We start from the raw sequence: 124,211 nt of genomic DNA, 5'->3' as shown, positions 1-124,211 counted from the left end.
GCAAGAAGTTAGGTAGGGTGTAGAGGCTAGAGGACTCAAGTGGAGAAATGAATGTAGACAGAACAGACATGAGACAGCAGAAGCGGCAATTAGGGGGCCAGGGGGCGGGGGGGCAAACCCCACTTTGTGGAGAAAACATTACATTTTTAGATGGCTGAAACTAGGAATTATATGAATTATTAAATAAAAGCAATTTTTGCAAGCCTTATTGTCTTATCAGCTAATTCTTTCCATTATTTTCTTTAATTATTAACTAAATTATTAGCAGAAATACGCGTAAAATGTTGTTCGTATCAGCTAGTCGATTTGTATAGCGCCGAAGCAAGCACTGGAGACTTTGCATATGCTTTGAGGAAGGGTAGTAGGGGTATATTTTTTTCCCCAAGGTCATGAACACTGAGGTATAATTCACCTGCTTGTCGCACGCATTCATCAGTCTGGCAGTTTGTTTTTGTTTTGTTTTTTGCTTTACGTCGCACCGACACAGAGCTTGGACTTATTTCACAGATAAACTAGAGCAAAACAGCAAAGCTAATTCTAAACTACTTTACCGAACAATACGAAATATAAGAAGAGACAATGAATACATAACAGCAATAGAGGAACCAGATGGTAACATAGTCAGGGAAGAGACAGAAATAAGGAAGATCATGAAATCCTATTTTGATAATTTATACAACAGTACTGGGAAAGACTCCAATGATGTAACCATGCACGTCAGTTTAAGCAGCAATAATGAGCCTGACCAAGAGAGCCCGCCAACATGGAAGGAAGTAGAGACTGCCCTTAATAGTATGCCCAAAGAAAGGATTTGATGAAGTCAGTGCAGATATGATCAAAGCAACTGGTGCAATAGGAATACAGTGGCTTCATAGAGTAATTAATGAAATATGGAAGGATAGGAAAGTCCCAGATGATTGGAAAAAGGGAATAATAATATCTCGCTTCAAAAAAAGGAAGCCAGAAGAAATGTAGCAATTATAGAGGGATCACTTTATTGTCTCATGGTTTGAAAATATTTGAGAAAATACTTGAAAAAAGGCTAAGAAAAATAATAGAATCATAACTACAGGAAGAACAATATGGATTCAGAGAACACCGATCAACTACCGATCTCATATTTGCACTTAGAATACTGTTAGAAAAGCATTGGGAGAAGGGCAAAGACTTAACACTAGTGTTTTTGGATCTCGAAAAAGCATTTGACAGCGTTCCAAGGAAGACTATATGGGAATGCTTACGAAAGAAAAATGTACCCAAAGGTCTTATCCAGAAAGTTAAAATGCTTTACGAAGACTGCTGCAGTTGCGTACAGATAGGAAGCGGTAATTCTGATTGGTTCCAAACCACCAAAGGAGTGCAACAAGGCAGTACCCTTTCACCGTTACTTTTTATTACTGTCATGGATGAAGTCCTGAAAGAAATTAAGCAGAAGAACAATATGGACATCAATGCATTTGCATTTGCAGATGATGTAGTCATTTGGGAAAATACAGAGAAGGAAGTCCAAGAGAGGCTGAACACCTGGAATGAACATTTGAAAGCACACGGATTAACAATAAATAAATCGAAAACTGTTACTATGTCTGTCAACAGGCAGAAGAAGAAAGGAAAAATAATGCTGGAAGGTACACAGCTGGAAACAGTAGACCAATATAAATATCTTGGGTGCATCATTTCAAGTGATAACAGAATACAGCATGAGATTAACAACCGCATTCAAAAATCAGCTCAGTTGTACCATCAAGTTCGGAACCCTTAAGATCAAAGCAGATTCTATTCCAATCATACTTCACCCCCATACTAACATATGGCCTAGAAACCTGCACAACAACCCAACAAGTGGATAGCAAACTACAAGCCGCAGAAATGAAGTTCCTACGTACTATGGTACAGAAGACAAAAAGCGACAGGTTAAGGAATGAAAGAATAAGGGAGGAAGCTGGTGTGTACCCATCCCTGAATGAAAAAGTGACAAGGGCCCGTTTGAAATGGTTTGGCCATGTCAAGCGATTGGACGATGGAAGGATAGCAAAACAATGGCTACACACAGTCGTGGCCGGAAAACGGCCGGTAGGAAGACCTAGGAAGAGATGGCTGGACCAAGTGAAGGAGGACATAGGAACAAGAGGAGTCAGCTGGGATGTCGTCTTGAGAGAAGAGTGGTACATGGACAGACAGAAGTGGAGAGTGCTCGTAAACCACACCCGGGCAACTGGAGTGGAAAACTGATGATGATGATGATGATGATGATGAAGTTCGTAAACTGTCAACTTTTACCTCTCTGCTGTCGAAATTTGCTCAGAGAACATCAAATCACTTACCACTTTGTAGCTTTCTTTTGCAGTTTTAATGTATATACACCAACTCAGCTCCCCCCCCAACCTGTCAACTATATTACTCAAACCCGGGTACTTTTTGCTGTCTGTACATTTTTTTCCCCCCTCCCCACAACTTCTAATTCCCAATTGCCGTTACTGTGAGACAGTGCACAGCCTTATGTGCCCAACAGACCTGAAACAGTTCAAAAGATGATGACAACTCAGTCCTGTTCATATAAATGTCAACTAACTTGCACTAACTCCCTCGTTAGTGGAGGACAGATATCCACTCTCACTGCAGATCATTTCTTTTCACAAACATTTTTTTCTGTGTACCGTTAATAAATACTAATGCTACATATAGCACTCTGTAGATAATGTTTTCACTTTGTTCTCTTCAGGATAAGTGAACCAGTGCTGAGGAGATTCTTTCTCCTCTTGTTTCGTATAGACCTCACGGTGAATATGAACATGTTTCTTTGGTCGGGGAGGAGTCACTTCATTACTGGTATTAGAACCAAATATCTTTTTTGAAAACTCCATCTGACGTATTGCCCGACGAAAGTTCTCGTTTGTCAGTCCGTAAATGATGGGGTTGATGGCAGCATTAATAAAGATGAGATAACGTGAAGCAAACCACAAGATGCGGAAACTGTCGTCCACCTGGAAAGAAAAGAAATAAAGACTGGAGTTGTCATGGACTTACAACATGTGTCAACAACACTTATTTAACAATATGTGTGAGTAAGAAAAAGCTACAAGTCATATGAAGTAATTTGGTGTAGGATAAAAGAGATTCTTTGTAAAAATGTAGAAAATTTATATAGTTAATTTTATTGAGTGTTTTGATATAACTAAATATCAATAAACGGTGAGTGAATTATTAAGCATATGGAACAAAACATCACATCATTATACAAGGATTGGTTTGAACACCACTGTCGGCAGCCCTGAAGATAGTTTTCTGTGGTTTCCCATTTTCACACCAAGCAAATGCTTGGGCTGTACCTTAATTAAGGCTACGGCCACTTCCTTCCCATTCCTAGTCCTATCCCATTGTCACCATAGGACCTCTCTGTGTCAGTGCAAGGTAAAGCAAATAGTAAAAACAAAAAATTAAAGAAGGATTATTGACATTCAAAATTTAATGTACAAATTCTGTATGTAGACCACTGCATCAGGTTTTTCATGAACATCCTCAATTCTTTCACAGTAGGCTCTCAGTGGACATATGGACATAGTGTGCTTTAAAGTATGTTCCTCAGCACCCCAATCACAGCGAGGATTCTACTTGTGCAATTTTTCTTCTTCAGGCACCCTCTCCATTAGTGAAAGTTGGCTACAATCTTGGAAAAGCTGTTTCAATCATCTGCTGTTCTCATTAAGGTATTTGAATCCAGTCCTCACTAGTCCTGCAGGTTTCTCAGCCACTAATGTCTTCTTCGACCTCGACTTTGTTGCTCACCTTTTAACCACACCTTTTAACTCCCTCTGGTTTAAGAGCATGAGTTTTGTGAAACATACTGGTTAGTGTTTTATGTATATTGATTTTTATCCTGAATTAGTTTTTTTAAGTTTTTTAACCTCACACTTATAGAATTCAACTAGTCCTGGTGTCGAAACCGACTTTCAACCTATTAGGTTGTGTTACGTACATTTAGTACGTGTTGAAGAGATGTTAAGTACAGAACAAAAATGGCCAACCAGACACCAGTGGGATCTGAACCCACAACCTCCCGATTTCATGTTGGTTGCTCTACCAATTGACCTATGGTGGCCTAGGCCATCTGTATTCTGTTGGAAAGGATCTAAGCTACAGGTCTGGTACTACTACCATCACACTGTAGAGTGCGTTTAAAGCTGCCCGTTGAGGGCCAAGTCAATGAATATTGAATTTTCACGACCCCATTGTAATCAAAACCGACTTTCAACCTATTAGGTCGTGTTACGTACATTTTTAAGTGGTTATGGGTTCGGATCCCACTGGTGTCTGGTTGGCCATTTTTGTTCTGTACTTAACATCTCTTCAACACATACTAACGGTACGTAACACGACCTAATAGGTTGAAAGTCGGTTTCGATTACAATGGGGTCGTGAAAATTCAATATTCATAGTCCTGGTGTATTTGCTCTTCCCTTGGAAGAGTGACCTTAAGAGATGTTTTTTTTTGTTTCTGTGTCTTGAGTCAGCAAATACACCAGGACTAGTTGAATTCTATAACTGTGAGGTTCCATAGTCTTTAAAAAACTAATTCATGATAAAAATCAATATACATAAAACACTAACGGGTATGTTTCACAAAACTCAAGCTCTTAAACCAGAGGGAGTTAAAAGGTGCGGTTTGTGCCAAAATCTTCCAAATTGTCTCAATATTACAGGAAAATCTTTGATTTCTTGAAAAGTCAATGGAAATGTGTTTATTTTATGTAATTCATTTAATTACAAAGCCGCACAAAGATTTGGAACAATCTTGATGGATAGATTATCACTAGACGACAGCGACTTACTCTGTTTTAAATGACATTAAATGACACGATAAAAATGCTGTATATAGAAGGATGGGAACACTCCCCCATGTTTTATGAAGTACATTTCTTGCTTGGAGGTTCATGTAGCTAGGCAACTAATTGCCTCTTATTTGGAAATAGCAATCCAACATTCCGTATTTGAGATGTACTTTCATGTAACTATGCAAATAATTCATAGAATATAAACTTCATGGTTTTGATCCATATTGAATTGTGATCACAATAATAATTAAACTAATGTTGTAAAGGTCCACTTTTTCAGTATTATAATATGCAATCTTTGAGTTATATTTCTAAACTAGGGACTAGTTTCAGCCTTGGCTGGCCATCATCAGCCTTAATATAATACATCTAATAACTAAAACAAATGTACAAACACACAATCGACAATAAAAATATCTGGGATGAACTATATGTAAAATATGACAAAATTAAATTAGGCTCTAAAATTCTTAGATGTGTTGCATCATATTGCGAAGGCCATCCGGAAAGTGGTACCCATTTGCGCAATAAAGACACAGAAGTAAATATTAACAAATATACACATTTTTATTGGAAAGAGCATACTTTACACTACTTCTCCACGTAATCTCCAAGCAAATTTAGGCATTTGTCATAACGTGGGACAAGTTTCTGTATTCCAGCGTCATAGTCCTCCGCCGCCAGCATATCGAGATACGTAGTCACGGCTCGTTTAAGTTCTTCATCGCTGTCAAATCTTTTTCCTGCCAGCAAGTCTTTAAGCTTCGTAAAGAGATGAAAATCCGAAGGGGCCAAGTCCGGGCTATACGGGGGATGGTCGAAGGTTACCCACTTGAATTGCTGCAAAAGTTGTTGTGTTATCGCAGCTGCATGAGGCCTGGCATTGTCATGAAGGAGAATGACGCCTGTAGACAATAGACCTTGCCGTCGATTTTGTATTGCCCGCCGTAATTTCTTTAATGTTTCACAATAAGCATTAGCATTAGCACAGGCCATAAAATCAATGAACAGAACACCTCGGCAGTTTCAGAAAATGGTTGCCATGAGTTTCTTGGTGGACAGAACTGTCTTGAATTTTTTTGGTTTGGTTGGTGAATGAGCATGATGCCACTCCATTGACTGTCATTTACTCTCAGCTGATGCATAACAAACCCATGTTTCATCCCCAGTAATGCTAGAGGCTTTACGTCGCACCGACACAGATAGGTCTTATGGCGACGATGGGATAGGAAAGGACAAGGAGTTGGAAGGAAGCGGCCGTGGCCTTAATTAAGGTACAGACCCAGCATTTGCCTGGTGTGAAAATGGGAAACCACGGAAAACCATTTTCAGGGCTGCCGATAGTGGGATTCGAACCTACTATCTCCCGGATGCAAGCTCACAGCCGCGCGCCTCTACACGCACGGCCAACTCGCCCGGTCATCCCCAGTAATGATGCGAGTCAGGAAAGAGTCTCCTTCATCGGAATAACGTCCCAGAAACGTCAGTGCTGCAGCCATACGCTTGGTTTTGTGCTCCTCTGTAAGCAATAATTAATGAAGAAAAGGTTCCACCTAATCGATACTTTCTCTTTTATTTAGCCTTAGGCTATTTAAAAAGACATTCAAAAATAATCACAGAACATGTTTCGAATGCATTGCATTCATCATCAGCTGTTTACAATTGGCTTAGGACTTAGGATGCAATTTCACAATAAGGTACCTAGAACATGTCAATGCAGAGAAACATAGAAGGTTCTCCGCAATGGGAGTACATATGAGTGAAACAGGCCATAGATTTACAAATATTAAACAGGACCTACTAATTCTCAATAGACTGAACAAGGGAAGATTAATGAACAGTTTGGAAAGCATTCACATGTTTTTAAACAAATCAATTAATGGGGACAAGAACTTAAATGAAATAAATGAGCAGAGAAACCCCTTATTCGAATACATATTGAGATATATGGAGTTACTACGAAGGATTCAAACACGCCCAGTGAACGCACTAAGCAATCACGAGGCCGATACGTCACAGACAGTGGCCACCTCCCCGCCCGAAACAGTAAATGACGACACGTCCTCGCTACCCCCCTCCCTCCTAACCAAGTTAGCTCACAGACCACAGTACACCGCTACAACACAAGGTCGAAGACAGCTGAAACAAACCTACTCTCGCAGCACGGGAAGTAAAGTAAACAAACAGGACAAGGGTAAGTTCACACTTCCACACCTTCTAACACTAATAGCCTCCCTAGCCATTACGTTCCAGATGACCAAAACTAATTGATGTAATCTTTTTTTGCCGGTTACAGGTCGTAATACAGACGATCCAATTTTTAACAAGTCTTTTAAACACCATACAGTAGACTTCATGTATCAACAAGCCACACCTTTCCACCTAATAAGAGATAAGTGACGGGAGTAAACCAGATGCTGCTCTAAGAAGACAAACATTTTACAAACAATTCAACAGGAGCATTTTACCAAAGAATCTACAAGTTTCCAGTAGCAAGTGATTTTACTGAAAAATCACAAGATAATAGTGAACCTAAGACTTTTTAGCCCAAGAAGTGTTTTCAATTTTAAGTTTAGTGTCCAACTAACAACCGCCTTCAATGCACCCTCCCCTTCCCAACCCCGCCCCCTCCCACCTATATGAATTTTACTAACATCTGCTTTTTAATGTTTTTTTAATGTTTAATATAAATCACGATATCATTTTTAAGCTATTTTTACCTAAGCCAATTGTAAACAGCTGATGATGAATGCAATGCATTCGAAACATGTTCTGTGTTTATTTTTGAATGTCTTTTTAAATAGCCTAAAGCTAAATAAAAGAGAAAGTATCGATTAGGTGGAACCTTTTCTTCATTAATTATTGGATTACATTATCGATACGGACATGAAGTGGACAGTCTGTAATCCTCTGTAAGCATGTGAGGGACCCACCTTGCACAGATTTTTTAATAACGCAGATGGTCTTTGACAATTTCATGAACAATTATTCGAGACACATTAGGAAAATGTTCACAGAGTTCATCAATTGTGACGCGCCGATCGTTCATCACGCATTCGTCTACTGCGCTCAGCAGTTGGTCTGTAATGACAGATGGTCTCCCAGAACGCTCCTCGTTGTGTGTATTCCCCCTCCCCAGGTTGAAGCTGTGACACCAGCGCCGAACAGACGACCCGTCCATCACATTGTCTCCATACACCTCCGTTAATTGGCGATGAATATCACAAGGTCGAACGTTTCATGCATTAAGAAATTTAATCACGGCCCTCACTTCATAACTGGTGGGGTTCTCAATTTGTTTAAACATTTTAAACGATCATAGACACAACACAGGCAATGCTAGCATCACGCAACCTAGCACAGAGCAGGCAGACAAGCCACTGACACAGTCTGACCTTGCCCAGCAGCTAGCTGAGTCACCAGCGCTTCATGCGGTGCTAACAGTACTACTTTCCAGATGGCCCTTGTAAAATGTTTCCGTAGTGCTTGTTGTTAAAATCATGCTGAAATGCTGTTGGACATTGTCAGGACATCACACAAAGATATGGTTAAAACTGCCACATTCTTAATATGTGGCTGGTATACATTCGCAATTCAATGCAGTGTCCATGAAGTTAAGAGATTTAAAATCTCACAATCGTTAATGTGAGGTGCATAACAATAGGCCACGCACCACATGCCGCAACAAGAGGTTAACTTCATGGACATGCATTGAATTACAAATGTATACCAGCCACATATTATGAATGTGCCAGTTTTAACCATACCTTCGTGTGCCGTCCTGACAATGTCCAACAGTATTTCAGCATGATTTTAAGAACAAGCACTTCGGGAACATTTTAACATGATGTAACACATCTAAGAATTTTAGAACCTGATTTAATTTTGTCATATTTTACACATTTTACTATTTTACACATAGTTCATCCCAGATCTTTTTAATGTCAAGTGTGTGTTTGTACATTTGTTTTAGTTATTAAACATATTACATTAAGACTGATGATGGCCAGCCAAGGCCAAAACTAGTCCCTAGTTTAGAAATGTAATTCAAAGATTGCATATTATAGTACTGAAAAGGTGGACCTTTATGACATTAGTTTAATTATTGTTATGCAAATCATTGCCGGGGAATCTGTTAACTTTTGCACTAGATGGAAAAACAAAGAATGTCACGTATTCACTCGTGTTGCAATGAACATCATGCTTGTATCATTCAAATAAATCTATTTATGTTAGCAAATAGAAATAGTTTGATCAAATTAATAGACATAGGAATCTAAAAAATACTACATATTTACAGTAATTATGTCTTTGTTTTGTAAACTGTAATAAGAAAAATCAAAACAACCAAAAATAACAAAGAAAAATGTTAATAAAAAATTGCATAAAGTAGAATAAATTATAAAACACCTTTTATTTATTGAGGTGAAGCAGCACACGCCGGGCATCAAAGAGTAAATTTAGAAAATACCTGAAAAATATATCATAATGAAATACAGAATGACATATTTAGTTCTTGAAAGAACATTGTCATGAAAATCCACAGCCTGTTTCCAATCATTTGACCGGGTCAAGATTGGAATGAATGAATCCCGCATCCAGCGGTGAGGATAGGAATTATGCCGGCTGCCAAAGCCAGTTGCACTCTTCTGGGGCAATGATTAATGACTTAACAGATGAAATGAAATGATATTGGAGAGTGTTGCTGGAATAAAAGATGATAGAGAAAATTGGAAAACCTGTCCTGCCTCCGATTTGTCCAGCACAAAACTCACATGAAGTGACCAGAATTTGAACCACGGGACCCAGAGGTGAGAGGCCAGTGCACTGCCACCTGAACCACGGAGGCTCCACTTGAAAGAATATCATCATAATCTATCAAATAACAATCTTTAACATTTTTTAATATTTTATGGTCTTCATTGGACCAATTCAGTCAATTTTATAAAAAGGGTTTTTCAGTTTCCTGTCAGACAAGTACAAAAGAGATCATTTTACCTCTCACTCAGTCACAGCCTTCCCGATTCTTAACATTCAACAACTTATGACAAATTTTAGCAATATGTCTTGGAAACATGCTATTCATTAGGGAACCGTTTTACATTGTATCTACATGCAGGCCAATCAGGCCAATTATCCCATATATATTCCAATAACAAAATTAATCATTAATAGTCTTTCCTTTGACTTTGTACTCATGTAGATACCAGTGGCGGCTGGTGGTTTAAAAGTTCAGTGGTGCACAATTTTTACCATTGATATAATATGGTTACAGGCTAATTTTCAAATCCAGGTACATCAACAGTACTTTTTATTATTAAAAATAAAACAAACATTTTACATTTCTATTTTCAGGAATATTACTACAACCCAGTAACATTTTTTTTCATTTAAGAACTCTTTTACCACATTGAAATGAAACACTTTGAGGTAGCCTAATTCCGGTATTGAATCTGGTTTCGAAATTAAACGTCGCATGGGCCTACCCAGTCCTTTCACCTCAGATTTTTCTTCGGTAGTCCGTTGCAGAAATGGCCCAGACATTAAAGACTGCACCGAATTCATGATCTGACAAAATATCACTAACTGATAAAAATGTACAATAATAAAAACACACGCTGACACGAATGTTTACACAGTGAAATCAATAAGCTACTTAGCTTGTACGCACATAACAAAGTTCACAACTATACTGAAAGAAATGGCGGCTTTTATTTTCAAATTTAAAGCCATTAATTATATATCCAGCAGATGAACTTCCATCCAATATTGCTAGGTGACATCACTGTTCTATAACAGGCTCTCACATTGAACGCCAACGGTCTCTAGCAACTTTGCTAGTAATTGGTTACATAGGAGCACGGCCGACTGAATCCCTCACTGCGCTGCAAGGAAATAGCTAGAGCGACGCATTAAGTCAGGAGCCAGGTTGATAAACCTCCATTTAAGCAATGTATAAGAAGCCACGCCTATATTTTCCTCTCCCCGCCCACCCCTCTAGCAGCCTAAAAGCACCCTTCAATCAGCCCCGCGCACCCCTCTAGCAGCCCAAGTTTCATCCTACCTCAGGTTGACTCTCTGCTGCAAACTTTTAGACTCCTGCAGTGAACATCTAAGTGTACTGGCTTGTAGTCTCCTGTAGTCAGTATTTGCTATTTCAAGTTCTTGAAAGGTTTGTCTTGTTGAATGAAAATACAGTAGTTGAGTAATCCAAATTATAAAACTATACCTAAAATAAACATAAAACATTAATGGGGGTAGCGCAAACCTGCAAACTTATGGAGAAATCGCCCCTGGTAGATACATATTTAAAAAAGCTTTAGTGCATTAATATTGCTGTCATGTTTGTTTTCTGTTCACAGGCAGATCCTTTAAGACTTTTGGGAAACCACAGAGACAGTATTTCTGAATATTTCTGAATATATGTATAAGAGGGCAGGTGGAGAATGATTGTCTATCATTATTTTTTAAAATAAAAATAATTTTTAAAAATGCCCAAACTCGATTGTGACTGGCAGTAGGCAAGGGGGCCAGCCATTACAATGAAAAATCCCCCACTGGGCGAGTTAGTCGTGCACGTAGAGGCGCGCGGCTGTGAGCTTGCATCCGGGAGATAGTAGGTTCGAATCCCACTATCGGCAGCCCTGAAGATGGTTTTCCGTGGTTTCCCATTTTCACACCAGGCAAATGCTGGGGCTGTACCTTAATTAAGGCCATGGCCACTTCCTTCCAACTCCTAGGCCATTCCTATCCCATCGTCGCCATAAGACCCATCTGTGTCGGTGCGACGTAAAACCCCTAGCAAAAAAAAACAAAAACAAAAGAAAAAAAAAACGCTCTTCACATGAGAAGCAACATATGCCTGTAGTGTTTCTTGGGTAATGCTAAGAGCAGTAGACTGGAGTTACTTTGCTGATAACTTTGGCCAGCTGATCGTAAAAATTTGTATATTTTTCTTGCACATGCAATTAAGCACCAAGAATGGAGTAAACATATTGATAGGCCAGTACAACAGATAGGAGGCTAAGATTTCTACAAGAAAAAAAAATGTGTTGGCGGTACTGGAGGAGTTGATCGGTCAAATTGGTGGCAAATTATATAAACTCAAACTTATTACTGTGTGATTTACCTAAGCTACCTAAAAATTAAGGTAAGTGCAGTTTTGTGATGTTTTAGTAATAGGTAACATAGTGAAAGATTGCTGTTATTGTGACACCTACTTAAAATACTATAATTTTAACTTTTGTAAAATGATGCTCTTCCTCGTGATATTTGGGGTTACTTTGGCCCGGCCATCGACACTAAAAAACCCAACGGTACTATTAAAAGAAAAAGAGGAAGACCATGCTATACTGTTTCAGACTAGTTTGACTCTATTGAAAATGATGATGAACCTGTACTGCTCTCTGAAGGTGATTCTAAAACCTTCACTGATCTGCAAGATAATGTTCAGTATGATCCTATGTTGAAAGGCAAATTAGAAGTTGGACAGTTTGTTACTGTGTCATATGAAAAACAAAAATATCCTGGAGTGGTAACAGAAGTGAATGAAGTAGGTGCCAAAGTGAACTGCAGGAAAAGACAAAATCCTACTTCAAATGGCCAAAAAAAAAAAAAAAAAAAGGGATGAAATCTTTTCTCCTTTGAAAGATCTGGTAAGAATCATCAATCCACCAACAGAAACAAAAAGTGGCTATTTCCTAGTACCAGAACTTCAGTTTTTTTTGTAGTTACTGGTATGTTGTTTTGTTTTGGTATTTGGAATCTCCTTTCAAAATAAGGAAACACGTATCCTTTTGTTTTCGGAAAAACCCTCAACGGAGGGAGGGGTTGAAAAAACTAAAAAATTAGTTGAATTATTTGTATGAATATATATACCAAAAAAATCTAAAGGTTACAAACGTGAAAACTGGTATTTGGAATCTCCTTTAAAAATAAAGAAACAGGCATTTTTGGAGTGGGGGTCAACTTAATGGACTGGGGTGAAAAAGGATTTGAATTCTTTTTATGAGGATACTTATATATCAAAAACTGGAGATGTTACAGACATGAAAATTTGTACTTGGAATTTTCTCGATGATAAGGAATGTTGGACCCGAAGTTGAAGAGGAAATTGCGTACTGCTATCCAGGCATACGAGTGGGTCAACTTACAGAACATGTAAACAGTGACGGTATTAAAGAAAATCCTGAAGCCCTGATAGTTCACATTGGCACAAATGACCTTCATAATTTCTCAACACCTAGTGACATAATGGCCGAAACTGATAGGCTTATTAAACTGACATAAAACAATATAGACCAGTTATAATTTCTTCCCATATTTCCAAAATATTTGACTCAATAATTCTTGGAAGATAGGAAACTTAAAAGGGTCCACCTTTTCAATACAATAAATGTTATAGTTTATTTACAACATATATTTACACTTGTTGTAAATAAACTATAACATTTATTGTATTGAAAAGGTGGACCCTTTTAAGTTTCCTATCTTCCATTCTCAGTTCAATACGGACAAAAATGAAATTCTTAGATTTAAATCAATAATTCTTGACAAAATCACACCTCTCTTTAGAAACATCATCATTGATGAGCAGCATGGATTCTTTTCAGGACGGTCAACCTGTAGCAATCTTCTTTTATTCTATCAGTTCCTCTTGGATGCAATAGAGAACCACTCATAAGTGGAGTGCATTTATACAGACTTCTCAAAAGCTTTTGACACTGTCGATCACGATATCTTGCTGCAAAAACTAACGGGCTACGGAATTAATGGGCCTCTCCTCTCATGGTTTGAATCATATCTTAAAAATCGCCTGCAGGTTGTTAAAATAAGGAATCATTTTTCTGCGCCTATTATTGTTACCAGTGGAGTTCCTCAAGGGTCTCACCTTGTGCCCTTACTTTTTACTCTCTACATAAATGACATTAAAAATATACTTAAGAATTCTAAATTGCTTTTGTTTGCCGACGATGCAAAAAATGTTATGCAAATTAATTGTCCACTTGATTGTTTAAAACTTCGAGATGATTTACATCATCTGGAAAAGTACTGTATTCAAAATGGGTTGAAACTTAATCATGAGAAATGTAAAATAATATCATTTTTTTTTTTAAAACAAGAAGAAAATATCATTTCCGTACAAATTTAGTAATATAGTAATAGTAATCCATAGATTAGATTCAGTACAACATAAATTTCTTGGTCTATATTCTTTTAGAGCAGGATTCTCATATGATAATGTTGATTATACTTACCTACAACAGTCCTTAAATCTGCATAGCCTGTCACAACGCCGTGAATTATTGGAAACACTCTTCATTTTTAAATTGCTTCATTCCTTGGTGAATTGTCCATAACTCCTTGCAAAAATTAACGTACATGTACCAGACAGATGCATAAGGTTCAAGAATATATTGTCTACAAATTGGCATAGAACTAACTATGCATTCAATGGGCCAATTGAACGAATGTCAAGATCTCTAAACAAAGTGGATATTGATATATTTAACTGCTCATTGTCAAAATTTAGAACTCACTTACATAATCTCCAGAATTGACTATTACTTTCCTGTGCTTACTTGTAATATAACCTGTGTATATATCTGTACATATTTTTCTACTAATACTCCATTGAACTTTCTTTTTACTGTGTTTTGTCTATACTTCTCTACTGTTATGTAAAATGGTATTTCTGTTAATAAAGTATTATTATTATTATTATTATTATTATTATTATTATTATTATTATTATTATTATTATTATTATTATTATTATTATTTCTTTCAAAGTAAAGAAACACATAATCTTTTGTCTTTGGGAAATCCACTTAATGGGGGTGAGTTAATTGAAAAATTAGTTGAATTATTTGTACGAGGATACTTATATCTCAGAAACTACAGATGTTACACACGTGAAAATTTATATTTGGAATCTCCTTTAAAAATAAACACGCACATTTTGGAGGGGTGAGTCAACTTAACAGGCTGGGGTGAAAAAGGATTTGAATTATTTTCATGAGGATACTTATATCTCAAAAACTGAAGATGTTACAGGCATGAACATTTGTATTTAGAATCTTCTTTCAATGTAAAGAAACACGTATTCTTTTGTTTTCAGAAAATCCACTTAGGGGGGGGGGGGGAGGGGGTGAATGAATTCAAAAATTAGTTGAATACTTTGTATGAGGATACTTATATCTCAGAAACTAATTATGTTAAAGATGTGAAAATTGGTATTTGGAATCTCCTTTAAAAATAAAGAAACACGTATTTATTTTTGACTTGAGAGAAGACTGTTTCTCACATGTAGAGCCTACAGTTCTATGTCGCATGGTCATTTAGCCCCAAAAGGTAATACGACAAACGTGGTTTACAAGAATTTTTGGGGTAAATGAAACTCAATTTTTGGGTGAATTTTTATACTTTAGAAATTTTCAAATAATGTCTAAATACAATGCCGAGGAACGATTACTATGATCAAATTACAAAATCCAGGCGGACGAAGCCACGGGAAATTGCTAGTAGACAATAGAAATCAAGTCTTGTAGGGTAATAGTAACTCTTAGCTTGAATTCTTGTTCCACCATCCCATTCGTCTGTGTTATCTTTCATTTCTCTGAAGAGTTCAAGGAGATCTGTATAGAGAGAGGACACAACTTCAACGAGCCTACCAGCATATACATAGTCAAGTCTTAAGTCATGGCAACTATTTTTTTTCTTGCGAACAGGAGACAACATGGAAAATCTAAGATATGCATTTGGAAATGTATGGTATGTACTTGCGTATGATGCTACTAGATGGTGTATGTAAACAACAGTTTGGGTCTAAGCATGCCCCTAAGTTCAGTGTGTGAGTGAGAGCGTCACAAAATGGAATTCAACAAGCAGGAGCAACGACCATATATTACAATAGCAGTTCTCCGTGGCAGAAATACATGCCAATGCCATGCAGAGCTGCGGGAAGCATTAGGTATGCATGCCATGCCCTATAGAACAGTGGTAAGGTGGGTGGAGACGTTCAAACGAGGTAGAGTAGCAACTGCCGATTTGCCTCGCCCAGGCCGTCCAGTGTCCATGGACAAAGATGTACGGATAATGGTGATCGATCAGTGTTTACCAGTGGAGACCTGTCCTTTGTATGTAGTCTTGTGTATTTGCTGTCTATACCATAATAAAACAATGTTTACCAATGGCCTGTGTTCTGTCAGTTTCCTACGAGAATCTCCTGAACTCAGAATTTGTCTTCAGGCACTATGCATAAGAACATGCCCTGCATTTCCAAATGCATATCTTAGATTTTCCGTGTTGTCTCCTGTTCGTGAGAAAAAGAATAGTTGCCATAACTTATGACTCGACCCTCATATCCATCGGGTAGGCGCTACTGTTGGTACTCATCTCTGTATTACTTTGTTAAGAGCAGTAGCCCCTTTTAGAGGATGATGAAATAAAACCCTGCTAACCCGGACAAGGTCTGAAAAAATACTTTGCATTCCTTGATATGGTTAACAGATTCCTGTAATACCAAGTTGAGCCTATGACCATAGCAGTGAACAAATATAGTCTGGTTGTATTTATTCCTAACTTCTGCAACCTTCTGTGCTCTCCTGCCATCACTGCTGCACCATCAAATGTTTCTGCTACTAACTTTTCACCACAATGAAATTCTTGTAACACTCTAAAGAGATGCTTAGAGAGAGAAACAGCAGAACGGTCACCGCTTACATCACTGAATCTCAAAAATCTCTCTTGAATTTCGCCTTCAGGACTAACATATCTAAATACAGTCAAGAGTTGTGCTCTGTTAGAAACATCTGAACTTTCATCCAAAATAACGGAAATAAAGTTTGCTTTCTTAACCTCGTCTTTAATTTTGCTGGTCATAAAAGTAGCTATGGCTTCAATAATATCATTCTGTATATCAGATGAAAGTCCTGAGGAAACTGTAGTTGTTTCTAAGTGGTGCCAAAATACATCATCTTTCTTAGCAATTAATGCTAATAACTCCCTGTAATTACCTCTGTTATCAGATTCTTCAGTTTCTTGATGACCCCTGGAAGGTAATCCTTGCTTTGAAAGAAAACACACAGTATCTATTGAAGTGCTGACAATATATCTGTTATTTTCTACTAGCTTATTATGCTCATCAATTTTTCTTTCTGTAAGCTGTACTCAAACAGAACTCTATTTTGGACCTTCCAAACTGAATCATATCAGCAACCTCGTGGTGTTTCTTTAAAACTCTGAAACTATCTAAATTGTCCACACCATTTTTATTCCAAGCATTATTTTCTGAGGAAATAGAATACATGGCCAACAGTACAGTTTATTCATTTTTGCACAACCACATAACCAGTTCATGAGTCATAAATTTTTAAGAGAAGGCATGGGTCTACCTTTTTCTCAATGAAACAGGCGTGTTCATAAAGCTTTCTCTTATACATGAATATTCTGGGCCCGCCAACTCTCTTATTTTTGAGGTGGAAGTGACAGCACTCATTTTAATGTTTAATATGTTGTGCAGTCCTATAGGCTATCCTTACCTAACATAAATATAAATTCACACTTTAACAAGAGAAGACATATTGTATTATAATAGAAAATAATAACACAATAACATAACAATGCACTGTGGAGCGCAGCGGAAAGAACAGATGGAACAGCTCAGCACCGACGTTATAAGCTTTAGTTTCCACTTTCCACTGTGGTAACATGAGCGGAGAAGGATAGTAGGATATATCCCAGTGTCAAAGGGAAAGGAGCCTTGCTTGGCACATGCGCAGTAATACTCGCCTAGCTGTTAGAAGAGATTCAATGCGTAACCACTGCATGGAGTGGTAACAGCCTTTCACTCAGATTTGATGGTGGCAGACTGCTGCAATAGAGTTCTCGCGACACATCCAGGTGAAGAAACAAAAATATTAAATATTAATATTAAAGAATATTCGATTTTCATATTTTCAAACTGTTACCAGTGGTAACAGTGGATACTAGCACGCTTTGCCACTGCCTTTTAACATTAACTTTGTATTTCTTACCAGTGTTCCTCTTATGTTATTCTAATTTTGTAAGTTCAGGTTACTTTGGCCCATTACCATATTAGCTCATTTTATAAAGAAATGTTTACATGGGCCAATGTTACCAGAAGTGCAGGTAACATTGGCCCACTTTTTTAAATACCCCCCCACAGCAAGGGGAAGTGTGTGATTTTGCTTTTTAACGTATGCAATTGATTGTCAAAGTATTCAACAATATTAAACCTTGGTTTTGGAATTTTTCTTTCTGCTACAATCTTTTATTTTCTTTTTGAAAGAAATGAAACAACATAAAACTGAGCCAAAGTAAACCCAGACTACAAAATCTTACTGACAATATGTACACTACTTCACGTAGAATCCTGTACCATATACAACCTAGAATTCTGTTGCAAAGCACAGGTACATCAGCTAGTATGACATAAAGACACAAAGAAGACCAAGTGTCATTCTAAATGAAATAATAACAGTAAGAAATAACAAGAAGGAAATGTGGTTATCAAGACACATAAACTTCCTCTCACCTGGTTCATGCTCATATCCTTTACCAGCTGGTTCCTGCGGAAAATAAGAGCTGTGTATGGAACACGGCAGCAAATGAACACCATCAACAAAATAAACATAGTCCGAGCTACTCGGGTCTTGTACCTCACAGTTATTTGGGAGGATTTTTTGAGAAGTTCTTGTTCATACTGGTCCAGCTGAAACAGAAATTTTCTGAATTACAGAATTTTAAACAGTAATTGTTTTATCTGATATGCCAGACAGTATTAATAATTTACAGAAAATTAACAACTATTGGCACTTTCAGACATATACACTATCTGATCAAAGATATCAGTACACCCTGTTGAGCACATAAACTCGAGCCAAGATATCTCTATGACAACTGCTGCTAACATAAAAGTTCAGCTGAGGGATCATTGTTGATCGGTGCTACAAGATGCCTGCAGAATGAATGGAGCAAGGAAGTTCAGTGACTTTGAACATCATATGGTTTTTGGTTGCCACATCAGAAAGCAATCATTTCCACCCTTCTCAAGTTGCCCAGGGGTATTACTGTGAGGAGGAAATGGGAAGACAAAACCACAACAAAACAACTGGGAAGGCTATGTGCATTCAATGACAGGGACCGTTAAGCATTGAAGAAAACCAAATGACATTGTGTAATACCATCGACCATGAATAATTCCGTAGTGCCACTAATTTTGTAGCTAGCATGATAGCCATCCACCAGGAGGTACAAGGACTGAATTTTAAGGCTCAGGCAACCACTCATAAACTACTACATATCTACTCTACATGTCTGGCTGCACAGCTAAATGGATAGCATGCGCTGGCATGAATAAGGCGTCCCAGTTTCGATTCCCAGTCGGGTCGGGGATTTTAACTTTTATTAGTTAATTCCTATGGCTCGGGGGCTGAGTGTTTGTGATGTCTTCAGCATTAGATTTCATATGAGATAGGGCCCCATCCTTACAGATGTGCAGGTCATCTATATAACATCAACTCGAAAGACCTGCACCAGGTATTTCCGGAAGGCACATGCCATTAAATTGATAAACTACTCTATTTTATAGTATTATACATGCACATTTCATGTATTTTGGTTCTCTAATTAACAAAAATGGTGGCTGCAAAGATGAAATAAAGTGTCATCTGGCACTAGCCAGAACTTCAGTGGTCAAATATGGAAAGCTTCAGTACTCACACCTTCAAGCTGAAGCTAATATAGACCCTCATTTTTATGATAGCATTCTATGCTGCTGAGACATGGATGCTCAATTTAAGAAACTGGAAGAAAGCTTAGAACATCTATGAATTAAAAATTCCCCCCGAGTTAGTAGAAAATACTTTGGTTATCTTATACGCTGAACAAAACGACCTTGAAAGGCTTATAGGACTTGTCAAGTTAAGTGGAAAATGGCCAAGAGGGCAGAGACATAAGATGATCCCACAGACTGGTCTGAGCCTACATGAAGACATACTACTGAGCGAGTTGGCAATGCGGTTAGTGGCCCACAACTGTGAGCTTGCATTCGGGAGACAGTGAGTTCGAACCCAGTGTCGGCAGCCCTGAAGATGGTTTTCTGTGGTTTCCCATTTTCACACGAGGCAAATAAATGCTGGGGCTGTACCTTAATTAAGGTCATGGCCCTTCCTTCACACACCTAGCCATTTCCCATCCCATCGTCACCTTACGACCTATCTGTATTGGTGCAATGTAAAGCAAATTGAAAAAAAAAATGAAGGCTGTACCATAAACCCATTCAGAGATAGAGATGTATCCTCCCATCCATGCTGTCTCAAGCCTTGAGCAATCGACGTTCTTACACAGTGGTGGCAATGACTGTTCATTAACTCAGTGCTCCGGCAGAATCTCAGCACATGTCTAAGGGTTTCTGCCTCATTGTAGCCATTTTGGGGACAACGGGTTGTGTTGAATGACCTACCGGGAACCGACCTGACTGCGGTGAGGTTGCATTGCATCTTCACTGTGATTTATGAGTCATCCAGGAGTTTGCTTCTGGACAGTCTGAATATAACACTACTCCCTTTCCTTTATGTGGTAGCTGGCACCATGACTGAAAGTATTGATTTCTCATAATTTAACATAGTTTTCTTCCGTCAATCTTTGGGGGAAGACTTTCTTTTTGTATGTCAAGTCTGTGGAGTGCCATATCTTGTTCCTCAGGTAAGTTTCTTAGGTATGGTAGATGAACGTCCTGAATACGGGAATGCACTACACCCCAATCTTTCTGATCTTTCTGGAACTATACAGCATCGAATTTGAAGTATCATCTGGCAGCATCATTATTTCTTTTACAGAAAATCTTATAATTTTGTCCAGATCTTTAAGAAAAGCATTTGACAGTTGTGTCAGAGGGGCACATTGTACAGGATAGATCAACCCCGGCCAAACAAACTCGTTAATAACCTTGATCTTTTGCTCTGGTTTTAGAAGCTTAGTTTTTACCAGGTTACTAAAGTCACAAGTTATTGTGCTTATTAATTTATATCTGTCAAGAGAAATTTCATTGTTGAAGTCAATTCCTAAATACTTGATTCGTTCATTGTTTGTTTTGTTTTGTTTTTTCTTTTGCTCAACGTCGCACCGACACAGATATCAAAATCAAATCAAAATCTCTTTATTTGCAAATGAGGTGTCTACCTCGGTGCCAAATGGTACACTAGGTGTCTTATGGCGACGATGGGATAGGAAAGGCCTAGGAATGGGAAGAAAGCGGCCGTGGCCTTAATTAAGGTACAGCCCCAGCATTTGCCTGGTGTGAAAATGGGAAACATTGTTTGTTTTTATCGATGAGATTATTGATCCTTCGAGTGTAGTGATGTTTCCTTCAGGTAATTTTCCTTTCTTCAGGATTATAGATTTGCTTTTAAGAGGAAGGATATGCAAATCAATTTCTGCAAAGCTGCTTTCAGCAAAATTTAACAAGTAGCAACATCACTTTCGGTTTTGCTGAGTATAACTAGGTAATCTGCAAAAGCAAATGAGGATAATAGCAATAGATCATCAGATAAAATATATTCATAATGTTGGCATATGTCATGGTCAGTGAGATTTTGTATTACAGTATTGATTGCTAAATTAAACAGCAATGGTGAGATAGGGGACCCTTGAGCTACACCACACTTAATTTCGAAAGCTTCCACTTGAACTTTCTTTGTAATAAATGCTTCAATTAGTCAAAATAACTTTGGAGGAATTTCTGATTGTTGAAGAGATCATTTGATATGTTCATGTCCGATAGAATCAAATGCTTTTGTGACGTCTAAAAAAATGAGTCTCATAAATAATTTTTCTCCTTATTAATTTATTTTCTGTATGTTTATTCATTCCTATTTCTGGCTATCATTTCCAGATTTACTTCTTTGCCGAGGTCCTAACTCAACTTAAACACATCATATTATGCCAAGAAGATCACAACCATAATTTTTGTTATTATATATATTTTAATGTTATAATTATTCCTGCTACATTGTCTTTGTCTTGTATACATATGTTTTAGTTATCACATGATCTGTATAATTTTTATTTTGGCTGAAGATGGCCACTAAGTGGCTGAAACTAGTCTCAAGACTGATGTAAGATTCTTGTTGTTTTAAGGGGCCTAACATCGAAGTAGAAATGAACATGCTTGGACATAATAGGCTTAAAATTAAGTTTCAACTAAGAATAAGACAATGATGACCAAATTTTTTTTGTACAAGTAGCAACTACTATTAAAATGGTTTCGTTCCATCTCTTAAGGGTACGACAGGCCTCCTACATGGTAATTCTGTCTCTCAGGCCAGGGAGATGTGATACGGTGATGGAGATGTTAGGAGGTTGGCGGCCATGGCCTATACTAGGAACTGTCCTGGCATTCACCTTAGTGCAAGAGAATGGAAAACCACGGAAAACTATTCTTCAGACAGCCGGTTGGTTGGTCAGAGTGCAGAGCCATCGAACTAAGGACCAGCCGTGGCCATCCGTAGGCCGAAGTCCACTCAGCAACCACTGACCCAAGTAGCAACATTAACATCATCTACCATAGTAGTTACGACTGTCAACCCTGTGAAAGTTTCATTAGCATGTTCATTTCAAAATTTAAATTACTTTTCACATAGTAATTTCAGCTGTTGAAGACAGACTTACATACTAGTTATAAAACATAAGCCAGTTTCAATAAAAATAAGCCCTGATACTCAACCAAACAAACAGAAATTGATATGATAGTGTCAAAGGTCTTTACATGACACAGAGAGGTATTAAAGATGTAAAGGGGAGGGCAAGATCCCAAGTAGAGATCCCAAGTAGAGATCCCAAGTAGAGTATGGTTCCAGTGTGTGGGATCCTCACCAGGATTACTTGATTCAAGAATTAGAAAAAATCTAAAGAAAAACAGCTAATTTGTTCTGGGTGATTTAGAGTAGCATTACAAAAAAAATGTTGCAAAGTTTGGGTTGGGAAGACTTGGGAGAAGGGAGATGAACTGCTCGATGAAGTGGTATGTTCCGAGCTGTCAGTGAAGAGATGGCATCGAATGACATTAGTAGACAAATAAGTTTGAGCGGTGTCTTTAAAAGTAGGAAAGATCACAATATGAAGATAAAGTTGGAATTCAAGAGGATAAATTGGGGCAAATATTCATTTATAGGAAGGTGAGTTAGGAACTGGAATAACTTACCAAGGGAGATGTTCAATAAATTTCCAATTCCTATGCAATAATTTAAGAACAGGCTAGGAAAACAACAGATAGGGAATCTGCCACCTGGGTGACTGCCCTAAATGAAGATCAGTAGTGAATGATTGATTGAAAATGACCATTTTCATATTGTACAGACAAAATATACATTTTCTTTACAGAGAAGTTTAGATACAAACCTTCACAAAAATAGTTGTGTAGCATATTCCCATTATGGTCAGTGGGAGCCAAACTATGAGCACAATGATGACATCCCAATAAAATGGCAACACATTAACATTCTCTGTGCAGTATTTCTCAAGAAAGTTCTTCCACTGACGCTCCTAAATAGAAGAGAGCACATGAGCAGGTTATTTTGATAATCATTAATTGTTGTTTAATTACATGTATTGCTTTACCAGGAAATTTGTTATAAAAGACAGAACTTATGAGAAAGAAATATATATATACATGCATACATAGACGGTGCTTCCATACCAGGTGTGCATATTAGAAAAGAGAAAAAGCATAGAAAAATTGTTTATCTATACCTTAAGTAACAAAAAAGAGAGATCTTTCCTATATGCTTGCCAAGGACCTACTTTCATCCCAAGAAGTAAGCTTAATTAAAAAAAGAATGAAAACTAAGACTATGTAAAGCAGTGAAATATGATCATTGTCTATGGTGCTAGTAGGCAGCCAAGTTTCCTATAGAGCTCACATGATGTCTAGCCACAGAATTGCCACATTTGGTAAACATAAATCTGTCCAGACCAATGGTCTAACCAATCCAGACAAATAGTTTTGTCAAGGGATACACACCCTTTGCTTACATAGCAATGTTGGCTAGTGTGATGAGTGTGTTGTGACATTGTCCGAGCCTGCCATGTTGGATCTCTAAGGGTACGTTTATGCTGCAGCCTGGCTGCTGGCACATCGCCAAGCTTCGCTGCTCGATGTTAGGCAATGATGAAACAAACCAATGGATCTCAATCAGTGCTTTTACCCTGGAGCCCGGCTCATAGCTGCGCTGCTGGTTGCTAACCTCGCCACATCCACGGTCTCAAACACGTTTGATTTTCGAGCCTGGCCCATCACCGGCTATCCTGTAACTTGGACTATGATTGGTTCTTTCAAGGTCACCCGCTCTCCCACTCTTCCTCTCTTTGCACTCTATACATGCATTCAGTGATCACTTGCTCACTTGCTATCTGAACCTGTCTTCGAACGCAATGTGATTTTGAGCCAGCGGCATGCGGATCATCACAAGAGTTTCATATGAGATAAAAGGAGTGATGAGATGACGAGCGGCCAGTAGACCTTTTCCTACATTTTATGAGGGAGAGTGGCTTGTTTTATCAGGTTTAAAAGTAAAGTTTCTATTTGTGTTTTACTTGGTTTATTGTTAACTACTATATTACTCTACCGGGCGAGTTAGACGTGCGATTAGGGGTATGCAGCTGTGAGCTTGCATCCTGGAGACAGTGGGTTCGAACCCCACTGTCGGCGGCCCTGAAGATGGTTTTCCATGGTTTCCCATTTTCACACCAGGAAAATGCTGGGGCTGTACCTTAATTAAGACTATGACTGCTTCCTTCCTATTCAGAGGCCTCTTATATACCATCGCCGCCATAAGATCTATCTGTGTCGGCGTGACGTAAAACAAATAGCAAAAAAGAAAACTTTTTTCTATTGACTTTGTGTTTATCTTTGTGTATTTTTAATTGGAATTAAATATATTATCTTACTTCTATGTCAGTGCCTTTTTCAATTTTATTACGTTTTACTCTTTTTTAACTTTAGAAGAAAATAAGGCATTGCGAATTAGATCCACTGCTTATTTTAAATTCATAATAATTTTCCTCATTATTACCATTTTTCTAATCTACCGAGCTCGATAGCTGCAGTCGCTTAAGTGCGGCCAGTATCCAGTAATCGGGAGATAGTGGGTTCGAGCCCCACTGTCGGCAGCCCTGAAGATGGTTTTCCGTGGTTTCCCATTTTCACACCAAGACGAATGCCGGCGCTGTACCTTAATTAAGGCCATGGCCGCTTCCTTCCAATTCCTAGGCCTTTCCTCTCCCATTGTCGCCGTAAGACATATCTATGTCGGTGCGACGTAAAGCAAATAGCATTTTTCTAATCCTAGTCAGTGGGTTAATTATAACTTTTAATCCATTTCGTCTCATCTTGTACCATCAGGGCCGATGACCTACATGTTAGCCCACTTTAAACAACAATCATCATCATCATCATCATCAAACTATGGAATGACATGGCAAAAGGATGTGGAACGATTATGTCAACTTTGTTCTTTTATTCTTGCCATTTTGGGGACCTCTATCATTACAAGCAGGCGATTTATATGAAGTACCTCCTTTTTCATGGAAAGTTCGACAGTTTTTTTTTCAAACTGTAAACACATTTTGTTAAGGAGACCTAACTAAAGTCAAAATGACATACTCCATAACCCCCTATTTTACATTATTCAAAAGTACACTATTAAATTACGAAATGAAGCATTTGTAGCTTCATTCTTCAATCAACTCCCGCAGTAGAAATGCACTGAAAAATCCAGATGAAGCATTTTACACTTTTTTTTCACATTCAGTTCACCAAATTATTGTAAGATACACTCGCCCACAGAATTGTGACTCACTCATTAAAAGAATCTCTGAATTTATCCCGCACTTCAGAAGCTTCAGCTGGAGCTGTGTTGTTTCTCCTTGACGGGGTAGCTCTTGGAAGTACGTCTTCATAGTCTAAGTGGGTTGTTTTTTTTTTTTTTTTTCTTTACGTCGCACTGACACAGATATGTCTTACGGCAATGGTGGGATAGAAAAGGCCTAGGAATTGGAAGGAAGCGGCCGTGGCCTTAATTAAGCTACAGCCCCGGCATTTGCCTGGTGTGAAAATGGGAAACCACGGAAAACCATCTTCAGGGCTGCCGACAATGGGGCTTGAACCCACTATCTCCCGATTACTGGATGCTGGCCGCACTTAAGCGACTGCCGCTATTGAGCTCGGTATTCTAAGTGTTCATGCCCTCTATATCTATAATCAAATTATGCAAAATACAAACCGCCTTAACTATCAGTTCCTCTGTTTTGAATTTTCGACTACAGCTGAAAGCTGCCAGCAGCGTGCGCGCAGGGCTGCTGCAGGGTAAAAGCTCCATGGCGAGCAGCCAGGCTATAGCCAGCAGCGAGGTGCTAGGGCGAGCACCCATTAGCCAGCAGCGAAGCTGCAGCATAAACGTACCCTAACGTAACTTCACCCAGTGGTATGAAAGCTTTAGCCATACGTACATATGTATATACATACACGTACATACATAAGTACATACATACATACATACATACATACATACATATTCATTACAGACTGCTATGCCTTTAAACATTCAGTTAGCATGCCTCTATGAATTAATGAAGTGCCTTCATAATTATTTCCTACTAACTCCTTGGTCTTGTTCATTTCTACACTTCTTATCTTTCAGTCATTAAAAACAGAGTCAATATTTGTCATCTTGGTCTCCTTCTACTTCTCTTACCCTCCATGGCTAAGTCCATTATTCTCCTAGGAAACCAAACCTCCTCCATTTACATCAGATCATGTCATCAACAAAGCTGGTTTATTCGTACAGCTTCATCCTTCGAATGAATGCCTAACATAGCCTTTGTCTTCTCATTCTGAGTGCCCTCCTGCCATTTTTCCCATCTCATTGTACCAGTAATCACTTTCACAACTCTATGTTTGTTACTATTAATACAGGAGTCATGTTCTATAAAACCAAGGGGAAAAGAATGAAAAGGGAAGAAAGGAAAGCATAAGATCAGTAATGAAGATGCAGAGATATAAGAACAGGATTCCTAACATAAGTCTGCCTGCCTATGGGTGGGGGCGATTGAATAACACCCATGGTATCCCCTGCCTCCCATAAGAGGTAACTAAAAGGGGACCCAGGATATATCAACTTGGGAGCATGGGTTGACCACCATAACACCCTTAACTGAGTCCTGGCATTGATTCAACTACTTGTGCCAGGCTCCTCACTTTCATTTAGGTTTATGAGGACTGTAGGGAGTCTTCATTTTCATGCCCTTCATGGCCCATGTCTTTCTTTGGCCGATATGTTCATTTCTCAAAGTGTCGGACCCCTTCTATTTTATCTCTCAAATTAATATTAATAGATGATGGTTGCTTAATTGTACTTCCTGTTAAAACAATAATCACCACCACCACTACTAACAAAAGTTTGTTGAAAAATATAATTACAATAAATGGAAAATGCCATCCAATAACCACAGGTTGAAAGTAAGAGAATCAGGACAACTGAAATGAGGATATAGCAACCAACCAACCCTCTAACTTGTCATTTTGATCCAAAGCCAACTAGAGAAAGTAATGTAATTTTGCCTGAGATCTGCGCACTTAGAATGCCTTGAAGGAGGCCTCATAACATCTGTAAACATAGTCAAGTTGTAAAACCCTCTTTTTTTGATGTCTAGAAGTCATAAAACGTGAAGATCTGTAAAAACGGTTCGTTGAATTTTTGCACAAATACAATAATCCTTTCACTCCTGTTGTCACACAAACTTAACAATCAAAATGACACTAAAATGAGGCCAGAACCTCTTAGCTGATAAATTTCAGTTGCAAATCTACATAATGTTATTTTCCCCCAGTTGGCTTTGGATGCAAATAGTAAATTAATAAACTTCATTGTTTGTCCATATTGAACTAAGATTACAACATGTCATTAAAAGTTTTTTGGTCCACCTTATTCAATACATTACAACTTTGTTGTCTAGATGTAATTACAACATATTATGATTTCATTCAGTACGAGTTTCGATGCTATACTGCGTCATCATCAGCTGAACAGAGATTTTTAGAAAAACTGGCAATCATATAAGTTTATCATCATCATCACATTTAAAATCATATTAATAACAAAGAAACTGTGTTAGAAAGTATACTGTCTGTTTGTCCATCCTTATTTTTCAACAATTCGAAGACTTGCGGGTCTTATGCAACAAACTAATAAAACATAAGCAAACTGATTTGCTCAATTATAATATAGATGAATTCAAAATAGAAAAACAGAATATAAAATGGAAATAGATTTGAAAACTATTAATGCCTAATTGTTTGCACTTCGTAAATTATCACGTAGAATCATAGTAAAAATAAGTTCCATAAACTTTACAGTGTCCCTTTGACAGTGTTGTTGAATGAAGCAATCCTAATGAGGTGGAAACTAACACAAGTCCTTTAAGGTATTATCAAGAACAATGTTTCCCAGTTCAATGCAGACCTCAAAAGGTTACTGACTATTCAAAGTGCAATGAAGCACAGCAAGCACTATCCTCAAACAATACAGATACATACCATGGGAAAAGGATCTTGGAAAAGCTGTTGCATTCCAAGGGATTTCCCTCCCATGTTGGACTGAAGGGAAATTTAATAACATATTGAGGCGCACTGCTGTGAGCTTGCATCCGAGAGATAGTAGGTTCGAGTCCCACTATCGGCAGCCCTGAAGATGGTTTTCCGTGGTTTCCCATTTTCACACCAGGCAAATGCTGGGGCTGTACCTTAATTAAGGCCATGGCCGCTTCCTTCCAACTCCTAGGCCTTTCCTAACCCATCGTCACCAAAAGACCTATCTGTGTCAGTGCGACGTAAAGCAAATAGCAAAAAATAATAACATTACTTGGTTATGAAAGGCACCAACAAAGGAGACACCACCTCAGACATATTCATTGTTAAACCCTTTTGCTCAAAAGGCAACGGCAACAATGATATACAAGAAAGCAGTTGCTAAATAGTGAAAAGTGGGAAGAAAACAGGGGAAAACTCAGGCACAAAGCATCAGCAAATGTCAGACTCAGGGTAGGACATGACTACCTTGCTGTGCCTTTGAGAAGAATTGGCAATTATCAATCCAGGCAGTGCCCACTATGTGGAATATCCAATGCAGAACATCTACTCCATTACCCACAACTTCACCAACTCTTCTGGGCCAGATCTTTGGTGATGAGATGACTTCTCCATATCTGTCATAGGAATAACAACACACCTGAGAAACAGTAACCTCCCACATATTAAATAAAATGGGAAAAAGTCTACAGTGACACTATCCTGATGTTGAGTCATTGTAATCAAATGAACTTATTTCCATCTGTTATTCACAACAGTTTGATTTAAACCTACCTTATAGGTTCGGTAGATAACTAGTGGTATAGCGACGATCAACCCCACACACCAAGATCCTATGATGATGATGTGAGTACCATAAGGGCTTAGCCTTGCTTCTCGTGGTAATGTTATCACTGTCAAGCGGTCGTAACTCACAGCAACCACATTTAGAACAGCAGTCATCAGGAGTGAACCTGCAGAAATACATCACCAGCAATCAACAGAGAAATATACATCTTAAGTCTGTACATCGAATCGAATCTGTGAAGTATGTTCGAGGCTAAGGAGGGAGGAGCATGACATTGCATGCTCCCTTTAATTTCTACCAGCTGGTCTCAAAAAGGAAGCAGGCAAGTTAACCTTTTCACTTCAGTAGACTGCTGTAGCAGTCATGCGGGAGCAATGCGACACAGTCGTTCGACTACAATAGCAATAGTGTGTTGTTCAGTTTTTCTGTGTTTCGCTACGGTAGAAGTTTGACCTTCATGATGTCTAGCAGTTGTCTTGCAAGTCTATAGTTACTAGTAGAGTTACCAGATGTCAGGGGCAATCAGAAATTAAGGGTTTGAGTGAGCGTTGTGCTTGTCATTTGCTGCGTAATTGCTGTTCACTACCAACTTCAATGCATTGTGATACCTTATTTCATAATGCATGAGAAATTGTATATTGTGGATGAAGCTATTATCCTCATATCAGGTAACAACTTTGAAGGAAATGAAGACAGGAAAGATTTAATTCTGCCAATGCTCTGTCCAGAGCCATGGATCTCTAAGAAGGACTGGGAAGCTTTGCACAAATGAAAATTTCTAATACATGCACGAGTCTATTTGACTGAACTATACATATTTAAAACAAATAGTCAACCTGTCGGACTATTAAAGGCTAAGGGAGATAACCCTGACAGAAAAATCTTCGGGAGTGATAGGCCCAGCAAGTCAGCTTCTGAATAATTTGGAATTGCTTTCAAAACTAAACGAGGCCTCGGATGGAAATATTGTAATCACCAGAATAATGACTCTAGTTCCCTAATATTAATGATGGTTCAATACCCAATGCTCCATCACAATCAAAGAGGAGAACACAAAACTCTATATGAGACTGAAATCAAAATTGCCACGCTAAACATTCTGACACTAACTGGCAAAATAGTGGAATGTGTAGACTTAATGAAAACAAGGAATATAAACATACTGGGACTCAGTGAAACCAAGTGGAAGGGAAAAGGATCAAAGGAACTCAGAGAGGGATACCATCTATTTTGGTCAGGTGGAGATCAAGCAAAAAATGGAGTTGGTGTTATTATGGATCATCAAATGAAAGATCATGTAGTAGAAGTAAAATATGTTTCTGATTGGATTCTTCTTATAATGCTGAAATTGGATTCTTCCCAGAACATCAACATCATTCAGGGCTATGCACCACAGACTGGTTGTGAAGATGAAGAAAAAGAACATTTTGAAGAAGACATAGAGGAAAGAATAAGAGGAGATGGAACAATTATCATAGGGGATATGAATGCTCAAGTAGGAACTGTGAGAGATGGATATGAAAATATTCTAGAGCACATGGATGGGGTCCACGAAACCCAGAAGGAACTAGACTACTTGACCTCTGCCTGAGGAACAACCTTATAATAGGGAACTCATGGTATCAAAAACAAAAAAGCCATAAGGTCACAAGATATGGATGGGATGGAAAAAGTGAATCTCTTATAAATTACTTTTTGATCAAGAAACAACTACAAAATAGACTGTTAGATGTAAAAGTGATTCCTAGTGTCTCCCTGGAAAGTGATCATAGACTCCTCATTGGATACTTAAAGTTTAACAAGTTAAAAGAAGTAAGAACCACACAGGTAAAGAAACTCAAGACCTGGAAGCTGAAGGACAATGGTAGAATAATAGAGTTCCAAGAAAACATCAAAACAGTGATACCAAAGACAGATGAAAGAACAGTTGAGGAGGAATGGAAGGATCTGAAACAAAATCTAGTAATGATAACTGAGAAGGTTTGTGGATGAACCAGTGGCACAAGAACATGGAAGGAAACTCCATGGTGAAATGACAGAACAAGAACTGCTGTCCTGAACAAGAACAAAATGTTCAGAAAATATTTCAAGAACTGGACTGATCATAATAAGGAACTATACAGGGTTGCTAAAAAAGAAGCAAACAAAGTTGTTACAGAAGAACAATAGAAGTGGTTGAACAAGTGGAGTGATGAATTGAAAGAGGATGTTAATGGTAATAAGAAAATGTTATATGGGATGATGAAAAATAGAAAAAGAGATAAAGAACACTCCAAATACCTAAGAGATGATAATGAAAATCTGATCACTGAAGATGAGAAGATCAAAGAGACTTGGAGGACTTACTTTGATGAATTACTAAATGTGAATTGCATGCAGCCTACACAAAAAGACAGTACCGGTACTACCTCCTGCAAGTCTGCCTCTGACAACAGGTTAGAATTAACATGGAATGATGTAGAATATGCCTGGAAATACAGTAAATCAAAACTGGAAAATCAGCAGGGGCTGATGAAATTAATGGAGAAATGATCAAGGCAATGGGCATTTCTGGAAAACATTGGATCTACAGACTCTTTCATAAGATCTGGAAAGAAGGTGACATACCAGTCGATTGGAAAACAGGCATCATAATTCCAATCTTCAAGAAAGGAGACAGAAAGAAATGTTCCAACTATAGAGGCATCACTTGAACATCTCAAGTTGGTAAACTTTATGAAAGAATTATAGAGCATAAAATCAGACCCCTTATTGAAGAGAACCTCTTCAAAGAACAGTATGGATTCAGGAAGGGGAGATCAACAACTGATTTAATCTTTACAGTCTGTCAGTTAATGGAAAAATACTATGAAGACAACCGAGATTTGTGATTAGCCTTTCTGGATATCAAGAAAGCATTTGATGCAGTGAATAGAGAGAAGGTGTGGAAAGCACTGAAGAAAATTGGAATACAGGATGACATGATACACCGGATCAAGAATTTGTATGAAGATACCCGAAGTAAAGTGAAAACACCTGTAGGAATGACTGAAACCTTTGATATAAAATCTGGGTTAAGACAGGGTGGTGTTCTCTCTCCTCTTCTTTTCATCACTGTGATGAACGAGATTCAGAGAAAAGTTCACCAAACCATTGGAGGTAAGGAAATGAAAGTTATATTGTTTGCGGATGATATATGCTTGTGGGGAGACTCTAAAGAAGATCTTCAAAGACAAATAAACTCCTGGGCAGAATCTGCTAAAGAATATGGACACATCTTCAGCCAAGAGAAAAATGAGATTATGGTCATGAAAAGATACGGGCAACCAATGGGACACATGGAAATGGAGCGGAAACAGCTACAGATGAACCATCAATTCAAATATCTTGGAAGTGTTATCTCTGATACTGGTTCTATAGATAAGGAAATTAACCACAGAATTCAGGCAGGTAGCAACTTTTACAGAATAGTTAAAGACATAATATGGAACAAGAAAATACCAACAAAATGTAAGAGAGTCATATATGAAACTTATTACATACCACTCCTGACCTATGGTTGCGAAACATGGACCATGAGAAAGAAAGATGTTAGTAGAATCCAGGCAGCAGAAATGAAATTTGTCCATAGCATGATCGGCAAAACACGGAGGGACAGAGTCCGTAATGAGGAAATCCGCAAGAAGGCTCAAGTTGTAAGACTGCAGGACAAAATAACAGTGCAGCGACTGAGATGGTATGGACATATGCAACGCATGGGTGATAACAGATTACAGAAAAAAATGTACGATCTAAAACTTGAAGACCAAGAGGGCAACCAAGACTCAGGTACAAAGACATGGTGAAGATTGACATTCAACAGAGAGGACATACTTTGGAAAGCATTGAAGAAGGAGAGAAGTTCAGGGACTGCAACTGGTGGAGAAGCCTCGTTTGTTGACCCATCGCTTAAGATGGAACGACGTGGTATATGTATGTATGTATGTATAGTCAACCTGTCATGTCTTAAGAACATGAACAAATTGCAAGGTAGACAGCAGAGAGCTGGAAGTATCCCATATAGCAGGCACGGCGACCCGTCTAAGCACCCATCCCCAAGGCCATGCTTAAGCTCTCGCTTCGCCAGAGTGGAAAGGTTAAAAAATTGTTCTGAGGGTCCCACATACTGTTTGGTTCACACACATACCAAAACTCTGGTATAGTGAATATGACTTCTCTTAGGCTATTGTTATTTTAAAATTTTCATTTTCAGCCTTTTATTTTCATGTTCTCTGCTTCAAGACCATCAGCCAAATGTGTAGCGTCAACATGTCATGATCCCTCCCTCCTCCTCCCTCACTCTATTCCTTTCATGCTGACTACTCACAGGCCCAGCCATCTATGATACTGCCTGTGCTGAAGGATTGTTTTTCCACCGCCATTTCACAGATTCCAGTATGAACTTTAGTCAAAAACAGCAGTATATTTAAGGGAGTATCATCAAGCAGTAAATCTCAATCCCCTGGTAAAAAAAAAAAAAAAACTTGGAGAAATATACAATTAAAATCAGTATAAGATGTTAGAAATAAATACATGATTGTCCATCCTGTTGGAGATTAATGGTCAAGACTCACTGAAGTGGAGAGAGATGTTTCTCATGGTAGTCATTTTTTGACTTTTAATGCATCTGTTAAATGTATGAGGAATTTATTATTTTAACCATTATGGTCCAATTTTGGTTCGATTAACTTAAATCTAATACACCACAAAAAATCACTGGTAAAGATCCATGTCCACCCTCTCAATACTATAAAAATGTATTTAATCTAAATTAATAAAATGTTGTACATGTTTCAAGAATCTCACTTACTATCTTCATCAGCAATCAAACATTCCACCAACAACAGCTATTGTTGATACATTGTCCAGTATAGCCATACAGGCAGAAGGAATAAGTTAGTTACAAAAACTTGCTCGCATGTTTCTGAAATATATCCAATCAAGAGTCAAGGTTGGCTGCATGTATTAACATTTTGATATGTATACAAGCAGCCATCTCATGTAACAGAAAGCTAAATCACATCTGACCAGAAAGAGATCAACCATTCGGAGGAAGTTTCAAACAGAAGGAGCTGAAATAAAAATGTTAAATTGTTGGTGCACATTTTGTTTTTAGTGACATTATTAGAATTTTAAGAAGAAAGAGATGCTTATGTTTTATTGTTTTTTGTGTAATTTTAAATAGTTTATTTAGATGACAAGTTGTTGTATTTTAATTATACTGTAAATTATTTAGAGTAATTTAATTTTAAATATTTTATGCAGATGATATTTCTTGTCTTTTAATTGTAACTTATTTAGAGTATGTTGTGAGGAGATTAAACGTATCAAGTACACAAATTATTTGATGGAATGTTTGGTCACTGATGAAGAAAATAAGTGAGATTCTGGAAACATGTACAGAGCTTTATGAATATAAATTAAATAACTTTTTACAGTATTGACAAGGTATACATAGATCTTGACCAGTGATTTTCTGTGGTGTATTAAATGTATAAGGAGCAGTCAAATGAAAAAGAGGTCACCTGCCAAAAAGCATATTAGAATATTTCTTACCACAAAAGTAATAACTAGAACTGTTAAGACATTTATCTCAGTGGGTGATGAGATGGTTAATTCCATTCTTGAAAAAGTTGGCAGACTGTCGAACCAACCACATCTGTACCCAGTCGCACTTGTTGTTATCCAGTGCAAACTGATGCCCATAAATGTCTTTCTTCAGCTCGAGCATGGGGCTACAATGAGTGCACGCACTATGAAGACGTGTTACAGAAACCAAGTTGCACCATAATGTCAAATCGCCTGGGCATGTTATCAAACAGCATTAACCTTCTACCTTCTACATGATGATGCCTGCCACCACACTGCCAACTCTTTGAGGAATATGTTCAGAAATTTTGGTGGGAAACTCTTCAACAACCTCCCTGCAGCCTGGATGTTGATGACATTGTTGGGAAAGCATACAGATCGTTACATGTCATAATGAGGCTACTTAAAGGATGCAATAAAGAATTAAAAGAAAAAAGTTACTTAAGTATGGTTCATCCATTATTGGAATATGCAAACAGTGTTTGGGATCCTCACCAAGAATACCTAATAAAAGAAATAGATAGTGTGCAGAGGAAAGCAGCAAGATTTGTAACAGGGGACTTCAGGAGAAAGAGTAGTGTATCATAAATGTTAAAGGAACTTGGGTGGGAAGCTTTAAGTAAGAGAAGGGAGAAAACTAGACTTATAGGATTATATAGAGCCTATACAAGAGAAGCATGGCGAGATATCCGTGAGAGAAAATTAGAAGGAATTTTAGCAGAAACGATTGGAGTAAATTTTCATTCATTGGGAAGGGTGTGAAGGAGTGGAACAGTTTACCAGGGGTAGTGTTTGATCCTTTTCTAAAATCTGTACAGATATTCAAGAAGAGAATAAACAGCAACAGAGAAAATAAATTAAGTGTTAGAGGGCATTCGACCAGTGCAGGTTATTGTAAATAAAAAAATGTGTGTAAATAAATTAATTCTATCCCCTGGTCTAAGGAGTTTGGACAGCCAAAGTAGGGGACTGCCTGTAGGGGTGAAGTACAGTGGGGACTTCGAGGGCCCTGGGACCGCTACGGTAGCTGTGAAGGCCCTTCAGGAACTCTGAAAAGTGGTGGCAAAAGGGGCTCTGGTTAAGATGCAGCAGGTCATTATGCTACTTAGGTTCCAGAATGGGTAAAAAAGAAAAAGTAAATAAATGCAATGTAAAGTTTAATCTTATACCAGTTGTATAGTATCATCATCATCATCATCATCATCATCATCATCATTTCCCTTTATCCAGCTGTAGCCGGGTAGGGGCAAATATGGTTCCTCTCCACTTTCTTCGGTCTTTCCACCACTCCTCCTCCAACACTGTGTCCCAGTCCAGGTTTCTTTCTATAATGCTGCGTTGGATGGTATCCTTCCATCTCAATCGTGGTCGTCCACGGCCTCTCCTTCCTTGGATTTGCATTTCCATCACCTTTTTTGGCATTCTTTCGTCGCTCATTCGCTTTATGTGCCCAAACCATCTTAGTCGGCTCTTCTCTATTCTATCATTCATTTTTTCCACTCCAATTTCTTCCCGGATTTTCTCGTTCCTTATTTTGTCTCGTCTACTCTTCTGTATCATACTCCTCAAGAATTTCATTTCGGCTGCCTGTATTCGACTCTCATCCTTCTTTGTCATTGTCCAGGTTTCTGCTCCGTAAGTTGTTATGGGTACGTAATACATCTTGTACATAGTATCCTTTGCTTCCATTGGCACATCTTTGTCCCATAACATATTTCTTACACTATGATAGAAACAACTTCCAGCTTGAATCCTTTTACTAATCTCAGCATCCAGTCGAGCATTCTCCATTAATTCACTCCCCAGGTATTTAAACGTTTCCACTACTTCCAGGGGCTTGTCTCCAAGTCTAATCTGACCTTTCCCTTCTTTCTCCCCTCTCGTCATAACAAGAGTTTTACTCTTTTCTACACTTATTTTCAATCCACATTCTTCAATCTTCCCATTCACCACATTCAACTGTTCTTGAACCTTCCTGTCATCTTCTCCCCAAATCACAATATCATCTGCAAATAACATCATGTTCATTTCTCTTCCTCTATATGCTGCTTTTGCTGTTCTCATGATGTCATCCATTACTATTGTAAACAGGATTGGTGATAGAACACTTCCCTGTCTCAGCCCACTAGTTATTTTGAACCAACTTGTCCTGCCAACTTGTGTTTGCACGCAACTACAACATTCCTTATACAATGCCATGATCATTTTTATTAATCCCTGTCCAATTCCTTTTTGCACCAGACTGTCCCAAACTTTCGTCCTAGGGACACTGTCATATGCCTTTTCAATATCAATGAATGTCATCACCATATCATTCCCGTACTCCCAATGCTTTTCCATTAGTTGTCTCATAATGAAAATGGGCTCTATTGTTGATCTTCCACTTCTGAAACCAAACTGATTTTCCTGTATCTGCTTCTCAACCCTCAACCTTATTCTACTTTCCAGTATTCTTTCCATTATCTTAGCAACATGGGATATTAGAGTAATTCCCCTGTAGTTCTTCAAAACTTTCTTATCACCTTTCTTGAAAATTGGGATGATTATTCCTTTTTGCCAATCGTCAGGGACCTCCTTATTCTCCCAGACATTCCTGAGAACCCGATATGTCCACTGCAGGCCTACAGCTCCAGCTGCCTTTATCATCTCCACTGAAATTTCATCTATTCCAACAGCTTTTCCATTCTTCATCTTTCTTACTGCCATTTCAATTTCATTCATTGTAATTTCTTTATCCATTTCTTCGTCAACTAATTGTCTTTCCTGGTCGTCCATTGAATGACTGTCATCCGTTCTTATGTTCAGCAGCTTCTGAAAATACTCTCTCCATCTATTTCTTATTTCTTCCGGCTTTGTTAAAATTATGCCACCTTCATCCTTCACAAATCTGGTGTTTACTTGATCTCTCTTTTTGTTTCTTAAGATACCATACAGTAATTTCTTGCTGCCCTGCGTATCATCTCTCAATTTCTGTGTGAATAAGGCCCAGCTTTTCCTCTTTTCTTCCTCCACTACTTTCTTGGACAAATTCTTTGCCTCCACATATTTTCTTCTACTTTCTTCAGTCTTAGATGTTTTCCATGCCTTCCATGCCATTTTCTTTTCCTTCACTTTAATCTTTACCCTATCATTCCACCAGTGTGTTTCTTTGTCTTTCACATTTCCTGATGTTCTACCACACACCTTTTCTGCACATCCAACTAGTGCTTCCTTAAATCTTTTCCATTCCTCTTCAACATTCCCCACCTCTGTCCTGGGTACCAAGGGTATTATTTCCCTTTGAAATTCTTCTTGTACGCTTTTCTCCTTCAACTTCCATACTTTAATTCTTTTCTCTCTTCTTAATTGGGGTTTTTCAATCTTTCCAACTTTCAATTTTCCTATCACAACTCTATGATCTCCACCAAAGGCTTCTTCAGGCATGGCTGTTACATCTACAAGGTTCTTCCGGTGTTCTTTCTCTACGATTATATAATCAATCATGGTCTTTGTTCGTCTGTCTCCCCAGCCATACCTTGTAATCTTCTGACTGTTCTTCTTCCTAAACCAGGTGTTTCCAACAATCATTTGATTCCTCATGCAAAAATCCACCATAAACTCGCCTTCTGGATTTACATTTCCATATCCAAAGGGCCCTACAACATCTTCCTTTCCTTGTCTTTCCACTCCAACTTGTGCATTTAGATCTCCCATCAATAGTACTTCCTTATCTTATATCTGTCTCTCCACTTCCTCTAAGAAGTCCTCTAGATGTTCATCTATGCAACCCGTTTGTGGGGCATACAACTGAAATAGATCTTTCACGCCATTTTCAAACTGGAGTCTCATCATCATCATCCTATCGCTGACGTACTTTGTATATTCCAGATATTCTTGGATTTCTCTTCTAAGTATGATGGCCACTCCATTTTTTGCTTCAGGTCCTCCGCTGTAATACAGCCTGTATCCTTCTCTCAGAGGGATCTCCCCTGTACCTCTCTTCTTGGTCTCGCACAGTCCAAGTATGGCTATATCTTTTTCTTGTATAGTATCATTTGAAGTAATTCCACATACTGTATATCAGTTGACTATGTTTGTAAGTAGTACAGGAGATATTATAAGTAGAATTTTGTAAACAATATAAATTTATTAAGTATGAGCTGTGTGTTTAATAGAAAATATTGTTAGCGTAAATTGTATAATATTGTATTATAGGAAAATTTTCTTCTCTTGTTAATTTAATATTTAGTGCTTGACAATAATGTATTTTAGTGTACCATTTGCCACCAAGATAGACACCTCATTTGCAAATAAAGAGATTTTGATTTGATTGGATCTTCTACAGCTATTTTCACATCATTGGGAAGTTGAAGGAAGACATTAATGGACACCGGTTTGCATTGAACAATGACGTATATGCCTGGGTAAAGATGTGGTTCATTCAACAGCTTGCCAGCTTTCTTAAGAATGGGATTAACCATCTCCTCACCTGGGGGGGATAAATGTTCTAACATTCCAGTGATTAATTTTGAGGTAATAGATGTTCTACTATACTATGACCCATTTTCATTTGACTGCCTCGTATAAAAGAAATTGTGGTCTTAATTTCAGAAGTAAATTTGCTTGACAAATTTTTCTTTTTTGTACTTCTGTAACATTGCACTAACAGATTGAAGGTTTTTGGCAATGGAAGGATGGAGAAGGTCTTGGATAGGGAAGGTAACAGCTGTGGACTTAACTAAGGTACAGCCCCAGCATTTGCCTAGTGTGAAAATGAGAAATCATGGAAAACCATCTTCAGGGCTGTTGATGATGGGATTCAAATTTACTATCTCCTGAATGCAAGCTCACAGCTGTGTGACCCTAACCGCACGGTCAACTCACTCGGTTGCTTGTCAATTAAAAGGTGACTTGAATGTAATGTGTCTCTCTAACTGAATATGTGGACATCTACAAAATTGCAAGTTCTAATTCACATTCTGTTATGACACCTTAGAAGTTGGCCAAGATTTATTTAATAAAACTGGAATTTGTGTTACCATGAATGAATGTGGTGGTGGTAGTTGTAGTGGTGTTTGAGTCTACAGTCCCTAGATAGATTTGAAGCAGGTAGTGCAAACCATTTTTATTTCTACATAATCACTATATCTTACATCTACTTACTCTGTTTGTCATATTATAACTTTGGTCTACTCCCACCATTGTTATCTCCTACAGTTCCTTCAAAACCTTACTGTAAAAGTCATGGGGTCCTATAACCTACTTCTCACATTATGATCTTCAGTTTAAGGTGTTAGAACTATTGTTTGGTCAGTTTATTTCAGGCAGTTGATCTGAACTTCTCACAAAACTCTTTTTTTTTTTTCAATATCATCTTCTTTTATGTTCACTGACCTAACTCTTTACCATCATCAAAGATTCTCTGCCTTCAGATATAATCTTAATTCATTTACAAGACAAAGGTATTATTTACTGAGCAAGTGGCCATGTGGTTAGGGTTACACAGCTGTGAGCTTGCATTTCAGGAGATAGTGGATTCGAACCCCACTGTCGACAGCCGTGAGGATGGTTTTCCGTGGTTTGCCATTTTCACACCTGGCAAATGCTGGCGCTGCACCTTAATTAGGGCCATGGCCGCTTCCTTCCCACTCCTATTCCATCATTGCCATAAGACCTATCCGTGTCAGTGTAACGTGAAGCAAATAAAAATTTTAAAAAATTTAAAAAGGAATTATTTTTTGAAAATGTATCTCCCTACTAAAATATCACTACAGGTTATAATCTTGAAGTTTATGCATTGCTGTGATTCAAATTCAGGCATTTTCACTTCATTAAACTATGTCAGTTTACTACAGTTGAATAGAAACAATACACAAGATTTGGAAATACAGTATTTACTTGTGAGTTTGTTTGTGATAGTTTTGTATTTGTTGGCCGTATGGTCTAGGGATAGCAAACCTGCATCTTACCTGGAGATCTCAGATTTCATTTCCAGTCAGGTCAGAAATGTCATCACTCTAACCACACATCGCTTCGTAATCTGCAGATTTTCAGGCTGAGCAGCGGTTGCTTGGTAGGCCAAGGCCAATATGAGTTGTAGCTCCAAGAGGTCTTGTTTGGTTTGGAGTTATTTGGTTCAGTATTTACAATGTTACCACTCAATTTACTGTAAAATCACAGTGTTAAGGACACTGGAAATATTAGCCCACCTGGTGGCCATGACTGTTAAAGCCTCAGGTCTTTATGATCTGACCCTGTGATTAGTCAGTTTGAGTCTCATTGGAGGAAAAAATTCACCATAAAAATGCTGGCCAGCAGTGTAGGAGAGGTAGTGGTATACAATTTCTAATCACTAGATTGCATAACAAAAGACTAGATTCAATCCTAAACCTCTCCACAGTATTCATATGGAGTGATGGCATGACACTGTTGACAGTGATTCATCTTTCAGGTGGAAACATTAAGTCTTGAGCAGACTTCTTGATGTTATTTGACAGGAGTAGGCTATGTGACAGAATCAGGTTTCCCTCTCTCTTCCTACTATCATATATCACATAATTCATTTCATCTCATTAACTCCTCTGATGAAGATGAGGTCAGGGAGTGCATTCCATCGTAAAAACTCACTACAAAGATTCATCTCATTTTATATTGACCCTGTACAGAAACAGGACAAGGGCTGGACACGCATGCAAGTATGTTTTCATCAATACTAGCTTCATTCATGAACTACTTCTCTCATAAATAAAATGCTCTGAATTACAAGAGAAAGTTAACACCTACAGTATACTCCTCCTAGATGCATGATATTCAATGTCTCCTGAAACATACTGGCATAGAACTAATTATGCCTCCATAGAATGATAAGAAGTGTAAATTTTAATATTGATATTTTTTACTGTTCACATTCTCGACTTGTGAAAAATGTCAGCATACATAACGTGCAAAATACATAACCTTTAGTAAACTTGGCCCATTTGATTTACCAGTACTGCACTAATAACTAAATTAGTCATTACAACACCATCTGGCTCCCTGGTTGAATGGTCAGTGTTGATGCCTTTGGTTCAGAGGGTCCTGGTTTAAATTCCCAGTCACATCGGGAAGTTTAATCAAAACACGTATGATTAATTCCTCTGACTCATGGACTGGGTGTTGGAGTTTCTCATCTCAAACAACACAATACACTATCAACTACCACAGAAACACCAGTGGCGTATACTGAGGGCTACCAAGGCTATCAGTGAAACCCAAATCTCAATTGAGAATGATGAAAGTCTAAAGCACATTCTAATACAAGCATCTGAAACATTGTTCCATTTACAAAACTTGAAAGCAGTGAGAAAAAAAGTTGCACATATTTCTGAGAGCAGGGCATCGGAGACTGATATTGCGGCCCAGGCTCTCGCCCCTCTCCCCTCGACTCACCACACGTGGCTTGCTGCTGAATATCGGATAGGAGCGGAGACCGGCGGAGGATAGGTGTGCTAGGCTTCGGTCCGTCAGATCGCCACTGCTAACTATCAACCATGCGTTACTCATCGTATATACTTCCTCACCTCATACTTCTGACTTAATGATATAGATAAGAGAATGTGGGAATTCTTCACTCCTGTTTACTTCTACATCCTTGTAGGAAGACTGCAGGGCTGCTGTTAGAGGAGCAATGTAGTTTTATTTTTATTGGTAGATCTGCTAAAATGAAATGAAAATTTTCAGGTTTAGTGTTTTCTTTGGTTGGTTGGAATCGAACCCGTGATCATGGGTCGGACACCACCACTGATCTCCTGAGGGAGCTAATTAACCAGTGAGTGATGAGTACGACCACTGTAAAATAATAATAATAATAATAATAATAATAATAATAATAATAATAATAATAATAATAATAATAATAATAATAATAATAATAATAATAATAATAATAATAATAATAATAATAATAATGTCATGTGTTGGTGGGGTAAATAAGTAAATAAATCAGTACAGAACCTGGTAGTGTCCTATTTCTAAGATTTATTAACTAAGAACTACAATTACAGATTTACACACGCACACACACGATTACCAAGCTTACAAGTTACACATGTACACTTACACGGTTCACGCTCTCTCTCTTAGTTTCTCATGTTCCATCTACAATGACACACACAGAGTCATCAACTATTTACACTACACTCACTCAGCCACTCAGTCACACTCATTAGCGCTGTCACAGTCCACAGCCTACACGTCAGTCTCGCAGGTCGGGATAGTATCCGCTGTTCACTCAACCTGTCAAACTCCGTTTGCAGTCTGCACACGTCGGCACCCAGTGTTCCCTTCGCGCTGCTCCAGAACACTCAAGGTTCTTCTCCAGCAGCCAGCCTCAAGGGACTCACACACACGACGTCAGGGAAACAGGAATGAGTCCTCGGCTCCAACAGGCAGATACTCCATCAGGCTGACATCTCAGACTAGTCTATCACTGACTGCACTCTTCCCTAACTCACGCCAGTGAACTCAATCTCCCTCCTCACTCACTCACTCCGTCTAGCTCTCACTAACTCACTGCAGGCAAGTAACTGCTCTCCTTTTATACCTGTGCTGGGCCTTCCAGAACAGTCCGGATGCTAGATGTATCCAGGAATCTCGTGAGATGGAAAACTCCAGATTAATAGTCAAGTTATTTCCGTCATCCCATGTGGCACGACCACGGACAGAAGAGAGAAGGGCCCGCCCAGCACTTAATCGCTGCTTGTGATTGGCACGGTTGAAGTGTAAGGGGTGGGCCTATACGGTGCCGTGCCGGGCCAGGCCCATAGCCAGTTGGCATGGCGGATGCTATAACCATTACATTGCCCCCTCCTTAAGGCTGCTCGTCCTGAGCTGCTCTACGATACGCTGCAATACGGTTCGTTCGGTTGGCCACCACCTTCCCATGGGGGATCCGCTGGGTCTGGTCGACAGCATCCTCGTTCCCGTTGATAACGATCAGAAAGTCCTCGCATGGCAGCCAGAACTTCGGTGGTTTTCCTTTCGTCCACAGCCGCGTGTACTTTCAGGGCTTGAGCGCCTTCGTAGTCCTCTGGTGTGATGCCCGGGACTGGTTTGCTTATCCCAAATTTATCCCTGCTAAATTTCCTTTTCTTCCGGGGTGCAGAATTTGATATTCATACCGGCACTCAGCTTCGTGCCGGAACAAGTGTCCTGGTCAGGTGGCATCCTCGTTCGATGGTCATCGGTTCGTCTTCCAATGCTGCTCCATCTCCTAGTAGTGGTCCCTCCAGCTGTGCCATTGCAATCGCTGCCTCTGTCTCATGGGCCATCATCAGAGCCTCTTCGTAGTTGTGTTTCTTGCCGATCGTCCTCCCTGGACGGATCTCAGCGCTACGTAGTTTATCACAGGCGTCAGCCGCCTCGAGCTTGGTGTCACCCCGGGACAACTCTTCCACAATCACGTCGCCTAGTCCCTCGATCTCGGCGTCGATTAACCACGGCGTTAATTTTGTGCGCTGAGACCTCTCCTGCAGCTGGACTCGGTAGGTGGCTCTCGGTTGGTGGACACCGCAGCGTACGTCAAGCACTCCCACATCCTCCTCATAGGTCGAACTTGGCTGGGGGCTACGTTGAACTATCATCTTCTGTACACGTAGTCCGGCAATCGGGTATTCGGCACTCTTCTTGGACGTTGATCCGGTCTCGAACTGGGTCCGGCATTTCTCTTGGAAGTAATCCCGTCATCACGTAGGGTTTCCAACTTCACGATAGTGGAGCCACCGTCGCTGCTAGCAGGATTCATTCGCGTCTTCACAGTCATCGTTTCCACATGCAAGGCACTCACTCCCACCGCTGGGCCTCGAACTCCAGACTCCACAACCGCGAGCATCTCTTCGGACCCCTTCTCGTCCGGTCCGTTGTCATCCCGCACATCATCATTGTCGACCTCGGTTTCGAGATAGCGTACTTCGTCTCCTGACTTTAACTGCTCACTCTTCCGTTCACTTAAGTCTGTTTTCAGTTGGTCCATATTAGAACTCCGTTCAGACCTCAGTTCACTAACGAGTTCGCCATAGCTGGATAAGATTTTATTTTCAAGTTCACTAAACTTACTTAGAAAAATCTGGAGCTGTTCAGAATTCATTTCGCTAGTAGAAATTTCTGTCGACTACAAAATTCGCTACCAGGTACTCAATTCTGACACCAGTTTTAATGTAAGAGTTATCCACGAGTTTATCACACTTGTCCATCCCACTTCTGACACCAGTTGTCACGTGTTGGCGGGGTAAATGAATGAGTACAGAACCTGGTAGTGTCCTATTTCTAAGATTTATTAACTAAGCACTACAATTACAGGTTTACACATGCACACATACGATTACCGAGCTTACAAGTTACACAAGTACACTTACACGGTTCGTGCTCGCTCTCTTAGTTTCTCATGTTCCATCTACAATGACACACACACACACACACACAGAGTCATCGACTATTTACACTACACTCACTCAGCCACTCAGTCACACTCGTTAGCGCTGTCACGGTCCACAGCCTACACGTCAGTCTTGCAGGTCGGGATAGTATCCGCTGTTCACTCAACCTGTCGAACTCCGTTTGCAGTCTGCACACGTCGGCACCCAGCGTTCCCTTCGCGCTGCTCCAGAACACTCAAGGTTCTTCTCCAGCAGCCAGCCTCAAGGGACTCACACACACGACGTCAGGGAAACAGGAATGAGTCCTTGGCTCCAACAGGCAGATACTCCATCAGGCTGACATCTCAGACTAGTCTATCACTGACTGCACTCTTCCCTAACCCACGCCAGTGAACTCAATCTCCCTCCTCACTCACTCACTCCGTCTAGCTTTCACTAACTCACTGCAGGCAAGTAACTGCTCTCCTTATATACCTGTGCTGGGCCTTCCAGAACAGTCCGGATGCTAGATGTGTCCAGGAACCTCGTGAGATGGAAAACTCCAGGTTAATAGCCAAGTTATTTCCGTCATCCCATGCGGCGCGACCACGGACAGAAGAGAGACGGGCCCGCCCAGCACTTAATCGCTGCTTGTGATTGGCGCGGTTGAAGTGCAAGGGGTGGGCCTATACGGTGCCGGGCTGGACCCATAGCCAGTTGGCATGGTGGATGCTATAACCATTATTACAATAATAATAATAATAATAATAATAATAATAATAATAATAATAATAATAATAATAATAATAATAATAATAATAATGGGGCATGGCATCTATATAGGCTTGGTGTTGACCTAATGGGGATAAAACGAATGGCGAAGACATCATAAACACAAGTCCCCAAGCCAGGGGAATTAACAGTATGAGGGGGTTGATTGTGGAAACTGAATCGGGGCCATCGGACCAAAGGCAAACATTCTATCCATTTAGCTACAAAGCCGGACTTTCATTTGCTAAACCTTAGGCTACCATCTCCACTGATCAGGGGTTGAGCATTGGCAGTAGCAGAGGCCGGGGCAGTAGACTGTAAAGCAGCCTTGACAACATAGCAGGCTTCTCCATTGGCTACTGGCTGCAGCTCAAAACACTGAAGGATTGACATTCACTAAACCAACCATCGAAAAGAGGTAACCTAAGTCTAGTAGTAGCCCGAGTCTAAATCTTAGCATACGCCACTGAGAAATACACAATAGCATTGGCATCAGGAAGAACACCCGGCCATAAAACAGGACCAAGTCCATGTTTGCAACACAGTTCGCACCTGCAGCCCTGCCAGGATGAATGAAAAGCCATATAAGAAGAAGGATTGAGGTGCTTGGAAGACAAGGCATACAAGTGACATTTTTTAAATAATTGATTCAAATCCAGGAATGGTTAGTTAAAATGATAAATAGTTTGGAAACGGAGGGGTATAAGTGGGAACTTGACAGGTGCTGACCTCTAGTTGAGTGTGTTATAAGCACTTCGACAAACAGCTCTTCTGCTTGGAGGACAAGAGTTCCATCTGCAATTGGCTTCCAAATTCAAGATGCAAACAAGTTTATGACATTTATACTGTAAGGACTAAGTTTGGAAGTTTTATGTGAATGTAATTTTTGTTTTCAGTTTTTAATGTGGTTATAGGGATAGTGTGTGGTTTACTAATTATACTGAATTATTATTTTAATAAGTCAGAATTGGATGAAAATGACCATTACTATCACAGTTTTGAGCTTCTTTGTCTATTGCTGTTGTTACAATGAAGATTTATTCGGTAAAGGTTGTAATTTTCAATAATAATAATAATAATAATAATAATAATAATAATAATAATAATAATAATAATAATAATAGTAATAATAATAATAATAATAAAGATTTTGGTGGGTATTTATTTTTCTTCTATAAAGTATTAAACATAATGCTTGGAGAACAAGGGGTATAAATGACTTTTCTGCCAAAAAAAAAAAAAAAAAACAAGTCTAATACAATTTGCTTTATGTTACACTGACACAGATAGGTCTTATGGCGATGATGAGATAGGAAATGGCTAGGAGTGGGAAGGAACTGGTCATGGCCTTAATTAAAGTACAGCCTAGTGTGAAAACTGGAAACAACCGAAAGACATCTTCAGGGCAGATGGCAGTGTGGTTCAAACTCACTGTCTGCCAAATGCAAACTCACAACTGCATGACCCTAACTGCATGGCCAACTTGCTTTGTAAAAGTCTAATGACTGACTACTGTTTATACTTAATGATTTCATATTTTCTGGATAAGTGGACACAAGTATAAGTAACATAAATACAGTCTCAAAAGTCTTATCAAATATTCCTGAAAATGTATTTACTTATTAAACTTAAAACTTAATTTTCTTCAACCAGGTTTTATGTCACTTGCACCCCTTGACTTCTAAGCACCTCAGTTACAATACTAGTTTTTATCTTATCTAATAGTTTCTTAGTTACAAACACATCTAGCATAACGTGGTTTTATGCCATCGATAAAGAGTGTTAAAAGGTAATAAGAATACATACTGTACTTACAATTAAAGAAGCCTTCAGTTTTACAACCAAATTCTCCTAAGACATAGTTCTGAAAGGCATCAGTGAAGACAAAGATCGTTGGACAGAACAAAAGTGTGGCTAGATCTGCTGCAGCCATATTAGCCAAGATCATATTAGTTGGAGTCCGCAAATAGCGATTGCGAAGCACTACGTTGAGTATGATGCAGTTGGCAAAAATACCAACAAGCACAAATGGCAGGAAAGCCATCACTTTTGCTGCAATCTCCCAGTCGGCCCGCTGGTACCAAACTTCATTTGGAAAATCATAATAACTGAAGTTAAACTGAAAATTAATTTAAATTATTGTTAAACAACACACATATAGAGGATATTCATAGATACTGAAGCTATTAACACAATGGCTTCATAATACTATACATCAAATAAACTTAAAGGAAATTCTCCAATAGTGTAATAATAGATTTTTTTCCTGGCCGAATTATCAAGGTCATTTTTTAAAACCTGGTTTAAACAAGGTGATATAAATAAAATCTACAGTTTTAAGGTACAAAAATGAATAATTGTGATATTAAACACAACAAAAGATATTAGAGTATAAAAAATTACTGTACTGTAAAATCAAAACTCAATTAAGAATCAAATAAATACTGTACTGCAAATGTAAATCAGTTTAAGCTCAAACTAAGTTCAATATAAATAATTTTCTGTAGGCCTATTATAAAATGAAAAAGTACCTTGGCTTTGAAAAAAAAAAAAAGAACAAGTTACAGTTATTTCAATCAAATAAAAATTGTTAAATAGCAAGAATTTGGTTCAGTTTACTCTAAAGCGCTGTCTATAGGCCTAGCATAACTCTTTGATGATGTCAAGGGTGTGGAACATGTCAGACTGGTATCTACCACTGATGTGATAGCTTGAGTTTTCTTCTGAGCCCTCTGAAAAATTGTAGGAATGTTTCTTTTGGATTGAGCTCTTTCTTGACAAAAATTATTTTGTATAATGTGGAGATTCATAACTTCATCAACATCATATTGTTGGCTCCTCTCTGAGAATTACACAAAGGTGTTTAGACCTTGCTCAGCCCATGAGATGTTTGATTTAGAAAGCATATTCACTGAACGTACAAACTTTTTACTGTGCTGTAGTCTATTTGATAATTGTACACATAGCTAAACTTTGATACAGTACAATGAACTTATTAAATAACTGTAAAAGTAAACTGCCCCATAGTACTGATGCAAATTTAAGTCCTGTAACTGTAAGTCTATGTGAACAAAGAATTGTAGTGGTACTAGCACAAAGCCAAGTTGGCGACTGGCTGATCCCAGTGAGAGCATACTTGCATGATGAGCCAAATGATAGGGGCTGACAAAATGCCATTCGGTTTCTATATCTCTTGAACGCGTCCAACTGTACTACAAACTTTGCCAAATGCTAAATCCCTAAAACAAAAAATAGGGGGCAAATCTATTTGTGATGCATGCCAGACTATGCGGTCTACTGGACTATCGAGTGCCAGACTATTGTGGTCCTAGAGTACTTAATTCAATTACAACTTCAGGAATAGTTTCCATAGCTGAATAGTTTCCAGCACTTAAGCCTGGAAATTATTAAGCAAAACAATGAATTCCAATCATTTTACTGGCTTGGCTTAATTGTATTTCACTTCACAAATTGCCACACTTCTCATAATTAATCAATACTGTCTATCTCCTCGCACAGACACACAGACTCATGACCATCTGGTAAGTCATTCATGCTGACTCAAGACTGACTCGTGTTTGATGACTCCACTCTTCATGTAATCCAGCACAAGATTCTTACAGTTTTCACTTCCAGATTATTCCAAGAACCTTCTGCATTGTTAGTCAGCTTCCAGCTTCTTCTAAGGAGCTACCTTATCACAAACCTCAACGATTTACTGGGGCAATTGTTTTACTCACCAACAGCCATGCCACACTGTTGCTGCCGTGCCAGCATTGTGGCCTTCTGGTGGCCCCCTTGCACTCATGACCTACATTATCAGGATTCAGGCCATTTCAATCTCACTCAAGAAATAATTAGTGTTTTGCACTGCTCTAAGACGCTGGTAACTAGTGCACCATTGAGACACCACAACAAGCCTCCATTGAAGTGGGGGATAAGTACCTCCACTCACCTTTGACTTTCATATACTAGCAGTGACTTAATGGCAGAAATACAAATAATCTGAAATAAAATTCCCTATTTCATCTCAAAACAACTTGTTAACTAAAAAACTTTTCTTACCTCGTTCTGAAGTGTGCCATTAACAGCCAAGCTGGGATGGTAACCATTGTGTGTATCTATTTCTTGGTTGATCCATGGCAGTGAGCTATTATTGTTGGTACAGTTATTAAAACTGCCTGCTGTATTATTAACTGCTGGACAGTCAGACTTGGTATACGGGGCTCGATGAGTCATACACATCTTAGTTCTGAGAAGGGAAACAACCTAAAGTAGAAAGATATACAGAGCATCACATTATCAGTATAATGTAAGTAACAGAAAGGAAAAAACAAGTGACAAATAAGTCATATAGAAATAGGAACCTGTAATAGAATAAACTTATCAGAGGGCAGCAATTTAATAAAATAAAACTTTTTTTTTTTTTTGCTAGGGGCTTTACGTCGCACCGATGGGATAGGAAAGGCCTAGGAGTTGGAAGGAAGCGGCCGTGGCCTTAATTAAGGTACAGCCCCAGCATTTGCCTGGTGTGAAAATGGGAAACCACGGAAAACCATTTTCAGGGCTGCCGATAGTGGGATTCGAACCTACTACCTCCCAAAATAAAACTACTACTATCACTGACTACTAATATATTTTCAAACACACATGGTGGTCAGAACAACATAAACCAGGTACAGGGTCCTTTTTTTTGGCTCACTCCGCAGCACCACTCAGAGCACGCCACGGCTGGTGCAATGACACTCCGTCGCTAGCTGGTATAATGAGCGCTTCCTCCCCACTACTCACGGCAATTCACACTTATAGAAATCCATTTCTAGTGAAACTATTAATCTAAAACCTACCTGGCATTATATTTGATGTTTAAAATATTGTCCTTCAGCTGTCAAATATGCCTGATACCTCGTAAATAGGTTTGCAGACACTGGGCGAATCTCAGCCCATGTGATGTTCGAAATAACTTGTGTAATGTTCTCTTGTAGTTCTTCTCTTGTGTGAGGGTTGTTCACATACACTTTTCTCTTCAGCATCCCCCACAGGTAATAATCATAGGGATTTAAATCAGATCTAGGGGGATAATTAACCATATGATCTTCAAAAACTTTCCGTATTACCTCCATACACTGATTAGCAGTGTGTGCCGTCGCATTATCTTGCATAAAGTAACCATTACTCCTTTCTTCTTCCATCAGCTCTTGAAAGAATGGTCTGAGAATGAGGTCTATATATCGATCGTCATTTATCATTTCACAGAAAACTATAGGCCCTATAATTCTGCGAGCACTTACTGCGCACCAAACTCCTATCTTTACATCAAGAAGTGGGCGGACATGCAGCTAGTGGGACTTTTCTGCACACCAGTAGCGCTTGTTTTGACTATTTACATAGCCACTTAAGTGTAGCCATGCTTCATCACTATTAAATAAAAGTTCTGGGTCAACATACCCATCGTGAACTGACTGAAACAACCAGTTACAATACCGAACCCTAGCGAAACTGTCAGGCCCTCTTAAATATTGGGCAGGGATGGGCTTGTACGGTTTTGCTTTTAACAGTTTCGTTGCCTTGTGGGCAGAAGATAATGACACATTAGCTTGTACAGCGAGACGCGGCAGGGATGTTGTTAGAGTTCTTTCGAAGAGAGCTCCCAATTCATCAAGCTTTTCCTCTGTTAAAGCGGTTCATCTCCTGTGTGATTTCTAGTTAAGAATGGACCTGGTGGTGTGGAACTCCTTTACTATTTTACGTACCATACTCCTATGGGGAGGGAGGATGCCAGGAAATTTGCGAATGAATCGAAAGTGGCATTCTGTGTAAGAAGAATGCTTCACATAGCACAACACAATGAATACACGCTGTTCTACTGTATACATCACTCGTTAAACACATGATTAGTATTCCTACAGAAACTACGCTATTTTAAAGTGAACACATTGAACACGCAATACCACAGATCAACAGATGTTGAACTAAACTATTACTGTGAAGCAATGGTTATCGCTACCGTACTGCATTAGATCATCTTAGCCGGGCATGAAGCAATATATCCCTTGGCAAATGAGTCACCCGGCCGCGCTATGCCTTCCGTGCATGTTTCCTTGACACACGGAGCAAGTCAAACAAAAGACCCTGTATATAAGCATTAGAGGTTTGGTCAAAAAGATAAATCATTTGAAAACAGTTTGATATCTCGCACCGTTTTCATTTTATCAGCTGTTGAAGTCAGCCAATCAGATCACTTTGCATGGGAATTCAAATGGGCTTTGCGAGGTGATGTTACTAAATGAGCATGTGGCTTAAGATCAGTTCGACAGCACCAGTCAAAGAAAAAACTTTGCCAGAGGAGGGATTCGAATACGGACCTCCGAGCTGACAGGATCAGGCCATAGCACGTACGCCATGGTGATGTGTGTGTGCTTGATGCTGATTTCTTGGCATGATTCTCAAGCCAATCTTAAGCTACATGCAGATGTAGAAATTTAGCAACACCACCTTGCAAAGCCCATTTGAATTTGCCTGGGAAGCGAATTGATTGGTCAACTTCAGCAGCTGATAAAATGACAGTAAAACAAGATATCAAATTACTTCTTTCAAATTATTTATCAGCATGATCAACCGTCTAATGCTCATACATTCAGTTCACATTGCTTCCAACCATCCTGTACATAATTACGCATGTATCGTATACAGAGTAAGCCATGACTGATCCATCGAACAGTATCGATACTAAACTCTCTGCGCTGTGCTTACAACAATAACTCACAACAACATAAATCAACTTGGTAAATCACAGCAATACAGTACATCTCAACTGCAATAACAACCCACTGAACTATACTGCTCTTTTTATATGTATATATTTCTGGCCAAGTTTCCAGATAATTCTGGTGTTGTCACACATTTTACCACTGCAAGATATCCTGAAGATTCTACAATTAATACATAGACATCTTTGTTAAGTTATAAGTTATTGATCCAGAGTTCTGCTGAATAGCACATTCCCAATAATTCTGGATTTATCATAACATTCTATTAAGATGTCTTTGGTAAGATTGTTCCAAAGTTCTCTTGAATTAGCACAAGCACAACTAGAAGTTTTCTGAACATACTTAAAAGATATATGAAATAAAATTAACTAAGTTCCTTTGCTACACAGAGAAGCATAGAAGCATGGAGAAGTTAATAGTTCTAATACAGCCAACATCTTCCAAAACATGTCTTCCTGTCCACCAAAATGATGTCTTTTTCCATCCATATGATGTACACTGATTGCCTGGTGACGGTGTTTGATTTTTGTCCACACAAAACTGTCACACACACATGCCAGCCAAAAACCATATCCATGTTAACAGTTATATATGTAAGAGTTATACATGAAACCTAACCTTAATACATAACCTAACCTACATCAAACACAATGGCAGGTCAGAGGTGGAAACAAGAGTAGAAAGAGTAGACAAGGATAAACATGAAAATCCAATAGGACAAGGCTAATCCCCACATCTTCAAATAGATGGGCTCCCTCCTGATCAAGATCAGTTCTTCTACACGGAGAGGTGAACTGGGGAAATTCTTGCTTTGTTTCTGAGTGGCAGGGATAGAGTACCGGTATGTAGTCAGGCAGCACAGTGAGCATGGTTAGCAGTAAGTGCACAGAATGAATGTTTAGTTTATGAGTGGAGTTCTTATTCAGCAGAAGTTATTAGTGTTGTATTCCTACAATTGTTACTGAAGGTTATCTGAGTTAGCTATCAGCAAAGTGATATATAGTATCGGACAAGGGATATTTCTAGTTAGGACACATCTCCTAAAGAAGAAAGAACCCTTTACAAATTTCAATGTCATTTTCAAGGTGCCTCATCATTTTCAAAGGCTGTTTTGAAGGAAGGTAAGATCTAAATTAGTTTTCAGCTTCACTGCTAACTCGTAACTCCTTCCACACTCATCTTAGTTGTGCTTGCTATGAAGATATCGGAGGTTCTTTTTGTCTATATTCAGAATTTTACTGAAATATTTTAAAATTAGCCCACCTGGAGGCCATGATCATTATGGTCTGACATCATGGTTAGCCAGTTCAAGTTCCATTGGTCGAAAAACAATTTGTTTGGCAGGATAGGAGAGGTAGTGGTACACAATTTCTAATCACTAGATTGTGTGCCAAAAGCCTGGATTAAATTCCAAGTCTCTCTGAAATGCTTGTATGAAGTGAGGGCATATGACACTTTTGATGGTGATTCATCTGCCAAATGGAGATGTAAAACCTTGAGCAGACTCCTTGGTGCTAATACCAATATAGTTGGTCCATTATTGGACATTATAAGTTTTCCAGCTAACTCATTCCCGGTTGCCAGCATTTCGCCCCAGTGTGCTAAGTTGGGCTCATCAGCCAGTAAATAGCACACCTACCAAGACATATGGCTAGTGCATACCATGGAGGCCACTGCATAAGCTACTTGAAGCCACCGGCAGTGCCAATGCACTATGACAGAAGAAGGCTATGTGCCAGCACTAAGTTTCATCCTCTCCATTTCTCTCCCTTATCATGTCATTCATTTCATTTCATTAACTCCTCTGTTGAATTTGTCATCGGGAAGAGCATCCAGTTGTAAAAACTCACTATGAAGGTTCATCTCATTTCATACCCGACCCCATAGAGAAACAGGACAGGGATTGGACATACATACTGGAAGATTTTGAAATTAATCACTGCCATTTGCTTCTATTTATATTAATGAATCATCTTTTCCTCTTTCCAGTGAGGTATTTTATTTTTAAATATAATATTTGAAACTTCTCAAAATAATTTTTTTTAAAGTGTACTTTTCAAAAATAATAAAAGCTTTTATTAAAACTAACTCAAATGAGAAATAGGAAAAGAAAAACTATATTACATATTCCATTTTAAATTAAGATTTACTGCTTCTGAACCACTGTCTTCCATTTCTGATCGAGAATTTTTCAAAATCTCCGCAATGCCATCGCTAGACAACTTGTTGGCTACCATTTTGCTTGCAGAGCTCTGCCTGACTGTGACCAATTACCCCATGTGGTTACAGATGACACAAGAAGTTTGTGCTTTGAAATCTGACATTTGTAAAAGTTTCATTATGCCTATTCACTTTCACTTATAGCATCATTTCCTATTTTTAGGCTCTCATTGTCAAACTGTGGCACAACCCTTCAACCAACTTGTGCAATTTGAATCAGAGATTCCACCTACTCATTACTCCAGTCATGATGCAGCTAAGATTTGCATCAGGCCCGTGCATTCTACAGAAAGTTAAATAACGTGTGCATAACTTTTTCATCCCATTGACAGTCACACCGAAGACTACAACTTGTGCTATCTTAAAGACACTCACAGTTTTAATGGTTTTCATGACATTACATCATTTTAATTGGATGCTTTTTACTCTGAATTTCAGTTAATAAAGTTTTTAATGTCCTTGCTATCAGCAGCGGCTGCTGAGGGGAACTGGTGGAGGGGCACACTACCTTTTCACAAATTTACGTTCTTACTAAGCACACATGAGTAAAGAAATGCATAGCCGGATACACATCACACAATGTTAAATACTTGATCATTACTCACCTACTTCACTGTCATCTTCTTCATTTTAAGAGAAACTGTGGAATGAAATGTTGGTGTCCATTCGAAGAAGGCAGCGATCCAGACTCTTCATCACCCTAAGTATCTTGAACTATTTAAATGTACAGCACCTACTGTCACTAAAGTATCTTGAACTATTTAATGTACAGCACCTACTGTCACTAAAGTATCTTGAACTATTTAAATGTACAGCACCTACTGTCACTAAAGTATCTTGAACTATTTAAATGTACAGTACCTGCTGTCACTAAAGTATCATAAACTATTTAAATGTAAAGCACCTACTGTCATTAAAGTATCTTGAACTATTTAAATGTACAGCACCTTCTGTCACTAAAGTATCTTGAACTATTTAAATGTACAGCACCTACTGTCACTAATGTATCTTGAACTATTTCAATGTGCCTACTGCCACTGAAGTCTATCTGAAATACGTTCACAGCGCTATATACATTATGGAACTACCGTTGGAGGGCCTTGTAATACAGAAGTCCATTCAAATTACTGTACCGACTGATAGGCCTTCTACTGAGTCTACAGGACGAATGAAGTACAGTCTACACGCCCTGGCCATACAAATGAATACGGTAGGGCCTTGTTCAACGACCGCAGTGTTATCTCTTTATTTAAACACGAATTCCATTCTTCTATGCCTTAAATTCACAAACTTAGAAATGACTTTATCGTCAAAGTCAGGCATATCGTAAATAAGGTCTTTCGCAATAGAAATCATTGCCAGAGCAGATAGTCGTTCTTCGGTCATTGTGTTGCGCAAAAATGTCTTAATACGAGCCAGTGTCGAAAAACAGCGCTCTGCTTCGGCTGTGGACATGGGTGTTGTCACAATTATCCTGAGAAGCTTTAGCGTTTCTTTGAACGTTGATTTCAGATTATTTTCTAAAATAAAAGCGAGAAGTGGTAGAGCTCCTTTCACTTGCCTGAAATCTGTCCGTTTGTAAATCACTTCTAATTCCGTCTTTAGCCTTTCTTTCTGCAACATTGGATAATGTAACACAGTAGAATTTAATACATTTTGTGGAAAGTTTATAGAGAATTTGTCAAACGAATCTGAGTACAGTAGTGTTGCAGCTTCAATGTACCCAGTAAATGCAAACCTATCATACACCTGATTCATTACAACGTCACATACTTCTTTCGCTGCAATGGTCCTTGTGTCACTTACTCTACGTCTTTTATCGGAATTATTGTAGTCCGTGAGGTCACATGAAATTGTATCTATTTCTTCACGTTGTTGTGCTACGCACTTTGCGAAGTCAGAAATAGCCTTTTTTATTTGGACTGAATCTGTTTCGCGTTTTTGTAGCTGATTGTACAAAATGTCAACATGCGGCATTAATTTGTGAAAAATAGACAACCAGAACATGAATATGGTATCCTCAAGAGCACGTCGCAGTCCACTGGCTTCATTTACGCTAACAGACGTTTTACCTTCTTCTTCTATTCTACGAAAGCACTCGATCAGTTTATCTCTATTCTCATAAACTATATTCACCGTACGAATGTTGTAGTTCCAGCGAGTAGTGATTGTCCGAGGGAGTCTAGTCTTCATTATTTCATTCAATAGGTCACTTCTGTGAGACGAGTTGGAAAAGAAAGTTGGAATTGCGGACAGGTTACAGAAAAATAATTTGACTTGGGGACTGTACGAACAAGCCTTCTGCATTGTCAAATTTAGCTGGTGTCCATAACAATGAATGAAATGTGCATTAGGGTAGTGTACTTTCAATTTCGCCTGCACGCCCCCTGTCCTTCCGCTCATTACGCTGGCTCCGTCATAACTCTGACAAATAAGTTTATGTGGTGTGTCCCTTAATATGGGATTAATTTGCTCTAACAGACATTGACTCAATCCATCCGCTGTCCTGTCGGTTGGATTCATGAACCCCCAGAATCTTTCATGGACGTGACCCTCTAATGCATATCGAAAAACAAGTACCAATTGGCATTTGTTTGAAACATCCGTTGTTTCATCTGCTTCTATTGCAACGAATTGGGATTCCCCAATTTCTGAAGAAATTTGTTCCCTGCACACATTTAACATACAGTCAAGAAGCTCGTTCTGAATGGTCTTTGAAGTGCCTTTAAATACAGAAGCTTTGGCCAGGTGTTCTTTCATAGCAACGTCTATTTCAGCCGTAAAATTAATGAGGCCTTTGAAAATTCCAGGATTTAGAGAATTTTCTGTCTCATCATGGCCACGGAGTGCCACTTCAAATACGCCACAGAATTTTATGCACTGAATAATTCTGCGTAATATGTGCCTATTTTTCCTAACCTGATCATTGTGTTTGTTAATGGATTGGCGATAAGCAGAATCCAGTTGAGTCACTATATTAACTTTCCCTAGCACAGCTAATTCCATGCATGAATTGATATGTTGGGAGGAACTTTCGTGTTTTTTAATTTTTTCTTTCAAGTGTTTGAGATCTGTTACTCCGGTTTTCGTCCACGTCTGGTCATGTCCGAATAACATGCACGGAAAACAGAAAAACGCATTCCTTGAATCACAGCCACACAACCACTCGTATTCTGTATACACCCCTGGCTGGAATCTACGTCGATATTCACGCCCTTTATATTGTCCGACTTGCTCTAGTTGTAAATGAGGCGTTGGTCGACCGAGTGTCTTTATCTCAGTCTTTTCCGTTAGGGACAGTTGAGAAAAAGGTCTATTTAAAATATTACTCACAGAATTCATTGTACGTAGCCTAGATGTTAATCATACCTGTGTGATATACCTTAAGAGACTCTTCATAGGGATTCTGTATGTCCGCACACAAAACACGACAGATTTACTTTTAACGACACCACACTAAATATTACGAGATAGGATACTGACTAATTTCATTAGCCAGTACAGCATGTTTATCAGACCGCAGATGACAGACTTGGAACACGATGTTCTGCTCGGCGCGATAAGCCTTCGCGTATTTTCGTAATCGTAGCGGGCTGGCTTCGGTAATGACCCAATCTCCCATTCAGTGCATGTTAAAAATTAGTTCGTTCCACGCATGCGTGAACGAAAATTACGTAAGAAAGAGTCAGCAGCTAAGGGCACAGGGCCCAGCATGACCAGCCAGCGTAGAGCCCGCCGGAGGAAGCAAAGTACGTGTATGATGAAAACATTGACACTCTAGCTGCATGCGGCGCCTAATATCAAAACTGAATGTATCACCATTCAAATTGCCAGTATTTATAAAACCATGCATTAACAGTTACTTAGCCGGAGGGGCACGTGCCCCTCTGCCCTTTAGAACGAGCCGCTACTGCTTGCTATATTTTAAGGTCTTGTACATCATCGACTGAAGATGTCCTAAAGGAGAATGAAACATGTCTCAAAATATAATATTGTTGTCTTAAAATAAATACAGACAATTTGTATTGTAAAGGTAGAGTGTTTGATAAAGGATTTCAAAAGTACATTTTCTTCCACATGCGAGTAAATATGTTTCACTTTGTTCTTTTGTTTGTGCTGTGTGTATATCAGTCTGAATGCTTAATTCTGCAGATTATGTTATTTATCCTTATAGAAGACATGGATCCTAAGGAACAGGGAAGAACTGATCAACTGCTCCAGAGTGTAGAAAAGAAGAAGAAGAAGAGTCATTGAACCGTGCCCTTCAACGAGAACAGATTACTGCTAGATTCTATTTGTTTGATGATGACAATTCGGATTGTATACCATTTGATGATACCCAGACTTCTGATGATTAGCATCCATCAGGGAATGATTCAGTGAAAGAAAGTGCACATAATACAGAAACCAAGAAGTCTGATGAATCTGAACATGAAACTGACATTCCTTCCACAATGTCTGATCCAGCATCATATCTGATTGGTAAGGACAATAAAACAAGGTGGGATGCTCATGCAATACATAAAACAGGTCGTACAAGAAAACGGAATGTAGTAAAACCATCTCCTTCACCAGGTGCTATAAGAGAGGCAAGACATGTCCAGTCTTCCTCAGAAGCCTGGCAGCTGTATTTCCCTAATGAGAGGAAATTGTAACGTACACCAATTTATGGATTGAAAAACAGTGGCCTAACTATGACTAACCACGTGATGCTCCCAACATGAACATTATAGAAATAAAGGCTATGATTGGCCTTCTGTATTTGGCAGGTGTACACAAATCAAGACATTTGAACCTGAGGGATCTGTGGGCTACAGACGGGACTGGTGTTGAAGCTTTTTGCTGTACAATGTTCAGAACAAGATTTCAGTTTATCTTATATGCACTCAGACTTCATAACATAAATGATTGAAGTGATAGGATTAAAGTTGATAAGCTAACACACGTCCAGATGATTTTTGAGGACTTCATATCTAGATGCATAAATTATTACTGTATTCACTTGATGAGGAGACTTTCGCAGTCATTGTTCCTTCAGGAAATATATTACAAATAAGCCAGAAAAATATGGTATTAAGGTATTTTCCTTTGTAGATGCCAGGACACTCTACACATATAAGATGGAAGTATATGTAGATAAACAACCCAAAGGGCCCTATAAGGTTGATAACAGTGGCAAAAGCATAGTTGAGCAGCTAGTTCAGCCAGGATCTGGATGCAATATTCGTATGGACAATCCGAATACCTCAGTACCACTAGCTGAATCACTACTCAATAATCACAAACTTACAATGGTTGGGACAGTAAAAAAAATAAACCACAGGTTCCCCCAGTCTGTCCAAACCAAGCCTCATAAAAAAAACACTAACCTGTTTGCATATATAGGGAAACAAGCACTTCTCTCATATGTTCCTAAAAAGAACAGAAATATACTTCTCCTTTCTACGATGCATGACCATGATAAGTTTGACCCAGATTCAAGAGAAGCCTACAAACCTGAGATGTTTACTTTTTATAACCTTACAGAAGGGGCTGACAATGTTGTTGACTAGATGAAATCTGAATAGTATGTTTCTAGAATCAGTAATCGATGGCCCCTTACATTGTTCTACATGCTTTTGAACATTGGAGCAATCAACAGTTTCGTTATTTTTAGAGAGAGACCGAATGGAAGTGGTACGCCACATGCCGCAACTATTTAAGGAGCTCTCAATGATGTTGCCCATCGTGCATCAGTTGACTGTAATGCTCCTGATATAAAGGTCTGTTTGCGCAGCATTTTGAGTCTTGAAGAAGAGAACCGATGTCAGCTACCTGTAAGTCAAATAGACACTGGCGCTGTGCTTTTAGGAACCAAAAAAAAATCATAAACCCAAATCTAGGTGTGCTTCATGTTTTTTTACAACTTGCTTCACACTGCACCGGCACAGATAGGTCTTACGGTGACAATGGAATAGGAAAGGCCTAGGAGTGAGGAGAAATCGGCTGTGGCCTTAATTAAGGTGAAGCCCCAACATTTACCGGGTGTGAAAATGGGAAACCATGGAAAACCATCTTCAGGGCTGCTGACGGTGGGATTCGAACCCACTTCCTCCCGGATGCAAGCTCACAGCTGCGCGCCCCTAATCGCATGGCCAACTCGCCCAGTGTTTCATGTTCATGTTTCATCTGTTGAGAACACACATTGTCTTCATGTGTCAAGTGCGCAGTGGAAAATATTGAAATGGTAGAGGAGGATAATGATAGCTAAATACTACTGCCTTGATGAGTTCAGATGTGTTGTGAAACAGTTTTCATTCGTTATTAAATTCATTGTGTTTTCAGTGTTATCTTCCTAGAATAAACTTGTATCAAGACTTTTTTAATTGGTGTTAGAGTATGAAGATAACTAATGATTAGTCTATTGTGGAGTTTGGGCATGTCTTGAATGGGTTTTCATTCTGTAATGTTTTAATTGTGTTTTCATTTTATCTTCCTAGAACTGAATTTTAACTAGATTTGTATTCTCTAATGAACAATATTCATAACAAGTAGTTCTGATTGCCAAACATTCTTCATAAACTAATGAGTTAAATATTTATTTTTGTTACGTGTAGTAGGTACCTTACAATGCCAAATACTCTCAAAAGACTAGGCATATATTTGTAGAATAAAGCCATGGTCCAACATTTAAATTTGTTGTGTGTTTAAACAATAATTTTAGTGTTAATATCACTCGTAGAATCTGTGCAGTCAAAAAGACCATGCGCGGGTCCTGGCAGGTGGAATAGTAGGGAGAGAGACCAAGGGTTAAAAAAGCATGGTGTTGTGAAGTTGTGATATGAAGAATGCTGTTTTCTTTTCTGTGTGTTTTGATCAATTATATGCTAGAAAGGATAGGGGAATTGATTTTTTCTTCAAATAAGTTACGTCAAATATTTCAGTTTTGAATAGTAAAATATTTAAATATTTTTCAGCTCAAAGAGTATCGTAGCTCAACTACCACATAGTGTAGTAGTCATTTTTTCACATTATTTTGAAAATGAGTAGTCCATAGTGTAAATTATTATAATTGAAAATATGCAACTTAGACACATGAGAGATCATCAACAGGGTGCAAAAAAATTTCCTCTTCTATTAGCAAGTGAGGTCCCTTTTTTGGGATGTTATGATCTTAAGAAAGCAAAATTAACAATTTTCATCAGCTACTCCATATTGATCTTGACATGTGGTATCGAAACATGTACCCTCACAAAACGAGACTTATCAAGACTGGAAGCATCAGAGGTAAAGTTCCAGGGGTCCACTATCTAGAAGACCAGGATGGCCAAGTTATGAAATGAGGAAGGAAGCTAGGATTAAGACATCTCCACTATACAGAGTTGCTATTCCCAGACTATGGTGGTTTGGACATTTGATGAGGATAGAACCTATGAGAACAGCCAAATGCATCTGCCATTGTTGTGATTATCTATGTATTGTTCCTCTCAACAGTGCTCTTGCTCTCTGGAACCTTATTTATCAATAAATCAAAAAATCAAAGAGAAGTAGAAGGAAAATGCCAGTTTGGAAGAACTAGAATAGAGATTTGTAACCTTTCTTAACTACCTCATTACTATGATTACCCCAATTATATTAACACCTAGGTACTTACATTGTTCCCCATAAGGTACTATCACCCCATCAACACAGAAATTGAACTGAGAGGACTTTGCCTCTTGGTGAAACTTACAACTTGACTTTTCATCCCATTTACATTCATACCATTGTCTACTGTCCACCTCACTACATTGTTTAAGTCCCCCTGCAATCCTGTAACTCATTTACTACTTTATACAGTATAACATCATCAACAAATAACCTTATCTGTGATTCTAGATCTTTACTCATATCATATATATTAGAAAACATAAAGGTCCAATTACACTGCACCGAGCTCGATAGCTGCAGTCGCTTAAGTGCGGCCAGTATCCAGTATTCGGGAGATAGTAGGTTCGAACCCCACTTTTGTAGCCCTGAAAATGGTTTTCCGTGGTCTCCCATTTTCACACCAGGCAAATGCTGGGGCTGTACCTTAATTAAGGCCACGGCCGCTTCCTTCCCACTCCTAGCCCTTCCTTGTCCTATCGTCGCCATAAGACCTATCCGTGTCGGTGCGACATAAAGCAACTAGCAATTACACTGCCCTGCGAGACCCCCCTCTTAATCATTACAGGGTCAGATAATGCTTCACCTACTCTGATTCTCTGAGTTCTATTTTCTAGAAATGTAGCCACCCATTCAACCACTCTTTTGTCTAGTCCAATTACCCTCTTTTTCGTCAGTGATCTCCCATGTTCTACCCTATCAAAAGCCTTGGATGATATCATGAAGAACAGTACCTTCATGTATAGAGGAGAAGAGTGGAAGAGGCTTACAAACAGTACCCAGGAAACTGAAATTGTGAACTAATGATAATAATATGACCCATTTATCTCCTTAGTTCATCAACATCCAAATAGTAACAAAACACATATAAAAACTCAAATTTCAGTCAAAACTTTGCCTTCACGCTTTATTTTATAAGCCGTAATTATTTCTGTGCAAGTTAATGATACTAGTATCATACCTACAATAAAGACTTACAAGTGCATGCAAAAAATATTTTGCCCTATCAAATGGGGTCTTAAAATACTTTTTTTTCTTAAAAATTTGGAGGTGCTATACTACTTATATTTTAGGGAAAAGTATACTTTTTGAAGGTTTTCCTTGGTGTCTTCAGTCATCACTATTGGCTGTTATTCATCTCTGAGTAAATAATTTGCCTGCTTAATGACCCACTTCACATTCAATGCACTTTATATGTAAACTTATGAAGACTAAAAACAATACATTTTTGCCCAGAACATGCAAACTGCACTTGATGGATGGATGGGGGGCAGGGGGGCATGGCTGGGCTTGGAAAAGCTTTCCGTTTGGACTCTTCATGTCTGCAATATACTTGTTCAAATAGTTGAACAACAACAAGATAAGCCATCCTCAGTAAGTGTTTCCTAGGTCTGCAGATTAATACAGTAATGGTCCCCTTCATGGTCTACTAATGATTAGTTGCAAGTCTACTAATGATAATATCAAAAGGACATCACGACAAGTGGATAATAGTGCACATGAGAGATTTTAAATTGCAACATAAAATTTTTCTTAATGAGAACATTTTAATATTCATAATATCATCCTCACTTCTGTTATAAATGTTTTTAACTACAATATGTAATGTCACTTTTATCAGTCTACTAAAGATGACCCAATTGGGATCGAAACATGTATAGTTGTGACGAATGTGAAATTTAAGTTTTTTTTAAATTCACATTAACCATAAGGTATTGAATAAGGACGATACTCTTCAACAATCATTGTCATAGTGATTTAAAGAATATTAGTTTAGCTGTCAATATGGAAACATGAAATTTATATTTTGTGGTAAAATTTATTTGCGGAATGACTCTTATGCCCTTTTTTGTGGTAACGTGCTGTCATAAAAAATTGCTCTTCAAATCTCATGTGCCTACTGTAAAACATCTGGTAACTGCGAGAAATGAGCCATTATTTCTAACTGGAATCGGTATAGCTGAATTGACCCCGTGTAAGAAAATCAAAGTATCACCTCTACCAGTTTTAAACACTGTTGTTGAGAAAAAGTGTCTTTTCTGCAGTTTGGCCATCCTAACTATTTCAAGAAACTAGTTTGCAACAATTGCTTACATCTTCATCACTGTGTCATCTCTACAGATGGCTCGCGCATACTTCATACTGATGGAATTCACAAAATAGGATATGCCCATGTTGTCTATCAGGATGGTATTGACATTTTTCCATCCCAGTATCGGCTTTCAAATAGTTGCTCAGTTTTTCAGGCAGAAGTCTGGGCCATAAAGAATGCAGTGCAGTGGTGTAAACTAATCAGTGTTGCCAACCCATAAATCTCCGCCAAATTTTAGTTGAAATTCCGCTAAATTCCACTAAATTTCGAACTGAAGCAAAATAGCATATACCATCTGTTTTAATAAGATTAACTCGACACTCACCAGTTTCAGAACAGGAGTTCATAATCTTCTCCTCCCCACACTATATTCTCTGGTGGGTTGAGGTCCTGTGGTTTCACATGGTACTATTCTTTTTCAAAGTATATGTTGATAGTTCACAGCAGCAAAGGACACACGGAAATTTTCAAATCTATTTCAAAAGTCATTTTCGTTTCCATTACTGTTTTCATTGTTTTTGATAAGTGTGGAAAGAAATAATGTGAAAAATTTCGCATCTATATCGCACTGCAAACAGATGCACCATCCGTAATTAGGATCATTGGGAAGCCCAACCAACTAGTCTTTTAAAGTTTAATTACTTAACCACTCTTTACAAGCTATTTTACTACTTTTTAACCTTTTCTTTTGACATACTGACGTACCAAAAAGAACCTGATGTCGAAAAAAGTGCGTTATCAAACACAACACTAGCCGGCTCATCAAGAGTACGGTAACGATTGTAACAAATTCTGACTGAGGATGTGGATCAGAGCTGGTCTAGAAAATGAGTGGTAGTATGCAACATAAGTTCAATACAATGGGAATAAGTAGACTATTATGCCGTAGTAAGTTCTATATCATATTTCTCCTGGTGATGAAAGGTGATATTATTACCGCTGAAAATCACTAAAAGAAGTTTGAAAATCCGTCAAAAAAACCTCTGTCCGCTAAATGGAAAATTTATCCCCTGTTCCATTTTAAAATCCGCTGAGTTGGCAACACTGAAACTAATAAGAATGTGAAGATACTCAGTGATTTACAAGCAGTGTTTAGTTCCATTGACAACAAGTACAATATGAATCTGATAGATGCTAGTATATGCCTTTGCTAACAGGACCTAGTGTTTACAGTGCACTATGTCTTCTGGTATACGCTAGAGCAATTTTGTTACTTTCATAGGTCTGTCTCTGTCTTATCCTTCGCTTTGACAGTATGAAAGTGACTGAGGTATGAGCGATGCTAGTAATGCCAATCCTTATGCAGCCAGTCCCTGCTATGAATGGTGTGAAAATGTTATTCATAGGGTCGGTTGTTATATGTATGCATTTCAGTGGGCTTGGCAGACTGATATGTAATAGCAACTCTGGCTCGGCGAGGAAAGCAACGGGAAATTACCTCACTCCTCATTTCCCTAGTACGCCTCTTCAGTGATGCCTAGGCCATGTATGACAGCTGATGGCAGAGCTGTTGAGGGTCCCACCAGTGTTAGCGCTGACGGACTGAACATACATACAGATGCTAGTATAAGAACAGAACCTGAAGAATGTCCTCACATCTGTATGTCGTGTATTCATAGTCATACAGGATTTGATGGAAATGAAAGAGCACATTCTTTGGCAAAATTAGCTGCCATATCAAACACCAGAATTATATATGATGAACCTCCAATGTGCTATGTTAAGCAACAAATCAAAAAATATGTTATACATTAATGGAACAATAGCTGGACGTCTAGCTTGAAAGGATCTGTTACAAAAGAACTACTCTTTCCTGAAGTTAAAGTGCCTAATTTTGTCCTAATGTGATTTCTATCAGGGCATGAAAAATTTAAGTCTTGAGAGATTTAAAATCCAAATTATATGTGAATATTTATGCTTTTGTGGTTCTCCTCAGACAGTGGATAATCTACTTTTCTCCTGCCTCGCATTTGGAATCAAAAGACTTACATTTGAGTGTCACCTGAACAGTTGTGATCTTGTATTTTCTAAACATTGCATGATATTTTCAAGAAGCCTTGTTGTTATAAGCAATTTTTAACATTCTTTCAGCACATCTTTAACAAATCGAACTCTGAATCTTTCGTTTTTTAATATTTTGTGATTGTAAACTACAGCTCTAATGTACTTTTGTGAAATAGAGGTCCATTTTGTACTGGATATTCAATAATAATAATAATAATAATAATAATAATAATAATAATAATAATAATAATAATAATATTCTATCATAACATAAGAAACATGTTATGGGACAAAGATGTGCCAATGTAAGCAAAGGAAACTATGTACAACATGTATTACATACCCATAACAACTTACGGAGCAAAGGACAATGACAAACAAGGATGAGAGTCGAATACAGGCAGCCGAAATGAAGTTGTTGAGGAGTATGATACAGAAGAGTAGACATGACAAAATAAGGAATGAGAAAATATGGGAAGAAGCTGGAGTGGAACAAGTGAATGATAGAAGAGAGAAGAGCCAACTAAGATGGTTTGGGCACATAAAGTGAATGAGTGATGAAAGAATGCCAAAAAAAAAAAAAGTGATGGAAATGCAAATGCAAGGAAGGAGAGGCCGTCAATGACCATGATTGAGATGGAAGTACACAATCTAACGCAGTTTTAGAGAAAGAAACCTGGACTGGGACACAGTGCTGGAGGAGGAATGGTAGAAAGACTGAAGAAAGTGGAGAGGGACCATATTTGCCCCTACCCGGCTACAGCTGGATAATAGGGAATTGATGATGATGATGATGATGATGATGATGATGACGATGATGACGATGATGATGATGATGATGTCCTATGGACCTCTGCAATGGAGTACATTCAACATTCAAGGTAAATAATTAATATTACATACACATGCATGTTTATAGCTAGTCTTCGATAATTCTGGATGAGTTTTAATTTGCCATATTTACAGTCCGTGTACAGACATAAAATGCTTCCGCCCTCATAGGGTTAATTTCTGTATGGTAAAAAACACAAAATGGAGTAATATCTTTTTCCTTGCAGTCTTTGGTACCATTCCAGCCCCATGTGAAAAAGAATGGCAATGATTTCCTAAAGATTCCTGTTCTGGAAAGTAATTGTAATTGTAGATTTACTAATTACTGAGAAATTGTAATTAAATGAAATATTTCTCAGGTGACTGTTATTTAGCACATTTACTTTTATTTGTACTTTTCCCATCACTGACAATAACGTTACACTGACAGACTGTTGTTAGTTGAAATATGCCCCGTATACATGACTTAATTCAATGCTAGTTTGCTCTATTCGACTATTTATAATGCTACTAGGAACAAATCAATCCAGTGTGAACTCACCTCATGTACGTCCAAGCAGATAACTAACAGTATAATATCCCATGCTCCTGTTCATTATCTCGCTCATCCATTATCAACAGTCTGTCAGATGGTACATCAATAAGCTCTCAATATTTACTGTGCTCTCCAAATGGTCTTGCTACACAGAGAGCCAATTAATGTTTCTACACTCAATTTACATACTAAGAACATGTTGCAAAACCATATCTGCATCATCATCATCATCATCATTATCACCATAATCATCATCTTTTAGCAGGGCCAGGATTTTGCTGACCTAAAAATGTTTAAAAACTTATCTGTAAAATGATGACAAAAATCCAGTAAAATGATCCAAAAACTTTAAATAATAATAATAATAATAATAATAATAATAATAATAATAATAATAATAATAATAATAATAATAATGCTATTTGTTTTATGTCCTAATAACTACTTTTTTGGTCTTCGGAGACGCCGAGGTGCCGGAATTTAGTCCTGCAGGAGTTCTTTTACGTGCCAGTAAATCTACCGACATGAGGTTGACGTATTTCAACACCTTCAAATACCACCGTACTGAGCCAGGATCGAACCTGCCAAACTGGGGTCAGAAGGCCAGCGCCTCAACCGTCTGAGCCTCTCAGCCCGGCTCCAAAAACTTTAGAATAGATTATAATAGAATAGAATTTTATTGTTGTTAGGCAACTGGCAGTTGCAATGGACAGTCATAGGTGCATAGTTACACAATATTACAAGTATCTCATTAAGCAAAGTAAATAAATACAACTATAATATATTATATACAAGAGTCAAAATAAACATAACACTATTCGTCCAAAAGAGTGATAAATAATTACTAATTTACCAACGTATTAGGATGGCATTGGCCTTTATTACCCACCTTGAAACAGTGTTATTTTACCTTCAAATTCGGATACTGAGTAGAAGCTATTGGACGTCCACCAATTTTTAAGGGTTCTTTTGAAGTTACATCGGGGCAGGTAGTTTGTTGAATAATTTAATGCCATTAAGACCTATAGTTTTCTTGTGTTTTCCTCAGCCTAACATGTGGTAAATCTAAATCATTCCTATATCTTGTGCCATATGGTATACATTTCAGCAAGTTGTTAGGTCGATGAGATTTTCTTTAGTATTGAGTATACTATGATAAATGTATAATTAGGGAAGAGTCATAATTGCAAGGTCTTGGAACATAGGTCTACATAACTCCCTTGTGGCCTTACCTTTAATACATCTTATTGCCTTCTTTTGCCACTTGAACACATCTTGAGCCCCTGTTGAGTTACCCCACAACATGGTACCATATGATAAGTGTGAGTGAAAGAAGGCATAGTATACATTCATCATCTGACTACTACTAACTGATCCTTTGAGTATGTGAAGCAAAAATATAACTCTAGCCAGTTTTGTACATAACTTTAGCATGTGTGTGTTCCAGGTTAATTTACAATCCAGGTACAATCCCAATAATTTGACAGAATTTTGATCATTATTACCCAGACCTGAATTAATTAAATGGAAGTAAATCACTTCTGTCTTATTATTATTTAGGATAAGTTTATTTTCCTGCAACCAAGAGGATGATTTGTGTAGCATTTCTATCCTTTCCTCCTCAACACATTTTAAGTTTGTATTGCTTGTCATGATAGTAATATCATCTGCATAGAGCACTGACCTACAGGGTAAATTACTAACAATATCATTTATGTACACAAGGAAGAGGAAAGTTCCTATAACTGAACCCTGAACCATCCCTGTTTTTACTTTGAGAGCCCTAGATCATTGATTTTCTACCAGTACAATTTGATACCTTGTCATTGAGGAAGGATGTAATTAATAATAACTCTAAATCTTTCATGCCATATTAGCCAAGCTTACTTACTAATATATTGTGCGGTACTGAATCAAAAGCCTTGTTGAGGTCTAACAGTGTAGCACTTGTAATGTGGTGAGACTCAAAGGCTTGAATTACTTCAGTCACAACAGCTTCTAAGGCTTTAATGGTGGATTTATTTGTTTTGTGAAGCATTTAATAAATTATACTTTTCAAAATATACAGATAGCTGTTCCTTTATACAATGTTCTATTATCTTAGATAGGATTGGAACAATTGAAATGGGTCAATAACTGCCTGGATCCATAACATCTCCATTCTTAAACACAGGAATTGTAACTGTAATTTTTAGACAGTCTGGGAAAGTCCCCTCAGCCAGTATCCAATTGATGAGGCGAGTTAAAGGAATTATTATTTTAATAATTTGTTTTAGAATAAAATGACTTATGCCATAGTACTCTTCACAGTTTGAAGAGTTTAGTTCTGAGACTATTTTGCAGACTTTCTTAGGGTTTATAACTTGCCATTTAAAGGGGTCTGTTATTTTCAGGAGTTACACTACTAATTTTTTAAAAAATACATAAAGTTTAAGTGACATTTTACAATCAATTTACCAATCAACTTGGTATAGCCTATATTTATGTTATAAATAATATAATAAGCTCTCTGGCTGTTGCCATGTCAAGAAAACAAGATGAAATTCTTTATGTTTTGCAGAGAATTTCCTCCGTGTTTTCAGAAGAAAATCTCAACTGTTCATGAGGAAGAATTCCCCAATTGGAGATGTCTCTCCTGGAATGTCGAATTTTCCAAGAAGAAATTGGTGAACAAAGTTTCTTTAGTCCCCAGATTGACAAAGCGTTGTGAAGATTCTCAAGTCTCCGTATTCTTCCTCACTTAAAGTTCCGAGAATATCCAATACCACATCTGTAAATGCTTCAAAATCCTCAAATATGTAAGAAAATAACTTAAAAAGTATGAAATAGTCTAATAAATTCCATAAAATGTCCAAGTAATGATGTATAATTTTAGAAAATTACCTCAAAATACAAAATGACAAAAAATGACACAAAATTGACCCAATAAATTACCATTTTACAATGTGGGAACTATCAGAATTTCTGTACAAGTTAAAAGATGACATATCATCAAACTCCTAGCCCTGTTTATTAGTATTGGACCCATTAATAATTACAAATATTTGTTCAGTCGCCCAGGTGGCAGGTTCCCTATTTCAGTCTTTTCATAAATGATTTCAAAGTAATTGGAAACTCTATCTCTTCTTCTGGGCAAATTTAACCAAATCATTCTCCCCTCACCAATTTGATTCACTATCTCTTCATTTGTGATTCAGTCTAACCATCTTACCTTCAGCGTTCTTCCATAACACCGCATTCTGAATGCTTCTATTTTTTTTTTTTCTGGGCTATTGTCCATGTGTCTCATCCATACAATGTCTGCCTCCATAGCGGAACAGTTAGCAATGTTAGTTGCCATCCTCATGGGCCCGGGTTTGATTCCCGGTAATGCCAAAAATGTAAGAATGGCAGGAGACCTGGTATGTGGTTAAAAATGCAGCACACCTCCATGGGGGATGTGCCTGGAAAAGAGCTGCACCACCTCAGGATGAAGACATGAGTTTGCTTTAGTGTTCTATCCATACAATGCCATACTCCAGACAAAAGTCTTCAAAAATATCTTTCTAATTTGCATATCAATGTTTGAAGCAAGCAGATTACGTTCTTTGTGCTAGTCTGAATCTTATGACCGGGGAGTGAGATTGGTAATTTCTTTAGTTATCATCTGATTTTCATATATTTTGGCATACTGCATGTGTGTGTGTTATTATACACCATACTACAAAGTTGTATACCCCTATCTTCAATAGCTTCTGAGATATTGATAAAAACATTATTTAAATTATGCAACATTTCAAAATTCCCCTAGCACAAAACTAAGAAAGTTAGCACAATAATAAATTTATTCCCTGCTGTGCTGTTCCTGTACAAGTTAATGTAAGCATTCTTTTTAACAGTCTTCTATTACTTAATGTGATACAGTAAATTTTCTGATACAACATATTTTGTCAAAAAATCATATTTTTTGATGCTTGAAATTTTTTTCTCACCAATCCATTGGTGCAACAGCAAAAGTAATGTTTGAAGTTATAGAACATTCAACAAAGAACATGCAGAAAAATGTACAGCTCAGTTGCTTTAAAACTCCTGAACAAGGAATATACAGTATTTTATCTTTAAAAATAGAAATAGGTAAAAATGTATTTTTATGAAAACAAGCAGTTTTTACACTATATCAATTTATCCTATCAATTCTAATTGTCCTGCACCATAAGTGACACCTTCCTCCTTATTATTTTTCTTCTTCCTTACAGATTCCTTTTTTCAGTTTTTGAATCTTTTTCTTGTGATGGGCTGTTTTTCTTCCCTTTGAAAGGCTGACCGGGCATTTTCATAAATCCTGCGACTGTCGTGTCTCTTCACAATTTCTTGTGTTACATGAGGGACTTTTGCTGAGGACCTGAGTTCAGTTGGAGCAGTGCATCCCATATTAAATTATGCTACAGCATTGCAAACAGCAAAACTCAGTCTTTTTCTGTAATATGAAAAATCTCTTTGGGGCACTTCTGCCATATTAGAGAATCCAAACACTCATTCTAATTTTTGTTGCTCCTCACACATATTGGGAAAATAACTCATCAGATGCCAGACTCTGATAGAATGGAATTATTTTTAGGACTTATGGTTCTGATGGTTCATGGTGTGGGTTACTGTAATCACGTCCTTGTTCGTGAGCCATGGGCAATGGCTGAGTGGCCTAGCAAGTGGTCCTGAGAGTCAGGATACCAGATGCTATGGAATGGGAATGGGCACCTTGGGCATATTCTGAGTAATGGCCTTCCTTGTGCTCAGTTGGCTAGGGCTATACAATCCACCGGTAGTCCCTAACCCGTTAGAGGAGAGATCCTCACTTGGACTATGTGTACGTAGGTTAGCATCCTGCTTCATGAATTTAACAAGCTCAGAACATTTTAAGCAAGCCTCGAACTTGTGAGAGTAATGGAGTCCCACTCCCATTTGACAGGCGAGGGACTCCTTGGAAACAACTTAGTGAACGAAATGGAATTTGATGGGGATCTATTAATATTAATGGGGATTATGGAAGAAAGAATGGTATGTTGATAAACAGGGTTAAAAGTCAGGTTGTGAGTTTCACAAATAGGAAAATTCCGCAGTTTTAATTACTGCGTTGATGGGGTGGAAGTTCCTTTTGGGGATCATTGTAAGTATCTAGGTGTTAATATAAGAAAAGATCTTCATTGGGGTAATCACATAAATGGGATTGTAAATAAAGGGTACAGATCTCTGCACATGGTTATGAGGGTGTTTAGGGGTTGTAGAAAGGATGTAAAGGAGAGGGCATATAAGTCTCTGGTAAGACCCCAACTAGAGTATGGTTCCAGTGTATGGGACCCTCACCAGGATTACCTGATTCAAGAACTGATACAGTCCATTTGACCCCCTGAATCCAGGATCCCTGCTATATCTTGCTGGAATCCTACAAGTTGAGCTTCAGTGGGATAACCATTCCTAAACCCAACCTGCCTTCTATTAAACCAGTTATTAATTTTTCAAACATGTCTAATATAATCAGAAAGAATGATTTCTCAAAGCTTACATGCAACGCATGTGAAACTGACTGGCCTGTAATTTTCAGCTTTATGTCTATCACCCTTTCCTTTACACACAGGGGCTACTATAGCAACTCTCGATTCATTTCGTATAGGTCCTTCATGCAAACAATAAGTACTCAGGTATGCTACTATAACCCAACCCACTGTGTTCAGTATATCCCCCAAAACCTTATCAATTCCAGCTGCTTTTCTAGTTTTCAACTTTTGTATCTTACTGTAAATGTCATTGTTATCATAGGTAAATTTTAATACTTCTTTAGCATTAGTCACCTCCTCTATCTGGACATTATCCTTGTAACCAACAATCTTCGCATCCTGCTGACTGAATATTTCTGCCTTTTGAAGATCCTCACATACACACTCCCCTTGTTCATTAGTGATTCCCTGAATGTCCTTCTTGGAACTTGTTTCTCCCTTAAAGTACCTATACACACTCTTCCATTTTTCACTAAAATTTGTACGTCTGCCAAATATGTTTGCCATCAAGTTATCCTTAGCTGACTTCTTTGCTAGATTCAATTTCCTAGTAAGTTCCTTCAATTTCTCCTTACTTCACAGCCGTTTCTAACTCTATTCTTTTCCATCCTGCACCTCCTTCTTAGTCTCTTTACTTCTCTGTTGTTATAATAGAGTGGATCTTTACTATTCCTTACCAACTTTAAAGGTACAAACCTATTTTCACATTTGTCAACAATTGCTTTAAACCCATCCTAGACTCTGTTTACATTTTTATTTACCATTTTCCACCAATCATTGTTACTTTATTTAAACTCCCTCATGCCTCTTTTATCAGCCATATGGTATTGCCTAATAGTCCTAATTTTAGTACCTTCCTTTCTTTCACATTTATTTTTAACTACTGCAAAAACAACTTTGTGATCACTAATAGGGTCTATTAAGGCCACCACACACACAAAGCTAAGCTAAGCTATGCTATGCTAAGCAATGCCAAGCTGTGTGCTATGACACAAATAAAAAACTAAGCTAAACTATGCTAGGCAGCACTTTTATTGTTTCGCTGTTGTAAATAATCAATTGCTATCTCTGCACTACTGGTCGCTGGCATGATTTTTTTTCCGAAGGGGTTTGACTGGCTGAGATTGTGTAGGTGAGGGGGTGGATGGAACAGATGATGAATCAGATACATGTGATAAGGAGTGTAGGTCATCACATTCCGCACTCTCAGTAATCTGGGTGGCTACTTCAATTAACTCTTGACGTCGATATGTTTCCTGCCTGTCAGTGTTTGAATGTGTGCTGTAAGGAAAATTAAGCTACCGTATTAATACATATCCAAACATATATTAAGAAATGACACATGGAGATCTGTTTATTGAAAATGAGCATATTGAACTGTCCTGGTCCTTGTGCTTCAAATGCAATTATTCATGTTGTTCATTTCATTAGTGAAATGTTGTCTTAGTTGCAAAACATAACAAATCCAGACGTTCTTATTGTCTTATAACCTAGAATGAATTACATGCGTTTTGAATTATAATATACTCAACATATAAAATGACTTATAACTTCATCAATTTTTAACATTTTAAAAATATTTTAAATATTAGTCATACTGCGTTAAAATAACAGCTCACCTTCTTGTAGAAATATAAGGCAGAAGTAATTCCATTTGTTTGTGGAATCTTTTCATTTTTTTCCTTCCTGTCCACTTTTACTCTCTTTTTGTCTCTTTAGTGCCTACCTAAAACAGCCTCTCAGTCCTTTTCATAAGTTTATAAGTTCTTTAGCTAAAACAATATATGCTATTATTTTACCTTTCACTTTCTTAGTAACTGTTGATATATTTAAGAATATGTCACACAGTTGCAGAACAGCACTTCAACTGTATCTGCTAAATTGTAAATAATGTGCGTAAAGCCATGTGATGTACTCTTCTCAAACAACTAGAACTGTCAAAATTGTGATTATATATCTAATTTATAAATGGTAGCCTACTTACAATCAATTTGAAGTACTGAACTTATTTCCTGACAACAGTTTTCCTTTCTTATCAGGTTTCTGTAGTACTTTGACGACGTATCAGTATCATAAAGGCAGGGATATTTTGAACCTCCTCAGTCGGTCGTTCTTCTTTTGGCCTGTTATCCATTGTATTAAAATATCGAAGTACTACCAGAAGAGACTCACACGACATGGCTAAACACACACGACAGCCCGCCAGACCAACTGCTCAGAAATGAAAAGCGCATGCGCCAGGCCATCTACAGCCAAGAAAATCGCCTGCCTAGTGATCAGTCTAGCTTAGCTTAGCTTAGCTTGGCATAGTATAGCTTAGCATAGCGGCCTGTGTGTGTCATTGTACTTAAATGCATTGGGAGCGATATTTTTCACAACACCGCGTAGCTTAGCTTAGCTTAGCCTAGCTTTCTGTGTGTGGTGGCCTTTACTTCGGTTTCTCTATAGAGCTCATCTGGTTTTACCAGCACCACATCCAGATATAAACTCCATTGTCATAAAGCAGCAGGAATAGATGAAATTAGAGTTGAAATGGTGAAGTATAGTGAGAATGCAGGGATGAAATGGCTTCATAAAATACCTAATATTAGCATGGAGTGTTGGCAAGGTACCTTCAGATTGGACAAAAGCAGTAATTGCACCTGTCTCGTTGTCATTGGCTGTAACTTGATCCGAGTATAAATAACTTCTTCCTGCATACATTGACCAGTTCAACTCAGTTTATGGATATGTTTGCGATGACTAAACAGACCAATCTGGCATAAAACATATGCCCACACAAATCATACTGAATGGATGCAGGAGGGTGGGGTTGTAACTGATGGAGTTTACTTGCTTGTCGCTTGGCCTCTTGATGTCTGTAGTGTTCTCTTTCAAACAAGTTGACAGTGGTGAATGTAGTGATCCGCCACAGTGAACGGTCCAAGGCACGGTCTTCTCATGTCTGTATATTTATACCAGTTGTCTTCATGATGTGTTTCAGATGGTCCTTAAAATGCTTAAGAGGGGCTCCATGAGGTCTACTGCCAGAGCAAAGTTCACCATAAAGAATTTGGTGGGAAAGCCTGGTATCACCCATGCAGTGAACATGGCCTAACCATCTCAGTTGATGATCGATCATTGTTGCCTCAATGCTATTTAGCTACGCTTTGTTGAGAATTGCCATGTTGGTCACGTAGTCCACCCACTTAATATTCAAGATGTATCTCATTTTCTGTTGGTGGAAGCACTCAAGTTTTTTGATATCACGGCGATAGAGTGTCCACATACAGTAGCATGGAAATGCTTTGTACACCATGAGTTCGCTATGTAGTTTTAGGTCATTATTCATGAAGACTCTGTGCATTAACCATCTGAATGCTATCACAGATATTTTCATGTATTTAAGAAATTGCGTTACGAGAAACTTCTATTACGCTCTCTCACAAGACTCTTACAGACACTTGAAGTGCGCCTGCGCTGTGAGTCGAGTGTATTGTTTCTACATTGGTTGTTACCCCTCCTCTTCCTTCCCCTTCCCTTCTGAAACGTAGTCTTGGTGGCTGGTTGTATCCAGCGTTAGACTCTCACTAATTATTTGTCGTTCTCTTGAGCAACTACTGGGAGGTTCCTTTCGAACCCAAGGCTTCTGGGCTGCGAACATTTGAGCATAAGTCGTGAGTGAATGTTGTATGTGTGTATTGAGTGAGAGGTTAATGCTTGTGGCCGCGAATGGGTGTGTAAGTGGATTTGAGTTGTGCTTCTGTGTGTGCTGTGCTGTTTGGATGGGCCGGGTTCGTGGTCCAGGGGTCTACGGCCAGTTGAAGGCCATTTCTTTTTCTTTAATGTTAAAGTTTAATATTACTTTCTAGTACTACTTGTTTCCATTATATTTTCTGGAGATAATAGATTTTCTGTTCTCTCTTGTATGTAAGAGGCCAATAGAAGTTTATTGGTTTACTTTTGAAAGAGTGCTTCAGTTATAATGTTGTGCATATGTTGTTGTCAGTGAATAAAAGACGGATGGATTTACAGATGGAAAGCTCCCTAACCTCGGTCCACCTAGCTTCCTCTCTGGGCATGTTCCTATTTTCCTAGGCCCTAATGCTAGCACCTTCTCAATGCTCCATGAGCAGCCCCAATTCTTTTATCAACATCTTGTTCGCAGATACCTATCTATAAGCTAGGAAACAGGAAGGATTGCAGCAACTATCAAGGCATCTCAATGATTACTATACCAGGCAAAGTATTCACTGACATCTTGGAAGGGGGGGGGTTGATCAGTGGTTGAGAGGAAGCTGGATGAAAACCAGTGTGGTTTCAGACCACAGAGGGGCTATCAGGATCAGATTTTCAGTATGTGTCAGATAATTGAAAAATGCTACGAGAGGAATAGACAGTTGTGTTTATGTTTCGTAGATCCAGAGGAAGCATATCACAGGGTACCGAGAGAAAAGATGTTTGCCATACTGGGGGATTATAGAATTAAAGGTAGATTATTAAAATCAATCAAAGGCTTTTATGTTGACAATTGAGCTGCAGTGAGAATTGATGGTAGAAGGAGTTCTTGGTTCAGGGTACTTACAGGGGTTAGACAAGGCTGTAATCTTTCACCTTTGTTGTTTGTAGTTTACATGGATCATCTGCTGAAAGGTATAAAGTGGAAGGGAGGGATTCAGTTAGGTGGAAATGTAGTAAGCAGTTTGGCCTATGTTGACAAGTTGGTCTTAATGGCAGATTGTGCCGAAAGCCTGCAGTCTAATATCTTGCAACTTGAAAATAGGTGCAATGAGTATGGTATGAAAATTGGACTTTTGAAGACTAAATTGATGTCAGTTGGTAAGATATTCAACAGAATAGAATATCAGATTGGTAATACAAAAGCAGACCCGGCCAACAGCTGGAAACTGCAGATGATGATCATGATGATTGGTGATACAAAGCTGGAACAGGGAGATAATTTCAAGTATTTAGGATCTGTGTTCTCCCAGGATGGTAATATAGTAAGTGAGTTTGAATCAAGGTGCAGTAAAGCTAATGCAGTGAGCTTGTAGACCATTAATAAAGTATTATTATAACAGTATTCTGTAAGAAGAAAGTCAGCTCTCGGACAAAACTATCTTTACATCAGTCTGTTTTCAGACCAACTTTGCTTTACGGGAGCAAAAGCTGGGTGGACTCAGGATATCTCATTCATAAGTTAGAAGTAACAGACATGAAAATAGCAAGAATGATTGTTGGTACAAACAGGTGGGAACAATGGCAGGATGGTGCTCGGAATGAGAAGTCACAGGCTAAGTTAGGAATGAACTCAGTGGATGAACCTGTATGCATAAACCGGCTTTGGTGGTGGGGTCATGTGAAGCGAACAGTGGAGGACAGATTACCTAGGAGAATAAGAGATGCTGTTATGGAGGGTAAAAGAAGTAGAGGGAGACCTAGATGACGATGGTTAGACTCAGTTTCTAACAATTTAAAGGTAAGAGGTATAGAACTATATAAGGCCACAGCACTAGTTGCAAATAGAGGATTGTGACAAGATTTAGTAAATTCACAGAGGCTTGCAGACTGAAAAACATATGAGTAACAACACAGTAAAGGTTTCCACCTATTCAATACAAAATATATTCACAATATTTTAAAATTACATGGTACTAGTTTCGACCCATCTAGGGGTCATCATCAGCCACATCAAAGCAAAGATCACTTTTGACGAAATCCTAAGAACATGTTAATTTTAACAGTAAGATTATTATGGAATAACAAGTGAATGTGGTAAATGAAAAGAGATGTTAGTATGGGACAGGTGAGTAATAGCTAATAAATATACTCACCTGTCCCATACTAACATCTCTTTTCATTTACCACATTCACTTGTTATTCCATAATAATCTTACTGTTAAAATTAACATGTTCTTAGGATTTCGTCAAAAGTGATCTTTGCTTTGATGTGGCTGATGATGACCCCTAGGTGGGTCGAAACTAGTACCATGTAATTTTAAAATATTGTGAATATATTTTGTACTGAATAGGTGAAAACCTTTACTGTGTTGTTACTCATATGTTATTCTCAGTTCAATACGGACCAACAACACGAAATTTATAACCCTTGCAGACTGAATGCTGAAAGGCATAATGGTCTATAATGATAATTGATGTATGTATGTAATGGTTCTGAAAGCTGGATGGACATTTTATCATGGCTCTATGGCTTTATGCCTTGTGCCTTACATTTATTATAGAAGCACCAGGAATCGGAGCCTTTTGGGACATTTGCCATGCCGTGGTTTCACATCTGTTGACATGTAATGACTGAGAGTGGCATATATGGCTCTTTTCATGTCTACTACACTAGGCATGTGATTAACAATTGCATTTCTACAGTAGCTGGTAAGTTTTGTAATGACATCATTGGTAAGAGTTCCTTTCCATGACCTCCTAACTGAACCTCTTTTGCCTTCCATGACTGCACTACCTAACCCTAATTGGTTAATTTCTCTGGCACGGGGGCTGGGTGTATGCATCGTCTTCATCATCATTTCATCCTCATCACGACGCGCAAGTTGCCTACGGGTATCAAATCATAAAAACCTGCATCTGGTGAGCCAAACTTACCTCAGACACTCCTGGCACTAAAAGCCATACACCATTTCATTACTGCACTACCTGTCTCAAGCTTGTACCCATTATCTTTGCAACATGGTTGACACATTCCTCTTTCTTGAGTGTTACCTCACTACCATAAACATTTTCACTCAAAGATGATAAATTAGCTTGAAAATTGGAGAAAATACACTCGCTAGGCAATCTATCAGAAGAGGGCATTTAAAGGCCCACATGCTGGACATTTCAAACCTGCAGTAGATCTTTAAAAATGTTGCAGTACAGAAAAAGATATCACTAATCTTTCTGCAAAGGTCAGAGGTGTATTTATCATGAAAAATCAGAAAATCAATTTTTTTAATTATTATTGGCTAAATTTCACTCCCCCTGTCTTTTAATTTCGGACACTGTTAGCTGTTATATTACCCAAGTAACTATAGTCATCTACCGTAGTTGCTTTAAAAGTTCAATTTGTAATCTAATACTTCCAACATCACCTGACTTTGTTCGACTGCATTCCATTACATCTGTTTTGGATTTATTTATTTACATCTTGTACGCCTTCTCCAAGACTTGTCCATACCATTAAGCAGTTTCTTCTGATCTCCTTCAGACTCAGACAAAATAACAATATCATCAGTAGATCTAAGAGTTTTATTTCCTCTCTTTTGAAGGTGATTCCTTTTCCAGATACCTCGTTGATTTCCTTTATTGTTGGTCCTATAGAAACTCTGAAAAGGAGAAGGGACAAACTGCAGCCTTTTAGCTCTCGATTTTTTTCACTGCAGACTGATTTTTACTACAATCATTCAATTCCTAATCTAATACTTCCTACATCACCTGACTTTGTTCAACTGCATTCCATTACTTCTGGTTTTGATTGATTGAATGATTGATTGATTGATTGATTGATTGATTGATTGATTGATTGATTGATTGATTGATTGATTGATTGATTGATTGATTGATTGATTGATTGATTTATTTATTTATTTATTTATTTATTTATTTATTTATTTATTTATTTATTTATTTATTTATTTATTTATTTATTTATTTATTTTTAGTTCCGTTTGGGCCTGCTATGGACCACGTGGTTCTTATCTCTAGCAGCTTTCTTCTTTGACCAGTACTCCTTCATTCTTGCACTGTGAATGTCTTTTCGCTCCTGAGTCCATTTCACACCACCTCCCGGACGTACTGTTTTTTCTGTTAGTGACTGGAGAGAGTTTGATGTTCTGATCAACGTTCTGTTCCTATTCCTGTCATAAATTTCACTGGGAGCAATGTCCAGTTCTTGAAGGTCTTTTCTGACGAGTCTTGCCCACTTGGCATTAGTCGCTTTCCCTCTAGAGATGGTGTGGAAGATTCTGGAGGTGAGCCTCTGATTGTCCATTCTCATGACATGACCGTAGAAGTTCAATCTCCTCTTCCTCATAGACGTTGTAATGCTCTCCAATTGTTGGTACAGTTCGTTGTTGTGCCTGATTCTGTATTTGCCTTCTTCTTTAATAGGGCCCAGGATTTTTCTCAGGATCTTCCTTTCCTTCAGCTCCAGGTTTCTGAGGCATATAGTACTGATGGTCTCACTACAGTAGTGTAATGCCTCATTTTGAGGTTAAGGGAGAGGGATTTGGATTTGTACATACTCTTACATAGGTGGTAGGCATTTTCCAATTTGATGCATCTGCCGTTCATGGCCTGATCTTCATTCATGTTTGGGGTTATCCATTCTCCTAGGTATTTGAAGGTGTTAGTCCTTTGTACTGTTTTGTCCCCCAGTGGGATTGATTTGGGTGCATCTTTGATGTTGGTGATAAACTGTGTTTTGTTGATGGCGATCTTCAGCCCTTCTTTAGCTGCTATGTGGTCGAGAGAGGATAGTTGATGGATAGCTTCCTCCACACTGGGTGCCAGGAGTGTAAGGTCGTCTGTGAAGGCTAAACAGTTGACTGTTAACTTGTCTTTCTTGTAGCCAATTCTCAATCCAGAGTCATCCTTTAGCATTTTCGTCCACTCACGAATGACTTTTTCAAGTAGGCAATTAAAGAGGACTGAAGATAGGCCATCCCCTTGTCTAACACCTGTTTTGATCTCAAATCTCTGGGACAGTTCCCCTCTGAATTTGATTCTGGCTGTAGTGTTGGTAAGAGTTGCTTTCAATAGATTCAAGGTTTTCTTATCTAGTCCCAGTTCAGCAAGTGCCTGGAAGAGTGACTCTCTATCTACTAAATTGTAGGCCTTCTGAAAGTCAACAAATGTTGCCACGTAGGGTGAGGCGCTTAGGTTTTTGTAAGTGATGATGGTTTTGAGGTTCAGGATTTGTTCGGCGCATGACCTTGACTTGCGAAACCCAGCCTGGTACTCTCCGATGCAGGAGTCTAGTTGAGCCTCTACTCTTGTGAGTAATACTTTGGAGAGCATCTTGTACGTCACTGATACAAGGGAAATCCCTCTGTAGTTGTTGAGATCTGATTTGTCGCCTTTTTTTGTGTAACGGGTGGATGATAGCTGAGGTCCAGTCACTAGGTAACGCTTCTATCACCCAGATGTTTGATATGATTTCATGGATACTTCGGATTGACTCCTCATCAGCGTATTTCCAGAGCTCTGCTATGATTCCATCCTCGCCCGCTGCTTTGTTACATTTCAGTTCTGAAATGGCTTTCTGGATCTCCCCCTTTGTTGGTGGGAGAGAGTCCATTCTGAGGTTCGAAATACAGTTTCTCCTTGGGTTCCCTTGAATTTAGAAGATTGTTGAAATACTCTGCTAGAACTGTGGTGCACTCTTCATTATTCATTTTCAGCTTTCTGTCAGCTCCCCGAAGGCGAAGTGTAGGGGCTGAGTAGGGTGTTATTTGAGATTTAAAAGTTTGGTAGAAGTCTCTAGTGTTGTTTCTTTGAAAATCCCTCTCTGCTTGTTCAATGATATTTTTATTGTACTGCCTCTTGGTGTTCCTGATAATTTTAGTAGCAGTTTTCCTAACTTCTAAGAAGTTTTTATGGTTTTCCAGACTTTTGTAACGGTTCCATTTTAGCCATGCTTGCTTTCTCTCTTCTATTGCTTTGTCACAAGTAGTTGTCCACCATGGATGTTTGTTCTTTCTGACCGCTGGGATGGTGGTTGTCGCTGCATCTATTAGTGCCTTCTGTAGTTGGGGCCAATCTTTTCTGTCTTTGTTTTTAGCCAGGGTCTCGGTGAAGTTATTGTTATCTTTCAGCTTCGCTGGATTGAACCTTGGAATTCATGACTTGATGCAGTGGTTTTCTCTGCTTCTTTTAAGGGGGATGAAATTGGTTTTGATCAAAGAAAGATAGTGGTCTGAATCAATGTTTGCACTTCTCAATACTTTGATATTCAGCACTTCTTTGCTGTTTCTTCTACTGATGGCTATGTGGTCCAGCTGGAATTCCCCAAGCATTGGGTTAGGGCATCTCCAAGTCATGGCTCTCCTAGGAAGGCGATTGAAAGCTGTAGATTTGAGGACTAAGTTGTAATTTCTGCACAGGTCAATCAGCCTTTCTCCATTCCTGTTGGTCCTCTTGTGGGCTGGGTAATCTCCAACTATGTTCTTGAATTTTCTCTCTTTGCCAATCTGGGCTATAAAGTCTCCCATTAAAATAGTTATGTGGTGCTTTGGGATCCGGTCCATTTTCTCTTCGAGTACCTCCAAAAGGTTTCCACATTTTCAATATCTTTCCTGTTGGTGTCATTAGTAGGTGCATGGAAGTTAACAACTGTGTATGCTTTGTTGAGAGTTTTAAAAGCTATAGTGGACGTTCTTCCATTTGGAGATGAAAAGGAGATGATGGAGTTGATCATTTTGCTGCTGACTATGAAGCCTGTCCCCAAGTGAGGCACATTCTTCATCACTCTTTCACCGGGTTGCCCTTTGTAGATCCGATAACCTTGTGATTCTATCACTTCTTGATCAAGGAATCTGGTCTCTTGCACGGCTGTTATCAGGATGTTGTGTTCAGTTAAAACATCTAGCGTATGTTTTAGTTTTCCTGTCTCTAGGAGGGAGTTGATGTTGATGGTCGCCAAGAACTTAAAACGTTTCTTCGTCTCACATAAAGATGCAAGCTCCCCAGAATCCAAAGGCTTGCTTGCCCCATCAAAACTGGGGGTGGATTTTATACCACCTGGGGTAGTTTTTCCATTGGTAGTTTTCTTCATGTTGCGAGAGTTAAGAAAAAAGTTTAGGGTGGTTACCCTCAGGTAACAATTTTGTTAACTGTCAAGGTTGTAAGCCTTGAAGCCCCCAGCACTGATCTGTTCGCCGACCCAACTTCCCGCTGGGATTGGTACCCAACCTTCCACTGCGTTGCTCGGCTTAGCAGGGGAACCTCTTGCAGGTTATGTGCTGGAGTTCGAGTGAAAGAGGCTAGTTGGATTCTCTTGCTGAATCCAATATCTTCATGTTGCAGATGATTGGCAACAACGCATTTCACTCCCATTTGCCAGAGTCATAATGACTCCTCCCGGGTTGATTCCCAGGAATTTATTTATTTATTTATTTATTTTCATCTACTACTCATTCTCCAAGACTGTGTCCATACCATTAAAAAGTTTCTCCTGATCTTCTTCAGACTCAGATTAAATAACAAGATAATTCCTCTGTGTGGAGCATTAAACATTAAATTTGATCGTATTTATCAAAGAGTAAAATGTGTAAGAATTAATAAAAAGGAAAAGGAAGTATGCACTTGAATTTTATTTAGATCGATGCTTTCATGGTCTGTATTGATAGACATGATAATCGAATGTTATTTTCTTCTCTCTATTATCATTCGAACTCCCTGCTGTAATATATAGCTCTTTCTCTAATTTAACACCAACAGCCCGTTGCCTGCATGATTAGTAATAAGGCCTCTGAGTGGCAGCTTATACAGCGTGAAATACGTTCTAATTCCAGGCTCGCTGCTAGACTTCATGTTAGTCATCCATTGTTTAACACAGACTTATACGGAAATAGTGAAGCAAAAAGTTAAGTTAATGAGTTCTTAGGTGAGATAGGCCTTAAAATTAATTATATAAAGTGTTAATTTGTATATTCAGCTTGTGGTGAGTACCTAGTTTCTATTTAAACATAAGATTAAGATAATTTTTTATGCATATTCATAAATATACAAGGTTCAGTATTTGGTGCTGAGAGAGTATTTATTGAGATTCTTTCAATATGGAAAATAAAATGATTTTCATTACTTGTAACATTCTATTCACCGGATGTTTAATGCATGAGATAAACAATGGTTAAGTGCTGTGTTCCATTCTGCAAAAGTAAACTTCAGAAAGGTAGTGGAATTCTTTCCATCAGTTCCCAGCAAATGCAGAATTATGAGAAAAATGGATCAGTTATATCTCGTCAGGGTGACAAGAAAAATAGCGTATTGCAACCTTCCTCATAATCTGTAGTACATAGAGAACATTTTGAAAGCATATGCTTCAGCATTTCTACTAAAATCAGATGCCTTCTTCCAAATTCAATTCTAACACGTTTTTCAGGGTATCCATCATATTTGCATGACAAGAGTAGGCTTAATAAAACGTATAAGCTACCCAAGAAACGAAGCTAAGAAAATGCATTCATGCAAGTAAGCACAATTGTTTCAGATGAAATAGAAGTAGAGTGAAGAGAAGACGAAAAAGCCATCTCATGTTCAGTCCAAGTTGACATGACCTAGTATGAAGTACACTCAACTTCCATAACCAAGGTAAAATGCGAGACAACTGGCATGCATACTCTCAAAAGGAAAAACATTATCATGACGCAATTGAGGTGCAAGAATAGGATGTTGCTTGCCAAAGTGAAGAAATGAAAGAGAAAACTGTATGCAGATAAACTATGCTACCGGTACACTGCAGGTTTTTAGTGAAGTGAAGGACTTGAAAGCTACATTTTTACTTGAGCAGTTGAAGGCATTTGGCAAGTAAAAGATACAGTATACAGAAGATATTATAAAAATTTGTGTTGTATGGCAGAGGAAATCGTCAAAAGGCTACGAGTTTGCTAGGTGGATGGTAATATTGCATTTGCCACACAAAAGTAAACTGATGAAATATATTGGCAGATGACCTGGAGAAACAGGAGTTACACAGGAGATAAAAGATAGGTTGGAAGCAGAATTACAGACAATTTTTACGGAATAGGAACATGTTGGCTCTCTCACTATCGACGAAATAGCAACACAGCCGAAACTTATATATGATCGACAATTAGACCAGTTTCATTGAGGTAATGAACTTGCTACGGAAGGAGAATTAGCTAAGAGATTGCTTTGCTTTATGTTCAGAGGTCTGGCAGCAAGATTTTGAATTCCAGTGGAGTTTTTCTTTTGCTGTAATTTGAACGGAACTGAGCTCCAAAGAAGAATACTGCAAGTAATAGCAGCTGTAGAAGAAATAGTATTTACTGTGTTGAGAATCGTGCTAAAGTGAATGAACAGTTATGTGGTGGACATGTTAAACCAGAAATGACCCATCCTTTAGATGAAAGTCGCAAACTATTTCTGAGCTATGATCGAGGTCACATAACCAACAATATTCGGTCACAGTTAATACAAAAATCATTTCGAGATAATGGAAAATAAATCTCAGGAAAGCATGTAAAAACTCTGTAGAGACAACAGAGGAGCTTAATTTTTTTCTCCAGCTTGATACTTGACCAGAAAGATGGTATACCCCTCCAATTTTGAGAAAATGAATGTAAAGCATGCGAAATTTTTATTTTTAGCCTCAATCAAACTCATGCTCTATTCTCACAAAATACTGATAAGGTGCATTTCTTTTCTGTTAGTGATGAAGGACTAGAATGGCTAACTGATACCTTTTTGCCTTATATTAAGAAAATTCACGGTGCAGGAAGAAACAAAAATGAGACGTTAATGAGACCATCGTGCTCTTGTCATTACCACACAGTCAACGGTTGCGTGTATCAAGTATTTGTTAACTATCGACTTCCACTATATGTTAACGCGAAATTTCCCCAGTGACGATGTTGAACTGTTTTCTAGTCACCTCAGGCAATTGGGAGGATTTAATGATATGCTGGACACTCATGCTTGTACCCACAATGAAAAGTGGAATCATATGAGCGTCTATGCATGCAAATGTCGAGATGAATCCTGATAAGTTTTCACAAAATTGGCTCCAAATCAGATGGAGATGGCAGAAATTCAGCTACCAAATGCTTTGATGGAAATATTGATGTGCCCTTTAAGTAGTAAGTGCGAATAATTTCATTATATTTATTCAAATGTTACAGTAACATGTTTTTTGAAACAAAAATTTACTTTCCTATTATTTTTTTTTAGCTTGTCCAACAACGCTGAAAGCAGCATCCGTGACGTTTGTATGTGGTGATCTCGTAAGAGTGACTAAAGAGAACACAACTTGTGATCACTGCCTGGACATGCTCACAACAATCACCACAAACGCACCACTGATTATGCTGATTCAAAGACAAGATAGCGGAGGACTTGGATACCCTAAGCCATTGTTTGTGTCTCTGGTGCTACTTCTTGTGGATTTTTGCTCTAATGCTATTCCACTGTTGCTGAGGTGAAATGTTAGAGCAAAACTGTTTCATTACTGTAAAATCAGGTTTTTTAATGAACTGAAATGCAGTGAATGTGACAATGATAAACTTTGTTCTCTTTTGCTCATCAAGTTGTTGAATCCTCTGTTGGACAACGTTGGAGGAAAGGTAACGGACAAACACGGTCGTGCGAAGCAGTACAGTTTTAGCCACTCAATAGGAAAATTTTGAAGTTATAGATGAATACTGACGTGACACAAATACCACAAGAAACATATCGGTAAGTGAAGTTTTCATCATATTAAATCCTGCGATGTGAATACTAAAGTGGTTTAAAATATACTGGGGAGTATTTTCATTTCTACTAGGACGTGAACTTTCCCATCGTAATTATACGACCTGACTCTTATGATTACTGTATGATACATTTATTTTTATTTGTTAACATCATAGAAATATCGCTTTTCTACTCAAAACTCAATATTTTATCTTCATAATGTGCGTTTATGTACAAGTTATTCTCATAATGCCAATTGGGACCGAGCTACGGAATGGAGGGCTAACCTGACATCTAGCGGCGGTGTTTGAACCGCTGCTACTCTGTCAATTTATTACTTGAAAACACCGCACATGCAGAGACCTGTATAATACGCGAAACTTTTAGCGATACTTCGGCTCCCTAGTGCTGAATCGGTACACCTTGGTTATTTTCGACTTTCGTATAGGCAACTTTTGACACACAAACTATGAAACGATTATGCATCGCTGTGAGACATCTGGCGTACACTTGATGTACTAGTACTGTTTTTGTTTACGCAGCAAAGCCAAAGTGATATTTCTGAGAATTCATGCTAGCAACAAGATTCGATTACGATCTACGGAACTCGCCGACCTATCACTTTACAATAATCGATATATCGCAAATCCGCAGAGTTGAGGTTGAGATCGAACAACAACATATGCTAAAATCGACTATAAATTTCGGCAAGTGGGTTTTTTTTTACTGACGTGTTTTATATATTTTCTGCTTGTGTATTTTATATACGTGTGCGCGCGCGCGTGTGTGTGTGTGTGTGTGTGTGTGTGTGACCGTTGCCTACGCTATAATAGAAGGCCTGGACAAGCCGACACATTTCTGGGCGAACAAAGTAGTTCAGGAAATGGCCGCTTGGATCGCGTTTATGTTCTGTTGTTCTCATGTTCTGTCTATATCCTTATATTGAAGATTCATACAATAACGTGAAATAATACATTTTATTATCATTATGACCGGTCTGAATCAGATATATTCAACTTAGACACACTATACTTCATATATTTCTTTCATTTAGCACTTGATTATCACACAAGAATAAAGAATAGGGAAATAGGCCTAAATAGACTACTGGCAAAAATGAGTGCAATTGCACTAGACAAAAGAGTGACTGAATGGGTTGCTATATTTCTAGAAAATAGATCTCAGAGAGTTAGAGTAGGTGAAGCTTTGTCTGACCCTGTAATAGTTGAGAGGGGAGTTCCTCAGGGCAGTGTTATCGGACCTTTATGTTTTCTTATATATATAAATGATATGAGTAAAGGAGTGGAATCGGAGGTAAGGCTTTTTGCGGATGATGTTATTCTCTATAGAGTGATAAATAAGTTACAAGATTGTGAGCAACTGCAACGTGACCTCGAAAATATTGTGAGATGGACAGCAGGCAATGGTATGTTGATAAACGGGGCTAAAAGTCAGGTTGTGAGTTTCACAAATAGGAAAAGTCCTCTCAGTTTTAATTACTGCGTTGATGGGGTGAAAGTTCCTTTTGGGGATCATTGTAAGTATCTAGGTGTTAATATAAGGAAAGATCTTCACTGGGGTAATCACATAAATGGGATTGTAAATAAAGGGTACCGATCTCTGCACATGGTTATGAGGGTGTTTAGGGGTTGTAGTAAGGATGTAAAGGAGAGTGCATATAAGTCTCTGGTAAGACCCCAACTAGAGTATGGTTCCAGTGTATGGGACCCTCACCAGGATTACCTGATTCAAGAACTGGAAAAAATCCAAAGAAAAGCAGCTCGATTTGTTCTGGGTGATTTCCGACAAAAGAGTAGCGTTACAAAAATGTTGCAATGTTTGGGTTGGGAAGAATTGAGAGAAAGAAGAAGAGCTGCTCGACTAAGTGGTATGTTCCGAGCTGTCAGCGGAGAGATGGCATGGAATGACATTAGTAGACGAATAGGTTTGAATGGCGTCTATAAAAGTAGGAAAGATCACAATATGAAGATAAAGTTGGAATTCAAGAGGACAAACTGGGGCAAATATTCATTTATAGGAAGGGGAGTTAGGGATTGGAATAACTTACCAAGGGAGATGTTCAATAAATTTCCAATTTCTTTTAAATCATTTCGGAAAAGGCTAGGAAAGCAACAGATAGGGAATCTGCCACCTGGGCGACTGCCCTAAATGCAGATCAGTATTGATTGATTGATAGAAGTGCTCACACGATTTCTCCCTATTTCTATAATTTCAACACTTTTCTGCTCAGAGGCTTGCTCTTGAATTTGTTTAATAAATCACAGTCTTTAGTCACTTTCTTTGCATTAGTATCAAGAACAGGCATGAAAATCACAGTCGCGGCACTGAAACGTCTCTTTAAACTTTGGAGTTGTAAGGAATATCAGATTTCGGACTAGGTTACATTTTCCGAGATATCCTAACGCCCGCGTTGTAAATTTTAATACATTTTTAAGAAGAAGACGAATTTGCGTCGGCACTTTGTCGGGGAGCAGAATTCCCCTCACAGTACTTACACTGTAATCTGATTCAACAAAGTGCAAGCTACATATTCTGGAGTTATCACTAGGAGCCCAAAGAGATCCTTTTCTGCTGCCCTGTCGAGAAATAGCAAGCCTCCATTTGTCCCCTAAACTCGGATCTTTAGGAAAAAGATGAAAATTTACATTTGTGTATATTTCTTCGCTGTGTCAGATGTGCAGTTATGCACGCAACAATAAACCACCTTAACCTACAGAAATGAAAGAGAAACTTGACGGCAATTGGACCCAGGGGCTCTGGAATTTGGATCGTGGGTTGGCGACCACGGGACCCTTAGCTGAGTCCTGGCATTTCTTCCACTTACTTGTGCAAGGCTCCTCACTTTCATCTATCCTATCCGACCTTCCTTGGTCAACTCTGGTTCTTTGCCGACCCCGACGCTATTAGGTTTCCGAGGGGTAGGGAGTTTTTCATTTTCACGCCTTTTGTGTCCCTTGTCTTCCTCTGGCCGATACTTTCATTTGCGCAAGTGTCCGGTCCCTTCCAGTCTCTCTCTCTGATTAGTGTTATATAGAGGATGGTTGCCTAGTTGTACTTCCTCTTAAAACAATAATCACCACCACCACCTTGACGGTAATTTGGAAGCACATAACTAAATAAATGTTAAGTGCATCTCAGCAACCATCCATATATTGCAAATCGTGAGACCAAATAAATTAAAAAGGGACCAAACTCTTCATATTTCATGTTAGATAAGGCCTTTCCTTATTATTATTATTATTATTATTATTATTATTATTATTATTATTATTATTATTATTATTATTATTATATTATTATATGTAATTTCTTCTCATAAAACATGTTGCAGTAACACACGTAATCATAGAATTCGCGCCAAACAACAGAACATAAACGCGAACCTAGCGGTGGAAAAGAGAAAAACTATTACCCCGTTTTTAATGCAAGAAATTGGCTCTCTGTCCAGGCCTCCTAGTATCTAGTAGGCTTTGACACAGTTGTTGGCTTATAATAAAGGTTTAAAAAATTCATATCGATCAATCATACTATCGATTCAATTCAGATTTCATTTCCATTCAGGTGGCAGTCTTGCCGTTACAGGGGTAGCTTCCTCCTTACTCCTCACCACCGTAACACCAAGTATCATTAAAATTTTTTGCGTACTGTACTTATCTCGGTAGACATCGAACAGCTACAAGCAGCCCCGCCCCCCCAGCGATTACGATCTACGGAACTCGCCGACCTATCACTTTACAATAATCGATATATCGCAAATCCGCAGAGTTGAGGTTGAGATCGAACAACAACATATGCTAAAATCGACTATAAATTTCGGCAAGTGGGTTTTTTTTTTACTGACGTGTTTTATATATTTTCTGCTTGTGTATTTTATATACGTGAATGTCGATGACAGGTGTAAACGGAATTTTGAAACAGGTGTTTTAGTTTATGTCAATTTTACACCGCTCTAGGTACTGTTATTTCTTTTCAACAATTTGAGGTTATGGTTTCTACTTGAATGTGAGGAATGGCAGAAAATACTCTTGCTGCTAGACGTGAAGCGCGCCGTAGAAGAATATTGGAAAATTCAGAAGAAAGGCTGAAGAGAATCACTGGAAATAGCAAGAGCACAGCGAAAGGTAATGTGAAAAGAAACCAGAAAAAATTTGTATGTCGTACTCTTTCAAGATTCCTGTTTTCTGGATTGTTCTTATTATTTTAAGTTACACTGTTTATTAATGTTATATGTATTATTGTGATTTGAATAGGTGGATTTTGTACTGACCACGGAGTGCAGAATGGCCCTGTCGAAAAGAGTGAGTCTTCAGAAGAGAAGATTAATGGTGCTTATACCAACCAGTTTGGATTGCAAAATTTTGAAGATAGACAGTTTGAAACTCCAGATGAGGTTGCTAATACAGAAGGTTTGAATGCTCTTCCCAAATTGCTCGGTAGTGTGTCTGATAGAATCGATAGAATCACGTTACCAGAAAGAATTGGCTCCCAGCCAGTAACATTTTTGCAGTCCATCCAAGATTCAAGATTTCATTTTGTTGGAGTTGCTGCATTAGTACAGCTTCTGTTTTACATTGATTGGGGATTTGTCTTTGGTGAGGTAAGTTTATAGGACAAGTGACTAAATTATTGTATCATACATATCATTTTAGTAATGGGGATGTTCGTTTTTTCTAGGAACAGACCAAGGTTATCAGTTCAGAAACCTATTTTCTGTGATGCAGTAGATGGTGAATTTCTTGGCAAAATTATACAATTCCCCACCCCACCCTCCACCAAGCATTGTAGAGTACGCCGCACGACGATGTTCTAGTCTTCCTAGTCACATACTTTATGTGGTGGTACTACCTTACCTGGTTCGGGGCTGTAAAAAAAATATTTAAATAATGTTTTAGAGTGCCTGAAGTAGCAGAGAGTAGAGATCCTTCCTGGACGCTTACTTGTGACCATCCCGCCTGCCCCAAAAGCTACTTAAATAGTGGAATTAAAACCGGGGCCACCTAAAACTGGAGATCGCCACCATTTTCTTTGTCCCTATTGGCTGGCATCAATCAGCTGTGAAAGGCTTTGACGAAAACAATGTTATTATTCTCTCCGATAGGGTTGGCATGAATTGTAGCCACAGGGTTATCACATTCAGCGAAAGAAGGCAATAGTGGTTGTTTGAAAGTAGAAATGGCGTGTGCTGGATATGATTTCACTATAAACGACATTTGTGTTTTGTGTACTGATCAGGGTAAATTAAAGGATTATTTAATAACCCACGGAGTAATTAAGACTTCCATTCCCTGTGGATCATGTGCTAAGGAGCTAGAAGTGAAAGTTTCCGGCACCAAGCTACTTTTTACTTGCCGCAATAGAGATCTGCAAAGGTGGGAACTTTCTTAGAGGCTCACCTTTCGCCTGTAAAAATTATCCGTTTTGTGGCATACTGGTTATTAGGTAATAGGCCACAGTACCCTTTGATAAAACACGAACTGAAACTTAGTTCCGAGACTATATCACACTGGTGCAGCTACTGCAGGGAAGTGTGTGTCGACTGGGCCAAAAAGAGTTCCACTCCTGTAGGAGGAGTCGGTTCTATTGTGGAAATAGACGAGGTCAAATTCAGCAAGATAAAATACAAGCTCCGCCGTAGAGTTGAAGGACAGTAGGTCTTTGGGGGAGTAGAAAGAGCCAACAATAAGAAGTTCTTCCTCGTGCCCGTGGATTCCCGTGAGAGTGTCACTTTACTTAACATCATTAGGCAGTATATTCTTCCCGGCACAACGATAGTGTCGGACTGCTGGAAAGTATATTACTGCCTCCAGAACAATGGTTTTCTTCATTTGCTAGTGAACCATTCGATCCAATTCGTGGACACTCCCAGCAGTGGATAGGTCCACGTATTGAATCAACAACGGCTCGCGGGACAGGATATCGCAGTGCACACTAACACAATTGAAAGGAAGTGGTGCATAATACGCAAATTCCTACCCATATCAGGGCGCAAGAAACATTTCATTGGCTACTTGGCAGAACATCTGTTTAAGTACTGCTACCCCAGGGAGGAACGGGTCCACCGTTTCCTACTCGCTGCCAGCACGTATCCTCTGCGCTAATGAAGGTATGTGAGATGCCGCATATCGTTACTTTTTGTCATTTTGTATTTTGTTCCAGGGTCTTGTCACTAGCCGGATTCTAACCGTCTAGACCAATGGTCTAACCTATCCAGTCCAATGGTCTTGTCACGTGGGATACTAGAGGCCTAAGGGCCGCTTCGCGCCTTCTAACCGTCCAGACCAATGGTCTTGTCACTAGCCGGATTCTAACTGTCCAGACCAATGGTTTAACCTATCCTGTCCAATGGTCTTGTCACTAGCCGGATTCTAACTGTCCAGACCAATGGTCTTGTCACTAGCCGGATTCTAACTGTCCAGACCAATGGTCTAACCTATCCACGCACAGCAAGAACCAGTCCAGGCCAATCGTGTTTCCTCCTTTACCTAACATAGACCAATTGCGCTCTTAAAACAATAATCACCACCATTACTGCTGCCACACGGCGACTCATAGATTGGCAGCCTTGTATAGCTCACTCTGACGTCTCGCGAGCCACGCCATGTTGTTTGTGTAACAGCTGTGACATCTTCCGAGCTGCGCTAAGTTTGTGCGGAGCCACGCCATGTTGGCTCGCTCACGAACCAGGTACGGAACATTTACCCTTTATTTCCCCTAACACTAACCAACTTTTGACTAAACACTATGAAGTGCGTAACTTATATTATTGGTTCTTTCACATTCTTAATGGTGGCAATACCCACTGGTCTAACACATCAGGGGTGCTTACGTAGAGCCTTTCGAAGCAAGTATGTCCCAGGAGACCATTTTATGTCAAACCATTGGCTTACAAGCAAAGGAGTTCTTAATCTTCAATAATTAGGAATGAAATCTATGTTGAATTCTGGGAGTAGTGTCTTATTTAATGCCTACCATTGGCAGTAACTCTTTACTCGGGATGTAGGCCCTACCGGTATGGAGAATATTGATGTAGGCCAAAATATATTTCTGGGGCAGGTTTTTGGGTCCCTAGCATCAGCAGTGAACACATTTCCCTCATCTCTTATACGAGAGAAGATTTCTAAGATTCACACTCCTGAACTGTGTAGGTTTTTTTTGCCAGCTGAGTCAGCAAAGAGGATGCATCTGGATGTGCTAGGAGTAAGTGATATTCGGGTAAGGGGAGATAATGAGGAAGAGATAGGAGATTATAAGGTGTACTTGACGGGTGATAGAAAGGGAAGGGCAGAGTCTGGGGTAGGGCTCTTTATCAGGAATACCATTGCACGCAACATAGTTTCTGTTAGGCACGTAAATGAGCGAATGATGTGGGTAGATTTGTCAGTGGGAGGAATTAGGACAAGAATTGTGTCCGTGTATTCACCATGTGAGGGTGCAGATGAGGATGAAGTTGACAAGCTTTATGAAGCATTGAGTGACATCGTGGTCAGGGTCAACAGCAAGGATAGAATAGTGCTAATGGGCGATTTCAATGCGAGAGTTGGGAATAGAACTGAAGGATACGAAAGGGTGATTGGTAAATGTGGGGAAGATATGGAAGCTAATGGGAATGGGAAGCGTTTGCTGGACTTCTGTGCTAGTATGGGCTTAGCTGTTACGAATACATTCTTCAAGCATAAGGCTATTCACCGCTACACATGGGAGGCTAGGGGTACCAGATCCATAATAGACTATATCTTAACAGACTTTGAATTCAGGAAATCTGTTAGGAATGTAAGAGTTTTTCGGGGATTTTTCGATGATACAGACCCCTATCTGATCTGTAGTGAACTAAATATCTCTAGGTCTAGGGTAGAGAAAATGAAATCTGTCTGCAAGCGAATAAGGGTAGAAAATCTCCAGGACGAGGAAATTAGACAGAAGTACATGGATATGATTAGTGAGAAGTTTCGAACAGTAGACAGTAAGCAGGTTCAGGATATAGAAAGTGAATGGGTGGCATACAGGGATGCTGTAGTAGAAACAGCAAGGGAATGCCTAGGAACAACTGTGTGTAAAGATGGGAAAAGGCGAACATCTTGGTGGAATGAAGAAGTGAGAGCAGCCTGTAAACGTAAAAAGAAGGCTTATCAGAAATGGCTCCAAACAAGGGCCGAGGCAGACAGGGATTGGTACGTAGATGAAAGAAACAGAACGAAACAAATAGTTGTTGAATCCAAAAAGAAGTCATGGGAAGATTTTGGTAATAACCTGGAAAGGCTAGGTCAAGCAGCAGGGAAACCTTTCTGGACAGTAATAAAAAATCTTAGGAAGGGAGGGAAAAAGGAAAAGAACAGTGTTTTGAGTAATTCAGGTGAACTCATAATAGACCCCAGGGAATCACTGGAGAGGTGGAGGGAATATTTTGAACATCTTCTCAATGTAAAAGGAAATCATCATGGTGGTGTTGCAAACAGCCAAGCTCATGGGGAGGAGGAAAATGTTGGTGAAATTATGCTTGCGGAAGTGGAAAGGATAGTAAATAAACTCCATTGTCATAAGGCAGCAGGAATAGATGAAATTAGACCTGAAATGGTGAAGTATAGTGGGAAAGCAGGGATGAAATGGCTTCATAGAGTAGTAAAATTAGTGTGGAGTGTTGGTAAGGTACCTTCAGATTGGACAAAAGCAGTAATTGCACCTATTTACAAGCAAGGAAACAGGAAGGATTGCAACAACTATCGAGGTATCTCATTGATTAGTATACCAGGCAAAGTATTCACTGGCATCTTGGAAGGGAGGGTGCGATCAGTCGTTGAGAGGAAGTTGGATGAAAACCAGTGTGGTTTCAGACCACAGAGAGTCTGTCAGGATCAGATTTTCAGTATGCGCCAGGTAATTGAAAAATGCTACGAGAGGAATAGGCAGTTGTGTTTATGTTTCGTATATCTAGAGAAAGCATATGACAGGGTACCGAGGGAAAAGATGTTCGCCATACTGGGGGACTATGGAATTAAAGGTAGATTATTAAAATCAATCAAAGGCATTTATGTTGACAATTGGGCTTCAGTGAGAATTGATGGTAGAATGAGTTCTTGTTTCAGGGTACTTACAGGAGTTAGACAAGGCTGTAATCTTTCACCATTGCTGTTCATAGTTTACATGGATCATCTGCTGAAAGGTATAAAATGGCAGGGAGGGATTCAGTTAGGTGGAAATGTAGTAAGCAGTTTGGCCTATGCTGACGACTTGGTCTTAATGGCAGACTGTGCCGAAAGCCTGCAGTCTAATATCTTGGAACTTGAAAATAGGTGCAATGAGTAGGGTATGAAAATTAGCCTCTCGAAGACTAAATTGATGTCGGTAGGTAGGAAATTCAACAGAATTGAATGTCAGATTGGTGATTCAAAGCTAGAACAGGTCGATAATTTCAAGTATTTAGGTTGTGTGTTCTCCCAGGATGGTAATATAGTGAGATTGAATCAAGGTGTAGTAAAGCTAATGCAGTGAGCTCGCAGTTGCGATCAGCAGTATTCTGTAAGAAGGAAGTCAGCTCCCAGACGAAACTATCTTTACATCGGTCTGTTTTCAGACCAACTTTGCTTTACAGGAGCGAAAGCTGGGTGGACTCAGGATATCTTATTCATAAGTTAGAAGTAACAGACATGAAAGTAGCAAGAATGATTGCTGGTACAAACAGGTGGGAACAATGGCAGGAGGGTACTCGGAATGAGGAGATAAAGGCTAATTTAGGAATGAACTTGATGGATGAAGCTGTACGCATAAACCGGCTTCGGTGGTGGGGTCATGTGAGACGAATGGAGGAGGATAGGTTACCTAGGAGAATAATGGACTCTGTTATGGAGGGTAAGAGAAGTAGAGGGAGACCAAGACGACGATGGTTAGACTCGGTTTCTAACGATTTAAAGATAAGAGGTATAGAACTAAATGAGGCCACAACACTAGTTGCAAATCGAGGATTGTGGCGACGTTTAGTAAATTCTCAGAGGCTTGCAGACTGAACGCTGAAAGGCATAACAGTCTATAATGATAATGTATGTATGTATGTATGTATGTTTTTTGCTAGTGGCTTTATGTCGCACCGACACAGATAGGTCTTATGGCGACGCCGTGTAGTCATTTATTTATTATTTTATTTCTTTATGTACTTCCCACACTTGTGGGCTGCCACATTAGACGAAGTGTAATATTTGCACATACAATGTAAATGAAATGTTAAAATGACAGTACGCAAACCTTTTAGTGATACTTCGGCTCCCTAGTGCTGAATCGGTAGACCTCGGTTATCTTTGAGATTCGTATCGGCAACCTTTGACACACAAACTATGAATCAGTTATGCATCGTCATGAGACATCTGGCGTACACTTTACGTACTAGTAGCCTTCTGTTGTTTACACAGCAAAGTCAAAATATAGGTTAGGATTGAACACGAGTGAAGAAAATCCAAGTACATCACATTAATAACCGAGAACTCCTACACGGAAACGACCATCAAGGGCTATACACTCCGAGGGAAGAAAAATAACAGCTCAAGTTGTAGAGTGCTGTGATATGGAAAAAGACAATCAACAGCTCCTCTTCCCCCTCAGCAAGTCTATTCAACGAGCTGCCGCGTACACAGGAAAATCTGTTGCAACTATTAAGAGGATTAAATCATTTTCTGCCTCGCATCGAGAAATGTTAGATAATGTGTGTGTGACACAGTTGCTGGTTTAAAATAATAAAGGTTTAGAAAATTCATATCGATCAGTCATACTATCGATTCAGTTCAGATTTCATTTCTATTCAGTTGGTGGTATTACCAGAACCAGGGTAGCTCCTTCCTCACTCCTCACCCCCGTAAAACAAAGAATAATAATAATACTAATAGATGTAAACAACTTCATAGCCACACCCCACAAGTCATAATAATAAATCGAGCTTGATATTTCCATTATTTACCCATGAGATAGAGAATATTGTTTCCAAGTTATACTAGTCACACTTTGGGAGTGGTGACTCCATCGTACTAATAGCCTATATATGCTTCATTCATCACATCCTTGACCTGGTCATTGACTGGAAAACAGGTTGTAGGTTTGCATTCATTTTCATTTTCACTAGTCTATTACACTTGTGTCAATATCCCCCCTATAACTTGAAACAATTTCAACAGTCTATCACACTCGTCGACTTTGCCTTGGTTGTAGATTATATCTTCTCTCGTCCTCAACGTCGCTGGATGTGTTCTCCTCTTGACCAGATCGTGCCATGTCGGGGGGTAGGTGTCACCTCGCCGCTAGCGTCGTTCTCGTTGGTAGTTGCGTTCTCCTCGTGACCAGATTGTGCTGTGTCATTAGTAGCCTCTCCTCCAGGTGGACCCGTGGCGGTACCAGGCTTACTTTGTATATGCAGCGGTTGGGTGACTACTCACTGCAACTCTGATGCGTGGACCTTGACAGGAGTAAGTAAGTAGTAAGTAGACTCTATGGCCAAGCTGCTGATCCATCTTGATGGGTCCAGCCCACTAAGGTGCGAGACCTGCATGAAACCCTCCAATCGTATTACTGACTGGGTGGTTACGTCGCAGTACTTGATGACCTGGTAGGCAGATCTGGGTCTCATTGACATCTTCAGCCTTGGCCTGGGTAAGAGATCTCTTCTCGGCCAAAGTTGCTTTTCCTTGATGTCCTGCTACAGCTTATGCTGCCACTCTGCTAGGGAAACAGCTGGATCATCTTGACCAGAAATGGGTGGTGGATGAATCTCCAAATCCCCAGTGCCGTATAGCTGTCGACCAAGGAACAGCTCCGCAGGGGGAATAGCCAGTGACACTGTTGATGTGTCGTCGCAGGGCAAAGAGTGACTGTGATATCTGATGGTCCCACAGTCGATGTTCTTTGTTATTAGGTGGACCCGTAGCATGCTTTTTAGTTCCTGGTTCCGTTGTTCTGTTAGATTGGCCCTTGGGTTGTAGATAGGGGTGGTCCAGTGCTCCACACCCCATTCAATCATTATTTGCTGCCACTTTCTTGATGTGAACTGACTCCCGTTGTCTGACAGAATGTACCGTGGATGACCGCAGGGGCTGAATACCTCATCTTGTAGAAGACTGGTGATGCGTCCCGTCGTGGCTTCTGGTATCAGAAAGGCTTCAGTCTATCTTGTGAAGAGGTCGGTGATTACTAGGAGCCCTGTTTAACCCCGTAATGTTCTAGGGTAAGGACCCGTCAAGTCCAGGGCTATGACCTCCCAAGGGCGTTGTGGCCGTCTTCCTCGCTGACTGGACTCTGCCTTCCTGTTGCTCGCCCTGGTGCAGGCGCAGATGTAGCACCACTTCACATAGTCCAGGATGTCTTTCCGCATGTTGACCCTGAAGAATTTTATGATAGCAGCTTATTAGTTTGTGTGTATAGAATTTCTGTGAATAACTCAAATAAAATAGTGTACACAACTGGTAGCATTTCGTGTGTGCATCTTTGTGGATACATCATTGGTGACCGTGACAGGATTGAAGAATAATTTTGGAGTGAATACGAGTGTAAGTGCAAATTAGAACAAAATGCAAGTGATACTAGAAAATATGTCTGTACAACAACTTAAAGACGAACTCGCAAAGAGAAATCGGTTCCGTATGGGAATCAATATCTATATCAAAAGGCAAAGATCCCGAAAAGTTTTTTATTGAGATGGGCAAAACATCGGACTCAGCATCGGAAGAGGAGGTAAATATTACCAATATGTGTTCCACCTTACTGACCATGATGCAGGCACTCAATGACAAACTTTCAGACTTCAATTGTGACCTAACAGAACGGCTTGCAGACCAGATTTCGAAAGTAAACGACATTTCAGACAAAATTTTTCAAGCTAATACAGTTTTAATCGGTCAAATATCACAAGTGTACACACAGGTTTACAAAGTAGAACAATGCCTAGAATCGAAAATTTCAACCGTAGATGATAAAATTTCTTCCCAAATCATTGATGTCACCAATCAATTAACACAGCAGATATTGGACATCAGGTCAAAACTGGTTCAGGTTGAGCATATTGATAGTAGGGTAAGCCATCTGGAAGGGGACATCTCGAACCTCAAGGAGGAGGAGGTGGAAATCCATGTTTCCCGCTTAAAACAACAGGTTGAGGAGAGAATTCCTACCGTCAAGGGAAATTTTGAAAGCCGTATTTCTATTAAATACAACTAGTATGTTTTTATTGTTCTCCCACCTATTCAATACAATATGATCTTAAAAGTTAGGACTTTGTCCTTATCAAAATGTTAACATAAAATTAATACATTGGATGGTACATGTTTTGCCTATCAATAGTAGGCATCATCAGCCATTTTTTACCTTAGGAATAGATCAGGTACCTGATTGGGAATGACTTATGAATAGCCTACTGTTAAAAACTATGTCTTGTAAAATGGATTGGAGATCGTTAAACAACTATTATAAAATAAAGTGTGGTATACTATTACTTAACAATATTGTGTTAATATTTGAGTCTAAAAACATGACAATTATTTGAAGATTACAACATAGGTGGTTGGTTCTTGATATTAAAAGATATTACAATAAAGATAAAAAAGATGCTTATAAATTTTGAGGAATTTTCATATGGCCTGGTTCTTTTTTAAGATAATATTAGTTGGAATGCTGGTGCCGTAGGCTATATTGAAGTTTGTGTAGACGTCATTAGACCATCTTCTTTGATGTAGTGTTTGTAGGAGAGTTTGTGATAGGTGTGGCTCTTTGTTGTTGAACGTGTTGAGGTGAGCGTACTAGTCAAAAGGGAACGTTGTTGTCAATAGTAATTGTTATAAAATATTTAGCACAAAATCAGTAAACACTCCCACCAATCCAACACACTCACCACCCCCGCCCCTTCTCCCGCTGCTGGCAACTCCTCCTCACGCACAGCGAATGGGCCCTTAGCCACGCCTTCTCAAGCTCAACCCTCTCCACCAAGACTTCACAAATACAACACGCGAAGTAAGAGTTCGGCGACTGCCAGTTTCTCTAAAGCCCTCAACATAAGTAAACATTTCAGCGGTCAAAGGAGTAAGTGTCAACACTTATACAATACAAAAATACAGAAGGCTGCACAATTAAGATGTTACCATCAAGAAGCTGTACTGGAACCAACCAGCTCACACATCAAAATTGTTGACCACATTACTTAAGAGAACATGAAAGAAAAGGATGCAAAGACCAGGGTTGTATCCTCTCTACAGTTCCTTTAAACTTATATTCTGAAGCCCATTTTTTGAATCACCTTTGATGAAGTTGATAAAAGAATCAATCACAATCAATCAATACTGATATACATTTAGGGCAATCACCCAGGTGGCAGATTCCCTATCTGTTGTTTTCCTAGCCTTTTCTTAAATGATTTCAATGACATTGGAAAATTATTGAACATCTCCCTTGGTAAGTTATTCCAATCCCTAACCCCCCTTCCTGTAAATGAATATTTGCCCCAATTTGTCCTCTTGTATTCCAACTTTATCTTCATATTGTGATCTTTCCTACTTTAAAGACTCCACTCAAACTTATTTGTCTACTAATATCATTCCACGCCATTTCTCCGCTGACAGCTCGGACAACGCCTGAGAAACCTTACATCTGATGTGTTTTTGAGAAGCTCTATTGGTGAAAAATAATTAATTCCCTCCATGGGAACTTAGAATATTCCATTCGGAATTGCTAGGCGGGCAGTAATTCCATTGTGGAGATTTTATCTCCCGTATGCAGTTATCAGACTGTGCCTCTTATAATGGGCACCCCAGTAGCAGTGGGTAGGGTCTGACATATCCCACTCTGATGAGTCTAGTGTCAGACCTAAGACGAAACGCTGGTTAATAGAGCAAACGCCTGAAAAACCTTACATCTGACATACCACTCAGTCGAGCAGCTCGTCTCTTTTCTCCCAGTTCTTCCCAGCCCAAACTTTGCAACCTTTTTTTTCAAGCTACTCTTTCATCGGAAATCACCCATTTAACTTCCACTATTCAGCCCCTTAATTCCAGTTATGGTCCTTCATTAAATTTTCAAAATAACTCTTTTAATTACAGAATTTTATCACACACTTGGCTACCCACCAATTGACAACAACATTCCCTTTCGACTAGTACGCTCACCTCAGCACATTCAACAACAAAGAGCCACACCTATCACAAACTCTTCCTACAAATACTACATCAAAGAAGATGGCCTAATGACGTCCACACAAACTTCATTATAGCGTATGGTACCAGCATTTCAACTAATATTATCTTAAAAAGAACCAGGCCATATGAAAATTCTTCAAAATTTATAAGCATATAAATGAAAATCAATACCTATTAACTTCAAGAATCAATGACCATTACCAATGCTCAACTTTCCTCAAGTTGTTAACAACATGCCATTTGACAATTAAATGGAATGTGCTTTCTGGTTTTTATCTTTATTGTAATATCTTTTAATATCAAGAACCAACCACCTACGTTGTAATCTTCAAATAATTGTCGTGTTTTTAGATTCAAATATTAACACAATATTGTTAACTAATAGCATACCACATTTCATTTTTTAATAGTTGTTAACGATCTCCAATCAATTTTACAAGACATAGTTTTTAACAGTATTCATAAGTCATTCCCAGTCAAGTACCTGACCTATTCCTAAGGTAAAAAATGGCTGATGATGCCTACTATTGATAGGCAAAACATATACCATCCAATGTATTAATTTTATGTTAACATTTTGATAAGGACAAAGTCCTAACTTTTAAGATTGTATTGTATTGAATAGGTGGGAGAACAATAAAAACATTCTAGTGTTATTTAATATAAATACTTTCAATATGGACCCATAAATGAATTTTATCACATGTAATAAGCTGTATTTCTGCCGTTGAGGGAAATTTTGGGAGCCGTATTTCTGTTGTTGAAGGAAGGTTAGAAAACTGGTTTTCGACCATCAAGGGAGATGAGCAGAATAGAAGAGAAAGCATCCTTCATGCGGTAGAAGACAGATTAACAGGATCTATCAGTACGCCTTTAACCCCCTCAAACCTAAATGGCAATACAGGACACCTAGACCCGAAGGTGATTATAGAGAGTCTTCCGGAATTCCGCGGACGACTGGAAGATAATTTGACTAGTTTCATCGAGGGATCGGTCAATCTACTAGGAAGGACTAATCCACCGGAGGACATCCTTGTTCAATTCATCACACCATGGTTAAAGGGGCAAGCCGCTACTTGGTGCAATAACTTGTAGAGCTAAAATTTAAACTGGACGGACTTCAAGATGGAATTCCTTGCTAGGTTTAATTCCAAAGGGGTGAAGAGCTCTGTGAAAAGGAATCTACTGACTGAGGCACAACCCACCAGCATGAGAGCTAGCGCATTCGTCCTCCAGAAGTACCAGCTCTTCAAGCAGCTGCACCCGGAAGGAAGCAAGAACGAGATCTTACCAGACATCACAGAGCTACTCCACAATAAGATTCAATCCCTAGTGAAAGTATCACAACTGAGATCCTTTGATGATCTACGTAGAATCATCACCCAGTTGGAAGAGGAGCACAAGAGCAAAGCTACGGAAGAGACCAGCTCGGTTACAAAAGGCTACCAATCTGAAAGAGTGGGACACCTGAAGAACAAGTGCCCAACCTTGACGTCGGATAACTACTACGAAGAATCAGAAGCAGACTGCAGCAGATGCATGTCAACTACCAACCCTACAAAACCAATTCACCAATTCATTCGGCTAACACGACTTCAACAGAAATATCATCAAAGCAACTCCACTCTATCCTCCAGACTGCCTCTTTATATACGTTGTCTGGCCAAGCTTCTAGAAGAATATGACATGACATGTTTTCTCGTAAATTCAAGAGTCTCCAATAGCCTACTTACAATGTAAGGAACTTTCTACGTAATTCGAGTAGCACATAGCATTGTTCTGGACTTATTACAGTGTGTTGCATGCTCCTCACTTGTGGTGGGAACAGAGTGGGTGGAAAAATACAAATGTCCAGATTCCTGTGCGTCATGAGCATTGTACCAGCCCTGATGCAAATAATACCCACACCCCGTCTCTTCGATGACAAATTCTGAAAAACATATTTGAGGATTATTCACCTATATACAGTAAAAGACTATAATTTTTTATGTTAAAATGTACTTGTACAAACTGTAATTGCGGCCAGTATCCTGTATTCGGAAGATAGTAGGTTCAAACCCCACTGTCGGCAGCCCTGAAAATGGTTTTCCATGGTTTCCCATTTTCACACCAGGCAAATGCTGGGGCTGTACCCTAATTAAGGCCACGGCCGCTTCCTTCCCACTCCTGGCCCTTCCCTGTCCCATCATCGCTATAAGACCTATATGTGTCGGTGCGACGTAAAGCAACTAGCAAAAAAACTGTAATTGTCTTAAATGCACAGCCTAGCATTTTTTAAACTCACTTTTCTGAAGGTGTGTTTGTATCATTCCCCAACTGTACTGGGTAGTCGGTACTCAAGATCATGAATAAACCACAATTTCTCGATCTTTGATGGGGTTTTTTTTCAAATTTGTAACTTGTGATATATTGTTGCTTGGTTTAATTTATTTTTTGTGTCAGAGTGTTGAAAAAACTTAAAATATAAATAAGGTATTATATACAAACAAAACAAAGTACATTTTATGTCACAAAACATGTTTCACACAATGTCTGCCCGGAAATGGGCAACAGAAATTCCCTTTTCAGTGGCTTGAATCTTGAAGTGTACAACGAACAGGGCAGGACTGACCGTCATACAGGTGTTAGGTAATTTGTTGCTCCCAACAATCACAGAAGTCTGATTGATCTTTCAAATAACCCCATTTTTTTAGGTTATCCTTGGATTTACCTACTCCACTCCTCAAACGATTCAGTGCTTTCCAGGTTGTCCATTCCAAATGATGACCAGGGGGTGGAGATTCAGAAGGCACCATCCAATCAGAAAGATGCTCCATTTTTGCTCGCCACATATCACAACGTGCTGTTCCTGTTGGTTTATCCAGAGCCTTGGAGACGTTGAGGAAACTTTTCCTGGACTTCAGTCTTCTGGGTGGAGGTCGATGTCCAAATAATGGGTGGTTGCTTGTGAGATCCACCTTTGACCTCTCTTGCCTTGCGTTTAGTTCTGGTCACTACTCTAGTCATGGCAGATCGTGCAGATAAGAGAGTATCTTCATCCCTTCACTATACAGTGAAAATATTGCAAAGAAAAGGCAGGAAGTGAAAAGAAGTTTAAGAAAAACATTCAGAGAACCAAAGACAGGAAAATTTGATGAAAATGGATAGGCTTGTTACAGAACTTGTGCAAGAGAAAGGAAACTGAAGTTATCCAATTTCCAAAGTTATTTAAGTAAAGGCATTGGAGGTGGCACGTGAGTTAAAAGTTCAGACAACTAAATGTAAGGCCAGCCTGGGTGGTGTAAACAAATGATGCAGCATTCAGAACAGTGTTTACTGTGTCCCTCTACTATAGCACAATGCCTACCAGCAGATTACACTGATAAATTAGTCACCTGTCAGCGTTTTATAGTATAGTACGTCTGAGGAAACCTCACAATTTTTTTTTTTTTTTTTTTTTTCCCTCAGGCAAAGAGATAATCCACCTGATAGCCACACCAATTAGGGAATTAAAAGATTGGCCTCCTAATCAGTTCATATGAATAATATTTCATTTATATATACTTGGATTAAGCAGGGTTTGAGTCATAATTCAAGATTACTGTTGCCACCATTATGCAGATTGTCGCTTTTAGATTTTATTTGGTAAATAATTAAAAATTAAACTTTTGTTAGTAGTTTACTTTAGGGCTTATGAAATGACAGTATCTGAGTTACAGCACAGCTTGCTACTGACGTCCATTCACGAGAAAAACCCTGGAAGGAATGCAGACTGGGAGCACATGCGGCCAGCTTTCGTGAAACTACTGACCAGCCTGAAAACATTACCTTTCTCCTAATCCATCTGGCTGTGCAGTTAGGGGTGCGCAGCTGTGAGCTTGCATCCAGGAAATAGTGGGCTCGAATCCCACTGTCAGCAGCCCTGAAGATGGTTTTCCATGGTTTCCCATTTTCACACCTGGCAAATGCTGGAGCAGTTCCTTAATTAAGGCCACGGCCGCTTCCTTTCCATTCCTAGGCCTTTCCTATCGCATCGTCACCATAAGACCTATCTGTGTCAGTGCAACATAAAGCAAAATTGTAAAAAAATAATAATAAATTTATGCTTATTCACACATTTCTTCCATTTAAAACCTAGTCTGTTGAAAATGAGCTTAAGAGATTCCTCTCCCCTTGGGAAGTCTATCTTCTCTTTTACCAGACCTAATGAAATGGAAATGGCGTATGGCTTTTAGTGCCACAAGTGTCCGAGGACAAGTTTGGCTCGCCAGATGCAGGTCTTTTGATTTGACACCTGTAGGCAACCTGCGCATCATGAGGAGGATGAAATGATGATGAAGACGACACATACACCCAGCCCTCGTGCCAGCGAAATTAACCAATTAAGGCTAAAATTCCCGACTCTGTCGGGAATCGAACCCGGGACCCCTGTGACCAAAGGCCAGCACGCTAACCATTTAGCCATGGAGCCGGACACCAGACCTGATAATATACCACAACTCAGGAGCATTTTCTTCATCTCATAAAATTCTTGGACTGTAGGGTTGCCCTTTTTTGTTACCTCTTAGAACAGGCAGAGGCTACCATGGGTGTATTCTACTGCTCCCAACCCTTAGAAGAAGTATTTTCAAACCCAACATCTGTGGAATGCAGGATGATGATGATGATTTTTTTTTTTTTTTTTTTTTTTTTTTTTTTTTTTTTTTTTTTTTTTTTTTTTTTTTTTTTTTTTTTCCACAATGTTATGCCAAACTGAGGAGCACTTATTTAGCTGATGATTTTGCTTTCTTCTCTTCCCAAAATTTCTTCATCCTCTCACTGAAATTGTTCTTACGTTCTTCTGTCCGGTTTTATTACTTCTAGCTTTTTGGCTCCACGAAACAAAGATTATTAGTCAGTGTTCTGAAAGCAGGCCGGTTCTTCACAGTTTCCTGGTTGATGTTGATTTTGTGAAGATCTGATTAGCCAGTTCTTGACTTCCAGTGTGAGGGCAAGATTTAGAATTCTTTTGGTCAGTCTATCATTGTTCATTCTGGGAATGTGACCATAGAATTTCAACCTCCTTTTGCTGATAGTGTCAGATTTTTTCAGTATGGCAATAAATTTTATGAGATTCCCTTTTCATCCATACTCCCTCTGTGCAGACTGGGCCAAAAATTTTCTGTACAGTTTTTCTTTCTTGCTTTTCTGTATCTTTTATGAGTGATCTACCGCCAATGATTAAGGTTTCTGGTGCATATAATACTTCAGGTTTTGTTTTGTTTTGTTTTTCGAGATAATTATTTTTTGTTATATGTGTTCCATGTGATTCAGTATGCTTTCTGTAATTTAGTAATTCTCTCCTTATTTACTTCACGATTTAATCCAAAAGGTTGGATGATTTCTCCAAGGTATTTGAATTTATTTACTTGGGAAATTTGTTGAAATTTAGTCATCATGGCTTGCCCATCTAAAAACCAAGAGGCTTCTTCATGTACTGGTTTTTTACATATGACATTTGGAGTCCCATTTTGGCTGCAATTTCATGTAGGTTTTCAAAGGAATGGATTGCTTCTTGCCTATTATTAGAAAGAATTGCCAGGTCGTCTAAACACCACACGTGAATTCTGTTTTTCAGTTGTCTGCCCAAAGTTATTCCTTTAACTTCTTTTTCCCAGGTTCTGATTACTTTTTCTAGAACACGATTGAACAAGCGAGGTGACAGTCCATCTCCTTGTCGAACCCCTGAGTTGACATCAAAAGGCTCAGATATTTCTCCTAAGAATTTAACTTTGGAGGTAGTGTCAGTTAATGTTCGTCTGATCACTTCTCTTGTTTTTCTGTCTACTTTAAATTCTTCAAGTACTTTGAAGAGTCTGTCGGTCTATGGAGTCATACGCTTTTCTAAAGTCTACAAAGGAGATCACTGTTTGTTTAGTTTTACGCATTTGTAAGATAGTTTTGAGATTGAGTATTTGTTCTGTGCATGATCTACCCTTTCTGAAACCTGCCTGGTATTCTCCAATGAGGTGATCTGCTTGTCTTAAGTCTCTTCAGTAGAACTTTGGAGAAAATTTTATAGGTAACTGATACCAAGGGGACACCTCTATAGTTGTTGGTGTAAGTTTTATCACCTTTTTTGTGCAGTGGGTGAATTAATACAAATTTCCAGTCCTCGGAAATCTTTTCCGTGATGCAGATATCGCTGAGAATAGCATGAAGTTTCGAGGCAAGGCTTTCGCCACCAGTTTTCCACATTTCGGCAATTATACCACCCTCATCTGGAGCTTCGTTACTTTTTACTTCACTGATAATTATTTGATTTCTTCTAATGCAGGTGGTTCTGAATCTAGATTTGGTGCGGGGTTTTCAAAGTTGAGTTGTATTGATGATGATGATTATTATTATTATTCTTTCTTCGTTATGCCCATTCATAGAGCGCATTTGAACTTGTTAGTTGGTTTGATGGTTTGTGTCTTCTTATCCTCCCAAAATCTCTTCATGAATGCACTGTGTTGCATCTTGCGTTCTGTCGACCACTTCCTACCAGTTGTCTTTTTTGGTTTCTCCCTAAATTTATGATTGGCTACTTTTGTTCTAACAGCTCCACAATTTTCCATGATGTCGTCTGTGATATTTATTTCTTGGAGGTCCGCCTTAGTTTCTTCTAGCCATTTTATTTTGACCTTCTTTGAGTTGGTTACTTTGAATAATCTTTTAGTTAGTCTGTCGCTGTTCATTCTGTAGATATGGCTATAGAAATTAAGGCGCCTTTTCTGTACGACATCAGTAAACCTGTCGGTGAAGGAGTAGAGGTCTGCTGTTCTCCTCTTAATCCACATTCCATTTTCTCTCGTAGGACCATAAATTTTCCTGAGAATTTTCCGCTCCTGCTTTTCAATTTCTGTAATTTTAGAGTGACCACCTAAGCATATGGTTTCTGAGGCATATAAAGCTTCGGGCAATACAACTGTCTTGTAGTGTTGTGATTTTGAATTACGCGATAACGCTCTTTTGTTGTAGTAATTCCACGTCAGTCTGTATGCCTTATGTAGTTTGGTGTTTCTTTCTACATTGGCACTACTGTCTAATCCTGATGGTAGTATAATTTCTCCAAGGTATTTGAAGGAGGGCACCTGTGAAATTGTGCCGTTTTCCATCTCTAGCGGAGTTCTTTTGCTATTTTGACGTAGATTTTCCATGTACTTGGTTTTCTCGTAGGATATCTGGAGGCCTGCCTTTGATGCTATATTGTGTAGTCTCTGTATGGCATACCTTGTTTTATCCTTGGTCTTAGTAATAATTGCGAGATCATCAGCAAATGCTAAACATTTCACATTGACCTTGCTTCCCAAATTTCCGATGTTCACACCCTTGATATCATTTTCCCACTCTCTAATAACTTTGTCTAGAACTAAGTTAAACAGAATAGGGAAGATGCCACCACCTTGACGAACGCCCGTACATATTTCAAAACCGAGCTCGATAGCTGCAGTCGCTTAATTGCGGCCAGTATCCAGAATTCGGGAGATAGTAGGTTCGAACCCCACTATCGGCAGCCCTGAAAATGGTTTTCCGTGGTTTCCCATTTTCACACCAGGCAAATGCTGGGGCTGTACCTTAATTAAGGCCACGGCCGCTTCCTTCCCACTCCTAGCCCTTCCTTGTCCCATCGTCGCCATAAGACCTATCTGTGTCGGTGCGACGTAAAGCAACTAGCAAAAAAAAAAAAAAAAAACATATTTCAAAAGGCTCAGAGATTTCTCCAAGGAATTTCACTTTAGAGGTCGTACTTGTGAGGGTCTGCTGGATAAGTGATCTGGTCTTCTTGTCCACTCTGAGTTCTTCTAGAGTATCAAATACTGTCTGTCTGTCCACAGAGTCATACGCCTTCTTAAAATCCACAAAGGTGACGATCATGCTGGCACTTCGGCGAATCCTTAATATCGTCTTCAAGTTCCATATTTGTTCTGCACATGATCGACCTTTCCTGAAACCCACTTGGTACTCGCCAATCAGGTGATCTGTCTGTTTTTCTAACCGGTTCAAGAGAGCTTTGGAAAGAATTTTGTATGCGATTGGCAGTAGAGATATGCCTCTATAATTGTTTGGATCTGCCTTGTCACCTTTCTTGTGCAATGGGTGTATTAATGCACACTTCCAATCCTATGGAATCATTTCCGTTTCCCATATTTCTACTAGGATTGCATGAATTTTGCTTACAAGATCATCTCCAAGTTTACACATCTCCGCAGTGATGCCGTCCTCTCCAGGAGCTTTATTATTTTTAAGCGATCGTATGATCTCTGCTGTTTCCTGTATTGTCGGTGGCTGTGAATCGGGGTTGGGCATGGGCTTTTCAAAGTTCAGTCTTTCCTTTGGAGGATCACAATTGAGGAGGTCTCGGAAGTAGTCAGCTAGAATGGTGCAGTTCTCTTTGGTGTTCGTTTCTAATGTTCCATTTGCTCGACGGAAACATAAAGATGGTGGTTGATAACTAGATAAATTCTCACGGAAGGTCTTGTAGAAATTCCTGGAGTTGTTTCTAAGGAAATCTTGTTCGATTTCCATGAGTCTATTTTTGTCATAGGCTCATTTCTCCCTGCGGATTATTTTTGAGGAGATTTTCTGAACTTTTAGGAAGGTCTCCCATCTCTTAGTTGTTTGATGTCCATTCCACTGATTCCATGCTTTCATCCGTTCATCAATGGCTTTATCACAGGTCGTGTTCCACCACCTATGTTTGCGTTTCCTTGGAGACTGTCCTAATTTCATGGCTGATGTTTGAAGTGTTTTACGAAGGCCTGGCCAGTCCTTGGGGTCCTGCTCTCGTATGTCTTGTAGAAAGGTCGTGGTGTTCTGTCGAAGACATTCTGGATCAACTCTTAGAGATCTTTTGTGTTTAGGTCTGCGTCTGTTGGGTTGGAATCTCACTTTGATTTGTGTTAGGTAGTGGTCCGAGTCGACAACTCCCTTCCGTACTCTAACATTTTGGATCTCACACATATTCTTTCTGGAGATTGAGACGTGATTGATCTGGAATTCGCCCAGTAACGGGTTTGGTGATTTCCACGTTTTCTTCTTATGTGGGGGTCTCGCAAAATGCATAGACATTAGTTTTAAGACAAAGGTTTTACAGAAGTCTATAAGACGTTCTCCGTTCTTATTCGTTCCCCAATTTGCCGAGTGATGACCAACAATCCATTTGTGTTTCCTCTCTCTGCCAACCTATGCGTTAAAATCACCTACTTAGATTTTCACGTGATGCTTTGGAATCTTGCTAGTGGTTTCTTCTAAGAGTTCCCAGAAGGCTTCCACTTTCTCCGGTTTTTCTTATTGTCAGTGTTTGTGGGAGCGTGGGCATTGACCAAGGAGTAAGCTTTATTGCCAGATTTCACAGTAAGTACTGAGATTCTTTCAGATGATGATGTAAAGTCAAGTATAGAACTGATGATAGTTTTTCGTTCCGCAAAAGCTGTTCCAAGTTGTGTTAAGTTCCCATGGATTCTTATGGCAGGTTTACCCTTAAATATCCTGTACTCTTCAGAGTCAAAATAGTTTTCATCCTGGTAGCGCGTTTCCTGGAGTGCTATGATTTGAATATCGAACTTATCCAGGGTGTCCGTTAGCTGTTTAAGCTTGCCTGTTTTCAGTAGGGTGTTGACATTAATTGTACCTAAGAAGGTCTTTTTCTTGGATGAAGAGATTTTGAGAAGCTCCGACTCTTCTTTGCATGATGCTCCCGATCCCCCAGAATCTGATGATCGGGAGAAACCGGACTAGGTGTGTCCAGAGCCTGGGGTAGTTGCTGTGATAACATGTTATCCATCATGCCAATGTTGCAAGTTGAAGATACATGCAGGGGGTGATCATACTGGTATGATCACAAGGTTACAACTCGATGGTTAAGATCGAGAGGTGCCTCTTGGTGTCTTCCGGCTAAATTATCATTTACGATTAATTAGGAGTCCGTGGTTAGAATTTCGGTTGTAAGCCGAAGAGCCAGTTCTTCCGCTCTCTCAGCCGTTGGGAAATATCCTCTTCCGCCGTCGAGACCGTTGACTGCAGTCCTTTTTGCCTCAGTTGATCCGCGGGTGCTTATTTGGCTTGGCCTTATTCACACCTGTCCTGCATATCTACAGGAACATCCCCTATCAGCCATACGGGACGCGCCGTGTCGGGGTTGAGGCTCCCCACCCCAGTGTCTTCCGAGGAGTTATGTCTAGCGCTTACTCAATTCGGTGCCAGACTCCCACGAAAGCTGACTGGGCACGGTATTATTATTATTATTATTATTATTATTATTATTATGTCGCACCAACTCAGACAGGTCTTAATGGCAGTCTTCATGTTATTGCTGTCTCAAAGTTAACGATGGTATGGTAATACATCTGGAGCTTGGTCTAGGCCAATGCTTTCCAGCTGTGTGTTGAGGAGACCTTGAACCTCTTCATCACACTCCTTCATTTGGAATCTGATAGCTTTAATAAGGGATGCTGAAACACCAGATTATTTTTTCTGTTGTGTCTGTTGAATGAGACAGAGGCAGTGTTGGCTCTTTCTGCTGTGCTTCTTTGTCACACACATCTGTGACGTTGAGAATTACTTCCCATGCTTCACTGTGGACAGTTTTACCGTTTTTCCAAATGTTGGACACATTAATTGCTAAACCACATGTATCTGACACACCAATATAAGAAATCAATTGCCTGCTAATAAGAACAACATACTCACTCACTCTCTCATTCAAAGAGACCAGTGTTTTTACGATGGTCGGACAACATGCCCAGCTAAGAGCAGCCCATCGAGCGATCTCCCACTTGTCTTTCCCCGCACTCCATCAGGTCAGACTTTCCACTGCGGAGCTTTTCTCGTGAATGGAAGATAGTACATTCAGCCACTGCTGGAGCATCCAGTGGCTTTCCCAGTTCACCATTAGCATTCACCAAGGTTCAGTGCTGTTATTGCTCATGTTCATTCTAGTGATAGATGCTGTAACAACAGACCTATACCCTGCTTTTGCTGTAGTTCATTCTCTGCACTGACAATGTCAAGTTGGCCACTGAGGCTAATCTTAATCTCCAGCTCCATATGCAGGAATGGAGCTGTAGGCTGGCTTAGTACGTCTTACACCTCAAGAAAAGGAAGACAGAGTATATAACGTCAGATCCACAAGCTGTCTGAACCGTTCTAATAGACAGTGAGGACCTGCCGCGAGTGACAAGATTCAAGTATCTTGGCCCCATAATCACAGATGATGGTTGATTTACATGGTTTATTTGTCGAATAGATCAATGAAAGAATACCCACAACCTGGATGAATGGTGAATGATTGGGGTCACTTGCAACCAGAGAATGAAAGATCATCTCAAATCAAAAATATATTGTACTTTTATCCAACCCGTTGCACTGTATGGTTACAAATGCTGGCTGACCACAACTGAGGCTGAATGGCGACCGGGCATAATGGAGACAAAGATGCTGAATTGGACTTAACCGAATTGGATATCCAATGAAATCACCAGGGAAAAATTTGATGTTGCACCAATACAAGATAAAATGCGTTGAACATGTGCTAAGGGAAGGAATCGATAGTATTGCAAAGATGGTTTACACTTTAGAAATTGTTGGGAAGAGACCAAAGGCGCAACCTAAACAGCAATGTGCTGATACTCTTCACAATCTGAAGATTGGAATCATTCTGGGAGGATCTGGACCTATGCATCCTGCACTGCTACCCACAATTGGTCTTGTTTAGTTGGTGCGGGGTTCATGGAGTGTACACCGGCATCGACAGCATCCCATAAATGCTTGATTGGATTAAGATCGGGGGATCTGGAGGGCAAATCCATAGTCGTAACTTCGCTGGAGTGCTCTTCTAACCACCTGCGTGCCACCACAGAGCGGTGACATGGCACATTGTCCTGTTGAAACATGGCATGTCCATCAGGGTACTCTAGGGCCAGAAAGGGATGAAAATGGTCTGAAAGAATGTCCACATAACACGCATCTTTCAGCGCTCCCTACAGTTGGACAATGGGGCCTAATTGCGACCATGAGAACGCTGCCCAGACCAGAACTGAGCCATCTCTCACCTGGACATAACCTTCTTGACACATGGGATCCATAGCTTCATGGGGCATACGCCACACTCTCACGCATCCACCAGCTCGATACAACTGGAACCAGGATTCATCGGACCATACCATACACCGCTACTGCCAATGTTCACAGGCCCACGCACATCATTGATTGAGCTCTGTGTCCAGGTAGTCAACGTGTTGCCATCTTCACGACACTGGTGTCTGTGACAGACTGTTCAGCTACGCCACAGCTAGCTGCAACGCTCTGGGTACATACACGGCACATTTTCTAATTGGATACCTCTTCCCGTGACTTTTGACCACGCAGTGTATATGTGAGAGGCAGTACAATGGTTTCAAATATATAGTTGCTTAACAGGAAATGATTGTTGCTGTACTTAAAACTATTTTTTACCTTTTATTTCAATCTCAGGTCTAAATATGGATCCTAAATAATATTGAGTGTCATTATACTAATATTCTTCTTTTGTCTTTGTTCTTTAGTCCATCTTCATTCCTCTTCTTATCTTCGAAGTGACCGATATCTTGCTGATGAAAGCCGTAACTATGAGAACTCCTTCTTCGCGTGCTGGAGGTATTGTGGGGACAGTTCTCATGCTTAGTGGAGTGGCTCCTAATAAGGCATCTGCTGTTTCAACTTGCCTCAGTGTACTGGCTAAAATAGGGAAAGATTTTGCTGTGTATTTTGTTTCTTTTGTTGCCATTCACTGCTTATTAGCGTGGCCTGGATAACAATGAAATAAGGTATATCATCGGACTGTTACTATCTTCAGATATTGCGTTTATTTTTTAAATATCAGGTTACGGTATAGTGTAATATAAATATTCTTATCAGCATGCTAAATACATTTATTATTTGAGATATATTTTCATAAAGAAAAGTTCATATCAGCATAGTAAGTTCTGATTGAGCTCACAAGGATTGAAATGTTTATTTCAAATCTACACCCATTCATTGTGGAACTTGTGTAGTTTTTTTTTTTTTTTTAAAGATATAAAACCTTAATTGATTGCTGCCATAGACAAGACTTTGGCCCAATTCTGTTCTGTTCTGTTCTGTTCTATTAAATGGAACTTCAGTGCAATTCTTGTTGCAATAATATTTCTAGTCTCAAACTTCATCTTAATTGGTACCATTTTATTATTTCAATAATCAGATTCACCCTAATAAATATTTTGGTTTTAAACTTTTTCTCATAAATAGAGTGAAATTAAATGGGCTTCCATTTCTTTTGGAATAAATTTGTCACAGATCATGCTGGTATTAAAAACTGATTTTGTATCACTATACCTCCAACAATTTTTTAATCAAACAAATGCTGTAATATTAAACAGCTGTCAGAACTAAGCTTGGAACCTGATCGTACAGATGCACTTCTGTGTAAGTGTACAGAAGAGAAGTCTTGACTTTAAACCATTTTAACTCACACTCTCCACTGCATTAATTTTGCACAGCTCTTTATATATGTATAAATTGTTATACCTATATTTTTGTTTTTATCATATTTATCTTGTGTAAATAAATGAACAAAAATGACTTTAGTTTTTTTTGTTTAACATTATATTCCATTCAAGCTTATATGACTGGAATGTCAATTAAAACATTATTATTATTATTATTATTATTATTATTATTATTATTATTATTATTATTATTATTATTATTATTATTATTATTATTATTATTATTATTATTGTTGTTGTTGTTGTCATTAACAAACTCATTGCAGTTGGGAGATATCCTGGTAGAGATGCCTGCTTACAGTGGTATAACAACTTCCAGATTAAAAAAAGAAGAGGAAAAGAAATACATTACAACAAGAAATACGTGTCTGTTAAGTTACTTACGAGTAACTGTAATATAATAATCAATATAAAGTGCATAAAAATTCATATGAAATTTATGAAAAATAACTTAAAATATTCCCTTAACATACCGTAGTATAACGTTATTGCAATACAGTCGTTCAGAAATTGAAGTCAACCGAGTTAGTTGGCCATGCAGTTAGGGTTACGTAGCTGTGAGCTTGTATTCGGGAGATGGTGGGTTCGAATCCCACCTTCAGCAGCCCTGAAGATGGTTTTCTGTTTTCACACTAGGCAACTGCTGGGGCTATACTTAAATTAGTGTAAGGCCACAGCCACTACCTCCCCAGTCTAAGCCCTTTCCCATCCTTACATCGCCGAAAACCTTTGATGTGTTAGTGCGATGTTAAACCACTTGCAAAAAAAAAAATGCAGTCAAATTTACAGAATATTTCATTACAAGTAGCACAGCATAATAATTACTCGTACATTACAGTCATATACAAACGCACAGATATCTTTAGTATTTCCAATATCTTAACACAGTAATTAGGACACTAACAACATCAACTTCACTTCCTGCATACACTACAGCACCCAGTATCCTACAGCATGGAGTGCCGTCAGGGCTGCCAACAAATGGCGATACTCCTTGTACGAGCCATAGGTTGCTCCTAACCAAACTCTAACCTACTAACAGTGCTTTCCAGTGAACCAGAATCTAACCTGTCACTAATATTAACTGCCGGATGTCATTAGGAATTGGGGGAGCCTCTACTGACACCCCCCCACCGAGGCATCATGACTCCAAGTAATATTCGTCCACATAGTATGTCATATAAAATCATAGTCTGTCAGCCCTGAAGATGGTTTTCTGTGGTTTTCTGTTTTCACACCAGGCAAATGCTGGGTGGAGAACAGTAAAGCAAGAGGGAAGATCCGTGTTGTTAGAACGACAGCTACCCTTAACATCACAGTTGAGTAGTACATGCACGCACATTAATGGTGTCCCGACGTAAACAATCAACACTGCCCCACTCCAGTACTGAAAAAGAGGGAGAGAGTAAGGGGATAGTGTTGAAGGCCACTCTCCAGTACTGAAAAGGAGGGGAAGGGAGTGAACAGGTAGTGCTGAATACACAGTGTGTGTATTCCGGTGTTATACTGTAACATTGTAATACGATGTCTCCTATCCTATCACAGGTGAATCGAGGCCGTATTATTGGCATGAGGGAGGCTCACATGGTCCCCCAAGCAATAGCACAAGCAATACCATGCAGTCTTAAGACAGTTTGGAGATGGATAGAAATATAGCAAGAACGAGGTGAAGAAGGATTGGTAGATCATAGGACACATAACAAGGCTCCTAGAAGAACTACTCCGGAACAGGATGCTGGAATCATTCAAACTATGGACAATTCTCCGTTTGCAACTATCGATAATGCGATTGCCGCATTGGAATTGCCAGTAAGCCGGACTACCGTGAGTCGCTGACTCCACGCGGCAGGTATTTACAATTGCCGAGCTGCGAAAAAGGAGCGACTTCTTCCTATCCACAGAGAACTTCGCGTAGGCTTTGCACTACAAGAAAGTGTTACTCCACGACAGGAATGGGAAATTACAATTTGGTTGGATGAAAAGGTAAACAGCTGAAGTGCTGGCGTCCAGTTGGAAAGCGTTATGAAGAGCCCTTTGTCCAGGTAACTAATCAGTCGGGTCACATCACATGTGGCGTATTGAGTGCTGGTCCAGGAGAGTTGATAGAGATCACTCCACATATGACTGCTTGTGAATATGTGGACATTTTAGAGGGTGCCGTTCAGATGTATTTTCTTATTGCTCAAGAAGTAAAATGTATCTTCAGTTATTTTTATAAAGAAATGCTTACACAGTTATACACCAATACCTTATTTTAGCATATTAATTTTCTGTTTATAGAATTTATCGTAATTCTATATCCGATGTGGTAAATTATGATGATATAACTTCAGTAAAGTCCAGAACAAAGTTACGAACCAATAAAAGATATTTTCAAATTACTACCCGATATAACGCAGCTACAAAATCTTCCTAACTAGTATAAAATACTTTTCGGTTAAAAACCTCCTTTACCTCTTAATACTGTAATTATCAGAGTAGGTTACTTTTTTAATTTTGTATGTTAAAATGCTATTTGTTCGGGGCGTCGACATATACAGTTCTTATGCCCCTACTTGCACAATATAAGAACCTGCATGTAATTGGAATTGCGGAAGTGTTGAGTGTTGAATGTGAGGAACGTTAAGGACGATACAAGCACGCAGTCCCCAGGCCGGGGATATTAATCATTTACAATTAAAACCGCCTGACCCAGCCGGGAATCGAACCCGGGGCGGCCTGACGCGTTGTCCCCTACACCGCGGGGCCGGACGAGTAGTAACCTAATGCTGTACTTCAATACATCCGCCACTGTGCCCATTTCGATCACAACGATGTCTTGTAGCGGGCTGTCTACATGCAGTCCATGCAGCAATGCATTAAGCGAGAAGGTGAGTCATTGTGCCTTCGACACTACCGCTTCACTCCCTTCCCCCTTGTTTTGTACTGGGTTGGCCTTCAACACTACCCCTTCACTCTCTCCCCTTCTTTTCAGTACTGGAGCGGGGCAGTGTTGATTGTTTACGTCGGGACACCATTTCTGTGCTTGCATGTACAATGACTCACTGTTAGCTAAACGTTTTAAATACCACGCTATCACTTAGAAGTTTACACAAAATTTACAGGATATTGGAGGTTTTTTTAAGCATCTTATACCTACATATATAAAATAAAGACTGCTCAGAATTTTTTAAAAATTGGTATTTATGTGTTGGTTATGTTTGATTTTTGAAGGGCAGGGAAAAAGTCCATTCGACACTCCATGTCGTTTTGATTTTGGCACATGAAAGATATCCGGTGACACTTTGATCTTTTCTGGACAAAATTCATTTAAACACAGCCACATATGCCCAAGAGAGGTTTCATTTTACTCTGTCGTCTAATAGGCCTAGAGTACAGAGTGGCTGAGAAGTCCTTTTACATGTTATAGCATAGGACAAGTAGACATGTATTATAATTATATATTAGTATTATTTATTGTTACATATTGTTGAGATAACAATTTCCCATCATAAGCTGAGTCCTGCACGACACGTTCACTTCGATTAGCACGGGAAATAATAAATTGAAATAATAACATTAAGTTATTTATTAGACCACCTAATCAATACAAAATCGTCTTTGAAAAAATCCTATTTGAAACTGTTCTTCAACTTCTATTCACCAACTTCATATCCTCAACGTGTTCTACAACTTCACCATATGCTTCTGACTTTCGTCTTTTATCTTCAAGATCATGATCAACTTCGGATCTCTCGACTAACTTTGACTTTTATTCTCTCCTCTTTACTTTGATTATATAAGATTTTTCGCCATCGTCTAATTATAACCGCCATGACTATCAACTTTACTTTTATGCAATCTTACTACTTGTTGTATAACAATCTGTTGTTTTATCCATTGTACTTATTTTAGCAGCCTTCTAATGTTAATTTTGTTAATACTTCCACTATTGTATCTCATCACATTGTATTTTCAAACCATCATTGTTATTTTTAATGTTATTTTATTTCAAATCACTTCAAGATTTTAAAATTCATTTCATCACTACATGTTATTTAGACGCTTATTTTTAATTTAAGGTTAAGACTGTGGCTGATGATGCCTTCAGGGAAGGCGAAACATGTCCCACTATTAGCTAACAAATTTATGTAAATCATCCAAGACGATTTTGTATTGATTAGGTGGTCTAATAAATAATTTAATGTTATTATTTCAATCTAATATCATCAATACGGACCAAAAATGATATTTATTACATGTAATAGCACGGGAAAGTCGTGTCACGTGGTTTGCTGCGTAGTTCGCTCTCTTCAGTCGAAAGAGTTAAACCATGGTGGATAAAAGTGCTTTCTCTGTTGAGCGTTTGGTGGTTTTTGGGTTCACAAACATCAGAATATGGAGAAGACAATGACAGGCATTTTGAAGGACTTAGCTGTGAGGTTTGGAAAACCACCACCATCTCGCCTAAAGTTATTCACGTGGGAGAAGAAAACCTTTGCGATGGTAAGTGTTCTCGATGCACCATGTAGCGGAAGGCCTACGACTCGCACCGAAACTTGTGTTGCTGTGGCGGAATGGCTTGAATGATCGCTGGTGAAGTCAACCCATATGCAGTCTCCAGAATTAGGCATTCCGCTTTCGACTATGCAAGACTATATGTAGAAAGACTTGAAACTTTCATGTTTTTGGCCATCCTCAGTAAATGAGTTGAATGATCGTGACGTGGAACAACATGTGCATGCATGTGAAATGCTGCTCACACGCTTCCCACATGTAGATTATCAAAAAAGTTATGTTGTTCTCTGACGAGTATGCGATTTATCATAGCTCACGAAATCGTAGCATCTTTATTTGGACAAAAAGCAATCCACACTTTTATGAGGAATTCGAGTGGAATCCGCCGCATGTAATGCTTTGGGCAGGGTTAACGACAGAACATCTGCGTGGATCATATTTCTTCTACGGTCCTGTGAACCAGCACAGCTACCTTTACATGATTAACACGTGGTTGCTTCCAGAATTAAGAGCTAAAGGTATAATTGACATCGTGACACTTCAACAAGATGGTGCTCCACCACATTTCGCTGTGAGTGTCCGCAGCCGGCTAAATGAACTTTTTTCAACCGCTGGATTGGACTTGGATCATGAGACCTTCCAGCACCGTTGCCATGGCCTCCACAAAGCCCAAACCTCAGCACACCGGACAATGCATTATGGGGCATAATAAAAGATGATGTTTGTAAACAGTGATACGTGAACAATGATCAACTGAAAGATGGAGTTTGCATGGCATTTGGAACGATCATCCCTCACATACTGCAGCAGATGCACACAAGAACATGGCGTCGCAACAACCTCTGCTTCGAACATGGAGGAATACATACTCACATTGTTGATCAGTGAATTGAATTGTTAATGTTAACCAGACATTGTTTATTCAAAATAAATGCTCAAATCACAAAAACCCTATTTTATTCTTAGCTATGATTTCATGTCCAACTGTCCTATGCTATAACATGTAAAGGGACATCTCGGCCACCCTGTAAAATACAACATTGAAATTGAGAAGCAGAGAGTGAGATGGTGGCAAATTACAATGCTCGCACATCGTAGCTGAGGCCATATGATTATTATTGTTATGTGCTTATGCAAGTGCAAGCCCTCTGGACCCCCACCCCCCTTCGGTATATCAAGCGATGGAGAGCACTTCATTTGTGTGAAATAAACATTAGGTAGAAGAAGAAGAACAGTAATTTACTCCTCTTTTTGGTCTTTTCAATTCCTTTGGTCAGCACTACATGTGGATTAAGCTCAATTTTACAACCAGATGCCCTTCCTGATATCAACGCTATATGGAAGGATGTATTCACTATACCATGTTTCTCTAGTGGATGGATAGTGTGATGCATCTTATGTGGATGAAGATTTGTCTATTAAGGCAAACAGAAACACCCACTCCCCTGGCTGGAAATCAAGCCTGGAGCCCTCTGAACTGAAGTACCAAAATCTGTGATGATATTTAAATTACATTGCACGATGTCTTCTGGTATGAGCTAGACTTTCATTGAGCTGTCTCAGTCTCCTCTTTGGGTTCAACAGTATGAAACTGACTGAGGTAGGAGCAATGCTAGTAACCCCCCTTCATTTTGTATGCAGTCCCTATGATGAATGGTGTGTGCATTTCTTGGTTTGAGAGCAAAAAAGCAAAGTCATCTCCGTACAGGCCACGAAGGCCATTGGAGGGGTGGAAGGTAAAGGCTTCCACTATTCTTAACCTCGGCACTTAGCGGGGTAGATTGGTTAGCTCTACGCCCAGCCGCCTTTGCCCCCAGGAATTAGCCTGGTACTCATTTCTGTTGTAGGTTGAGTGAACCTCAGAGCCTTGTGCACCTCCGGAAGTGAAAATCTCCTTTCTTAAGTTTGTTTACTTCCCAGCGGGGAATCCAAACCCATGTCCTTCCGGGCGAAGAAAAGCACGCCTTTACCATCTCAGCCAGGCAGCCCCTGTTGTTGGTTAAGGAGGCTGATGTATAATAGCACCTTTTTGCTAATTCACCTCGTCATTGACGTCTAAGCTGTCTATGACAGCTGATAATGGATCTATTGGGGATCCAACCAGCCTTCAGACTCAAGACTCAACAAATTGATATTTCAGTGATGAGATTTGTAGGTCTCCTTGTGAGAAAAAGTACTATGGGTATAAATATATTACCATTAGCTGTTGATGGAATAATCCAGTGCTGGATATATAGGCTCTCAAAAAATATTATATATAACTAATTGTAATTATTATCAAAATATAACAATTCACCTCCCATATAGATACACTATGTGATCAAAAGTATCCAGACACCCCAAAAACATACGTTTTTCATCTTAGGTGCATTGTGCTGCCTCTTACTGCCAGGTACTCCATAGCAGCAACCTCAGTAGTCATTCAACATTGTGAGATAGCAGAATGGGGTGCTCTGCAGAACTCACGGACTTCGAACGTGGTCAGGTGATTGGGTGTCACTTGTGTCAGAAGTCTGTACGTGAGATTTCCACACTCCTAAACATCCCCTCGGTCCACTGTTTGTGATGTGATTGTGAAGTGGAAACATGAAGGGACACATACAGCACGAAAACGTACAGGCTGACCTTGTCTGTTGACTGACAGAGACCGCCGACAGTTGAAGAAGGTCGTCAAGTGTAATAGGCAGGCATCTATCCAGACCATCACACAGGAATTCCAAACTGCATCAGGATCCACTCCAAGTACTATGACAGTTCGGCGGGAGGTGAGAAAACTTCGATTTCATGGTCGAGCAGCTGCCCATAAGCCACGCATCACGCAGGTCAATGCCAAGCGATGCCTCGCTTGGTGTAAGGAGCGTAAACATTGTACGATTGAACAGTGGAAAAACGTCGCGTGGAGTGACGAATCACGGTACACAATGTGGCGATCCGATCGCAGGGTGTGGGTGTGGCGAATGCCCGGTGAACG

The 124,211-nt window shown here is 39.1% G+C and overlaps 2 protein-coding genes across 3 annotated transcripts; one reads left to right on the top strand and one right to left on the bottom strand.

Moving 5' to 3' along the window:
- Positions 1-2,675: 2,675 nt before the first annotated feature.
- On the bottom strand, positions 2,676-55,042 carry LOC136863804 (substance-K receptor-like). Its single transcript, XM_067140146.2, has 7 exons — positions 54,956-55,042; positions 50,101-50,304; positions 47,851-48,154; positions 29,275-29,453; positions 23,256-23,399; positions 18,391-18,567; positions 2,676-2,984 (listed from the first exon to the last, which is right to left on the bottom strand). The coding sequence occupies exons 1-7, from the start codon at positions 55,040-55,042 to the stop codon at positions 2,676-2,678; spliced, it is 1,404 nt and encodes a 467-aa protein (XP_066996247.2).
- A 36,740-nt stretch (positions 55,043-91,782) lies between these two features.
- l(2)SH0834 (lethal (2) SH0834) lies at positions 91,783-116,816 on the top strand. 2 transcript variants are annotated; one of them, XM_067154439.2, is made up of 3 exons: positions 91,783-92,186; positions 92,316-92,471; positions 115,763-116,816. In XM_067154439.2, the coding sequence occupies exons 1-3, from the start codon at positions 92,075-92,077 to the stop codon at positions 115,879-115,881; spliced, it is 387 nt and encodes a 128-aa protein (XP_067010540.1). In that variant the 5' UTR covers positions 91,783-92,074; the 3' UTR covers positions 115,882-116,816. The 2 variants fall into 2 exon arrangements, with proteins under 2 accessions (XP_067010540.1, XP_067010534.1); XM_067154433.2 differs by having other exon boundaries at positions 91,826-92,186; positions 92,316-92,662.
- The last annotated feature ends 7,395 nt before the right edge of the window (positions 116,817-124,211 follow it).

This window comes from Anabrus simplex, chromosome 1, assembly GCF_040414725.1.
Source record: "Anabrus simplex isolate iqAnaSimp1 chromosome 1, ASM4041472v1, whole genome shotgun sequence".
NCBI classification, from domain to species: Eukaryota; Metazoa; Arthropoda; class Insecta; order Orthoptera; family Tettigoniidae; genus Anabrus; species Anabrus simplex.
The sequence above is the reverse complement of the archived record's forward strand: the minus strand, read 5'-3'. Positions and strand labels throughout refer to the sequence as shown.

Excerpts from the sequence above, each read along its gene's own strand:
- LOC136863804 (XM_067140146.2), bottom strand. The coding sequence starts at position 55,042 with ATGGTAGCCAACAAGTTGTCTAGCGATGGCATTGCGGAGATTTTGAAA. Across the intron at positions 29,454-47,850 it reads AACTGAAGGCTTCTTTAATT|GTTCACTCCTGATGACTGCT; the intron begins GTAAGTACAGTA and ends GTATTTCTGCAG. Across the intron at positions 2,985-18,390 it reads AGGATATGAGCATGAACCAG|GTGGACGACAGTTTCCGCAT; the intron begins GTGAGAGGAAGT and ends TTTTCTTTCCAG.